We start from the raw sequence: 144179 nt of genomic DNA, 5'->3' as shown, positions 1-144179 counted from the left end.
CCTATATAAGTAGGATGGACCTACAGAATAAAGATAAAGTGTCATTTTTACCAAAAAATGTACTGCGTAGAAACGGAAGCCCCCAAAATTTACAAAATGGTATTTTCTCTTCAATTTCGTCGCACCTCGCACAATGATTTCTTTTCCTGTTTCGCTGTAGATTTTTGGGTAAAATGACTGATGTCATTACAAAGTAGAATAGGTGGTGCAAAAAATAAGCCATCATATGGATTTTTAGGTGCAAAATTAAAAGGATTATGATATTTAAAAGGTAAAGAGGAAAAAATAAAAGTGCAAAAACAGAAAAACACTTGGTCCTTAAAGGAGTAGTCCAGTGGTGAAAAACTTATCCCCTATCCTAATGATAGGGGATAAGTTTGAGATCGCGGGGGGTCCGACCGCTGGGGCCCCCTGCGATCTCTCTGTACGGGGGCCAGGCTCTCCGGCCAGATAGCGGGTGTCGACCTCCACACGAAGCGGCGGCCGACACGCCCCCTCAATACATCTCTATGGCAGAGCCGGAGATTGCCGAAGGCAGCGCTTCGGCTCTGCCATAGAGTGTTATTGAGGGGGCGTGTCGGCCGCCGCTTCGTGCGGAGGTCGACATGCCCCCTTCCCGCGGGCTGTCGGGGCTCCGTACAGGAGATCGCAGGGGGCCCCAGCTGTCGGACCCCTCGCGATCTGCAACTTATCCCCTATCCTTAGGATAGGGGATAAGTTGTTCACCACTGGGTCACCACTGGACTACTCCTTTAAGGGGTTAAAGTGTCCATAGAGTATATTAGATACAGTAAATATGTAAATATGGATAACCAACATTGAATGAATAAATGGATAAAAATAAAAATAAAATAAAAATGAAAATGAATGTGAAAATAAATATACAAATAAAAATAAAAACAATAATAAAAATAAAACTGAGAATGGATTAGTAAACAAACAATACATAAAATAAAACATAAATAATCAAAACAAAGAATCAGAAAAAAGTCAGAAAAAGGTGTTGTCTCGCAGAGGTTTTCTGACTTTTTTCTGATTCTTTTGTTCTGATTATTTATGTATTATTTTATGTATTGTTTATGTTGTGATTACATTTCTATTTCCATGTTTACTAATCCATTCTCAGTTTTATTTTTATTAGTATTATTGTTTTTATTTTTATATGTATATTTATTTTCACATTCATTTTAATTTTTTTTAAATTTGCTAAAACATTTTTTTCATTTTTATTTTATTTTTTTATCAAAAAATGTTTTCCCCCTTATTCATTCAATGTTGGTTATCCATATTTACATCTGTATCTAATATACTCTATGGACACTTTAAGTTCATCACTTTTGTTGAATATTTTTATATGCATGGGATTTTCTATTATATTATATCTGTTAGATAGACTTTTAAACCTTTGCCCCTCTAATTTAAAACTATGTCCTCTTGTGGTAGTTTTTCTTCTTTTAAATATGCTCTCCTCCTTTACCATGTTGATTCCCTTTATGTATTTAAAAGTCTCTATCATATCCTCTCTGTCTCTTCTTTCTTCCAAGCTATACATGTTAAGGTCCTTTAACCTTTCCTGGTACGTTTTATCCTGCAATCCATGTACTAGTTTAGTATCTTCTTTGAACTCTCTCTAGAGTATCTATATCCTTCTGGAGATACGGCCTCCAGTACTGCGCACAATACTCCAAGTGAGGTCTCACCAGTGTTCTGTACAGCGGCATGAGCACTTCAATCTTTCAACTGCTTATACCTCTCCCTATACATCCAAGCATTCTGCTAGCGTTTCCTGCTGCTCTATTACATTGTCTTCCTACCTTTAAGTCTTCTGAAATAATTACTCCTAAATCCCTCTCCTCAGATACTGAGGTCAGGACTGTGTCAAATAATCTATATTCTGCCTGAGGGTTTTTACGCCCCAGGTGCATTATCTTGCACTTTTCCACATTAAATTTCAGTTGCCAGAGTTCTGACCATTGTTCTAGTTTTCCTAAATCCTTTTCCATTTGGCGGATCTTGCACTTATCCACATTAAATTTCAGTTGCCAGAGTTCTGACCATTCTTCTAGTTTGCCTAAATCTTTTTCCATTTGGTGGATCCCTCCAGGAACATCAACACTGTTACATATCTTTGTGTCAAATCTTTGTGTCACCAATGACGTCAGATGCCAACCAAAGCCACGAGGTCCGAATCCCGCTCTCTTACAGCGCTTGCCAGCACCAATCAGCTTGGACCTTATCTACACCATAATACATCTCGCTGGTAAATATATACCTTTACTGGTGTTATCTTTTTATGGCCTTGAGCTCCTATATTCTAACTATTCAAGTGTGCGGACTGTGACTACAAATGCTATAACGAACTAGTTAATGCCGAATTAGCAAATGTCGGATTATTGAATGTTTTGCAGTGGTGCGATTATTGTAATGTTTTTATCATTAAGATCTAATTACCTTCTCACAAGGGCCCTGTACAAAATGTAAGCACGGTTCATTCATTTTATTACACCAAAAAAGCTAATTGGACATAGTGTCACACCAAACTCCAAAAATGGTCTGGACAAAATTATTGGCACCCTTAACTTAATATTTTGTTTCACACCCTTTAGAAAAAATAACTGAAATCAGTCACTTTCTATAACCATCAATAAGCTTCTTACACCTCTCAGCCAGAATGTTGGACCACTCTTCCTTTGCCAACTGCTCCAGGTCTCTCTTATTGGAAGGGCGCCTTTTCCCAACAACAATTTTAAGATCTCTCCACAGGTGTTCAATGGGATTTAGATCTGGACTCATTGCTGCCACTTCAGAACTCTCCTGCGCTTTGTTGCCATCCATTTCTGGGTGCTTTTTGATGTATGTTTGGGGTCATTGTCCTGCTGGAAGATCAAAGATCTCAGATGCAAACCCAGCTTTCTGACACTGGGCTGTACATTGTGACCCAAATCTTTGGTAATCCTCAGATTTCATGATGCCGTACACACATTCAAGGCACCCAGTGCCAGACGCAGCAAAACAACCCCAAAACATCATTGAACCTCCACCATATTTCACTGTAGGTACTGTGTTCTTTTCTTTGTAGGCCTCATTCTGTTTTCAGTAAACAGTAAAATGATATGCTTTACCAAAAAGCTCTATCTTGGTCTTATCTTTCCACAAGACGTTTTCCCAGAAGGATTTTGGCAAAATGTAGTCTTGCTTTTTTATGTATCTGTGTGAGCAGTGGGGTTCTCCTGGGTCTCCTGCCATAGCGTTTCATTTAATTTAACCCCTTAAGGACCAATGCAAATAAACCTGTATGCCCCTGAAAGACCAGGCCTGTTTTTTCAAATCGGGGATGTCTGTCTTTATTAGAGAATAACTCTGGTAACGTTTTGCCAATCACGATAATTCTGACATTGTTTTTTTGTCACAAGCTGTCCTTCATGTACATAGTAAAAGTAAGCCGATATCATTTGTAGTTTTTTTTTACAATGCAAAAAATCATGAAATTTTGACAAAAAATTACGATTTTTTGCTATTTTAACACTAATTGGTTGCATATATTTATACTTACTGACCAAATAGTTCATGAAACTTATACTTTCAGATGTCTACTTTATTTTGACATCATTTTTTAGTTTTTAATTAACATTTTAAATTAGTTAGAACCCTAACAATTTAACTTGAAATTTTGAAAATTTTGAAAATTTCAAAAGTAAATCTTTTTTTATGTGCTATGCAAGGTTTGCAGAAATTAAAAGGTAGTAGAACATAGGAACACCCCCCCCCCCAAATGACCCCATTTTAAAAACTAGACCCCTCAAGGTATTCGCTAGGGGGTACAGTGAGTATTTTAACACCATAGTTTTTTGGCAGGAATTATTACAAAGTCAGTGTTAAAAATTCGAAAATTGCAATTTTTCACAAATGCATCATTTGGGGGGGCATATTTTTTGTACATCACTTCTGATATTGAAAGAAATGCACCCTATATTTTATTTAGCTGCTTGTCCCATGTTCGGAAATACCTCCGCTTTGGCCATATATGGTTCCTTGGCCGCGTGGTAGGACTCAGAAGGAGAGGAGCGCCATTTGGCTTTCAGGGCAGAACAGTACCCCCACCCCCACAAGTGACCCCATTTATATACCGCACACCTACAAGTTATTGGCTGGTCGGCTGGCAGTATAACGCGTCTGTCTATGACAGTTAAGGCTCCTGATGGATATATCCGCAATGTTGTGGGAATAAGCACCCGCTCATGGCGAATATATCCATAACTGCTGCGGCTGGGTAGCTCAGTTTGTCCGCTCATGACTGCTGGCGGAAAATCCGCCGCAATGAGTGGACGCACAAAGCTACCCAGCCGCAGCAGCGAGCTCATTACCGTGACTGCTGCATAATGTGTAGGATCACGTGGTGGACATCCGCAGCATATTACATGCTGCGGATGTCCGCCAATGCGATCCTACACATTATGCTTTTTTTTTTATTAGATTCATTTAATAAATGTATTTTTAATATATATATATATATTTTTTACACTTTTATTACATTTTTATTTATTTTTACACTTTTATTTTATTTATTTATTTATTTTTACACTTTTTAATGCTTTGGAATACTTAGTATTCCAAAGCATTGCAGTTATATGCTGCCTGCCAGTTTTCACTAGCAGGCAGCATATTTCACTGACAGGCAATACCCAGGGCAGACCTGGGGGTCTTTGTAGGACCCCCGGCAGCCCAGGTATGCAGCAGCACCCCCCTCCCTCTGTCAGAACTCCTTACAGCACGCGGTCACTTCTGACCGCGGCTGTAGGGGTTAAACTGTCAGGAGTGAAGTGAACTTCACTCCCGGCAGTGCGGCCACACACAGCACCCCGCGATCGCGCTGCGGGGTGCTGCAGAGGAGACAGAGGGAGCCCCCTCCCTCTGTCAGAACTCCTTACAGCGCGCGGTCACTTCTGACCGCGGCTGTAAGGGTTAAACTGCCGGGAGTGAAGTGAACTTCACTTCTGGCAGTGCGGCAGGCCCCGGCCAGCCGCGTATTACACGCAGCACCCCGCGATCACGATGCGGGGTGCTGCAGAGGAGACAGAGGGAGCCCCCTCCCTCTGTCATAACTCTTACAGCCCGCGGTCACTTCCGACCGCGGCTGTAAGGGTTAAAACTGCCGGCAGGGTTAAAACTGGCAGTGCAGCAGGGTCCCGGCTGTGTGATACAGCCGAGTCCCTGCCGCAATCTCGTGGGTGCACTGGGCAGCACCCACGAGAATAATGGACGAGTATAGACGTCCAGGTGCGGGAACGCCCGCCAACCTGGACGTCTATACTCGTCCATGGTCGTTATCGGGTTAAATGTCAATGGATAGTTTGTGCTGACACTGATGCTCCCTGAGCCTGCAGGATAGCTTGAATATCTTTGGAACTTGTTTGGGGCTGCTTATCCACCATCTGGACTATCCTTCGTTGACACCTTTCATCAATTTTCTTTTCTGTCCTAGCCCAGGGAGATTAGCTACAGTGCCATGGGTTGCAAACTTCTTGATAATGTTGCGCACTGTGGACAAAGGCAAATCTAGATCTCTGGAGATGGACTTGTAACCTTGAGATTGTTGATATTTTCCCACAAATTTGGTTCTCAAGTCCTCAGACAGTTCTCTTCTCCTCTTTCTGTTTGTCCATGCTTAGTGTGGCACACACACAGACAAACAATGCAAAGACTAAGTGAACTTCTCTCCTTTTTATCTGCTTTCAGGTGTGATTTTTATATTGCTCACACTTATTACTTACCCCAGGTGAGTTTAAAGGAGCATCACATGCTTGAAACAATCTTGTTTTTCTACAATTTTGAAAGGGTGCCAATAATTTTGTCCAGCCCATTTTTGGAGTTTGGTGTGATATTACATCCAATTTGCTTTTTTTCCTCCCTTTTTTGGTTAGTTCCAATACACACAAAGGGAAAAACATGTGTATAACAAAACTTGTGTTACTGCAATCCTTTTCTGTGAGAAATACTTAATTTTCTAGAAAAATTTCAGGGGTGCCAACATTTACGGCCATGACAGTATACACATCATACATATACAGTGGTCCCTCAACATACGATGGTAATTCGTTCCAAACGACCCATCGTTTGTCGAATCCATCGTATGTTGAGGGATCCGTGCAATGTAAAGTATAGGAAGCTGTACTTACCTGTCCTCGCAGCTCCGCACCAGGTCCTCACCTCTCCCGCTGCTGTTCCAGGGACTCCCGATGCTGTCCCGCTGCTCCGGTGTCTTCTTCGCGATCCTCCGATGTCTTGCGCATCTTCTGCAGGGTCCGAGCCTCGCTTTCTGGTGACGTTATTACGCTGCTGCGCCGGCGCGGCGCGCGTAGTGACGTAATAACGACGCCGGAAAGCAAGGCCCGGACCCTGGAGAAGATGCCAAGACACCGGAGGATCGCAAAGTGGACCCGGAGCAGCGGGGATAGGTAAGCGAACCTGCCAGGGATGCTTAAACTGCTATCCGACAGCAGCTTAAGCATTTTGCGCTGTCGGATAGCAGTTAATGCGATGGCCCCGACATATAAAAGCATCGTATGTCGATGCTGACATCGACATGCGATGGCCTCTGAGAGGCCATCGTATGTCGATTTTATCATATGTCGGGGCTATCGTAGGTCGGGGGGTTACTGTACACATAAAATATTTATACATACACACATCATACATGCATGCATATCATATATAGATATACACCCCCCTCTCATCCTCGGCATCCTCATGACTCCTCATCACCCCCACCCCCTCCGCCGCACCAAATGCTTGATCTCCTCAACATGAGTGGCCTACAAGAGAATTTCACACAGTAGTTCTATCCTTCTTTTATTTTGTTCTGGGAATGTTACGCCACTGCCTACAAAAGACCGAAAACAAAAACAATTACAAGCTTTATTAATATCAATCAAAACATGACAATATAGAATAGACCTTCCATTAAAATAAACCACCCTTAAAAAACATCAACCCCAAAGCACCAAGATGGGGCGCACCCACAGGAAAAATCTCTTTCAGCATAGAGCAGACCTTATGGTAATACCATGCATACATGCTGCTGTACAAATGTTTATAAAAATCGTATCTCACCTGGCTGAGGTTTCTGGGCATAAGATAGTGAGCGGTTCCTGCAGGATTGAAACGTCATCAGATGTAATCACTCAACAAAGAACCTCAGCACTACTGGGCTCACGCACCTCGTGCGGATGGAAGCTAACGCCGGACCAAGATCCTAACACTGTGCTATGGGTTGTGCTCAATGTATATGCAGATAGTCCATTCAAAGTATGCTCCCAAGATGCTGCCCAGCGAGACACCCCTGCACGAGCGTCTGTCTCCACTTGATGTAAGAGATCCGAAATAAAGCATACACTGAAGCATTACAGAGTGGTGAGTGCACTGTGTTTTCTAACCTTGGGAGCATATGACATCAGAAGTAAGGTGCAGCAAAGATCAGAAGATGATTGGAGATGACTTTTTTTTATTTTGAAAGCACCCGCTCTCAATTTTGAAACATTTCTTATGCCTGGAAAATATCTTCACCACTTCAGGACCAAGAGACATTGATCTGTTTATAAACAAAGGGCTATGTAGATACAGGTCAAGCACAACCTGATTAACGTGCAAGGAAAACAGGCAAGTCCATATAGGAAAGCACTAGTGTAGCAAAAGACTTAATAGCAAATATGGAGGTGCTTAAATCCCAGATATGAAAAAGTCAAAGTCCAAACATAAATGAAGAAGATATTCGGGAGGCACTCACCAGTATAGTGAAACAGCAATTCTTTCTTATTTGTGCATTTAAAGTCATATTACAGGAAAGAGGACTGGTGTCCTCTCTCCTGTAAGCTGCTTTTAAATGCATGAATAATAAAGAATTGCCGTTCCATTATACTGGTGAGTGCCTCCCGAATATCTTCTTCATTTATGTTTATAAATAATGCATTGAAATAGTAAACAGTTTGTATTGTTTTTGCACATATTGTCCGTTCTCATAATACCAAACTGAAGCCACCATCTTTCGGTCCAGGCTTTCGAGGTATACACTTGATATCACTGTTATCTGCACATAAGAAGATAGTGGGAAATGTTCTATTTTCAACTCAGGCCCTAGAAATAGCTGAGACTTGCAGCATTATATTCATTTCACTTTTATGCTGTTATTTCATTGAAAAAAAAAGGATACTGTTTGCTTTACAAATAAGATAAGAGCGGCGAGAGCACAATGCTGCAACAATCTTAAACAAACACAAAAAAATTCTTCACATGTAAAGGGAACTTATTAAACTTGAAAAAAATATAACTGCAGGGCAGAGGGGAAAAAGGTTGATGAATAATAAGAGACGTGTAGAAGTTGAAACGATAACAGTTGCTATGTAAGCTTATCTGCCTGAGGAGAGGGGCTCGGAACAATGTGCGCCCTTAACACAGTAAAGGGCAGCTGCTCCATCCACCAATAGGATTGTCAGATGCTGTGACACGCCCCAGCCACGCCCATTCAACCTCTTATCCTTTTGCAGTTTGATCAGGACTAAATGAAGAAGGTTGGCAGTAACCTCTTCACTGCCAGAGGGGTCAGCAAGTAGAAGAGAAAAGAATCAACACAAAAAGACGACCTATCAATGATGCATGTTCAGCTTTTGTTGGCCCCCGGTAAATCTGATGAGATCTTTCAGAAAGGGCAGCAAAATGCTGAAGGCTCACATAACATTACAAAATGAAAAAGGTGTGTAAGTCCCTTGATGCTTACTGTGGTAACTCATATACACATACAGCTGAAATAGCAGAACTCTGCTGGCAGACGATCTGCGAAAATGATAGGGGAACATCGTATAGCATATGAAAGCCTGTCTGCCTGTAAAGAAAAACAAACTTCACTTTTTTCTTATACAAGGAGCTTTTATCATTAAAAATTGTTATATCATACATTCCCAATCATTGACCATAACATTAAAGGGGTACTCCAGGGAAGTTAGGAAAAATAAAAATGCCCCAAAGCCACCACAATACCTGTTCTGTGTCCCCTGTAGTTATCCATGTGGTTTTGGCAGCTGCTTTGGCCCCTGTTATCTTCTAAATATTCTTTTTCCTTGCTTGCAGCACAGACTACAACTCCCAGAAGTCAGTGCAGCTCTGTGTAATGGCTGCCAGCCAATTGCTTTCAATATCTGTGTGCATGCTCACACTGCAGCTCACACACACTGTACATGTTTTTTCTTTCGGACTTACCTTCCCCCAGCAATAAATCATGCTATGCTCTGAATGGAAGCAGTCAGTGATTAGATCTATAGCAGGCAAAGAGCAGCATTATGTGCTGAGGAGACTGAAAATCTTCACTGGGCTTTTCTTCCTGCACACAGGGAGAGGGAGGGGCAGGGGAGATGTGGCTGAGAAGACAGAGCCCTAAACCAAACAGAAATAATGTGATGTTGTCTTGAAGGGTGGGGGCTAGGTCTCACTGAGGGGTTTGCAGAAAGACAAGCAGGATCTGATAATGACATCTTTCTTTCACTCCCTGCATGTAAGTGACAGCTGAAGAGGGAAACTTCTCTATATAGCTAATGAATGATATTTAGACAAATACATAAGTTGGTGAGAGGAAAAGGAGAACCCCTTTAATATCACATGGGTACAGTGCAGCCAAAATTAACTCATCCCCTATCCTTAAACCCCTTAAGGAGCGAGCATTTTTCCATTTTTGCACTTTAGTTTTTTCCTCCTTACCTTTTAAAAATCATAACCCTTTCAATTTTGCACCTAGAAATCCATATGATGGATTATTTTTTGCACCATTAATTCTACTTTGTAATGACATCAGTCATTTTACCCAAAAATCTATGGTGAAACAAAAAAAAAAAATAATAATAATTGTGTGACAAAATTGAAGAAAAAACACAGAAAATGGTAAAAATGACACATTCTCTTTATTCTGTAGGTCCATACGATTAAAATGATACCCTACTTATATAGGTTTGATTTTGTCATACTTCTGGGAAAAATCATAAAATTAATTTGTTTAAAATTGTCATATTCTGACCCCTATAACTTTTTTATTCTTCGGTGTTCGGTGCAGTATGAGAGCTCATTTTTTGCGTCATGATCATTTTAGCGGTACCATTTTTGTATTGATCGGACTTTTAATCGCTTTTTATAAATTTTTTCATTAAATAAAAAGTGACCAAAAATACGCTATTTTGGACTCTGGAATTTTTTTTTTTACACTTTTACTCCTCTTAGGGGACTTTTAGGAGGAATCATTAGATTCCTCATACAGATCAATGTGGTTTTATAGAACCACATTGATCTGTGTGCTCTGCGCTTGATTGATAAAGCCTGGTCCTGCCGGGCTTTATCATTCACAGTGCAGCAGTCGGCACGAAAGGAGAGGTAAGTCCTCCAGCAACCTCAGAAGTGGATCGTCCGCCAACTGGACCACCAGCGATGGTTTAAATGTCCCTTTAGATGCCGCTGTCAACTTTGACAGCGGCGATCGAAAGGGTTAATAGCCAGCCGCGGTAATCGCCGCATGTCGACTATTTACGCCGGCCCCCAGCTACAGGAATCAGCGGGGGGGGGGGGGGGGGGGCGGCCGGTATGACGCGGGCTCGAGTCGGGAGCCCACGTCATACACCGCTTTCCATCTCAGGACGAGCCAGCTCGTCCTTAAGACGGCAACCGGTTAAAGGGGTACTCTGTTACTAGACATCTTATCTTGCAACTTTAGGGGCACTTTTCAGTACAATTGGCATGCTATCTATATTCCATAGGTCCATACAATTACAACAATACCCAATTTATATAGGTTTTGTTATATATTACTACTTTAAATATAAAAAAAGAAAATTTTGAACCCCTATAACACTTAATATTCTGTATACTGGAAAGTATGATGGTAATTTTTGCACCAGGATCTGTAGTTTTTATTAGTACCATTTTTGTTTAGACTTTTTTATGGTTTTTCTTGATTTATGGATTTTTTTTTCTCAGATATATGAAGTGAGCATTGAGCGTTACTTGCCTTCCATGTTTTGAGTGGCTCGACCCTTTTTTAGTAATTTCATGGTCCCTCCAGATTCAGCATTCCTCCAGTCCGTGTATGACTGTTGTGTCGAGCCTTTCCCAGAATCCTGTTTGGCTTTACAACAGCTGATCACAGGGGGCTTGGCTTCTTCTTGTCTTCCCTGACAAGCCAGCCCCTTGATGACGTGTGGGGACCAGTTGTACATGCTACCACGCTGGCGTTCAATGCTTCCCCCCGCTGTCACGTGATCTCAGCAATCCGCAGACTGCAGGGGACGCATTGAACACCAGAACAGCGGCTTGTACAGCTCAACCACATATGTCAAGTCTACTGTGATCAGCTGTTGTCTCCAGCCGAACAGGATCCCGGGAAAGCCTTAAGAGATCAGTCCAAAGACCAAAGAAATTCTGAACCTGGAAGGGTCCATGAAATCACAAAAAAGTGGTTGATCCACATGTAAGGCAAGTAAAGCACTTAAGACGTGAAAAGTTAAGAAAACCTGGATAATATCTTTAAAGTAAGTCTACTTATGGGGACTAAAAATGAATAAAAATACAATATAATTGAGGATCATAATTAAACAAAATTACGATGCAACAAAAAACAAAGGCCTCATTCACATCAGCATTATGGAGCTTTGTTAGAGAGCACCATTACATACAATAATAACTGAGCTGGACAGAGGGTGTGACATCGGACACTTATGGATACCGGAAGGTCCCATTCACTTTCAGTTTGGGTTCTGTTAGACTTATGTTGGAGATAAAAATCTGACATGCATGAATTTTTTCTCAGTTAAAGTCCTGTAATTTAACGGGAATCAGCGAATGGATCTTCTAATGCTGACGTCAACAAAACAGCCCAAACAGATTTTTTAAAAGTAGAGAATTGCTATTGAATACAAAATAACATTGGGCATTACTATACTTGAAATCACTGCTACAAAATTCATTGCTTATATTAACCCCTTAAGGACCAGGCCATTTTACACCTTAGGACCAGAGCGTTTTTTGCACATCTGACCACTGTCACTTTAAACATTAATAACTCTGGAATGCTTTTAGTTATCATTCTGATTCCGAGTTAGTTTTTTCGTGACATATTCTACTTTAACTTAATGGAAAAATTTTGTGGTAACTTGCATCCTTTCTGATTTGATGAAAGATTTGAAAATTTTGCATTTTTCTAACTTTGAAGCTCTCTGCTTGTAAGGAAAATGGATATTCCAAATAAAAAAAGTTTTGATTCACATATACAATATGTCTACTTTATGTTTGCATCATAAAATTGACATGTTTTTACTTTTGGAAGACACCAGAGGGCTTCAAAGTTCAGCAGCAATTTTACAATTTTTCACAAAATTTTCAAACTCACTGTTTTTCAGGGACCAGTTCAGCTTTGAAGTGGATTTGAAGGGTCTTCATATTAGAAATACCCCACATATGACCCCATTATAAAAACTGCACCCCCAAAAGTATTCAAAATGACATTCAGTCAGCGTTTTAACCCTTTAGGTGTTTCACAGGAATAGCAGCAAAGTGAAAGAGAAAATTCACAATCTTCATTTTTTACACTCGCATGTTCTTGTAGACCCAATTTTTGAATTTTTACAAGGGGTAAAACGAGAAAATGTATACTTATATTTGTAGCCCAATTTCTCTCGAGTAAGCACATACCTCATATGTCTATGTAAATTGTTCGGTGGGCGCAGTAGAGGGCTCAGAAGTGAAGGAGTGACAAGGGGATTTTGGAGAGTACGTTTTTCTGAAATGGTTTTTGGGGGGCATGTTGCATTTAGAAGCCCCTATGGTGCCAGAACAGCAAAAAAAAACCCACATGCCATACCATTTTGGAAACTAGACCCCTTGAGGAATGTAACAACGAATTAAAAGAGCCTTAATACTCCACAGGTGTTTCACGACTTTTGCATATGTAAAAAAAAAAATTTTTTTCACTAAAATGTGTGTTTCCCCCCACATTTTTGCAATGGTTAATAGCAGAATATACCCCCCAAAATTTGTAACCCCATCTCTTCTGAGTATGTAGGTACCCCATAAGTTGACCTGAAGTGCATTACGGGCGATCTACAATGCTCAGAAGAGAAGGAGTCATATTTGGCTTTTTGAGAGCAAATTTTGCTCGGGGGGCATGTCGCATTTAGGAAGCCCCTATGGTGCCAGAACAGCAAAAAAAAAAAAAAAACACATGGCATACCATTTTGGAAACTAGACCCCTTGAGGAACGTAACAAGGAATAAAGCGAGCCTTAATACCCCACAGGGGTTTCACGACTTTTGCATATGTAAAAAATAATAATTTTCACTAAAATGTGTGTTTCCCCTCAAATTTCACATTTTTGCAAGGGTTAATAGCAGAAAAGACCCCCCAAAATTTGTAACCCCATCTCTTCTGAGTATGGAAATATCCCATGTGTGGACTTCAAGTGCTCTGCTGGCGCACTACAATGCTCAGAAGAGAAGGAGCGCCATTGAGCTTTTGGGAAAAAAATTTTTGGAATGGAAGTCAGGGGCCATGTGCGTTTACCAAGCCCCCCGTGGTGTCAGAACAGTGAACCCCCCACATGTGACCCTATTTTGGAAACTACACCCCTCACAGAATTTAATAAGGGGTGCAGTGAGTATTTACACCCCACTGGCGTTTGACAGATCTTTGGAACAGTGGACTGTGCAAATGAAAAATTACATTTTTCATTTTCACGGTCCACTGTTCCAAAAATCTGTCAGACACCTGTGGTGCGTAAATGCTCACTGTACCCCTTACTACATTATGTGAGGGGTGTAGTTTCCAAAAATGGGATCACATGTGGGTATTTATTTTTTTGCGTTTATGTCAGAACCGCTGTAAAATCAGCCACCCCTGTGCAAAGCACCAATTTAGGCCTCAAATGTACATAGTGCGCTCTCACTCCTGAGCCTTGTTGTGCGCCCGCAGAGCATTTTACGTCCACATATGGGGTATTTCTGTACTCAGGAGAAATAGCGTTACAAATTTTGGGGGTCTTTTTTTCCTTTTAACGCTTGTGAAAATAAAAAGTAAAGTGCAACACCAGCATGTTAGTGTAAATTTTTTTTTTTTACACTAACAAGCTGGTGTAGCCCCAACTTTTCCTTTTCATAAGGGGTAAAAGGAGAAAAAGCCCCCCAAAATGTGTAGTGCAATTTCTCCCGAGTACGGAGATACCCCATATGTGGCCCTAAACTGTTTACTTGAAATACGACAGGGCTCTGAAGTGATAGAGCTCAATGCGCATTTGAGGACTAAATTAGGGATTGCATAGGGGTGGATATAGGGGTATTCTACGCCAGTGATTCCCAAAAAGGGTGCCTCCAGCTGTTGCTAAATTCCCAGCATGCCTGGACAGTCAGTGGCTGTCTAGAAATGCTGGGAGTTGTTGTTTTGCAACAGCTGGAGGCTCCATTTTGGAAACACTGCCATACAATACGTTTTTCATTTTTATTGGGGGGGGGGGGGGGGCAGTGTAAGGGGTGTATATGTAGTGTTTTACCCTTTATTATGTGTTAGTGTAGTGTATTGTTTTTAGGGTACATTCGCACTGACGTGTTACGGTGAGTTTCTCGCTAGGAGTTTGAGCTGCGGCGAAAAATTTGCCGCAGCCCAAACTTGAAGCAGGAAACTTACTCTAAACCTGCCTGTGTGAATGTACCCTGTACATTCACATGGGGGGGCAAACCTCCAGCTGTTTCAAAACTACAACTCCCAGCATGTACTGACAGACCGTGCATGCTGGGAGTTGTACTTTTGCAACAGCTGGAGACACACTGGTTGGAAAACCTTCAGTTAGGTTCTGTTACCTAACTCAGTATTTTCTAACCAGTGTGCCTCCAGCTGTTGCAAAACTACAACTCCCAGCATGTACTGATTGCCGAAGGGCATGCTGGGAGATGTAGTTATGCAATAGCTGGAGGTACGCAACTACAACTCCCAGCATGCCGAGACAGCTGATTGCTGTTTGGACATGCTGGGATTTGCAGTTTTGCAACATCTGGAGGGCTACAGTTTTAGAGAACACTGAAAAGTGATCTCCAAACTGTGGTCCTCCAGCTGTTGCAAAACAACAATTCCCAGCATGCCCTGACAGCAAACAGTTGTTTGGGCATGCTAGGAGTTGTAGTTTTGCAAGATCTGGAGGGCTACAGTTTAGGGACCACTATATAGTGGTCTCGAACTGTAGCCCTCCAGCTGTTGCAATATTCAGCATATTCCAGCATGCCCAAACAGCTGTCTGGGCATGCTGGGAGTAATAGTTTTGCAACATCTGGAGGGCTGCAGTTAGAGACCACTGTATAATGGTCTCAAACTGTACCCTCCAGATGTTGCTAGGCAACTCACCGGCTTCCGTCGGATCCAGCCGCACGTCATCGCCGCCCGCCGATCTCCGTCGCCCGCAGCCTCCGTCGCCCGCCCGATCCGTAAGTGGATCTTCGGCGCCGGTCCCCGTCGTTTCCCCGTCCTGCCCCGCCTATTGTGGGAGGGCAGGACGGGGAAAATGAAAGTAAACTCCCCCCCCCGCCCCCGATCTGCTATTGGTGGTCGCGTCTAGACCACCAATAGCAGGGATAGGAGGGGTGGCACCTCTGCCACCTCACTCCTATCGCTTCAGGGGGATCCTGGGTGTCTTAGACACCCGCGATCCCCCTTACATTCCAGGTCACCGGGTCACTATAGACCCGTAATGACCCGGAATCGCGCAAATCACAAGTGGGAATTGCACGGGATGCCTGCTGAATGATTTCAGCAGGCATCCCGCTCCGATCCCCGCCCGGCGCACGTCGGGGACCAGAACTGCCCATGACGTAAATGTACTTCCCTGGTCATTAAGACCCAGGGTGTCGGGACGTACCGTTACGTCATGGGTCCTGTAGGGGTTAAGGGCTTTAACTCCTTGGGGACGGAGCCCATTATAACCCTAAGGACGGGAGCATTTTTTGCAATTCTGACCACTGTCACTTTAAGCATTAATAACTCTGGGATGCTTTTACTTTTCATTCTGATTCCGAGATTATTTTTTCGTGACATATTCTACTTTATGTTAGTGGTAAATTTTTGTCGATACTTGCATCGTTTCTTGGTGAAAAATTCCAAAATTTTATGAAAAAATTTTAAATGTTGCATTTTTCTTACTTTGAAGCTCTTGTGAGGAAAAGAAACATTCTAAATAAATAATATTTTGATTCACATATACAATATGTCTACTTTATGTTTGCATCATAAAATTGATGAGTTTTTACTTTTGGAAGACACCAGAGGGCTTAAAAGTTCAGAAGCAATTTTCCAATTTTTCACAAAATTTTCAAAATCGGAATTTTTTAGGGGCCAGTTCAGTTTTGAAGTGGATTTGAGGGGCCTTCATATTAGAAATACCCCACAAATGACCGCATTATAAAAACTGCACCCCTCAAAGTATTCAAAATGACATTCAGTAAGTTTGTTAACCATTTAGGTGTTTCACAGGAATAGCAGCAAAGTGAAGGAGAAAATTAAAAATCTTAATTTTTTACACTCGCATGTTCTTGTAGACCCAGTTTTTGAAAATTTACAAGGGGTAAAAGGAGAAAAAGCCCCTCAAAATTTGTAACCCAATTTCTCTCGAGTATGGAAATACCTCAAATGTGTGTGCCAAGTGTTCGGCGGGCGCAGTAGAGGGCTCAGAAGGGAAGGAGCGACAATGGGATTTTGGAGAGTGAGTTTTGCTGAAATGGTTTTTGGGGGCATGTCACATTTAGGAAGCTCCTATGGTGCCAGAACAGCAAAAAAAAAAAAAAAAAACACATGGCATACTATTTTGGAAACTACACCCCTCAAGGCACGTAACAAGGGGTCCGGTGAGCCTTAACACCCCACAGGTGTTAGACGACTTTTCGTTATATTGGGATGTGTAAATGAAAAAAAAAAATTTCACTAAAGTGCAGGTTTTTCCCCCAAATTTACCATTTCTACAAAGCGTAATGGGAGAAAAATCCCCCCAAACTTTGTAACGCAATTTCTCCCGAGTACGGAGATACCCCATATGTGGCCCTAAACTGTTGCCTTGAAATACGACAGGGCTCTGAAGTGAGAGAGCGCCATGCGCATTTGAGGCCTGAATAAGGAATTTGCAGTAGGGGTGGACCCGGTTACAAGGATGGGGCTTGTCTCCACCAAAACTCTACAGCAGTGTCTCCCACAGGGTGCCTCCAGCTGTTGCAAGACTCCCAGCCTGCCAGGACAGTCTATGGCTGTCCGGCAACACTGGGAGTTGTGGTTTTGCCACAGCTGGAGGCGCCGTTTAGGAAACACTGCCGTATGAGATGTTTTTCATTTTTATTGGGGGGGGGGGGGCGACGTGTAAGGGGGTGTATGTGTAGTGTTTTACTTTTTATTATTTGTTAGTGTAGTGTAGTGTCTTTAGGGTACATTCACACAGGCAGGGGTTCACAGTAAGTTTCCTTGAAGGAAACCCACTGTAAACCCGCCCGTGTGAATGTACCCTGTACATTCACATGGGGGGGGGGGGGGGGGCAAACCTTCAGCTGTGGCAAAATGACAACTCCCAGAATGCAATGACAGACCGTACATGCTGGGAGTTGTAGTTTTACAACATCTGTAGGCACACTGGTGGGGAACCACTGAGTTAGAAAACAGACTCTAGCTCAGTGATTCCAACCTATGTGCCTCCAGCTGTTGCAAGACTACAACTCCCAGCATGTACGGTCTGTCAGTGCACTCTGGGAGTTGTCATTTTGCCACAGCTGAAGGTTTGCCCCCCCCCCATGTGAATGTACAGGGTACATTCACACGGGCGGGTTTACAGTGGAGGCACACGGGTTGGAATCACTGAGTTAGGAAACAGACTCTAGCTCAGTGTTTCCCAACCAGTGTGCCTACAGCTGTTGCAAAACTACAATTCCCAGCACGGCCAGACAATCAGGGATGCTGGGCGTGTATTTCTGCAATATCTGGCCCTTCAAATGTTGCAGAACTACAACTCCCAGCATGCCTGGACAGTCTGGGCATGCTAGGAGTTGTAGTTATGCAACAACTGGGGAAAAACAGTGGCCTCCAAACTGTAGTCCTCCAGATGTTGCAAAACTACAACTCCAAGCATGCCCAGACTGTCCAGGCATGCTGGGAGTTGTAGTTCTGCCACATCTGAAGGGCCAGATATTGCAGAACTACACGCCCTGCATCCCTGACTGTCTGGGCATGCTGGGAGTTGTAGTTTTGCAACATCTGTTGGGCTACAGTTTGGAGACCACCATATAGTGGTCTCCAAACTGTGCCACTTCAGATGTTGCAAAACTACAACTCCCAGCATGCCCAGACAGTCAGTGCATGCTGGGAGTTGTAGTTTTGCAACATCTGGAGGACCACAGGTTAGAGACCACTACACAGTGGTCTCCAAACTGTAACCCTCCAGATGTTGCAAAACTACAACTCCCAGCATGCCCAGACAGCCTTTGGCTGTGTGGGCATGCTGGGAGTTGTAGTTTTGCAGCTTTTAGAAGGCCACAGTGAAGATCACTTACCGCGATCTTCACTGCAGCCTTCTGAGCCGCACTTTCCGGCCGCCGCTTGTTCCTGCCGCCGCTGCTCCGGGATGCCGCCGCCTCCGCCGCCGATGCCGGTCCGGGTAAGCCGGGCCATGTCCCCCACCTCGCCGCCAGTGTTCCCCCCGCTCTGTACCGACTTCGATCGGTGCGAAGAGCGGGGGGAAATGAACTGTAACCCCCCGCCCCCCTCCTGCCATTGGTGGTCAGCCTGACCGACCAATGGCAGGGAATAGGAGGGGGTGGCAACATTGCCACCTCGCTCCTATGCTGTAGGCTGATCGGAGCTGTCTCTGACAGCTCCGATCAGTCTTATTTTCCGGGAAATCGGGTCACCAGTGACCTGATTTGCCCGGATCGCGGCAAATCGCAGGTCTGAATTGACCTGCGATTTGCTGCGATCACCGATATGGGGGGGTCTCAGGACCCCCCTAGGCATTGCCACGGGATGCCTGCTGATATCTGCAGGGCGTATGCATACGCCCTTCGTCCCCAAGGAGTTAAAGGGGTTATCCAGGAAAAAAACTTTTTTATATATATATATATCAACTGGCTCCAGAAAGTTAAACAGATTTGTAAATTACTTCTATTAAAAAATCTTAATCCTTTCAGTACTTATGAGCTTCTGAAGTTGAGTTGTTCTTTTCTGTCTAAGTGCTCTCTATGACACGTGTCTCAGGAACCTCCTAGTTTAGAAGCAAATCCCCATAGCAAACCTGTCTAAACTGGGCGGTTCCCGAGACACGTGTCATCAGAGAGCACTTAGACAGAAAAGAACAACCTTAACTTCAGAAGGCAGCATACAGAGATCCTTCAGCGGCGGATCTGCAGCATAATATACGCTGTAAATCCGCTCGTCTGAACTTACCCTTAGGATTCAGACTTCAAGGTATAGGGGGAACTGGGAATGTAAGTAAGTCTGGAGATGTAGCTGGTTGTACAAAATGAATTATGCTTTATTTAGATAAAATAGGACTGCCTATTATCTGAGCAGGGCCCTTGCTACAGATATAGTACATACATAATAAAATGTGGTAAAACATAGTTGCATAAAATTATGATATGATACACACACAGATAATGCCACCTAGTTTTGTGCCAATTTAAATGTCCAGTGTAAAGTGCATATATAAGTTTTCAAAGTCTTGTTAAATCCGTAAGTTGGAATACACAGTGTGAAGCAAGTTATGAACGTTGCAGGTATTACACGGGTATTCACCCGGCCTAATAGAAGGATATTACCTATGAGTCAGATGAATATTGCGATGTGAAGATGATATCGCTGAGACTTGCCGTCTTTATGGAAGGTTGCAGTGAGATACTGACTCCCTTAGCTGTCAGATGGCACGTTGGCTCAGTAGGTGATAAGATACCGGCAGTAGGGGTGATGTGCCCTCCTTAGCAGCAGCATCCTTGTGTAGAGATTTGTATTTTGGGCGCGTATCACATCACAATACTCCCCAAACAGGGGGACTGCAGTGATTGCGAAGTTAGAGTAAAACCAATGTGGTAGGTTATTGCGCTTGCAGACAATGAAATAGATGGGGGTATACTGGCAAACAGGTGGCAATAGAGATACAGGTGAGGCCAGACGTGTTTTGGGGGGGTCCCCCTTTATCAATGGCTGAAAGGGGGACTCCCCTCCCCGAAACGCATCTGGGCTCACCTGTATCTCTATTGCCACCTGTTTGCCAGTGTACCACCATCTATTTCATAGACAGCTATCCGACAGCTAAGGAGTCGGCATCTCACCACAAGTCCCAGCGATTACAGCTTCACATCGCAGTATTCATTGTAGGTAATATCCTTCTATTAGGCCGGGTGAATACCCGTGCCATACCTACAACGCTCACAACTTGATTCACACTGTGTATTCCAACTCACGGATTTTGAGGAACAAGACTTTGAAAACCTTTATATGCGCTTTACACTGGATATTTAAATTGGCACAAAACTAGGTGGCATTATCTGTGTATGTATCATATTATCATTTTATGCAACTATATTTTTACCATATTTGATTTTACCACATTTTATTATATAGTGTATGTATTTTATCTGTAGCAAGGGCCCTGCTCAGATTATAGGCAGTCATATTTTATTTGAATAAAGCATAATTAATTTTGTACAACCAGCTAAATCTCCAGTCTAGGTAGACCCTATACCTTGAGGTCTGAATCCTATTACTGTTTTTAGAGAAAGAGCTGTGCTCCATGGAGGTGACTCTAGGGCAGTGATTCCCAACCAGGGTGCCCCGGCAGTGCCCTTTGTGCCGCGGGATTTTATTATTTTTTTCATTTCCCGCCCCAGCCTGCGTGCCTGGGACTCACGGCGCCGCAGGGGGGAAGGGAAGTCTGTGTACGCTTTGCTGTGCGTGCGTCACCCAGCATCACCCAATGTCCCCTCCCCCCTGCAGCATGAGTGAGTGTCCTGCCAGAGAGGGGAAGAACGTGGAAGCTGCACCGGGCCAGTGTATTTACCCGTGCCCCAGTGTCCCCCTCCCCCCTGCGGTGCAGTGAATGAGTGCCCTGCCGGAGAGGGGAAGAACATGGAAGCTGCGCCGGATTTCTGTGTCGGTGTAGTGAAGAGAAATGGCTTGCTTAAGGTACTGTACACTTTCTACCCCTCTGTTACCCCTTCTCAACCCTGTATACCCCCCCGTCAACCACGTCCATCCCCCCTCTCACCAATGTCCACCCTCCTGTTGTCCATGTCCTCCCCCTGTCCATCCATCACCCATGTTCACCCCCCATCCTCCTCCCAGTCTACCCCCTGTCACCCATGTCCACCCACCCTGTCTGCCCCTCAGTCTACCCCCCTCTCACCCATGTCCACCCCCCCCCATTCACCCCTCTGTCCCTTTGTCACCCCAGTCCACCCCTCTCTGTCACTCCTGTCCACCCCTCTTTTAACCGCTTGTCACCCTTGTCCACCCCTCTGACCCCTGTCTCCCATGTCCACCCTCCTGTCATCCATGTCCACCTTGGCCATCCCCCTATCCACCCCTTTGTCATCCCTGTCCATCCCCGTGTCACCCATGTTCACCCCCCATTGCCCACCCCTCTGACCACATCCTTGTCACCTATGTTCACCCCTCTGTCTCTTTGTCACCCCTGTCCTCCCCTGTTACCACCTTGTCACTCCTGTCCACCCCTGTCACCCCCGACGCCCCGTCACCCATGTACACTCTTCTACACCCCTCTGTCAACCATGTACACCCCCCTACACCCATCTGTCACCCCCTACACCCCCCTGTCACCCATATACACTCTTCTACACCCTTCTGCCACCCATGAACATTCCTCTGTGATTAATATACACTCTTCTACACCTCTCTGTCACCCATGTACACTCTTCTACACCCTCTGTCACCCATATACATCCCTTTACACCCCTCTGCCACCCATGTACACTCCTCTACACCCCTCTACCACCCATGTACACTGCTCCACACCCCTCTGCCACCCATATACACTCCTCTACACCCCCCCTGTCACCCATGAGCAAAAAGTTATAGTGGTCAGAAAATGGCAATTAAAAAAAAAAATTCTAAAAAGTTTAGAATTTTTTAAAATTAATAAAACTTGATGAACTATACAAATTGGATATTGATTAATCGTGCCAACCTACAGTAACAAGAAAACATGTTAGTTTGACTGCACGGTGAATGGGAAAAAAAGAAAAAATATATAATTTGCTAAATTACTTATTTTTTTCGTTTTGGAGCATATGCTATGAAAAAATTAATGAAGACATTACAAATTACAATTGGTCCTGTAAACAATAAGACCTTATATGGTTGTGTAGATGAAAAATTAAAAGAGTTATGTGCTATTAAGGGCCGAAGAGGAAAAAATGAAAGTGCAACAACAAAGATTGTTCCGGTCCTTAAGGGGTTAATAAATACAGTGGGGCAAAAAAGTATTTAGTCAGCCACCAATTGTGCAAGTTCTCCCACTTAAAAAGATTAGAGGCCTGTCATTTTCATCATAGGTATACCTCAACTATGAGAGACATAATGAGGAAAAAAAATCCATAAAATCACATTTTCTGATTGTTAAAGAATTTATTAGCAAATTATGGTGGAAAATAAGTATTTGGTCACCTACAAACAAGCAAGATTTCTGGCTCTCACAGACCTGTAACTTCTTCTTTAACCCCTTAAGGACCGGGGGGTTTTCCGTTTTTGCATTTTCGTTTTTTGCTCTTTCATAACTCTTTCTATTTTGCACCTAAAATTCCATATGATGGCTTATATTTTGCGCCACCAATTCTACTTTGTAATGACGTCAGTAATTTTGCCCAAAAATCTACGGTGAAACGGAAAAAAAATCATTGTGCGACATAACTGAAAAAAAAAACGCCATTTTGTAACTTTTGGGGGCTTCCGTTTCTACGTAGTACATTTTTCAGTAAAAATGACACCTTATTATTCTGTAGGTCCATACGATTAAAATGACACCCTACTTATATAGGTTTGATTTTGTCGGACTTCTGGAAAAAATCATAACTACATGCAGGAAAATTTATACGTTTAAAATTGTCATCTTCTGACCCCTATAACTTTTTTATTTTTCCGTGAATGGGGCGGTATGAGGGCTCATTTTTTGTGCCGTGATCTGAAGTTTTTAACAGTACCATTTTTGCATTGATAGAACTTATTGATCATTTTTAAATGATATAAAAAGTGACCAAAAATGCACTATTTTGGACTTTGGAATTTTTTTGCGCGCACGCCATTGACCGAGCGGTTTAATTAATTATATATTTTTATAATTCAGACATTTCCACACGCGGTGATACCATATATGTTTATTTTTATTTACACTGTGTTTTTTTTTTAATTGGAAAAGGGGGGTGACTCAAACTTTTAATAGGGGAGGAGTTAAATGATCTTTATTCACTTTTTTTTCCACTTTTTTTTTTGCAGTGTTATAGGTCCCATAGGGACCTATAACACTGCACACACTGATCTTCATCATTGATCACTGGTTTCTCATAGGAAACCACTGGTTGCTCATGCCTGGATCTCAGGCACTGAGCAGTCATTCGGCGATCGGACAGCGAGGAGGCAGGTAGGGGCCCTCCCGCTGTCCTGTAAGCTGTTCGGGATGCCGCGATTTTGCCGCGGCTATCCCGAACAGCCCACTGAGCTAGCCGGCAACTTTCGCTTTCGCTTTTAGAAGCGCGGCTCAGCTCTGAGCGCGCGGCTAAAGGGTTAATAGCTTGCGGCGCCGAGATCAGCGCTGCGAGCTATTAGAGGCGGGTCCCGGCTTCACTATGACGCCGGGCCCGCCGTCATATGATGCGGGGTTACTGTGTAACCCCGCGTTATATCAGGAGAGCAGGACCAAGGACGTACCGGTACGTCCTTGGTCCTTAAGTGGTTAAGAGTCTCCTCTGTCCACCATTCATTACCTGTATTAATGGCACCTGTTTGAACTTGTTATCAGTATAAAAGACACCTGTCCATAACCTCAAACAGTCACACTCCAAACTCCACAATGGCCAAGACCAAAGAGCTGTCGAAGGACAGCAGAAACAAAATTGTAGACCTGCCCCAGGTTGGGAAGACTGTATCTGTAATAGGCAAGCAGCTTGGTGTGAAGAAATGAACTGTGGGAGCAATTTTTAGAAGATGGAAGACATACAATACCACTGATAATCTGCCTCGATCTGGGGCTCCACGCAAGACCTCACCCTGTGGTGTCAAAATGATAACAAGAACAGTGAGCAAAAATCTCAGAATCACACGGGGGGACCTAGTGAATGACCTGCAGAGAGATGGGACCAAAGTAACAAAGGCTACCATCAGTAACAAACTACGCTGCCAGGGACTCAAATTATGAGTGCCAGACGTGTCCCCCTGCTTAAGCCAGTACATGTCCAGGCCCATTTGAAGTTTGCTAGAGAGCCTTTGGATGATCCATAAGAGTACTGGGAGAATGTCACATGGTCAGATGAAACCAAAGTAGAACTTTTTGATAAAAACTCAACTTGTCGTGTTTGGAGGAGAAAGAATGCTGAGTTGCATCTAAAGAACACCATACCTACTGTGAAGCATGGGAGTGGAAACATCATGCTTTGGGGCTGTTTTTCTGCTAAGGGACCAGGACGACTGATCCGTGTAAAGGAAAGAATGAATGGGGCCATGTATCGTGAGATTTTGAGTGAAAACCTACTTCCATCAGCAAGGGCATTGAAGATGAAATTCGGCTGGGTCTTTCAGCATGACAATGATCCCAAACACACTGCCCGAGCAACGAAGGAGTGGCTTTGTAAGAAGCATTTCAAGGTCCTGGAGTGGACTAGCCAGTCTCCAGATCTCTACCCCATATAAAACCTTTGAGGGAGTTGCAAGTCCATGTTGCCCAGTGACAGCCCCAAAACATCACTGCTCTAGAGGAGATCTGCATAGAGGAATGGGCCAAAATACCAGCAACAGTGTGTGAAAACCTTGTGAAGACTTACAGAAAATGTTTGACTTCTGTCATTGCCAACAAAGGGTATATAATAAAGTATTGAGATGAACTTTTGTTATTGACCAAATACTTATTTTCCACCATAATTTGCTAATACATTTTTTAAAAATCAGACAATGTGAGTTTATGGATTTTTTTTCTCATTATATCTCTCATAGTTGAGGTATACTATGATGAAAATTACAGGCCTCTCATCTTTTTAAGTGGGAGAACTTGCACAAATGGTGGATGACTAAATATTTTTTTGCCTGATTCACAGACTGGTAACGGGCATTCTGCATCAGGCTGTGATATCATCTGAAGCCATACAGGTAAGAACTTCCTCCCTCACTCTTCTACACACAGCCTGGAGCCGTTCAGTGTGAGATGAGCTATGATTGGCTAAGGCTGCATGCACAGCTTTTCAGCACTCCAGGCTACATTTCCTGATTTTGGACTACTGCCAGGCCAGCAGGAGTCCAAAGTCTGTGCAAGAGATAGGGGGAAATGTGGGGAGACACCTAGTAGCTTTTTTTTTTTTTTTTTTTTTAAACACAAATAAAACATAGAAAGCTTCATTATTTTTAAACAAAGGACAAAGATTTTTTTATTTACCATAAGGAATGCAATAGAAAAAAATATAGTTTTTAATAACAGTGTCCATTAAAGAATTGTTGTCAGATGCACTTCAGGTGGTTTTCCAAATTCCTTTAAACTTTTTTTTTGAGATGACTTAATCCTTAAAGGGGTACTCTGCCCCTAGACATCTTATCCCCTATCCAAAGGATAGAGGATAAGATGTCAGATTGCCACGGTGCCACTGCTGGGGACCCCTGGGATCGCCGCTGCGGCACCGCGCTATCATTACTGCACAGAGCAAGTTTGCTCTGTGCGTAATGACGGGCGATACAGGGGACGGAGCAGCGTGACGTCATGGCTCCGCCCCTCGTGACATCACGCCCCCCCCCCCCCTTAATGAAAATCTATGGCAGGGGCGTGACGATCGCCACGCCCCCTCCCATAGACTTGTATTGAGGGGGTGGACCATGACATCATGAGGGGCGGAGCAGTGACGTCACGAGGGGCGGAGCAGTGACGTCACGAGGGGCAGAGCCGTGACGTAACGATGCTCCGGCCCTTGTATTGCCCGTCGAACTCGCCCTGTGCAGTAATGATAGCGTGGTGCCACAGCGGCGATCCCGGGGGTCCCCAGCAGCGGCACCACGGTAATCTGACATCTTATCCTCTATCCTTTGGATAGGGGATAAGATGCTAGGGGCAGAGTACCCCTTTAAATGTTATGTGTATAGGTAGAAGCAAATCCCTATTGCTTAAGCTGCACCACTGGAGCTATGGGGGGAACAGGAGATCTTTAGTACAGTTTCAAAAAATATCTGTCTAGGTATTTGGTAACTTTTGTTTCATCCAGCAGTTATCACCTCAGTTCTTTCATTGCATGAAATAGGTTAAATATAATAATAAAATCCATAGTTAAAATGGATGTTCAGGAAAGCAGATTTACACCACAAATAGCCAACAAGTTCCCAAGATATTCACACGAGGGCAACTCAGTACAGCTTAACCTCATCTGCATATGTTTTATTTTCTATAGGCAATAAATCCCAAGAAATGTGCACTGTAGAGCCGAATATGTCAAAGAAGTCACCACAACGAATGCTGTGCTCTGCAACTCCACTGAAAATTACTATGTGTCAACTGTCCATAACAGTGGTGGGCAAAGAGCCCTAACCCACATCACAGCTACTTCTCCCACTGTCCATATGCCATGTGAGGTTGCCTGTTTCCCTTTGCTGATTTAGTCATTTACCCATAACCACAAGATTCTCTGCACTCTGTTTGTGAGATCTGCCTAAATATTCCATAGATCTAAAATTGTGTGTCTTCTTTCCCTTCTGTATTATGCAATATCCTCCAGCGTTACAAATGTGTACAGAAATGATGGTGGAGTCAGCTGCTTTGTGTACATAAAATTGTTAGATTTTTCATAAAAACGAACATTAAACATTGTACATGATACATGTAGTTTTTTGCTATATAGTTACTCAGTGACATTCATGATCCTGATACCGCATATCTAAGATAGTCAATGGGACATTCAGTGTTGTTAAAGGGGTACTCCACCCCTAGACATCTTATCCCCTATCCAAAGGATAGGGGATAAGATGTCTGATCACGGGGGTCCCGCTGCTGGAGGTTCTGCATGCAGCACCCACCTGTATCTGCTTCCGGCGGCGCTGGAGGTTCTGGCTCCCGACCACAGGAACGGAAGATCGTGACGTCATGACTCCACCCCCGTGTGACGTCATGCCCTGCCCCCTCAATGCAAGTCTATGGGAGGGGCCCCCTCCCACCATAGGCTTGCATTGAGGGGGCGGAAAGTGAAATCATAAAGGGCGGAGCCGTGACGTCACAATGCTCCGGCCCCGTGATCGACAGTAATCAGACCTGGAGCGAACACACACCGGGGACTGATTTTAACGGGGTGCACGTGCAAGATCACGGGAGGCCCCAGCGGCTTGACCCCCGCGATCAGGCATCTTATCCCCTATCCTTTGGATAGGGGATAAGATGTCTTAGCGCCGGAGTACTCCTTTAATGGTAATGTATATGGTAATATGTTCCATTACATTACTTAAAAAGACTTAATGATTAAGGTCGAGATTCCTCTGAAACATGTCAGCACATATACAGTATCACACATAAGTAAGTACACCCCTCACATTTTTAAAACATTTTTTTAAAATATTTTTTTCTGAAGAGATGAAACTCTACAATGTAAAGTAGAGAATGCACAGCCTGTATAACAGTGTATAACGTTAACGTTGTGTCATTGATCAAATAGATGAGAGGCACAATAAGTGTGACAGTGCGACAGTGCGACTAATTATCTATTCAATTACTACTATATCAGGACAGGTAACATCATTGGGGTAGTAGCCTGTTGCCCATTTGACATTTCAATCATCTTGCCAGACTAGTCGATGCTGGACTGTGCAGCACTGTTCCTTTCTGTATATTTTAATTATAGTGAACTGTATATGTCATCATCTATCTGCTCCATCATTTTGTGTGATGTGATATACAGTAAGAAAGTGAATATTCTACTTTTTATATTTGTAATGAGTATTTATATTTATATTATTTTAGAGTATTATATGATCTACATTGCATCCTTTCACAAGGGCCCTGTGTTTGGATATTTTTTTATGATATGAATATCTTTTGTGACTTTTTAAAAAATCATCCTATGTTTTTGAAGCATGGTATCTTGAACTTGCCAACTTGAACTTGAACTGAGTTGCCAAATGTGGCCCGCTTAGCCATTTTCTCTTTCCTGTATCATCAGACGTGTTAGTGTTACAAGATCTCAGGTGTCATAGGTGTACACATGCTCAGCGTCAAATCCAGAGATTGTCTTTGGGAAATAGACATATAAGTGCTGCCAGCATTGCTGCAGAGGTTTAAGGGGTGAGGGGGGTCAGCCTGTCAGTGTCAAGACCGTACGCTGCACACTGCATCGTATTAGTCTGCATGTCAGTCATCCCAGAAGGAAGCCTCTTCTAAAGATAATGCACAAGCTTGCAGACCGTTTGCTGAAGACAAGCAGACTAAGGACAAAGATTATTGGAACCATGTCCTGTGGTCTGATGAGACCAAGATAAACTTATTGGGTTCAGATAGTGTCAAGCGTGTGTGGCGGCAACCAAATGCGGGATACAAAGACAAGTGTGTTTTGGAGTTTTTTGCCATTATTCAGCACTCAATAACCCGTAATTAAAAAGTGAAAACAGGATGTTAGAAATCTTTGCCAATTTATTGAAAACAAACAAACAAATATATATCATTGGCATAAGTAATTAACTCCTTTACGTCTCTCCAAAGATGTTTGATTAGGTTCAAGACAGGTTGTCCCCAAGCTATTCCTGTGTTGTCTTGGCTGTGTGCTTAGGATCACTGGGGGAGATTTATCAAAACCTGTCCAGAGGAAAAGTTGCTGAGTTTCCTATAACAACCAATCAGATTGTTTCTTTCATGTTGCAGAGGCCTTCTTAAAAATGAAAGACACGAGCAGATTGGTTGCTATGGGCAAATCAGCAACTTTTCCTCTGGACAGGTTTTGATGAATCTCCCCCTTTATCTTGTTGGATGGTGAACCTTCAGCCCAGTCTGAGGTCCTGAGCACTTGAATTCGATTTTTATTAACAATAATAATAATAATAATTTGGCTTTTCCCTAAACCCTGACCAGTTTCCCTGTCCCAGCAGCTGACAAACACTCCTACAGCATGATGCTGCCTCCACTATGCTTCACTGTAGGAACAGCATTGAGCAGTACCTGGATTCCTCAAGAACATTTCTTTGTGTGGAATTCTGCACGGAATTCAACAGGATTCTGCTGCGCTGTGCACACCTCGGGATTTACTCACCAGATGTTTCTGCCGCAGAAATTGTGATTCTGCCTTTCTGTAGACTCCGCACAGGATCCATTGCCGCCTATGAGACTGCGCATTCCTGTGCGGTCCTAGAGCTGTAATGTTAGGCTGGTATCCGCCGTCTGCGGAATTTCCACACAGAGATATTCCGTGTGGATATTCTGACATGGAAACAAAGCCTTAGAATTGAGGCTATAAAGTCCAATTTTGTATATATCAGACGAGAGAATATTTTCACTCACAGGCCCAGATTTACCAAACTGTGTGAGAGAAAAAGTGGAGAGATTTTTCCACAGCGACCAATCACAGCTGTCACGATTCGGCAGGCTGGAGGTGGATCCTCTGTGCCAGAGAGGGATTGGCGTGGACCGTGTCAGTGGACCGGTTCTAAGTTGCTACTGGTATTCACCAGAGCCCGCCGCAAAGCGGGATGGTCTTGTAGCAACCAGGTCGTATCCACTGGCAACGGCTCAACCTCTCTGGCTGCTGAGATAAGCGCGGTACAAGGGAGTAGACAAGAGCAAGGTCAGACGTAGCAGAAGGTCGGGACAGGCGGCAAGGTTCGTAGTCAATGGTGGAATAGCAGGAGGTCTGGAACACAGTATGGGTAACACAGTAAAGCTTTCTCAAGGCACAAGGCAACAAGATCCGGCAAAGGAGTGCAGGGGAAGTGAGGTATAAGTAGGGAAAGGAACAGGTGCAAGCTAATCAGGGTGATTGGACCAGGCACCATCATTGGTGCACTGGCCCTTTAAATCTCAGAGCGCTGGCGCACGCGCGCCCTAGAGAGCGGAGCCGCGCGCGCCAGAGCATGACAGCCAGGGACCGGGACAGGTAAGTGACCTGGGATGCGATTCGTGAGCGGGCGCGTCCCGCTATGCGAATCGCATCTCCGCCGGCAATGTCAGTGCAGCGCTCCCGGTCAGCGGGTCTGACCGGGGCGCTGCAAGGAGAGAAACGCCGCGAGCGCTTCGGGGAGGAGCAGGGACCCGGAGCGCTCGGCGTAACAGTACCCCCCCCCTTAGGTCTCCCCCTCTTTTTGTCGGGATATCGCTCCACCTGGGACAAGGACATTGGGAGCGATTGTAGAGTCTCCTTCTGGGGGACAGTGAAGTCCTGGGTATACTCAAGAATGGCAGACCGGTCAGAAGGAGTGGGAATGGGGGGGGGGCAGAGGGTGAGGCTTGGCACGGAGCAGAGTGTCACCAGGACGGGGACTATGAGGAGGCACGGCACAGTCCTGACAGGCCTTGGGGAGAGCAGGCACAGGAGGAGACACAGAGGACCGACAGACGGGGCTGGGAGCAGACGTGAGGCACTCCTTGCGGCAAGCAGGACCCCAATTCTTGATCTCCCCGGTGGTCCAGTCAAGGGTGGGAGAATGGTGCTGGAGCCATGGCAAACCGAGGAGGATTTCAGAGGTACAGCCGGGCAAGACCAAAAATTCAATTTCCTCGAGATGCGGCCCAATGTTCATAAGCAGGGGCACTGTGCGACAACGCACAGTGCAGTGCAGCTTGACCCCGTTGACCGAAGAAATGTAGAGCGGCTTGATGAGACGGGTCACCGGGATGCAGTACCTATCAAGCAAAGAGGCCAGAATAAAATTTCCAGAAGAACCAGAGTCCAAGACGGCCACAGCAGAGAAGGAGGAGTTGGCAGAAGGAGAAATCCGTACGGGCACAGAGAGAGATGGAGAAGCAGACTCCGTACCCAGAGACGCCAGGCCCACATGAGCAGGTTGCGTGCGTGCATTTTCCAGACGTGGAGGACGAATAGGGCAATCCACCAAGAAATTTTCGGTACTAGCGCAGTACAGACATAGATTTTTGTCCCTACGGCGAGACCTCTCTTCAATAGTCAGGCGAGACCGATCTACTTGCATAGGCTCCTCGGCGGGAGGCACAGGGGTAGATTGCAAGGGATACCGTGAGAGAGGTGCCCAGGGATTAAGGTCTTTTTCCTGGCGGAGTTCCTGGTGTCTTTCCGAAAAACGCATGTCAATGCAGGTGGCCAAATGGATAAGTTCATGCAGGTTGGCAGGAATCTCTCGTGCGGCCAGCACATCTTTGATGTTACTGGATAGGCCTTTTTTAAAGGTCGCGCAGAGAGCCTCGTTGTTCCAAGATAATTCGGAAGCAAGAGTACGAAATCGGATAGCGTACTCGCCTACTGAAGAATTACCCTGGACCAGGTTCAGCAGGGCAGTCTCGGCAGAAGAAGCTCGGGCTGGTTCCTCGAAGACACTGCGAACCTCAGAGAAGAAGGAGTGTACAGTGGCGGTGACAGGGTCATCGCAGAGCGGTGTGGCCCAAGCCAAAGCCTTCCCAGACAGGAGACTAACCACGAAAGCCACCTTCGACCGTTCTGTAGGAAATTGGTCCGACAACATCTCCAAATGTAGGGAACATTGTGACAGGAAACCTCGGCAGAGTCTAGAGTCCCCATCAAATTTGTCCGGCAGGGACAAGCAGAGGTTAGGAGCGGCCACTCGTTGCGGAAGAGGTGCAGGAGCCGGCGGAGGAGATGGTTGTTGCTGCTGTAGCTGTGACTGAAGTTGCTGTAGCTGTGACTGAATCTGCTGTAGCTGTGACTGAAGTTGCTGTGTCATGGTGGTCAAGTACGACAGCTGGTGATCTTGTTGGGCGATCTGTCGGGATTGCTGGGCGACCAGCGTGGTGAGGTCAGCGACGACTGGTAGCGGGACCTCAGCGGGATCCATGGTCGGATCTACTGTCACGATTCGACAGGCTGGAGGTGGATCCTCTGTGCCAGAGAGGGATTGGCGTGGACCGTGTCAGTGGACTGGTTCTAAGTTGCTACTGGTATTCACCAGAGCCCGCCGCAAAGCGGGATGGTCTTGCAGCGGCGGTAGCAACCAGGTCGTATCCACTGGCAACGGCTCAACCTCTCTGACTGCTGAGATAAGCGCGGTACAAGGGAGTAGACAAAAGCAAGGTCAGACGTAGCAGAAGGTCGGGACAGGCGGCAAGGTTCGTAGTCAATGGTGGAATAGCAGGAGGTCTGGAACACAGTATGGGTAACACAGTAAAGCTTTCTCAAGGCACAAGGCAACAAGATCTGGCAAAGGAGTGCAGGGGAAGTGAGGTATAAGTAGGGCAAGGAACAGGTGCAAGCTAATCAGGGTGATTGGACCAGGCATCATCATTGGTGCACTGGCCCTTTAAATCTCAGAGCGCTGGCGCGCGCGCGCCCTAAAGAGCGGAGCCGCGCGCGCCAGAGCATGACAGCCGGGGACCGGGACAGGTAAGTGACCTGGGATGCGATTCGCGAGCGGGCGCGTCCCGCTATGCGAATCGCATCTCCGCCGGCATTGTCAGTGCAGCGCTCCCGGTCAGCGGGTCTGACCGGGGTGCTGCAAGGAGAGAAACGCCGCAAGCGCTTCGGGGAGGAGCAGGGACCCGGAGCGCTCAGCGTAACAACAGCTCAGATAACGAGCTGTGGTAAAGTGAAAGCTGAGCTGTGATTGGTCGCTGTGGGGAAATCTCTCACTTTTTCTCTCATACAGTTTGATAAATCTGGGCCACAGTGTGAATGTCCTTTAGTTGTTTTCTTGCAATCTCCAGGGGGGTGATTTATCAAAACCTGTCTAAAGGAAAAGCCCACAGTAACCAATCAGATCACTTCTTTCTTTTTTGAAAAGGCATCTAAAAAATGAAAGAAGTGATCTGATTGGTTGCTATGGGCAACTCAGCAACTTTTCCTCTGGACAGGTTTTATAAATCTCCCCCCAGGTGTCTTTTACTGAGGAGAGGCTTTGTTCTGGCCACTCTTCCGTAAAGCCCAGATTGGTCAAGTGACCTTCTGGAAGTTTCTCTCATCTGCACACAGGATCTTTGGGGCTCAGCCAGAGTAACTGTTGAGTTCTTGGTCACCTCTCTTACCAAGGTATTTTCCCCCCTATTAATTACATTGATGGAGAGGTCATCTCTAGGAAGAGTCCTGGTTATTCCAAACTTCTTCCATTTAGAAATTATGGAGGCCACTTTGCAGCAATAAAATCAAAGGTGTGTACATTTATACAACCAGGTTATAGTGTGTTTGTCTTTTCCTCAAAAATTTCAGCTTGTTTTGCAATTGATTTGTTCACGTTATAGGTCACATTAAGGGTACGTTCACACGTGCTGTCTTTACATGTGCCTACTCGTTGCGGCAATACGCCGTGGCGAGCAGACACACTGCAGTGATGTGCGCGACGTACTTGCACATCGCGGCCAATCTCCTTGCTCTGAACTAGGCAGAGAGCTCCCGCGATGCGCGAGTATACTGCGACTCACACATCGCAGTGTGTCTGCTCGTAGTGGCGTATTCCCGCTACGAGCAGGCATATGTAAAGACAGCATAGAGCGGGCCTTTACCAGTGGATCCGCAGCGAAATCCGCTGTGAAAATCCGCTCGTGTGAACGTACCCATAAGGTGGAAATAGTTCTGACACAATTTATCTTCATCTTATTCTTGAACATCACAAGAACCTGGTATTTTAAAAGGGTGTATAGATGGTTTATATCTACAGTATGTGTTATAATGCATATTATTATTTAGTGCAGTCAAGCTAAACTATAATGACCTACCTTTTTGTCTTTTTCAATAAACTTGATATTGTGTTGTGCCTTCAGTCAGTTTTTTCAGTATCTATTGTGAAGAGTCTTGTTTTCCTTACTGACCACATAATATATATGTAAGCCAGATAAACTGTATTGTACTGTGCCCCACATTAGGTGTGCACCTTACAGTGGTATTGGTGATACATGCACTCCGTCACGCCCCCTCCCATAGACTTGCATTGAGGGGGCAGGGCGTGATGTCACACGGGGGCCGAGTCATGATGTCACTATAATTCGGCCCCGTGGTCATCACGCTTCACACTCGGAGCCTCCAGCGCTGCGGAGATTTCACAAAGGTGGGTGCGCAATGACAGATTGCGGAGGTCCCCAGCGGCAGGACCCCCACGATCAGACATCTTATTCCCTATCGTTTGGATAAGGGATAAGATGAATTAGGGCCAGAGTACCCCTTTAAGTTTTCTATCTATCTATGTATCTTTTCTATTTCCACTATAAAGGAAACCATACTGATACAACACCCTGCAAAAGCTCACATAGGCATTCATTTCATATCTCTTTGATATGCCGTATATATTGAATTGCCTTTTAGTATGCAGATAGATAAAGGCCATTTGACGTGCAATATGGAAACCTCATATCTTTTGTATTCTCTCACATTCATTCTCATATGACAGCTGTGGGAAATTGCCGAGTTTAATAGTGGAGACAACTAAAGGGCAGTACCAGAAAGATGATCCTTGCATGATTGATGGTATTCCTTTATGTGTAAATGAGTTTTAGCTTTCATTATGAAATTTCTTTACTTTTCGGCTTCTGTTTATTGATACAGTGAAAGCTTGGGAGAGGTGGGAGGCTGCAGGGCATGAAATAATTACTTTGTCTTTAGTGCTTGTTGCCATTCATAATAATCTTTGTCACGTTCTAATTTTATGAAAATGCCCCTGAAAAATAGAGGCTGCAATGTGCTGTTTTGTACAGTGATCCCTCAACTTACAATGGCCTCAACATACAATGGTCTTTTCTGGACAATTGTAACTTGAAACCAGACTCAACATACAATGCTACGGACAGTCCAGATCTGTGAGACGTGTCACAACTGGAGGAACTGACCAATCAGAACAGGCATTTTACTTGCAAATCACCTGTATTACTGAGGTGCAAGCACTGACTGGTTGTCTGGTAGCGCCCCCTACAGTACAGGGAGGAACTAAAAGTTCTGTACTACTCCTTACCTGTGCCAGTGTTAGCTGCTCCTTTGGACACCAAGTAAGGGCGGCTCCATTTGGGACACTGTGTGTACTGTATAGAACCGTAAAGAAGCTCCTGTCCTCTACTTAAAGGGTACCGCTCATCAAATAAACTTTTGATATATTTTAGATTAATGAATGTTGAATAACTTTCCAATAGCATGTTAATGAAAAATATGCTTCTTTCTATTGTATTTTTCCCGATCAGTCCTGTCAGCAAGCATTTCTGACTCATGCTGGAGTCCTAAACACTCAGAGCTGCCAGCCTGCTTTGTTCACAGCCAAACAGGCTGTGAACAAAGCAGGCTGGCAGCTCTGAGTGTTCTCCTTTGTGAACAAAGCAGACTGGCAGCTCGTAGTGTTTAGGACTCCAGCATGAGTCTGAAATGCTTGCTGCCAGGACAGGTAGGGAGACCCCTAGTGGTCATTTCTTCAAAGTGGAAAATTAAATAGAAAGAAGCATAGTTTTTTTAATAACATGCAATTGTAAAGTTATTCTGCATACATTAATCTAAAATATATCAAAAGTTTTTTTGATGAGAGGTACCCTTTAAACCATTGTTTCCCAACCAGGGTGCCTCCAGCTGTTGCAAAACTACAACTCCCAGCATGCCCCGACAGCCAACGGCTGTCCGGGCATCCTGGGAGTTGTAGTTTTGCAACAGCTGGAAGCACCCTGGTTGGGAAACACTGACAGACAGGGATTTACAGCTCCCAGCAGATCTTTCTTACGTTTATATGTAAGGATTTGCTTTATCTGTATTGGTCTCAATATACAATGGTTTCAACATATAATGGTCGTCCTGGAAAGAAATTAATATTGTAACTTGAGGGACCACTGTAGTATGCTTCTTTGGCTTTGAAACATTGGCCTCTATATGTAACCAAAAATTGTTGCAACGCCACGTAAGTAATATGTCTGTGTGCAAATGCATATACACGTGTGAATAACATTCTCATAAAAGGAACATCAAAGCAATCAAAGCTGAGTCTGCAGGCAATAGTGCAAAGTTATCTCAGCCTCTGGTGTCACGCCGCTTCTTTGTAGAAATGTGTTTTCGAAGCGCAGGTGGAAAGAATGAAACATTGTCTTGTTCCACCCATGTCTGTGGCAGAAAAACGCTACTAGCACAGAGTGACCTAGTAAATACAGAATTTTGCCAGAAGCCAAGGCTCTTCAGCTTCTACTGTGAATCCTCTGAGTGAAGTGAAGAGTAAAGTCATTTCTTAGTATGGTAACACATCCTTATATCCATGGTCATATAATCAATATAACAGCAGATTGCTAATGTTATTTACTCACATTCCACCAAGCAGACTCGCCAACGCTAAAGAGTATTTACATGAAGAAGAAATAGGCGGCACCACTGTTAAAGAGTACCTGTCACCAAACTAAACTTTTCTTATATTGTTCCTTATGTAATTATAAGACACTTTGCTATTTACTTGCTGTTAAAATTCTCAACCTTTATATGTTCTTAATGTGATTGAAAAAACAGCCACTAGGTGGCTCTGTTCTGTTTCCTGCTGCAAGTCAAACAGTTAGTTTGGTCTCCTCCCGGCCTGGCAGTAGACCAAACTCAGGAAGTGCGTGAGGGGCATGGTGAGGCACAGCTCTCGCAGGCTTCAGTGACGTTGCGCCTTTTGGGGAATGCCCACTTTCTCCTGCCGGGAGCTCAAACAATGTGAGCAAGGGGAAAGGTATGATACAGAGCTTTTTTTAAAGCTTGGACATTTTTTTTAAGGGCTGGAGGAGTGTAAGGAGTAGTTAGGCAATACAATCTGAGTTAGTTTAGAAAATATGGTTTGATGACAGGTACTCTTTAACTATGGTCCTGGGCTCCCAGGCCAGGTCCACTGGTCACTCCATGTAGGGGCTTTGAGTTGCAATTCTAGTGGTGAGTGCAGGCTACCATTTTTTTTTGCTATTAACCTAAAGAGTATTTCCGAATGTATTCATACTGGGATCAGGACAAAATGGGTGGTCTATGTATGGATTACAACACGCAATACGCCACTAGGAGCAGACACACTGCAGCGATATGCGCGGCGTACTCGCACATCGTGGCCGCTCTCCCTGCTCTGAGCTAGGCAGAGAGCTCCCGCGATGTGCGAGTATACTGCGGCTCGCACATTGTAGTGTGCCTGCTGGTAGCGGCGTATTGCAACTACGAGCAGGCACATGTAAAGCCAGCATAGAGCGGGGCCTTCACCAGTGGATCTGCAGCGTAAAATACGCTGAAAATCCGTGCGTGTGAACGTACCCTCAATGGGGACCAACAACTCTATTGTCAGCTGAGCTTTTCACTCACTTTTGGTACCAGGCCCTCATTTTTTTTCATAAGCTTTCACCTCACCATTATGGAAACCTCCTACTTTATAGATGATGTATAGATAGGCAGCACTTTTGCTGACCCTCCACTCCATTCAAACCAAAGGAGTTGGGGCACCTTATTTTGTGGATAGGGGATAAGTTAATTTAGGTCAAACTACCCCTTTAAGGGGGCCATAGACATAGGATAACTACTTTGACACCCTTGACTTCCCTCCCTCCAAGACTTGGACATGCATATTTTATAAAGTAGGGGGGATGAGCAGCCATGAAATAGTTTTGCCATAATAAGATTTCCCTTGTACTCTTTAGGACTAACTCTTCTCAAATAGGGAAATAGGAAAATATGCAATGTAGTTCTCCAACAAATGGTTTTCTAGAGAAGGCAGCATCCTTTGAAGTCATATTTGACCTTAAAATAAACTTAAAAATTATGGCAAGCCAGAACCTCTCTCAGAAGGGAAAAGTATCTATAGCATAATAATAATAATAATAATTAATAATAATAAAACTCTATAACTGTTAAATTTATTTTAACCCCCCACCCCCGTGGCACATCACTTACATAATGCTTTTAAATATATTGCCAAACTACTTAGGTGGAGCAGTCACTATTGACCGTGGCATCTCAAGGGTTAAGCAAGTTAATCAGATACACATTCCCTGCTGATCTTGAAACATGTGAATTCTACTCATATGATGTCTCTGGCCCGCTGCATTACTTGGCACAGAAACCTCGTAAGGATTACTGCACCTCTAGATCCATGGCCTAGGGACATATTTAAGATACTGCTTCCGTGTGCCTCTATTCTTTTTCCCATGGTGTTGTGGGGCCTAGTCTGCTAATAGGCATTCACTCCTTCCGAAAAACCTGCAGGCCTGCCACCTGCTCTGGACAGTGTCACCCAACATCTGTCCCCAAAGGTCTAACACTGGTACAGATTTATAAAAACTGAGTTAAATAAAAATTGGCCTTGTTGCCCATGGAAAACAATCATAGTGCTTTCATTTCTCAACCACAAAAAAACTGAATTAAAGCTGGTCTATGATTGGTTACTATTGGTTACTACTATATTTTCTTTTTGACACTTTCATAATTCTCCCCCGTTGTTTTTTTTTAATTTTTTTTTAAAGCTTGCCAATTCTAGCACATTACAGCAGTATCAACCACTCTACATACTACTGTTCCCTCCACTATGCAAAAAGAGTAGTCTGATAAAACCTCTGCAGAACCTTAAAGGGGTACTCCACTGGAAAACATTTTTTTTAAGTCAACTGATGACAGAAAGTTTAACAGATTTGTAAATTACATCAAGCAAAAAATATTAATCCTTCCAATACTTATAAGCTTCTGTATGCTCCACAGGAAGTTCTTTTCATTTTGTATTTCCTTTCTGTCTGACCACAGTGCTCTCTGCTGACACCTCTGTCCATGTCAGGAACTGTCCAGAGCATGTGGGGTTTGCTATGGGGATTTGCTCCTATTTTGGACAGTTCCTGAAATGGACAGAGGTGTCAGCAGAGAGCACTGTGGTCAGACAGAAAGGAAAGTACTAGAAGGATTAAGATTTGTTAATAGAAGTAATTTACAAATCTGTTTAACTTTCTGGCACCAGTTGATTTAAAGGGGTACTCTGCACCCCTAGACATCTTATCCCCTATCCAAAGTATAGGGGATAAGATGTCAGATCGCGGGGGTCGCGCTGCTGGGGACCCCCGGGATACCGGCTGCAGCACCCACCTGTACGGCTTCCACCTCACACTGGCAACGCTGAAGACTTCGGATCCCGACCACAATGGCAGAAGAGCGTGACATCACGACTCCGCCCCGTATGACGCCACGCCCCGCCCCCTCAATGTAAATCTATTGGAGGTCCGTCACACCCCCTCTCATAGACTTGAATTGAGGGGGGCACGGCATGATGTCACACGGGGCGCAGTCGTGACATCATGCTCTTCTGCCATTGTGGTCGGGATCCGAAGCCTCCAGCGTTGCTGGGGTGAGGTGGAAGCCGTACAGGTGGGTCATGCAGCCAAGATCCCGGGGGTCCCCAGCAGCGGCGATCTGACATCTTATCCTCAATCCTTTGGATAGGGGATAAGATGTCTAGGGGTGCGGAGTACCCCTTTAAAAAAAATTTTTTTCTAGTGGAGTACCCCTTTAATCACTCAAACTACAGTCAGATCATAAAAGATAGTAATCCCTAAAAGTTTACATTCCTTTACTATAGTATCTCCACTACATTCCTTACCATGCTAATCCAGAAATGCCCTTGTAGTTTTTGTTCCCTAAAGTAAAAAAATCTATGCTTTATTATAATGATTTCTTCATTATTCTCCTTAGAACACTTCTTGAAGCGCACAATGTCAGACCAATAAGAGCTTTCATCCTCATCTGCAGTCAGGACAATCATCGCCATGTCAATAGGAATATGTCCGAGTCTGAGGTGTAAAGGGAGAATAAAGCAACATCCTTCTAGTACCCCTAGAAACTGCAGATCTCCAATCCTGACCACTTGATTCCTATCAGGAAGCCAAAACGCACTTTGAACAAAACCAAGGGACAAAAATCAGAAGAGATTAAGGGGTTAAATTGATAATAAAAGAAGTCACAAGGAGTGGAAGGTGTGAGGAGTAACTAGGTCAGGGGCAAGATTATAAAATAAAATAGGGTATAAGGTATAAAAGTAAAAGGGGTATTCCAAGGTCAAATCTTTTTTCCTGCCTTTCTATTAAAAAACATGGCTCAGTTTCCCGTTCTCGAGATCGTGGGGGGCTCCACTGCTGAGACCCCACGTGACCTTAAGAAACCCACAGGAATAAAGCCCCCCCCCCCATGTACATTATTTAAAAGTCGCCCAAACCAGCTATTTTTGTCAGGAATGGCTGACTGTGTAATGTGTACGGAGGCCTACCAAATTTTGGCAACAGATAATAGGGGTAGAGAAAGGGTTGGGCATGTTGGATTTTAGCTGCATAACTGTCAGCACCAGCAGGGTTAACAGGTGCTGACTAGGTGTTGTTGCAAGGTTGCCGGGTTACGCCCAGCTGTCTGAGTGGCTAGCTACTAATTGACCACATGTGCATCTCCCTATATTACCAGGCATCAGACACTGGGAAGATGCCTGTGAAAGCGGTCATTACCTGAGTAGCTAGCAATCCCTTATTTCCTTGTATACCCGGCAACTTGACTTCTGGCTTCCTATCTGACTTCTCTTTGGTTATAGCGATTCGGCACCTCTTCCCACTCCTGGCTAGACTCGGTTTGACTGACATTGACTTTATGTGTGTATGTTTAGTTTGTCTTTGTTAGTTGCTTGTTTCCCTGTTGCTCCTGACAACTGACAGGATTGTATTTTATTGTGTTGACATTTGACTCCCCTCACTTATTTAGGAAGGGATTGCCGGCCTATCATTTAGGATAAGCGGACAAGTAGGCAGGGACAGGGGCGCGGGTGAGCTTAGCGAGCACTCCTTCCCTGCCCATACGTGACATTTTCACAGGCCCAAAATACTACCTGCATCTGCTATGATGGAAGCAATGACTGCTTTAGTAGAGCAAATGCAGGAATTAACCCAGTTAGTGCATTCTCTTGCTGAGAGGGTTCAGGCTCAGGAGACAGCTAATGGTCAGTCAGTGGTCTGTCCTCCAGCTGTTTCAAGTGACCCTAAAATTGATCTTCCTGACCGTTTTTCAGGTGACCGAAAGAAATTTGTTGTCTTCAGAGAGAGTTGTAAGCTATATTTTCGCATGAGACCACAGTCTACTAGCACAGAGGATCAGAGAGTAGGACTTATATTGTCTTTGTTGCAAGGAGACCCTCAAGAGTGGGCTTTTTCCTTACCTTCCTCAGCTCCTGAATTAAGTTCAGTGGAAGCTTTCTTTTCTGCTTCATTATGATGAGCCAGACTGTGCAGCCTTTGCAGAATCGCAGCTAGTCAATCTTAAGCAGGAAAAGAGAACAGCAGAGGAGTACTGTGCGAATTTTCGGAATGGGTGCATGGCTTCAGGTTGGAATGATCCAGCCCTTAGGTGTCAGTTCAGATTAGGATTTTCTCTCGCTATTAAGGATGCTTTTGTAAGTTATCCATCACCTGACTCATTAGAAAAAGCCATGACATTAGCTATACGACTTGACAGACGTATGAAAGAAAGAAATCGAGAGCAGACTTTTAATTCTGTTCCTCACTCTCGTTCCTCCATGTTTCCTTCTTTTCCTGTCCCTTATGTCTCTGCCGAGGAACCTATGCAGAGAAAATCCATTCGGAAGAAAAGCATGTTTCTTTTGTGGAGACGAAGGACATTGGTTCCAGAATTGCGTCAAACGCCAGCGCCTAAATGACAATCATGGAGGTCATTTAGGCGCACAGGTACCTCCGAATTTATCTTCAAAAATTTTGTTACCAGTGCAAATATGTTTTCAAAAGAGAAAAATATTTGGTAAAGCTTTTGTTGATTCTGGTTCTGCTGCTAATTTTGTGGATCTAAAATGTATTAAGTCTTTAAATTTACCTTTTGAGATGGTTGGAGGACCCAATTCCCATTTCTGGAGTGGATTATACACCCTTGTCAGGGGGTTGTCAGTTTTTCTACTCCCGAAGTGGGATTATTGGTCGGTTCTATGCATTTTGAAAAAAATCACCTTTTTTGTTCTTAAAAATGTGTCTGTAGATGTGATTCTGGGTTTACCCTGGTTAAGAAATAATAACCCTGTTTTTGATTGGACCTCAGGGGAACTTATCAAGTGGGGATCTGAGTGTTCTAACAAATGCATTACCGTCTCTCTTGCTACTCTCGGTGTGGGTAAAAGTATTCAACCCGATTTTATTTCAGATTTTTGTGACGTTTTTCTGAGGAGGCCTCCTCTGCTTTGCCCCCACACCGAGATAATGTCTGTGCTATTGAACTTTTACCTGACGCCTTGTCTCAAAGTTTCAGCGCTTCTCAGCCTATAGACTCTAATTCTGAGACTATTCTTCCAGAAGGTGCGGTTATCTCTGCAGTATCTGCCGATTTAACATCGGAAATTTTGAGTAATCAAGGTTTGGTTCCTCCAGAGATTCCTAGAGGCAAAATCTTTGTACCTAGTCAGTTTCACCTCCGTATAATCGAGGAATCTCATTGTTCGCCGTTAGCAGGTCATCCTGGTATCCATGGTACAAGGAGATTGCTTCAAAAGATATTTTGGTGGTCAACCCTGAACAGGGATGTGAAAGCTTTTGTTGCTTCTTGTGATGTGTGTGCCCGAGCTAAGACTCCTCGGTTTCGTCCTGCAGGGGAGCTGTGTCCATTATCTATTCCTAAGAGACCCTGTACCTATACTGATAGGGACAACCCTGAGGTCAACACCACTATGAAGTAAACTGTGCACAGTTTGGGCTCAGGTTCAGAAGAACCTGAAAAACGCCCAAGTACTACAAAAGGAATCGGCCGACAAAAGACGTACTTGCGGCATAAAATTTAAAGTTGGTGATAAAGTGTGGTTATCTACGAAAAATCTTCGTCTCAAGGTTCCATCTAAGAAACTGGCATCTAGGTTCATTGGACCTCATGAGGTAATTGAAGTTATTAATCCTGTGAGTTATAGATAAAAATTACCATCTTCTTTTAAGATTCATAATGTGTTCCATTGCTCCTTGTTAAAACGTTCTGTTCCTACTCAGTCTCCAGTCCCAAGTCTGCCTCCACCGGTTGAGGTTGACGGAGAGCTTGAGTATGAGGTTGCTAGAATACTGGATAGCAGAAGGGTACAGAATTCTGTCCAGTACTTAGTGCATTGGAGGTTATGGTCCGGAGGAGAGATCGTGGGTTCCGACCTCTTTTGTCCATGCGGCCACTTTAATAAAGAAATTCCACGATTCTCACCCAGACAAACCTAGATCCAGTTTTAAGAGTACGGTGGCCCCTCTTAAAAGGGGGGGGGGGGGTACTGTCAGCACCAGCAGGGTTAACAGGTACTGAAAAGGTGTTGTTGCAAGGTTGCCGGGTTACGCCCTGCTGTCTGAGTGGCTAGCTAATGAGTTACCACATGTGCATCTCCCTATATTACCAGGCATCAGACACTGGGAAGATGCCTGTGAAACTGGTCATTACCTGAGTAGCTAGCATTTCCTTATTCCCTTGTATACCCGGCAACTTGACTTCTGGCTTCCTATCTGACTTCTCTTTTGTTATAGCGATTTGGCACCTCTTCCCAGTCCTGGCTAGACTCAGTTTGACTGACATTGACTATATGTGTGTATGTTTAGTTTGTCTCTGTTAGTTGCTTGTTTCCCTGTTGCTCCTGACAACTGCCAGGATTGTATTTTATTGTGTTGACATTTGACTCCCCTCACTTATTTAGGAAGGGATTGCCGACCAGTTGCCGGCCTATCATTTAGGATAGGCGGACAAGTAGGCAGGAACAGGGCAGCGGGTGAGCTTAGCGAGCACTCCTTCCCTGCCCATACGTGACAATAACCCTTTCGTTTTGGTGAGGATAAGCTGCCACTAGATCTATCTTGCAGCTTACCTAACCCTCTCCTCATGCAAAACACATAACCTGTCATTATTTTCATGCTGCCCCAATGGAGCTCAGAGTTACGTGGCAGTCCCCATAGGCTTCTCATAGCCTTGATTGATAGATCTTTTCCTATTTGTGTATAGATCTATTAAGCAAAGGCAGCAAGGTGGGGAAAAGCTGCTGTAGTTCAAGCAGTGACGATTTTTACCTTTCTTGCATCCATCAGTACAGGACAATATTTTCTTTAGTGTTTAGAGACCTCACTATAGTTCTGTATTTTTAGTATGAATAAAATGCTAAACAACTTAATAGTGTATCATCATTCTGGTGTGCAACTAAGTGACTGTTATGGTTATTGTTATATTTACACTGTATCACGCATTGTAATGCCAGTAACATTTCCAGCAGAGGGCGCTAGATGCCACCGATGTTTTACACCACATGCTATATTTGAAAAATCCCTTCAACTGTAGCTATGTCTGCCTATGGCACACACAACCAGCATTCATGGGGACATACAGGAAATACAGTGAGTTACCTTATCACTTGTCTATACAAATTTCCAGATACATACTCTGCAGTGACTCATTACTACTCACATGGACTCAGTTCTACACACATGGCTCCAGGCGCAATCTTTTTATTTAATGAAACTGTTTGTCATGTCCCTTGTAGGCATCTCAGCTATGAAAGTTGTTTCCAAAAAAATAGTTACCGTTAAAGGTGGATATAGTTACTTTGCCTGTTCACAACCCTTTACACATGCAGAAAAACAGCAGCAATCTTATAAGTACATTCATTTTCATACATGTAACAACCCTATTCTCCTAAAAAAAAAGTCTGTCACCCCCACCAGTACATGCAGCTACTATATTCCCCTAAATAGGTTTCTCAACCCCATTAGGACATGTAGTCACTTCATTCCCCTACATGCGACTCTCTCCCCCACTATTACATGTAGCCACTCTATTCCCTTAAATAGGACCCTCATGCCCACCAGTTCATGCAGTCACTGTTATCCCCTACAAAGGACTCTCACCCCCACCAGTACATGCAGTCACTGTAATCCCCTACATAGGACTCTCACCCCCACTAGTACATGCAGTCACTGTAATTCCCTACATAGGACTCTCACCCCCCACTAGTACATGCCGTCACTGTAATCCCCTACATAGGACTCTCACCCCCCACTAGTACATGCAGTCACTGTAATCCCCTACATAGGACTCTCACCCCCCACTAGTACATGCAGTCGATGTAATCCCCCCACTATTTAATGTAGCAACTTTATTCCTCTAAATGGGCCCCTCGCGCCTAATAGTACATGTACTCATTCTATTCCCCTAAATAGAACACTCATGCCCATTAGTACATGCAGTCACTCTTTTTCCTCTACACAGATCTCTTACCTCCACTAGTATGTGTAGCCAATCTACTCCCCTAAATGAGTATCTCACCCCACTAGTACATGCAGCCACTGTATTCCCCTACATTGGAATCTAACCCCACTAGTATATGCAGTCACATTGTTTCCCTACATGGGACCCTTGTACTACTACATGTAGCCACTTTTCCCCCCTAAATGAGACCCTCATGCCTACTGGTACATGTAGTCACCCTATTCACCTCCATGGGATTCTCACCCCACCAGTACCTGTGGTTATTCAATTTTCAACATGGGACTCTCATCCCCACTACTGTGTGTAGTCACTCTAATCCCCCTAAATAAGACTCTCACTCCCACTAGTACATGTAGTTACTCTGCTCACCAACATGAGCACCCTCATCCTCACTACTACATTATTCCTCTAAATGGGACCCTCACGCCACTAGCACATGTAGACACTCTATTCCTCTAAATGGGACCCACATGCCACTAGTGCATGTAGCCACTCTATTCCTCTAAATGGGACCCACATGCCACTAGTGCATGTAGCCACTCTATTCCTCTAAATGGGACCCTCATGCCACTAGTGCATGTAGCCACTCTATTCCTCTAAATGGGACCCTTATGCCACTAGTACATGTAGCCACTCTATTCCTCTAAATGGGACCCTCATGCCACTAGTACATGCAGCCACTCTATTCCTCTAAATGGGACCCTCATGCCGCTAGTACATGTAGCCACTCTATTCCTCTAAATGGGACCCTCATGCCACTAGTACATGTAGCCACTCTATTCCTCTAAATGGGACCCTCATGCTGCTAGTACATGTAGCCACTCTATTCCTTTAAATGGGACCCACATGCCACTAGTACATGTAGCCACTCTATTGCTATAAATGGGACCCTTATGCCACTAGTACATGTAGCCACTCTATTCCTCTAAATGGGACCCTCATGCCACTAGTACATGTAGCCACTCTATTCCTCTAAATGGGACCCACATGCCACTAGTACATGTAGCCACTCTATTGCTATAAATGGGACCCTTATGCCACTAGTACATGTAGCCACTCTATTCCTCTAAATGGGACCCTCATGCCACTAGTACATGTAGCCACTCTATTCCTCTAAATGGGACCCTCATGCCACTAGTACATGTAGCCACTCTATTCCTCTAAATGGGACCCTCATGCCACTAGTACACACAGTCACTCCATTCCCTATTACTAATGCTATAATTAGATGAATTCCTGTTAATTTTTAATGCAGCCAATCATCTGTAACAACACGGCGTCTATAGGGGTTAACAATCAACTTCCAGTCTTGCATGTGCTGCAGGATCTGGTACAAATAGATCTTTTTAATCTTGAGAATTAGACAATCTCCTTGTATTTTTGATGGGGGAGGAGTAGGGGTAATGTCAACAGGAATCATGAATGAAGTAAGTTATTCAGTAAATCATTTCCCAAAGTTTTCTGCATCCACAATTCTGCAGCCCGATGCCACTACCTCTGTTTGTTTTATGGTAAACACATTTCCGATTCCTTATTACAACACATGGGGGGAATTTACCAATACTGTCACTAGAAAACTAGTGCAAAAAAGTAGCACATATCTGTGCAACGCTCTCAATTTCTGTGCAAAACACAGGGAAAATCACAAATATTAGCAAAAATCTTTTCCGTAAACCTACACAAAAAACATTCCCCCAACAGTCTTAATTTCATATTATGGTAGCCTGTATTCAATGCATGTTTAATCGAAATAGATTTTTAGCTGGAAGATTTTTATTTTATTTTGCTAAGACATTGCATCAACCATATTGAAAATTTGTAATAAGTCAAATTAAAGGTGTTATCCAGGAAAAAACTTTTTTTTAATATATCAACTGGCTCCAGAAAGTTAAACAGATTTGTAAATTACTTCTATTAAAAAATTCGTAATCCTTTCAGTACTTATGAGCTGATGAAGTTGAGGTGTTCTTTTCTGTCTAAGTGCTCTCTGATGACACGTGTTTCGGGAACTGTCCAGAGTAGAAGCAAATCCCCATAGCAAACCTCTTTTACTCTGTGCAGTTCCCGAGACAAGCAGAGATGTCAGCAGAGAGCACTGTTGCCAAACAGAAAACAATAACTCAACTTCAGCAGCTGATAAATATTGAAAGGATTAAGATTTTTTTAATAGAAGTAATTTACAAATCTGTTTAACTTTCTGGAGCCGGTTGATATATATATATTAAAAAAAAGTTTTTTCCTGGAATACCCCTTTAAAAATAAACTGCAACGAACATAAAGTTCAGGACCTAGATAATGAGTTCCCCTTAAACTACCCTTCACCCTCCTTTAAAGGGGCACTCAGACAAAGGCTTAGTGGCTGCACTGCAGCTAACATATCCTTTTTGTTCTGCAGTGCGGATCTGGTCCCGTGTCAGTCTTCAGTGGCAGTACATTCCAAAACCTGTTGAAGCAAAGTGGCTCTGAGTAAACACAACTTTTTAAGGTCAATTCTGCTGTGTAACAATAGTGAATAGAACAAGGAATTGTTAAGGGATAGAAGGCATTTATAATCCCCCCTGGTCAGATACGTGATGATCAGCCTCTAAACAGGGCCGGTTTTAGACTGTGTGTGGCCCTGGGCAAAAATAAAAAATGGGGCCCCCAGATTGCGTGACCACAGATCACTATGTTGCGCTCCCTGAATTGTGCTGCATCTCAGCTAATGTGAGTAAATGAGATTGCACTGCAAACCCCAAATGGCTGTGACTACAACATGAGAAACATAATAATAATAATAATAATAATAATAATAATCCAGGATGAATTTGTGTCTGCGGTAATTTAGGGGTCGCAACGTGACCCCATTTAATGAACATCAGCTCCCCCCCTTTGCATGAACGAAGTGCATGGACAGCTGTGGAGCTGCAGGTTGTAAGTACATATAGAAAGAAATCCAGCGCAAAACGGCATTATAAAATGTATGGTCACAGGAAACCACAGGGTCACAGAAAGCCATACATTTTATGATGCTGACTGAGATTCAGCACGATTCAAGGAGAACAACATGGTGATCTTTGACTGTGCCACCAATTTTTGCCATGTAGCCCTAACCTAATACTGTAACCTTGTTCTTTATACAGTAATAGTCACCGCACACAGATAAACTGGGATCTTCTCAATGCTGCCTATCAGTAATGGTGCCCACATATACTATAATGCTATGTTCACATGACGGAATGTCCACACGCAGAATCTCTGCAGGGCCGCACAGGAATGCACCGTCTCATAGACGGCTATGCATTCTGTGCGGACTACGCATAAGAAATTGGACATGTTCATTCTTTGTGTGCCAGAACCTTCTGGCATGGAAATTCCGCCGTGTGCACACAGCAGCAGAATCTTGTTGAATTCAACGGGACTCTGCTGCTCCAATGGCGAATCCGACGCAGAAATTCTGACGTGTGAACATGGCGTAACAGTGATCTTTTCAGTGCTGCCTATCAGTAATAGCACCCACATATACACTACTCAAAAAATAATAAAGGGAACACTTATCAGGAGCTCCTCATCAGGAGCATGTCCAGGCATTGTAGGGAGGTCATACGGGCACGTGGAGGCCACACACACTACTGAGCCTCATTTTGACTTGTTTTAAGGACATTACCTCAAAGTTGGATCAGCCTGTAGTGTGGTCTTCGACTGTGATTTTGAGTGTGACTCCATATCCAGACCTCCATGGGTTGATAAATTTGATTTCCATTGATAATTTTTGTGTGATTTTGTTGTCAGCACATTCAACTATGGAAAGTGAACGATTAGTTCATTCATTCATTCAGATCTAGGATGTGTTATCTTAGTGTTCCATTTTTTTGTTTGAGCAGTGTAGTTATAACAGTGATCTTCTCAGTGCTGCCTGTCAGTAATAATGCCCACATATACTATAACAGTGATCTTCTCAGTGCTGCCTGTCAGTAATAGCGCCCACTTATACTATAACAGTGATCTTCAGTGCTGCCTGTCAGTAATAGCGCCCACTTATACTATAACAGTGATCTTCTCAGTGCTGCCTGTCAGTAATAGCACCCACATATACTATAACAGTGATCTTCTCAGTGCTGTCTGTCAGTAATAGCGCCCACATATACTATAACAGTGATCTTCTCAGTGCTGCCTGTCCGTAATAGCGCCCACATATACTATAACAGTGATCTTCTCAGTTCTGCCTGTCAGTAATAGCGCCCACATATACTATAACAGTGATCTTCTCAGTGCTGCCTGTCAGTAATAGCGCCCACATATACTATAACAGTGATCTTCTCAGTGCTGCCTGTCAGTAATAGTGCCCACATATACTATAAGTGATCTTCTCAGTGCTGTCTGTCAGAAGATCACTTATAGTATATGTGGGCACTATTACTAAGTGCTGCCTGTCAGTAATAGTGCCCACATATACTATAAGTGATCTTCTAAGTGCTGCCTGTCAGTAAAAGTGCTCATTTTATTCTTTACACAGTAATAGTTTTCCCTCTTAATGCCCTGTGCTGTACAAATGCCCCTTTTGTGCCCCTTACTGTGTAATAATGCCCAGCTTCATGCTCCTTACTGTACTACAGATCACAGCACAATAAAATGAGCCCTCATGCAGCCCTGTATATGGAAAAATGAGAAAGTTATAGGGATCAGATTTAAAACAAACTTATTATCCCTTATTTACTAAGAGTGGAGTGTAGGTTACTTTGTGGGTTTTAATTCTCTATAATTTATTTTCCACGGTATTTACTAAGGTTTCTCTACATTTTCCACTTTCCTTACACTTTGCTTTTTTTACACATGCTCTGATCTGTAGGGTTTTCCTCAGCTGAAATCCACCACATTTTATGTGGAAACCTTAGTAAATATGTTGGATTTTTGTGAAAATGTCGGGAACACGCCCCTTTTCGGAGACCACGCCCATTTCCCCGACAGCCATGTCCCTTTTTCGAGTTTTCTTAGCAAAATGGAGAGTTAGTCGGGGTTTTTTCAATTCTGGTGCAAAATCTGCCCCAAAATCTGTCGCAGACAGAATTTCTGGCGCAAAGCGACAGAATCTGGCGCACAACCCCACAAAACATGTCGGGTTTGCAATAGTAAATGAGGGCTGAGTCTGAGTTTTTTTAAACTAGTACAATAATAGAAACGCACATAATATGGGGATCAATTAAATTGTATGGACCTACCAAATAAAGAGAACATGTCAATTTTACCATAAAGTGCACTGCCAAAATTTTCTAAATTGCGATTTTCATTTCAGTTACCCCACAAAATAATATTTTTTTGGTTGCACCATACATTTTATCATAGAATGGAAGGTGTCATTATAAAATACAATTGATGGTGCAAAAAAATAAGCCCAATATGGGTCTGAAGATGGAAAAATATGAGTTATGGCAAAAATTAGTTGTGTCCTCAAGGGGTTAAAATCTTAAGCAGGTAAATCACTAGTTATCTGCACATCTAGGGTAGGTCAACCACTCTTGTCCAAGTCAGAGGTTTTAGAATGTGCACCCACTGTCATCACTTGGTCTTTATATCAGCCGATTCGCTATACAGGCAAAAACATACTGCTTACAGTGGTGTCCTGGTTATAATTCTTGCCCATATAAGCATGTAAAAGTGTTTGCCATCTTCCATACTGATGGCACATAAGTGATATATGCTATCACTTATGAAAAAGGCATGTCCTTACTCTGAGACCTTCTGGAAGTTTCTCCCATATGCCCACAGGATTTTTGGAGATCAGCCAGAGTGGCCATCGGGTTCTTAGTCACTTCTCTCACCAAAGCCTCTCTTCACTGAATACTTGGTTTGGTTTGGTTTGGGGGGGGGGGGGGGGCAACAAGCTCAAGAAAGAGTCCTTGTTGATCCACATTTCTTCCATTTAAAGAGAATCTGACAGCTGGATCACCCACACTAACTTGACTACACAGGTGTGTAGTGCCGGTGACCCTCAGTAATAAGCTGTTTTCCTTGCAGCGGTTCCTGAGATATAAGGAAATCTTGTAACATGCAAATGATCTCTCAACTGCAATTGAGGTGGGTTTGAAAACTTATTGTAATGTTTAGACCGCCCCTGGGTCCCATCTACCTTGTTCATCAGTAGTCATGCCCGCCTCTCTCTCTCTCTCCATGTCCCTAAACATGTATCGTTCTGCTTCTGAACAGGGTGGTGTGTGACAGTGCAGGGGCCAGGAGCAGGAGAAAGCTGGGGGCTACCCGGTAAGAACACCAGAGCAGTTAGTATTAGGACAGTCATAATGAAAGAGGCAGTGAGCTTGAGGGAAGAGTGTAGTCAAAATGATAGTAGGCAGTCAGCATGAGGGACAAGGGTAGTCAGCATGAGGGAGGAGACACTCAGCCTGAGGGACAAGGGTAGTCAGCATGATAGTAGGCAGTCAGCATGAGGGACAAGGGTAGTCAGCATGAGGGAGGAGACAGTCAGCATGAGGGGCAAGGGTAGTCAGCATGATAGTAGGCAGTCAGCATGAGGGACAAAGGTAGTCAGCATGATAGTAGGCAGTCAGCATGAGGGAAAAGGGTAGTCAGCATGAGGGAGGTGACAGTCAGCCTGAGGGACAAGGGTAGTCAGCATGATAGTAGGCAGTCAGCATGAGGGACAAAGGTAGTCAGCATGATAGTAGGCAGTCAGCTTGAGGGAAAAGGGTAGTCAGCATGAGGGAGGTGACAGTCAGCCTGAGGGACAAGGGTAGTCAGCATGATAGTAGGCAGTCAGCATGAGGGACAAGGGTAGTCAGCATGAGGGAGGAGACAGTCAGCATGAGGGACAAGGGTAGTCAGCATGATAGTAGGCAGTCAGCATGAGGGACAAAGGTAGTCAACATGATAATAGGCAGTCAGCATGAGGGACAAGGGTAGTCAGCATGAGAAAGGAGGGTAGTCAGGAGAAAGGAGGAGGCAGTAAGCCTAAGGGAAAAGGAGAAGTCAGCATGAAGGAGGAGGGTAATCAGCATGAAAAAGGAGGCAGTCAGCATGAGGGAAGATAGTAACCAGCATGAAGGAGGCAGTCTGCAGGAGGGAGGAAGGCAGTCAGCATTAATAGGCAGTAAGCATGACGGAGGAGGCAGTCAGCAAGGAGGAGGCAATCAGCATGAGGGAACGGGCAGTAAACATAAATAAGGCAGTCTGCATAAAGGAAGAGGCAGTCAGCATGAAGGAGGCAGTGAGCATGAAGGAAGAGGCAGTCAGCATGAAGGAGGCAGTGAGCATGAAGGAGGAGGCAGTCAGCATGGAGGAAGCAATCATCATTAGGGAAGGGGCAATCAACATATAGAAGGCAGTCAGCATAAAGGAGGACGAAAGTGAGCATGATGGTGGAGGCAGTCAACATGAGGGAGGGGATAGTCAGCATGAAGGACAAGGGCAGTCAGTATGAGGGAGGGAGCAGTCAGTGTAGCAATGGGGCAGTCAATGTCAAAGAGAGGGCAGCAGAAGCAGTCAGTATAAAAGAGTGTGCATACTGTATATATATATAGCAATAGTTAAATTTTATATTGAGGGACACTGGATATAGTAAATTTTTATATTGTATTTTAGTTCCAATAACTGTACCGTTGAACACTTTGGCGGCACTAATATGGGCATTATAAGAATACTCCGATGATTCCCTTTTATTTTCAAATCTGCTTGGGGAGGGGGAAAGTCATCTTACCTTCCTTGCTTCTGCGCAGTCGCTGGACATAGAGCGTTCTTTTTTATTTTTACTTATCCCCTCTTCAAGCTGATTTTAAATAGAAGGGAATAAGAATTTGCACTAAGGCTGTGATTATACTTGGCGTTTTATTAGCGGTAATGCATTTGCACAAGTTTGTCTTCAGAAAATAGAGATTCTGCGGTGCATTATCGTTAACAACATGCTATATGTGAACACAGCCCGAAATAAGATGATAATATCATTAATAGGTCAGTTTCTTTACTGGGGGCACACTCGGGGTTAGTACCTGGGCAGCATAAGCTGTAAATACGGCCCTGGGTTTAGGACATTATATATAGATGGTATTCAATGTGAACTGTATCTAAAATACAGGAATACATGTAATCTTGCTAGGCGGTGAAGACATTGGCCCAGATTTATCAAACTGTGTGAGAGAAAAAGTGGAGGGATTTTCCTGCAAGAACCAATCACAGCTCTGCTTTCACTTTACCTCAGCTTGTTAGCTGAGCTGTGATTGGTTGCTGTGGGAAAATCACTCCACTTTTTCTCTCACACAGTTTGATAAATCTGGGCCATTGTCTTTTAGTGACGATCCATTTATATAGTATAGTTAATCTAATAATAATTCATTCTAATGACTGAGGCCATGAGGGCACTACATCTGTGTGTGCTATGGGGAGTTATCATATTGCAAACTCAGTTGTTCTCTATGCTCTTTTGTCTTGTTTTTTTTTTTTTTTTACAATTCACCAAAGGCAAAGGGAAATTGATACTAAGAAAGAGGCCAAACCTTTGATGTGCGAGGTATGCAATAATCCTGCAAGTCATGAGGAAAGTATTGCATTCTATGTGCTCAGGAGGATGTTTGTTCGGATGTCTTCAGAAGAGAAACAGAGAAGACTTCAGTCACAGTAAACAAACTTTATGGGAAGCAATTTGCTCTCTAAAGTTAATACAAGGATGATTTCTTTTTATCTCATGCCAGTTCCAGAAGAGTCAAAAAATTTCAACCATGGAAAACCCCTGGTTTAGTTCTTGACCCTCACCTGGTCAGCCGTCTACATACTAAACTGTGTATCAAATACCCTCACGTGATACATGGCTATTTCACCCGAGTGTGGGCAAAACATGATTGGACGACTCCTAAGTGTGCTAGGAGGACAGGTGTGAGTGTGAATAAAATGTATACAAAATCGGAAGGATTTACTAAAGGGGTATTCTGACAGCATACATTTTTTTTTTATCATTGACTTTGGATGCAATAACAATAAAAAAGAAACTATACTCTCCTGCCCTGGTCCCCCACAGCTGCTGTTCTGACGGCTCCCTGTCACAGCATGATGATGCTGCCTCCACGATACATCACTGTAGTGGTGGTATTGGCAGGTGATGAGCAGCGCCTGGTTTCCTTCAGACTTGACACTTAGACTATGTCACACGGAGGAATTTCCACAATTCTGCACAAATTCAGTTCAGCAAAGTTCTCTAAACGCAGAATTCTGCCGAAATTCAAGCCCCATTGAGTGCAATGGGATTCAGCCCACAATTCCACAAAATGTAAAAACCTGTCCGATGCGGAAATTCCGCTGTGTGAATGGGACAGGGGAATCCCGTTGAACATAATGAGCTTTGAATTTCTGGCAGAATTCTGCATGGAAATTCTGCCATGTGAACATAGTCTCAGAATTAAGGCTAGAAAGTTTGATTTTGGGTTAATCAGACCGGAGAATCTTGTTTCTCATGGTCTGAGAGTCCTTTAGTTGATGTTTTGCAAACTCCAGACAGGCTTTCATGTGTCTTTTTCTGAGGAGAAGCTTCTTTCTGGTCACGCCATAAAGCCAAGATTGGTGGAGTGCTGCACTGATGGTCGACCTTCTGGAAGTTTCTCCAATCTGCACACGGGATCTATGGAGCTCAGTCAGAGAGATCATTTGGTTGTTGGTCACCTCGCTTACAAAGGCCATTCTCTGCCAATTACTAAGTTTGTCAGGCATCCAGCTCTAGGAATAGTCTTGGTTGTTCCAAACTTTTTTTTTTTATTGAAGAATTATGAAGGCCACTGTGCTCTTGGGAACTTTCAGTGCAGCAGATTTTTATTTTTTTTGGCTCTTGTACAGATTCATGCCTACACACAATCATGTCTCTGAGCTCTACAGGCAGTCCTTTCCATTTCATGACTTGAATTTTGCTTAGCAGCTGTGATACCTTATATAGACAGGGCTGTGTCTTTCCAAATCATGTCCAATCAACTCAATTTACCTCGTGACTCCAATCAAGGTGTAAAAACATCTCAAAGTGGACCAGAAAGTAAAGCGCATGGGTCTCTGTGCAAAATTCATGTGCGCACTCCACTTTTGGGAAGCGATTTAATGGTAATCTGCTGACTGCGCTTTTATATGAATCTGAAAAAGATGCTAGTGTGCGCCGAAACGTGTTGTCCCTTTTAATTATAATTTTTCCTAAATAAACTATATTGTCTCTGTGGTAACTGTACAGCAGGAACAGTAGGACCTCCACCAAGTACCCTTAAATGGGAGGAGGTGAGCTCCAGACTGGACCAGATGCAATCGCTGGATGTCGTATATCTGGATATTTCCAAAGCATTTGATACACGGTGAACACATAAAAGATTGGTGCATAAAATGAGAAGGATCGGGCTGGGGGAGAATGTGTGCAAGTGGGTAAGTAACCAGCTCAGTGATAGGAGACAGAAGGTGGTTATTAATGGTACTTATTCTGATTGGGTGATTGTTACTAGTGGGGTACCACAGGGGTCAGTCTTGGGTCCTGTTCTATTCAATATATTTATTAATGACCTTGTAGAGGGGTTGAATAGTAAAGTAGCAATCTTTGCAGATGATACTAAACTCTGTAAAGCAGTAAACACAATAGAGGACAGGGCACTGTTACAAATGGATCTGGATAGGTTGGAGGTTTGGGCTGAGAAGTAGCAGATGAGGTTCAATGCTGATAAATGTAAGGTAATGCACATAGGGAAGAAAAATCCGGGCTGGGATTATGTATTAAATGGGAGCATACTTGGGACAAATGACGTGGAAAACCACTTGGTAGTCTTAGTTAACAGTAAATTTAGCCAAGGCAAATAAAATCATGGGGTGCATCAATAGGAGCATAGATGCCCACGACAAGGAAATAATTCTACCGCTGTACAAATCACTAGTCAGACCACACATAGAATACTGTGTACAGTGTACAAGAAAGATATAGTGGAGCTGGAGAGGATTCAAAGATGGGCAACCAGGGTAATACGGGGAATGGGAGGACTACAGTACCCAGAAAGATTATCAGAATTAGGGTTATTTAGTTTAGAAAAAGAAGGCTTAGGGGAGACCTAATAACTATGTATAAATATATCAGAGGACCGTACAGAGATCTCTCCCATGAGCAAATTATTCCCAGGACTGTATCTATAACAAGGGGGCATCCTCTACGTCTTGAGGAAAGAAGGTTTCTACACCAGCACAGACGGGGTTCTTTACTGTAAGAGCAGTGAGACTATGGAACTCTCTACCAGAGAGGGTGGTCATGGTGAACTCTGTAAAAGAGTTCAAAATATGCATTTTTGGAGAATAATAACATCGCTGGTTATGTATACTAGATCTATAGGGACAGAAGGTTGATCCAGGGATCTATTCTCACTGCCATATTTGGAGTCGGGAAGGAATTTTTACCTCTAGTATGAGGGTTTTTTGCCTTCCTCAGGATCAACTCAGTAGGGACTCATTAGGGATATAGGTTGAACTTGATGGACTCTGGTCTTTTTTCAACCTTATGAACTGTGTTACTATGTTAAACAGACTGTCACTGATAGGGAACATTGTAACCAGATGAATGAGGAAAACGTGCACTGAGCAGCAGTGTAAACGTGCATCTAATATAAGAGAGGAAAGTGAAGAAGCTGCACTAGGAACTATGAGAAGAGGAATATAGATTAAAAACAGATATCTGATTGGTTGAGAAAGGGCAATGAATAAAGCAATCCCTTTAGGGTTGTGAGGGTTGTAGCAATGCTGGTGCTTGTCATAATATCTACCTGTAGACCGACAGAGTTCCTTATGCAGGCCTGCAAATAAGGGTGGATGGTGGGTGCCATTACTTTGAGCTTGTGCCATATATATATATATAGCACTCACAGTATGTGTGTCTGCAGCCTGTTTGAGCAGAGTTCTCCTTTTTGTTGGTCTGCCACCTGCTTGTTATTGAATAGATGACTATTACTTCATAAACATATTGGCCCTGAGTTACTATTGTAAACCTGACCTACTGTGTGCCAGAATTTGCACCAGAATAAAAAAAAAAAACAGACCATCTTTTCATTTTACTAAGAAAACCCGAAAATGGGGCGTGGCCGTCTGGGAAAGGAGTCCTGGTTTCCGAAAAGGGGGCGTGTTCCTGACATTTTTGAAAAATCCCAACATATTTACTAAAGTTTCCACAGAAAATGTGGTGGATTTGAGCTGAGGAAAACCCTGCAGCTTAGAGCATGACGTAGGGAAAAGTGAAAAAATGTAGGGAAACCTTAGTAAATACCGTGGAGAAAGACCTGTTGGGGGAAAAAAATGTTTACACTTCACTCTTAGTAAATCAGGGCAATTGTGTTCTTTCCTAATCCATGCGTTTCAATATATAGTAATTTAAGCTGATGCAAGGTATACCCTATGATGTGGGCTCTGCCAGGATGACACAGCTGGTATTTAACAGAATAAATCAATCACAATTATTTTGTTGTCATAAAGATTAATGAGCAATGCAGATGATGTACACAATTAATATGCATACATTTTGGAATCTGCTTTTAGTATGTTACCAATAACATTAGGTAAAAGAATCCTAATAGTTCATATTTTTTATTAATGATTTATATATATATATATATATATATATATATATATATATATATATATATATATCTCAATGTCTTAGGCTAGGTTTCTGCACAGGTTTTTTTTTTTCTTGTGTTATTTGGAAAACTGCCACTGCATTATTATTATTTTTTAGTCAAAGTCAAAAGTGGATCTAATAGGAAGAAGCAAAATCCTTCCTTTATATTCCAATTCATTTTGAATAACCTTCAGGCTTTGGCTTAAAAAACTGCAGTTGAAGGTCTCCAAAAAATGCCAGAAAAAAACCTGTGTGGAAACAAAAAAAAGTCTATATATATATATATATATATATATATATATATATATATATATATAATATGTGTGTGTGTGTCACACTTTGCGCTCCGGCCAGACACGCTGGACGTGAGTGCATTCCCCCTCTCTCGTCCCCAGCCGGCGGGGCTGGGATTCGAATCGCGGGATGCGTCAGCATGTGAATCTCAGCCCGTCACTCACCTCTGTCCTCTCTTGCTTCCTCTCTCTCAGCTCCAGCACGCGTGCCACCGCCTCCTAGGGCACACACTCACCGGAGCTGTAAGATTTAAAGGGCCTGTGCGCCCATAATTATGATTTACACCTGTTCCACAGTTATAAGTTTCTGCACCTCCCACACACCCCTGCCAGATTTATGTTGCCCTAGTGCCTGAGAGAAAGCATTATTTTGTCTTGCCTTGCCGTGTTTTTGACCTTTGTTCCGTGACCTGACCTTGCTCCTGTGCCGCCTGCCTATTGACCTTCTGCAAATACAGTGAAGGAGTTTAAACATGCATGGGATAAGCATAAGGCTATCCTTCATATAAGATAGGGCCAGGGACTGTTAATAGGATTCAGATTATTGGGCAGACTAGATTGGCCAAATGGTTCTTATCTGCTGATACATTCTAAGTTTCTGCTTCCCCCTGACTGCCTGCCCTTCTGCTATCCTGACCACGAGTTGCGGTATCCTTCCTGTGCCTTGAAACTCCTCAGCCGCCTGTGTGGTCAAGTCGTGCCAGGGGTAGCGACCTGGGTGCCACCTGCCGCAGCAAGACCATCTCACTTTGCGGCGGTCTCTGGTGAAAACCAGCGGCACCTTAGATTCTTCTCCCTGGCATGGCCCACGTCATTAGCCACACAGGTCCAGTCAGTGGATCTACTACCTCCAGCGTTCTGGTCTATTAACCGTGAGTCTTACTATATATATATATATATATATATATATATATATATATATATATATATATATATATATATACACACACACACACACACACACATACATATTTACATATATATATATATATATATATATATATATATATATATATATAAAATCCCAAAATAAGCAGCACATCGAGGTAATTGAAGAAATGTAGGTAGGGTGCACGCATGCTGGAGCCACGGTCCACTGGTTCCTTAGTAATAATCGTAGTAATATGCAGCACACCAAAATCTAGTGCAAAGTGCTTTTTATTCCATGAGGTACAAAAGCTATGCTTTTGTACCTCATGGAATAAAAAGCACTTTGCACTAGATTTTGGTGTGCTGCATATTACTACGATTATATTTATATATATATATATATATATATATATATATATATATATATATATATACACACAAACATATTTATATATACTGCTCAAGAAAATAAAGAGAACACTAAGATAACACATCCTAGATCTGAATTAATGAACTTATCGTATGAAATACTTTCGTCTTTACATACTTCACACAAAAATGATCAATGGAAATCAAATTTATCAACCCATGGAGGTCTGGATATGGAGTCACACTCAAAATCAAAGTGTAAAACCACACTACAGGCTGATCCAACTTTGATGTAATGTCCTTAAAACAAGTCAAAATGAGGCTCAGTAGTGTGTGTGGCCTCCACGTGCCCGTATGACCACCCTACAATGCCTGGACATGCTCCTGATGAGGTGGACATGCTCCTGATGGTCCCCTGAGGGATGTCCTCCCAGACCTGCACTAAAGCATCTGCCAACTCCTGGATAGTCTGTGGTGCAATGTGGCGTTGGTGGATGGAGCGAAACATGATGTCCCAGATGTGCTCAATCGGATTCAGGTCTGGGGAACGGGCGGCCAGTCCATAGCATCAATGCCTTCATCTTGCAGGAACTGCTGACCCTCCAGCCACATGAGGTCTAGCATTGTCTTGCATTAGGAGGAACTGGTCATGCTGGAGGATGCTGCAGACAGCAGAACGTTCTCCACGGCATCTCCAGACTCCGTCACATGTGCTTAATGTGAACCTGCTTTCATCTGTGAAGAGCACAGGGCACCAGTGGCAAATTTGCCAATCTTGGTGTTCTCTGGCAAATGCCAAACCTGTAAGCACAACCCCCACCTGTGGACGTATGGCCCTCATAGAGTCTGTTTCTGACACTTTGAGTGGACACATGCACATTTGTGGCCTGCTGGAGGTCATTTTGCAGGGCTCTGGCAGTGCTCCTCCTGGCACAAAGACGGAGGTAGCTGTCCTGCTGCTGGGTTGTTTGCCCTCCTATGGCCTCCTCCACGTCTCCTGATGTACGGGCCTGTCTCCTGGTAGCGCCTCCATTCTCTGGACACTACGCTGACAGACACAGCAAACCTTCTTGCCACAGCTTGCATTGATGTGCCATCCTGGATGAGCTGCACTACCTGAGCCACTTGTGTGGGTTGTAGACTCCGTCTCATGCTATCCCTTGAGTGAAAGCACCGCCAGCATTCAAAAGTGACCAAAACATCAGCCAGGAGGCATAGGCACTGAGAAGTGGTTTGTGGTCACCACCTGCAGAACAACTCCTTTATTGGGGGTGTCTTGCTAAGTGTCTATAATTTCCACCTGTTGTCTGTTCCATTTGCACAACAGCATGTGAAATTGATTGTCAATCAGTGTTGCTTCCTGAGTGGACAGTGTGATTTCACAGAAGTGTGACTGACTTGGAGTTACATTGTGTTGTTTAAGTGTTCGCTTAATTTTTTCAAGCAATATATTCATTCATTCAGGGCGAACCTGACATTTTACATGGGTATTAACGCGTACAGTATCTTGATAATTTGTAGGACAAGGTCTAGCAGCGGTGACATGTATATATTCTAAACCATGTACTATTCATTCCTCATACAATCATGCCACTGTAGTATTCTATTGCAATGGGAAAAACTCAGTCAAAAATAAAAAATCTACCAGAGTGGAAATGAAACGTTACATAGCAGAATCACACCACTTTGCCCTTGCACTTAAGCCAGAAAAATCTCCAGGACTCAGGGGTCACATAGCACACGTGGTAAAAGCCCCCAAGCCAAGATCAAAAGAACAGTCTCTAAACAGTGTGCACTGTGTAATGTGTGCTGGAAAACCTTAGTTAAACCATAATCTTCGGTTTAAAGTCCCAAGTTAAAACGAGATAAAGGGAGATAGGCAAACAGTTAATTGCGGAGGATTATGTATTATGATAAGAGCAGGGAAATGTACTTAAAGAATGCTATTAAATTGTGAAAGTTCAAATACAGCGTTGTGCTAGCAACCTGCACAATACTTACTCAACAGGCGGCAAAGAAAAAAGCTGCAAAATTGTTGTTATTGTCCAGTGGTATGTTTTTCTGATACGTCCCCAGCCTACCAATACCAACAAAGTGACATAAATGTAGATGAAAACTTAACTTTTATTTTGTCGATCTATAAAGCAACGTATTTCTGCCATCATATGACTTCCTAGTGAGTCAAAAACATAGATACAAGAGTGGGGGCTGCAATTTATCATATAAGTGCTGGGGAGCCTGGGATATGAGGTCCTGTTAATAAACTTTCAGTTGTTGAGGTTAATGTAATTGGTAAAAGGGTAAGGAAAATAAAGCATAACTTTCTACTTATCCCTGCTACAGGCCCCCTCCCTATCCTGACTCCTAGGAGAAACTCACCATAAAAAAGGGTCCCCCTGCCCAGGAATCTACCCCACAAGTTCTTATTGCACCCTGTGAACTATTCTATACTTACTAACGCAACACAATATATTAAAAAAGATATTTAAAAAAAAAATGGGCTCATTATGAGAAAGTGTAAACTAGACAGGCAGTCTAAGATTGCACCAGATTTTTAGCAGGGGCATCTTACACTGTCCACACCAAGAACTGTTTGGCACATATCACTTTTTTGATATGTGCTAAAGCGCTAGATCAGATTAGGGGTAATAAAACACCTGGAAGCGATGGACTACCCTTTGAGATATATAGAAGGTTTGGCGGAATTTTGATCCTGGCATTACATAGTGATTGAGACCAGCATGGTGACCGGGAAATTACCGGACTCAATGTGGGAAGCGGTTATAATATTGATCCTGAAAGAGGGAAAAGATAAAGAGGAAATGGGGTCGTATAGACCCATATCGGTAATAAATACGGATATCAAGATTTTCACCAAAGCATTAGCCATTAGATTACAGAGTAATATCAATATATATATGAGTCTTTACGAATATAGATATGGGAAAATTACAGGGCGGGGAATCCCACTCCATCCTGTCTTTAGATGCCACGAAGGCTTTCGACAGGGTGGAGTGGGAGTTCTTGTGGGCAGTATTAGAAAAATGCGGCTTTGGGAAAACATATATAGACATGATCTGACTGTTATACTCCGAACCTAAGGCAAGAGTGTCGATCAATGGGAAATTATCGGACCACCAGACAGGGATGCCCTCTCTCCCCCTTGCTGTTTGCTATGAGCATGGAACCTTTGGCTGTTAAGATCAGAGAGGAGAAGGAGATTGGCGGGTTTGGTGCAAGTGGGAGAGAGGACAAGATATCCTTATATGCAGACGATATACTGCTTTTTTTTGGAAAAACAGTTGGATCTGACCGGAGTGATGGAGATTATCAAGGAATATGGGCGTTTCTCAGGGTTAGAAATAAACTGGTCCAAATCAGTACTCCTTCCATTGGGGGAGAATAATATATTCATAGGAAAAAAAAAAAAAATATATATATATATATATATATAAAAAAAAAAAGCACTTAAAATACTTAGGTATACAAATCTGGTAAATTAGAAGATCATTATAAATTAAACCTAGCACCCTTAATAAAGAACATGGAAAAGAAAATTAACCCCTTAAGGACCGGGGTTTTTTCCGTTTTTGCATTTTCGTTTTTTGCTCCTTGCCTTTAAAAAATCATAACTCTTTTCAATTTTGCACCTAAAAATCCATGATGGCTTATTTTTTGCGCCACCAATTCTACTATGTAATGACGTCAGTCATTTTGCCCAAAAATCTACGGTGAAATGGAAAAAAAATCATTGTGCGACAAAAATGAAAAATAAAACGCCGTTTTGCAACTTTTGGGGGCTTCCGTTTCTACGTAGTACATTTTTCGGTAAAAATGACACCTTATCTTTATTCTGTAGGTCCATACGATTAAAATGATACCCTACTTATATAGGTTTGATTTTGTCGGACTTCTGGAAAAAATCATAACTACATGCAGGAAAATTAATACGTTTAAAATTGTCATCTTCTGACCCCTATAACTTTTTTATTTTTCCGTGTATGGGGCGGTATGAGGGCTCATTTTTTGCGCCGTGATCTGAAGTTTTTAACGGTACCATTTGCATTGATAGGACTTATTGATTGCTTTTTATTCATTTTTAAATTATATAAAAAGTGACCAAAAATGCACTATTTTGGAATTTGGAATTTTTTGGCGTGCACGCCATTGACCGAGCGGTTTAATTAATGATATATTTTTATAATTCGTACATTTCCGCACGCGGTGATACCATATATGTTTATTTTTATTTTCATTTACACTGTGCTTCTTTTTTTTATTGGAAAAGGGGGGCGATTCAAACTTTTAATAGGGGAGGAGTTAAATGATCTTTAGTCACTTTTTTTTTTCCAGTGTTATAGGTCCCATAGGGACCTATAACACTGCACACACTGATCTTCATCATTGATCACTGGTTTCTCATAAGAAACCAGTGATCAACGATTCTGCCGCATGACTGCTCATGCCTGGATCTCAGGCACTGAGCAGTCATTCGGCGATCGGACAGCGAGGAGGCAGGTAGGGGCCATCCCGCTGTCCTGTCAGCTGTTCGGGATGCCGCGATTAGCCGCGGCTATCCCGAACAGCCCGACTGAGCTAGCCGGCAACTTTCACTTTCGCTTTTAGCCGCATGGCTCAGCTCTGAGCGCGCGGCTAAAGGGTTAATAGCTCGTGGCGCCGCGCGCTATTAGAGGCGGGTCCCGGCTTCACTATGACGCCGGGCCCGCCGTGATATGACGCGGGGTTACTGTGTAACCCCACGTTATATCAGGAGAGCAGGACCAAGGACGTACCGGTACGTCCTTGGTCCTTAAGGGGTTAAAATATGGAGCGACTTCAACATTTCTAAAGCCGACAGAATTATATTAATTAAAACGATTATGTTGCCGAAAATATTATACGTATTTAGTGCTTCACCCATTTGGTGTGATGAATTTTTTTTTTTTTTTTAAAGAATGCTATCAATCTTCAATGCTTTGATATGGGGCCGAAGAAGGGTGAGGATTAAGATAGAATATTTATGTCTACCCAGAAGAGAAGGGGGAATGGCGTTTCCGGACGTGAAAAAGTATTTTTTTAGCCGCCCAATTATACTTTATTAGGGACTGGAGGAGATCTCATATGATTGAGTATTTGATGGAACGATGTAGAGGATCATATGATGATATTTACCAGTTACTGGAGTCCGGGCAATTAGAAGAGAAAGGATGGAAAAACTGTATAACAATAGCTGCCTTGAAAAGAACGTGGAAAATGGTAAAAAGGGAGGTGGGAATAACTGGGATATTGGATATAGCCCTCATTTGGAATAATAAAAACACAGTAGAGGAAATAAATAGATTAGAATAAAATAGGGGATATATATATATATATATATATATATATATATATATATATATATATGGAAGGGAAGATTAAAACATGGGAAGAGTTAAAAAAGGGTAGAGAAGTTGGGGTTGGGACATGGTTTGAATATATGAGATTAAGAGGTATAGTAAAAGATACGGTAGATAAGGGGAAGAAAGTAGAAATAGTAAAAGGTAGTTTTTTTGATAAGATGGTTAATACAGAGATGGGGAAAAAAGAGTTGTCAAAGATATATAGAGCACTTAATACATTTTCTATATTAAAGAGAAATCATCACAGTAGAAAAATATGGCAAAAAGATTTGGGTGAGATAGAAGAAGCAGTGGGGAAAAATACACAGAAGAATTAATTTTATTCCATTAAATGCGAATCATAGGGTGATACAGTTTAATATAGTTTATAGGTTGTACTATACACCTCTCTTTTTGCATAAAATAGGTAAAAAGAACTCGAGTGCCCGCTCAAAATGTGGGCAAGAAGAGGCAGGATTGTTGCATATGCTTTGGACATGTCCAGAAATAAAGAAATTTTGGGCAGAAGTTATACAAAAAAAAAGAAAATTTGTATAAAATATTGTATTTTTTTTTGTAATATGTGGTGGTAAAAAAAATACAAAAAAAAAAAAACAGATTGGCAGGGCGAAGAGCCGTTGAGTACTCATCCTGTCAATCACTCACAAGAGGCTGGAACTTAATCTGCACTTCGGAGCACGAGTGACGTCATCAGTCGCCATCATGTCTCACTCCTGAGGAAGCCTCCGTGGCTGGAGCCGGAACGCACGGGGTTAGCTGAGGTGTATGCAGTAGGGATCGCAGTGATAGGACTCAGGAGGACCCCCGGACAGGCAGGTGGAGAGAAGCGGGTGGTGGCGGCGGCCTATGGCACCGCAAAAGCCGCTGCAGTTCATTGATTTAAAGCGCCCGCATTAAATCAATGATCTATAGTGGCGTCGCGGGGGGGGGATTGTGTGTCAAAATAGCCGATAATTTATACCGGAATATCCACAGATTATCGGTATCGGTCCTAAAAAATCGATATCGGTCGATCCTTAGTATGCTGTCTTGGCATCTACACGGAGACATTGTGGGTCCCATTGGCACCTTGACAGCATATGCACCTTTCAGGCTTGTAGCTCATTACACTTTGCACATTAATAGCACACTGCACGTTTAGTTGAGTTAACCAGCACTTGCTATTGATTGGATTATTGTGTACTAGAGGTCATTTTGGTGTCTGTTTTCTCGCTATGATTATGGGATACATACGTTCGATAGTCTACATGGATTCATTATTTTGTTCATTTGCACAAGTCTTTTTCTTTGAAGCATTGTTGGGCCTGGATGTTATATGTTTTCTCCATTAACTTGTTTTGGTGCGGGACAGCATACATCTGCTTTTTGGGTTATCTTCCCTAGTACAGGGTGGGCGCTGCAGGATTACATTCCTCTGCCCGATTAATGTGCGTTTTAAATGGTTTTAATTGTCTGTGTACTCTTCTTTGTATATTTGGATTTGTGAATAAAGAAATTTTTTACATGTATATTTTGCAATCCTTGATGTGCATCACGTAGTTCGTAGTTGCTAGCTTGTTCTTCTTCTGGTTCATAATATTTCAGCAACTTGTTTGCACCCAGTGTTTAGATCAGTATTTCCTAAACGCGGTCCTCAAGTACCCCCAACAGGTCATGTTTTCTGGATTTCCTTAGTCTTTCACAGGCGATATAATTTTGGTCAGTGAATCAGGCATCACCTGTGAAAGACTAAGAATATCCTGAAAACATGATCTGTTGGGGGTACTTGAGGACCGCGTTTGGGAAACACTGGTTTATATGAACAGGTGGTTCCCGTTCCTCTTAAAGGGGTACTCCATCTTTGGATAGGGGATAAGATGTTAGATCGCCGCGGTCCCGCTGCTGGGGACCCCGGGGATCGCCGCTGCGGCACCCCGCCATCATTACTGCACAGAGCGAGTTCTGGCGATACAGGGGTCGGAGCAGCGTGACGTCATGGCTCCGCCCCTCATGACATCACGGCCCGTCCCCTTAATGCAAGTCTATGGCAGGGGGTGTGACGACCGCCACGCCCCCTCCCATAGATTTTTATTGACGGGGGCGGGCCGTGATGTCACGAGGGGGTGGAGCCATGACCCCTGAATTGCCCGTCATTACGTGCAGAGCGATCTTGCTCTGCGCAGTAATGATAGCGGGGTGCAGCGATCCCCGACGTCCCCAGCAGCGGGACCCTGGCGATCTGACATCTTATCTCCTATCCTTTTGGATAGGGGATAAGATGTCTAGGCGCGGAGTACCCCTTTAATATGTCATCAGACGCCAAAGCGCAGAGGAAGAGGAAAGAAGAGGCCTGAAAGGAGCCGACGGAGGAGAAGAAAGAAGAACTGCAGGAGGTAAGTATGTCGGGTGGGGCTGGGGTGTTTAGTACTGCCTACCTAATTGTGGGGGAACATCTGCTGCCTAACTTAATTGTGGGGAACATCTGTTGCCTAACCTATTGTGTGGGAACATCTGCTGCCTAGCCAATGTGGGGGGCTATCTACTGTGTTCCTGCCTAGCAAAGATGGGGACTAACTACGAAGCTAATAGGGGGACTACCTATTTCTACATAGCTTATACAGGGGTTTCCATACAGGGGACAGCTATTTGGGGGATTTACATACATGGGGTACTACCTACCTGGCGGAATTATGTACCTGTAAGTTCCGTAAGTAACACCTTATTTTCTGTCCACCAACACAAGATATTCCGATAGTGCCCCTCCCGAGACACGACTGGATACGCCCCTGGCCACGGTATGACATTTTATAAAAATGTCTGTGTTGTAAGCCATACAGATTATATCTTCAGCAGGAGAGGATACCAGATGACAAACTGAAACGCAGTGACTTTTGCATTGACTTGCATGGCCGATCCGAAGAGCACAAATTCACTCAATGACAGGCTGGTGTTTAGCGATGAGGCGGCCTTTCACCTCAGTGGGAAGATCATTCACAAAAATATTGACGTCCCATGGAGGTGAAAGATCACTGCTAAGCCTGAATAAGACCCTACGGACCTTTGGATTGGCAGAAAAAACAATTAATCAATGTTGCGCTGGCTTCATTAAGGACTCAGTCTATCTGCTCCCAGCATCACTAAAACAGTGGAGACCATATCTAAGGATGTGTCGGCATGTGTCTGGATAGATATAGACATCGGTCTTTTGTATAAAAAGGTCATTAGCGAGACAAAAGTTCCTTCTATACTTAACATGAAACCTCTTATAAGCTTTCTAGTCTGATGCTACTACATTTAGATTTGTATGTGTCTGCTATGAAGTTTTCATTTTGCTTAATTCTACTGTTCAGATCCTAACATTTTTACAAAATTGGGCTAAAAAACAAAACAAAAACAAACAAAATTACTGCCGTATGTGAACCTGGCTGAACAACTTTTGAAAAATTATAATCGATTCAAAATACATTTGATCATTAAAGAATGACTTTAAAGTGGGAGAAATTATTATGGAGGAGAGTTATTAGTCCTTTTGTATTTCCCATTCCTTTTGGATCTTCTACTGGTTTTGGATTAAAAAGATCTGCACCAAAAACTGCATGTGTGAATCCAATGCAAACCTTTCATGGCACTATTTCAATGTCTTACAGTTTAACACATTTAAAGGGGTTGTCCCAAAAACAAAGTTGGTAAAATCTGAGGTGTACCACATATATGTAAAGGAGGAATGTGCTGTTTTTATGTAAGGTATTATACATCCCTGTACTGTTCTTCTCCCACCATGGATCCAATCACTTCCTGGTTTCCTCTCTGAACTGTGACCCTGCGGTTGCCAGGCAACAGAGCACACACTTTGCATAATCCCAAGGGCTATTACTTTCCGGAGACTGCAGTCAAACTGAGCATGTGTGACCCACCATGATGACCCCATCCCCCCCCACCCCACCCCCACCCCCACACTATCTGCATGTAACAGAAGATCAGCTTTTATATACAATGTTACAAAATTACTAAAAACAATGTAATTAGTCGCCCAGGACAATACTACTAGTTTACTCCATACCTACTCTTTTGGATTCTATGCAGCAAAGTAAATGACGAGCAAGACATAAATCCATAGGAAAATTATCTTCATTAGTTCATCAAAGAACCACATCTGTTGCATAAATATAACATTTTTACAAATATACAAACCATATATGTTTTATACAATTTTTTACAAGGCATAGAGGCACAAGAGCTTACAATAAGTTCTTTTGGGACATGAGGCACAGATAGAGCTTAAACTTAAAAAGTATCTTAAAAAGTCTCAGGATGTAGATCTGGGATTCTCTGGCAGTACCTACGAAATGTTACTGGTGGTGAAGTTACCCCACTAGGTACCCAATTTCTGGAATCTCAGACTACAAACACAACAGCTGCCATATCACAGATAAGGTTTCAGTAATGGTTTAAGGTCAAAACCGGCTTTTAGTCTATAATTATAAAAGTGAATCATTAAGTGCAAATTTAAATCATTCACAATTTGTGTCCAGTGAATTCAATAGAATACAGTATATTTTGCATTGGCAATTTGGCCATTGGCCGTATGTTGACATTCGATTCTCAGTGGAATGGTTCAAGTCCTGGAGAAAAAAAAACATGGATACGACGCATTGGATATTTCCGAGAAGGATGTGCTCCTATTCAGGTTCAGAAATGCAGTCACAGAGCAATCCTGGTTAGGTTTTCCTTGCAGATACACTCTCTTTTAGAGAAGAATGAAGAGTGGCATTTTTGGATGAATGCTTTAAAGTGGCAGAGGTGGTCTGTAAGGCGCTGCATCCGGTACTCTTCTAAAGTTCAGAGCTCTGTACGGTCGGGTCACAGGAAACTCTACAAAAAAACACAAGTAGAATAAGTACTGCAAGTTCCAGTTTTGTCTGCTTTTTGCTTCAGCACCATAAGGACACATGATCAATGACTCAAGGTTATCTGTATTTTCTAAAAAGAGGCTTGCAATTTTAAAGGGGGATTCCAGAGCCTTACAGGGGTTTTCCCAACATTAGAAGTGTTGCCGTATCCTTAGATGAAGGACCAGAGTCTCGACTATCTTCGGCAGCAGAGATGAATGGGGCAGCATTCACACCTGTGCACTGCTTCCCAATTCTCATGAGTCTGGTACCCGTTCTTGAGATCCTGTGGTTAGGGGTGGAGCAACCCCCTTTATTTTACATTTAAAAGAACTCAGGGTGGAATGATAAAGACATTAAAAAATACCTGTACTCCTACTGTCATCTGCTCACAGGTGCCATTCTAAAGCTGTCATTACCATTCTGGTCTCTTCTTGGCACCCAGGAAATGCTTGTTCAGCCAAATACTGCCTCAGCGAGTGAGTGGGCATTTCCTGGGTGTCAAGCAGAGGCCAGAAATTAATTGGTGGCAGGGGTTCAGCAGCAGGTGAGTACAGTCTTTTTCATTTATAATCCCACCCTAAGCTCTTTGGGGGATAATCAAAACTTGTGCAGAGGAAAAGTCGACCAGTTGCTCATAGCAACCAATAAGATCGCTTCTTTTATTTTTGAAAAGGCCTCTGAAATAAGCCATCTGATTGGTTGCTATGGGAAACTGGTCAACTTTTCCTCAGCACAGGTTTTTTTGAATCTCCCCCTCAACTCAAGCAGATACTGTTGACCGGTCCCTCTTTTACACTGTAGTTTGGCCTGTTCAGATTAAAGATTGTGGCAAAAAAACAAACAAAAAAAAACCAGCTCACTATAAAGTCTGCCAATATTTTAAGAACAACGGCCCAGATGTATCAAACTGTGCGAGATAAAAACTGGAGAGATTTTCCTATATTAACCAATCGCAACTCAGCTTTCACTTTATCTCAGCTCAATAGCTAAGCTTTGCTTGGTTGCTGTGGAAAAACTTATTTTTCCCTCTGGGCCAATGTAATTGATAGGGATGTAACTGGGAAATATATGCTAGGGTAAATGAGCCTTAATGAGGAACATTTTAATATGTTTATTGACCTCTGTTTTAGTAGGATTGTTACGCATCACCTACAGAAGTCCACTCACCAGCTAAAACCACTCTGTGCAGGGCGTATGTACAGGGCGGCACAATGACAAATTTTAAAGAAGTCCAGTGCTGCTGCAGATAAATCAAGGCTTCTCAATTGGGACTCAAAGATCACAAGAGATACATCATACCCAAATCCAACGCATTTCTGGTGCTCTTTGGCCCTTACTCATGGCTCTGAGCAAGGACAAAAGGGGGCCCAAAAGGCTTTGGTGTTAACTATAATGTGTCTCTTGTGATGTGGGTCCAATAATGGAGCTTTATTTTATCTGTAGCAGTGCTGGACTTCCTACTTTTAATTACACATCACCTACTCCTGTGCTAAACTATTCCAAAAACGTGAGCACTACATCTGTTCTTGGAAGCTGCCCATATCTGTCAACTTTTAATCACCCAAATCATAAAAGAAATCTAGAGTACTGTAAATAGCAATTACTATTAACCCTTAGGTTTCTTTTAGTTTGCATATATTTTATAACTTTGCCATTGATATGATTTTCATAGCTGCTAAACCTTATGAAGCTCCTGGCAAAACAATGAGGCATGAAATGAACATTCTTAGAAAAACTAACATGTTTTAGAGATTTCTCATCAGGCTTAAGAACCGGAAGTTTAAACTCACATGCACAGATGTTCTCCGCTCAGTCAGCAGCTGCACAGACTATGGAGATGAAACGGCTGTAAAATGACCTCAGAGGCTAAGGGAAAATCTGGATGCTTGGGTATGGAGGCAGCCTGCTGGGGACTTTGAGTCCCCATCACTGGAGCCTGTACTGGTGAGTCCTGCCAAATAGTTGTAATGCCTGAAGTTTTACACTGCGTGTTCACATACAGCTTCAATCTCTTCAGTACCAGCACCTAGGGTAAAAATACATAAAGAATTTAGAGAATATCCCAATATTCAAGCATATGCAGACAGAGTTCAATCTGGTTTACCTATTTATTTAATTCAGGCAATTAAGAAGTATATAGAACTATATATATATATATATATATATATATATATATATATATATACATACATATACACAAAATTATCAACAACAGATATCTAATTTAGGATTTGTGAAAATATATCAATTATCTTATTTATCTGATTGTAATAAGTTGCATTTACAAGCATTTCAAATTTCCAATAGCACTATAGCCCTCATATATAAATGTATTATAGCAATGTAGCTGAACTGAGATGACCCACTTCTTAACTACAGGCTACCTGCTGGCGCAGTCCATGGTTGGTGGCGAATATACAGCCACAGGCATTTTGTATTTGTGATGCTGCCAGCTCCATACAGACAGATGAGTTACTAAAACAGCGTGTAGGCTCGTGCTAGTAAATCAGTAATTGAGCATTTAAAGTGACAAAGCACACCAACTTATGCTCATATTCACATTTAGAGTAATAAAGCAAGAATAGCCTTACCTTGGTTGTGATCAGAGTGATGAGGAGGGTGATACAAGTGCATCATTGCTGTGTTTTCCCGGTGTGTGTTGACTCTTGTATGTGGTAGTCTGGCTCCATCTGTCCACAGTGGATGGACTCGTTCACTGTACTGAACACCAAGGCTTGTGTTGAAGTGTCTGGTGCCATAAGGGGGAGGATGCACCTGTGCAGACAATCTTTTCTTTCGATGACTTCTACTTGAAGGTTCAGTCTTGTGACCCCTGAAAGGCATTCGGGCTTCAAGTTCATTTGGCTCATGCACTGGCGATGCAGATTGTGGTGAGGACTGGCTGTGTCTAGCAGCTTCCCTGCTAATTCTTGAATCAAGGTGGTGTTTAGATGAATGAGCCCTTGGCTCTTTCCGAGTCAAAAGAGATTTACATTCCCCACTAGGGCCATTAGCTGATCTCTGTTCCCTGTGACTCCCAAGATCTGTCCTTGCCTCTCCCCTAGAGGGTCGATGTTTCCGCTTGGGTCTGTGGGGATGAGATGAATTAGGTTGTTGCCGTCTATAGTGGTGATGTCTGTGCTGGTGGTAGTGAACATGACTGGCATAAGAACTTTGGGTAGGCACAACAGCATTGAATCCTGGAAGATCATTCTGAGGTAGAAGAATAGAGGCAAGTGCTGGAGGTGGTGAGTCTCCTGGGTTGCTCTGTGAGCTGTGGCAAGAAGAAGAGGAAGAAGATCCTTGTAGGCAACGTAGACTGACATCTGTACAATTCTCACTGGAGGAACCATTAAAAGGACCTGAGCTGCTATCACTGCCTGGGTCATCAGGTAAATACCCACTGGAGACCTGGCAGAGAGGAGAAATGCCAACCTCCCTGGGTCCTTCTGGTGTACGACGGTGAAAATGGGGCACTGTTGCTTCCCAATGAAGTCCAGTACCAAGAGTATATGGAGAACGAGACAAAAATATACTATTGTTCAGTGGAGGATATATCATTGGTGTTGTATGAGGGTGAGGTGGGTACTGGAAGTGAGCAGTTCCTGGATATCGTCTCCATAACTGTGGATGTGAGGGTGGTCTTATTGGTGCAGGATGTGAAGTGGAGTTTGGTCCTGCTGTATAAAAAAGAATAAATAAAATAAAAGTCAAGTTTTACATATAGGTAGAACAACATATATGGTGTGTAATAAATGATCACTGGATCTCTACATGAATTTCATTTATTTGCCAAAACAGCTGTGTACCAAGGCATGCTACATAAGAATTCAAGAGGTAGCTGGAGGAAAAAACCCATGTGGAATGGCGCTGCAGACTCCCAGGTGAGGATGCAAATGGACCAGGTAATGGTACAAAAGGTTCTCAGCAGAACTGTTTATTCATACAATAAAAAATAAAAAAAAACAGGTGATGGCGCGTTTCGGGTGATCTGAGGAAGGGAGGGCTCCTCCCGAAATGCGTCACCTTTTTTCTTTTATTTTATAGTATGAATAAACAGTTCTGCCACCTATTCCTGCAACCCAGAAGGCAGAGCAGCGACTCCGGATCTATAGTACCCATTGTCAATGGGGCGAAAGGCCTATATTTCATTCCTCTAAGGTGAGCGGCCATCTATATGGTTTCTGGGTCAGTCCCTGGACCCGTCTGCTCCTGTTACTAAGGGTAATACACAAGGCGCCGGTATCGGTGGTTCCTTTTCTTTTTCAATACAGATACATAAGAATTCGAGATCTAAGACACTTAGGCTAGTCATGCACATATGTTTAATATCAGTTAAAGCTGCCAATTTGAGTGGGACTGGCCAACCATTTGGTGTGTACGGTGGCCTCCTCCGACACTCCCCCCAGTGGCACGTGTCAGGAAAGAGAGGGATTGAGCATGTTGGATTTCAACTTTTGTTCTTGGGGAAATAAGTCACCGCCAGAAGTGTGTGTCAGAGGCTTAATCTACATTGCTAACACATGACTACCTGGCCAAGCTGCGTATGCATGTACATGGGCCAATCATATCCACAGATAGCGGGTGAAAGATACAACTCCACCCACTACATCATCGCATATTCATCAACCAACAGTATGTGCTCCCTTACCTAAGATGTCAAACATGCAGAGGGGACAGGTGCGATTCTCCCTCAGCCAAGGATCCACACAATCTAGGTGATACTCATGGAAACAGGGTAAAATACGTAAATCCTACAAAAAGAAGAGAGATTTGATACTTTTATAATATACAAATGGGCTTTTTTTCAAACCATTTGTTTCTGTTTCCATTGGACACATACGTCTCAAAAGCATGAAGACCCTTGTGACAGATGAGTTAAACAGATACACAGATTTCTATTATAAAACATGTCCAAAATGTCTGTTTCATTACTTTCCGCTTTGAGTTTTTTTTTCTTTTTGCTGGATAGGATAATGCACACCTCTGACTGACAAAAAAGTGGTGTTTTCTTAAATGGGAACTGTCAGAATCAAAACATTTTATGTTGTACATCTTGGCAAAAGAAAAGAAGTTTGACTTTTTTTTATAGTACAATAATAGAAAAACTATATAATTTGGGTATTATTTTAATTGCATTGACCTACAGTATGTGCACATATTATGCATATATACTCAGTACCTTGCCATGAAGTTGGATCTATCCATCTATACATAATGTACACTGCTCAAAAAAATTAAGGGAACACTTAAACAACACAATGTAACTCCAAGTCGATCACTCTTCTGTGAAATCACACTGTCCACTCAGAAAGCAACACTGATTGACAATCAATTTCACATGCTGTTGTGCAAATGGAACAGACAACAGGTGGAAATTATAGGCAATAAGCAAGACACCCCCCAATAAAGGAGTGGTTCTGCAGGTGGTGACCACAGACCACTTCTCAGTTCCTATGCTTCCTGGCTGATGTTTTGGTCCCTTTTGAATGCTAGCGGTGCTTTCACTCTAGTGGTAGCATGAGACTGAGTCTACAACCAACACAAGTGGCTCAGGTATGCAGCTCATCCAGGATGGCACATCAATCAGAGCTGTGTCAAGGTGGTTTGTTGTGTCTGTCAGCGTAGTATCCAGAGCATGAAGGCGCTACCATGAGACAGGCCAGTACTTCAGGAGAAGTGGAGGAGGGCAAATACTCAGCAGCAGGACTGCTACCTCTACCTTTGTCCAAGGAGGAGCACTGCCAGAGCCCTGCAAAGTGACCTCCAGCAGGCCACAAATATGCATGTGTCCAATCAAACGGTCAGAAACAGACTCCATGAGGGTGGTATGAAGGCCCGACGTCCAGATCGGGGTTGTGCTTACAGCCCAACACCGTGCAGGGCGTTTGGCATTTGCCAGAGAACACCAAGATTGGCAAATTCACCACTGGCACCCTGTGCTCTTCACAGATGAAAGCAGGTTCACACTGAGCACATGTGTCAGATGTGACAGAGTCTGGAGACATTGTGGAGAACGTTCTGCTGCCTGCCACATGCTCCAGCATAACCGGTTTGGCGGTGGGTCAGTAATGGTGTGGGGTGGCATTTCTTTGGGGGGGCCGCACAGCCCTCCATGTGCTTGCCAGAGGTAGCCTGACTGCCATTAGGTACAGAGATGAGATCCTCAGACCCCTTGTGAGACCATATGCTGGTGCGGTTGGCCCTGGGTTCCTCCTAATGCAAGACAATGCTAGACCTCATGTGGCTGGAGTGTGTCAGCAGTTCCTGCAAGAGTAAGGCATTGATACTATGGACTGGCCCGCCTGTTCCCCATACCTGAATCCGATTGAGCACATCTGGGACATCATGTTTCGCTCCATCCACCAATGCCATGTTGCACCGCAGACTGTCCAGGAGTTGGCGGATGCTTTAGTGCAGGTCTGGGAGGACAACCCTCAGGAGACCATCTGCCACCTCATCAGGAGCATACCCAGGTGTTGTAGGGAGGTCATATGGGCACGTGGAGGCCACAAACACTACAGAGCCTCATTTTCACTTATTTTAAGGACATTGCATCAAAGTTGGATCAGCCGGTAGTGTGGTTTTCCACTTTGATTTTGAGTGTGAGTCCATATCCATGGGATGATAAATTTGATTTCCATTGATAATTTGTGTGTGATTTTGTTGTCAGCACTAGAGATGAGCGAACTTACAGTAAATTCCATTCGTCACAAACTTCTCGGCTCGGCAGTTGATGACTTTTCCTGCATAAATTAGTTCAGCTTTCAGGTGCTCCGGTGGGCTGGAAAAGGTGGATACAGTCCTAGGAGACTCTTTCCTAGGAATGCATCCACCAGAGCACCTGAAAGCTGAACAAATTTATGCAGGATAAGCCATCAACTGCCGAGCCGAGAAGTTCGTGACGAATCGAATTTACTGTAAGTTCGCTCATCTCTAGTCAGCACATTCAACTATGTAAAGACGAAAGTATTTTGTACGATTAGTTCATTCATTCAGATCTAGGATGTGTTATCTTAGTGTTCCTTTTATTTTTTTGGATAGATAGATAGCAGTTGACTCTTGCACTACTTACTCTTCTGGCAAAATACCAAAACATAAAAGGGTTCCTGAAGTATGTGACATATTTCTACTTCCTAAACCTATCAATTCAAGAAATAATGCAACATTTTTACCTGTCCATCTGAAAACTCATCCAGGCAAATGGCACACACGGGTATAGAGCTGCTGGTACTGGCAGTTTCTACGTGACAACCATGTGAAATCCTATGATTTACTCGAGACTGATACTTCCTTGTACCAAGGCGACTTATGGCAAGTGCTGTTTTTTGCTGCATAGAATCCTGTAAGAAAAGCCATGGATACATAGTAAAATTGTCAGTTTTCCTTTTGCACTTGTAGCATTTTCTCTCCAATTTATATTTGGTAGCAAGGATTTTAGGGAATCTCTAATATTACCAAGGGCTGTTACAGGATAAGATCACTTAATTCCTGTACTTTCCGTGACCACTAGACTGAGCAAAGCAAGACATTATTGTAGACTATTTAAGGTGAAGGATGCAGTCCTGATGTTTTTATGCCTGACAAATATGGATGCCACTATGCCACCACACAGTGCTATGTGTCGCCTATAGACTCATGATGAAAGTATGCTGCCCATTATTAAAGGGGTACTGCAGCGAAAAGTAACTTATCCCCTATCCACAAGATAGGGGGATAAGTGTGAGATCTTGGGGGTCCAACTGCTGGGACCCCCCACGATCTCCTAAACAGGCCTTGGATCTTTGAGGGGAGCACCTGCTGGGTTGACATGCTCTCCATTCATTTCTATGGGATCACTGTATGGGAGTGCTGTACTCGGGCATCTCCAGTGCTCCTATAGAAATTAATGGAGTGCATGCCAACCCCAGCACGTGCTCCTCTCAGAGAGCCAGGGCCTGTTCAGGAGATCTAGGTCTGTGGATAGGGGATGAGTTACTTTTCGCTGCAGTATCCCTTTCATTATTATTGTTTTTTTACTGGATGCCTATGTGTGGGAAAGCGTAGCATATAATCTTGTGCAAGTAAACTATACCTGTGCTGGAGTCCGCTTGCACCGTAGGCGAATCACGGAGTATATCACAATGATGAACATGGTTCCGACCACTGTTCCCAGGATCCAGATGTCATGGACGAACTGTATGAATGGAAACTTATTAGTGCCAGACACCTTCTGTAGCTGTAAGGAAGCTGTAGCTCCAAACAAGGTCAACCCTACCCACTACCCGCATATTCATACATTTAGTCCGGCCTTACCAGCTTAAGTGGCTCCTGAACCTCGATCTTCACCCTAGCTTCAGTGTTATTGTGCACAAGGGTCATCAGCCGTTCTGCATCCTGGCCCCGTACTAGTACCACAGGTGGATTTAGCTCAGATGGTTGTTGTAACTAAGAAACACAAAAAAACAATACAGTAAGACATTGCTAAGTGTAACATTTTATATGCTTTTGATGACCTGATAAGGGTATTTAGGCTGGTAATGGATAGTGGCAGGTGGGTACCTGTGCAGTGTAACCTGAGTCTGGAAGTGGGTTCCAGTCAGCATATGGGGCTTGCCAACTTCCCCCATATACATGCTCATACAGTAACCATATAAACCGGAAATTGCATAAACCTGTATACATTATATACATATATTGTCTAGAAAATTATTTTAATTTGACGAGGGAACTGATATTTTAACCATTATCTGCAATACTACGTAGTAAAACACCCTGGTTTAGAAGCAGTGTTTCCAAACCAGGGTGCCTATAGCTGTTGCAAAACTACAACCCCCAGCATGCCCGGACAGCCAAACAGGTGGGGGCACCCTGGTTGGGAAAAGTTGGACTAAAAGAGAGGACATTCAATTATAGGTTTTGTCTAGTATACTTTTTTCAGGATGTGGCCTGGCCTTGTGATGGTGGGAGAGCCGAGGTGCCAGTGCTTTGCGGGGTGCACATATAAGATGCTGGGCGGCCTGTCTGATCTAATAATTTGGGCATAACCAATAGGCTATAAGCATGGTGCACTGCACACTATCATGTAACTGGCACCCTTTGTATGCCTTATCTATGTGCAACTATAACACTAAGCAGCTAATCCCCCCACATGAATAGTAGGTGTGTGAGTGGTTGTTCATCAGTATTTTGCAACTGTGCCACCTCCCCCATATAGCATTGTGACTGATCTGTATCATGGTGGAAATCTATTCTAAACCTGCCCTTGCATCAGCAACTATTAAGTATGGCCTCTTTTCTGTGATTTGATGCTTAGGAGAATGAACGTTAAGACTAGATCAGAGGTTCAGGCTACTGATCTGTCCTTCCTCCATGGTTTATACTGCAGCTCAGTGCATGAAGAGCGGATTTTAATTACAGCAGCACTGAATAATTCTTAATCTATAAGCAAGTAAAACCCAGAGGATACAGGTGATATATCATATTATTGGCAAACATATACAGAGGGAATTTAATGAGGAAGGGAGGGGGACTAGATATCTACCTTACATGTAGAAGAACTAAACCCTGTTAAATAGCCCACAGATACAAAAAGTGGGTATACAGATTTCACAAAGCAGTCCGGCTTGGATTACCTGGTACACAGCTCCCTCATCGTCACTAATATCGAAGATTATAGCTCGAGAACCCCTTTCACCTGCAAGCCGAACCTGAAATAAGAGCCATGAGATTACTGGAGGGCAGATACCAGAGTACAAAGGAAAACAAAAGGGATTGGAGAGAAAGGAGGGTGAGGAGTCAGAGCGGAGCGGCACACTTTTTGGTATCATATTCTTAAAGGAAATCTGCTAGGAAATCTTAACTAAGCCTGCACTATGGGCTATTATATTTCATTGCACAAATGCCTATATACATTTTTCACCAAACACTCAAAATCTAAGCAATATCTAAGCACTTTGTGGTCGGAGTTATTTTCCTAAACTTGTGAGACATCGATGCTTGCAGAATTAGTTTCTTACACAAGTGAATGGAATGCATCAATATGGTCTGAGGGTAGGGTCACACGTGCCGTATTTTGCTGTGGATCTGCTTCTGCATATTTTCCTACCCATTGAAGTCAATGGGTAACAAAAGCTGCTGTGTATTTTGCTACCTACTGACTTCAATGGGTAGGAAAATACACAGCAGCAAATACGCAGCACGTGTGACCCTACCCTCAGCCTACATTATTCACATTGGTCCACATAGGGTTGACTTTTCCACCACAAATCAACTATGATATCATTTCTTGCAGATTCACTTTACATTTCTCCACTATACATTAAAAGGATAAACTGCGTAACGAAAATCCACAATCCATGTGTAGACAATATACATGCAGAAATCCCCTGCAACATATGAATGAGATATGTAAAATCTCATCCACATGCCTGGTACTGTACTATGCTATAATTTATACCGGTAAAACCCGTGGCCTTTCTATGCAGTGTTGACATAAGATGGTTTGGTTTTCTTCCTGTACTATGATGGATCCTGGATAAACTAAACATATTGTACCAACCGTATAATGTGCCTGAGGAAGACTCTGCTATGCTATAAACAAGTTAAGGGGGGGTTGGTATTTTGGTTTCTTTGTCTCAATACCAGCACACACTTAATGCCAAGACATTGGTCTTACCCCCACCCCTTTGCAGGATTGATGTCAGATGTAAGATATTGATATAAATTAAAAGGTCCACATCTGTAGACTAGAGTGTGTCACTGGCAGAGGAATGAGATATTTTTGGTGGCCCACCATAGACATTCAGAAAATCTCACTAAAACGGTATTGAAAAATATTGAATATGCCATGGTGGAAAGCATAAAGCCATGTACAGATAAACAAGAAATGCAACAATAAAAGGGAAATATATATTTTGGGAAGAAGACCAAATATTCATGAACGCCAGCTCCAAAAGATTTCTTGGGTTAATGGCTTGTACATCCCAGACATAGTTACGGAAGAATTACTCCCGAAGTGCAGTCAGTTGTCAGGTGTAGTTAACTAACCTAAATTTCCATCTGTGTGCAGTGTACAGAATACAGGAGCAGACAGATGATGGGGGAGAACAGATGGGTTTCCCTACTACTACCCCCTCTGCATTCCACTGGTTCAGGTGCACGGTCAGAGGTCAGCAGCCAGCTGTCTGATCAAAAGACAGATGAAAAAGCACCCAGGGAGACGGAGCGTCATAAACCATCATCATTCCCCAGGACGCTGTGCTTCCGGGTCCTCACAGTGGGGTTATTAATGATACTACACGCTAGGGCTCTATAGTTTGACATCAGCGGAGAGAGCTTATCCAGTGCAGATATAATGGGAAAATCCAAAGTAAGCCATACAAATAATATAAAGCATTAGTGTATAGGATGCTTAAATGTGTACGGGGCAGCCTGGTATTCTGTCTGAATTTGCAGTAGCAGACACCCAAGATCAGGCATGGTGGATGGTAACATACATGATCCTTTATTCCCTGTCAGAGGTGTCTGGTTCCAGCTTATCCCTCTCAAGTAAACATGTAAGCTCAGCTGGTTCACACATTCATGTTTATGGGGATGTCAGTGGATACAGATGATGTTAGGTGTATGGTCACCCCAAGAACTGATCGCAGGACCCATGTTGGAAGAGAAAGAATGATTTATTACCTGACACCTGTATAGACTGGATAATTCATAGGGAGCTATGGATGGACCCTGGTCATAGTACAGACAAGCAGTGTGTAAATAAGCATTAACCCCTAAAGTCTTTAGAGAGCAAAGTTATGATCTAAGCTCTGCTTATAACTTGCAACCCCTTAAAGCAGAACTCTAGGTAAATGAAATTACCTTTATATAGATGCACAAGTTAAAGTTTTAAAACTTTGTTTGTATATGCATGTACCCAGTCTCTCTCAGCTTTTCCTCCAGGCAGGAAGCCCAGTAGTCCTTATCACACATGATGACAGTCCTCTACATGCAGAAGACACATCTGTATGCAATTCACACTTCTCCTGATTGTCCCTGACCCGCTGAGGCTGCACACACCTCCCTCACATATATTCACTGCTTCTTTAACCATGTGACCTGCTCAGCTCTCTCAAGGCAGCTCCTCAGGTAGCCCACACAGGAAACAAGTCGGGATGATGGTTTATGTAGTTTTCTGCAGCTCTCAGCTCCCTGCACAAACCAGGATATTCAAAGGATGTTTATGGGGGCTATGGGGGGGGGGGTCCACTTTTGAAACCAATTAGCTGGGATGTCTATATATATATATATATATATATATATATAACTTATTTATGTTTTTATTTTTACTACTTTTTGCAGGATACCTCCTTTAAATAATGGTCTCTGTTGAGAAAAACGTATCTAGCACCCACATGTACAAAGCATTCAGTCATCTCTATTATTATGTAGAATACTAATTTACCTTGCTCGCCAGGGATAGGCATGGTTGCGGAGAACGCTCTGGGCTCTCCAGTTTAACAATGGAAATGAATCCAGGTTTTGGTGGGTCATCATCACTAGCATTGCAAAGAGACAGTGGATGAAACTAAAGAGAGAAAGAGAAATATTCTTTTATAATGCTTTTCAAGACTACATGAATTACAATCAGAATGTATTATAAGGAGACGACAAAATAAAATAAGCATGGACTGAGGAGGACAACAGCAACTCTCCATGCTCCTCTTTTTGTAGAGCCAGTTGGTCACCCACAGACTTTGCATTCATATACACCGAAAGCTCTTCTGAAGTAGCCCGAAAAGTGCAGTGACTGCTGTTCCTCAATGTCATAACATGGATGGGTGGTAAGAAAATAAATATTTATCTCTCGTCTTTTGGATTTTTTGTTCCCTGTCGCAGTGTTCTTTTATGTAAGCGTTTTGCAACAGCTAAAGACACACTGTTTGGAAAACTACAACTCCCAGCATGCCAGGACAGTCAAAGGCTGTCCAGACATGCTGGGAGTTGTAGTTTTGTAACAGCTGGGGAGACACCATTTGGAAAACACGGTTTAATGTGGTACAATAGAATGTCTTTGTAAGTGAAAATTTCTAAAAGTATTCTAAAGAAAATTTTGACAGAATCTTCCGTGTTAGATAAGGAATGAAGACATTAGTATCTAAAACACATGACATCTGATGTGTTCCATAGCAGGAACATCATGAATCTAGCAGTTTATATTAAGATACGTGGACCAGTTGCATTGCCTGCACACACAGCTATCAATAAGGAGATCATACCATTGGCATTAGTGACATTGGCAATAGTGCTCACATGCAGCAGAAACTGTTTCCACTGAAAATCACTTCTTTTCATCTGAATAGGGTTTTATTTGTTGACGTGCAGATTTCTGCAAGTCCATTGGACAATCTCAGAAAATTCCTACAACTAAGGATGCATTCAAATCATGATTTGGGGGATACGGGTATCCCCGCCGCACCACTGCTGCACCCCATTCATTTCAATGAGTCAAACGGAGTTAGCTAGTGACTCTGATTGGCTCATACTTAGACCATATCAATAACTGATGCCAGACTGAAAAACATAGTCTGCTGTGGTTTCGGTCTGGCAACAAAAACCGACTGGAGTCCCTAGTGGACTCCATCTGGCTCATTGAAATAAATGGGGTGCGGCCTTGGGTCCGGCGAGGATACGGCAGCAGACTGTTTTCAAATTCTCACCCCGGATTCGGGTGCCATATCCCCGAATCCTGATGGGAATGCAGCCTAAATGTGCTCATTGAATCCATTCTTAAAGGAGGATTGCCACAACAAAATAAAGGTGTCCAGCTCAATCTTGATGCAATGCGTCTTTATTTAGCGATCAAACAGACATGGACACAGGTGATGCGTTTCGGCCACGGTTTGCGACATTAGTCATACATGCCGGTCCGGACCGGTCCTGTCCATGTCACATAAGAGGCAAGTGGGCGAGCTGATTGGTGTGCTGCAGAAAATCCACCGCAGCGTTTGAACATACCCATAAAGTTATATTTGTGAACGCTACTCCCAGTTTACTGGCCAAGGGCTCAGTATGCTCCTGTTGGCGTTGCTTGGCACACACTTATTCAAAGAAAAAGATCTATCGAGTGCATCTGATAAGCAGATTTAAATGCGGTCTCATACCATGCTGAACAATATCCGTAAAGCCTAAAAGCTACAAAGGAAAAAAAACAAAAAAAAAACTGTGACAGTGAAATGAGATCGGTGGGCAAACAAGTAGAGAGTGCAAGGTAAATGTTTGCAGATAGATGAACAATATCAGGTATCTGGGTTGAGGGGCTCCATGGAGGAAATGAAGGAGATAGAATGAGATAGGAATGTCCCCAGACGTCCTAAACATCAAGAACCTGCTTATGAGAATATAATAATTGTGCTCCTGGCTCCAGCGCTCTCTCCAATCCAGCCACAAGGAATGTCTGTGTACTTAGAGTAGGATAACAATATTTAGTCTGAAGATAGAAGGACACAGATGCACAGATAAACATATCATCTCTCAGCGGGGCCCCACAAAAAGTCTCCTCTCTGGATATAGTATGAGGGCAAACATGTACTATGTACACACAAACACATACGCCTGCCCGATTCGGTAATTCTTATCGGCTCCAGATGTACAGTATGCTGGTGATGCTATGTTCACTGTAGTGCAAGAAAAAAGACAGCGCTCATCCTCAAAAAGGTGTATGTTTAGCTTAAAGGGGTACTCCTTTGGAAAACTCGGCTGACACCTCCGTTCATTTTAAGAACTGTCCAAAGTGGGAGAAAATCCCCATAGAAAAACATATACTGCTCTGGACAGTTCCTAAAATGGACAGAGATGTCAGCAGAGAGCACTGTGTTCCAAAAAGAAAATAATTTCCTCTGTAGTATTGAGCAGCTAATAAGTACTGGAAGGATTAAGATTTTTTAATAGAAGTAATTTACAAATCTGTTTAACTTTCTGGCACCAGTTGATAAAAAAAAAAAAAAAAAAGTTTCCACCGGAGTACCCCTTTAACCTCGGACTCAGCCCATTTGGACCTTAAGGACTAAGAATTTTATTTTTATGTTTGTTTTTTTCCTCCTCCCTTCAAAAAATTATAACTCTTATATTTTCATCCACAGACTAGTATGAGGGCTTGTTTTTTGCGCGACCAGTTGTCCGTTGTAATGCCATCACTCACTTTACCATAAAATGTATGGACCAAAAAAATACTATTTGTGTGGGGAAATTAAAAAGAAAACCGCAATTTTGCAAATTTTGGAAGGTTTTGTTTTCACGCCGTACAATTTATGGTAAAAATGACATGTGTTTTTTATTCTCTGGGTCAGTACGATTAAAATGATACCCATGATTATACACTTTTCTATTACTGTTGCGCTTAAAAAAAAAAAGAACGCGAACTTTTTAACCAAATTAGTACGTTTGAAATCCCCCTATTTTGAAGACATAAGTTTCTAATTTTTCCGTATAAGCGGCGGTATGAGGGCTCATTTTTTGCGCCGTGATCTGTACTTTTTTATTAATACCATATTTGCTTATACAAAACTCATTACATTTTTTATTAATTTTTTTGGGAATAAAATGTTCTAAAAAAGCAGCTATTTTGGAATTTATTTTTTTTTTTTTACGTTCACCGTACGGGATCATTCACATTTTATTTTAAATAGCTTGGATATTTACGCACGCGGCAATACCAAATATGTATATAAAATTTTTTTTTTACACTTTTTGGGGGTAAAATAGGGAAAATGGGACAATTTACGTTTTTATTGGGGGAGGGGTTTTTTCAAATTTTTATTTTATTTTATTTTTACACTCCTATAGTCCCCATAGGGGACTATTTATGGCAATCATTCAAATGCTAATCCTGTTCAGTGCTATGTATGGGACATAGCACTGATCAGGGTTATCGGTCATCTTCTGCTCTGGTCTGCGGGAAGGCAGATCAGAGCAGAAGACTCCCGGGGGCAGCGAAGCCAGGTGAGGGGACCTCCGTCTGCCGTGCAGGATGATCGGATCGCCGCGGCAGCGCTGCGAGCGATCCGACCATCCTGTTAGTGACCGCGATGCTGCAGATGCCGTGATCTGTATTGATCACGGCATCTGAGGGGTTAATGGCAGACATCCGCGGGATCGCGGGTGTCCGCCATTACCGGCGGGTCCCTGGTTGCGATCAACAGCCGGGACCTGGCGCGCATGATGCCGGCATCGCTCCGATGCCCGCTGTTATGCCCAGGACGTAAATGTACGTCTTGGTGCGTTAAGTACCACATCTCCAGGACGTACATTTACGTCCTGCGTCGTTAAGGGGTTAAATAGGTCTATCCAGGGAACACATATCCATACTGTACGATAGTCAGAGTGGAAGAGGGATTCATAGCCCAGCATTCATACATAGACAGCATTACATACATGCACCATACATACACACAAACATGTTACAAACCCACACACAAACCTAGAGCAAGCCACCAAGGACAGTTTTATGTTGTGATCAACTGAACAATGGCCCAGGGCTCCAGTCTCCTATGGGAGTAAACTAAGACCACAGTTTTATTTAGCTCTGTATGGTGGTGTTATTTGAGAATCGGATTGCAGTTTTTATCTGGAAGATATATGATACTACTTATGTGGGCTTCGTGAAGAGGTTGTCCAGCAAAAGAAACAACCTGTGTATGGTGTCAATCGGGGAGATTTATCAAAACCTGTCCAGAGGAAAAGTTGCTGAGTTGCCCATAGCAACCAGACTGATTCATTTTTGAAAAGGCCTCTGAAAAATGGAAAAAGCTATCCGATTGGTTGCTAAGGGCAACTCAGCAACTTTTCCCCTGGACAGGTTTTGATAAATCTCCCACAATAAGCATACTAAAGCTACTTACTAATATGTTATTAGCCATAGTGCACATATCTCTTCATATCAGCTATGCTCTCTCCCTTATAGCTGTGACATCACATGACACTTAGAGCTCCGTTTCTGACCCCCCCCCTCTCCTGTATCCTGAGGACCTTACTACTGATGTGAAGAGGGGAGCTCATATTAGTGCTCATTAGATTAGAGCCCCCCAAATACTGCCATTTTATATCTCCGAGATAAATACTGCAATCTGATTCTCAAATAATACCACCATACATTACATATGGTGGTATTTTGTAGGCAGTGTTCTCTTGTCACTACATGGGAGCATTTTTAGGCCCAAATCATCAAAAATAAGGTGGGCTACTCTGCCTCTTGTGCAGGGCTTCGCTTCTTCTAACTCTACATATAGGAATGTCTATAGTATAGTCAAATAATGCATCATACAGTCCAACAGCCCAGTATGGTATAGTCTGTTCTGGCTGTATGATGGTTTTTACAAATCCTATGGATCACCCAGATCACTGTTATATGGTTCCACCCACGGTTATGACAAACTTTAATCTGAACACAAAAAAGGGAAAAATGAACCTGAAATTACCTGTAAAATGAGTTAGTACGCCAAAAATTTCAGGTTAGCAAATTCAGGAAACAATTATTTTAAATTAAAAAGCAGTGACGTATCTGCTGAATGTGGAATATGCTCCAGGGTATTTTCTAACATTAGATGGCAAAAAGTACAGTCTACAACAAGACTGGGCTGAATTGTTCCTGTCTGACACACAAGATCTATTACTAAAATGAACAGACTTATCACTTATGTACACTGACAAAACTATTGAGTCCACAGTTTATTCAGGAACATCTGCCACAGCAATAGTAAAGTCTATGCTACACCAAAAAGACACAATTATACGGACAAATGTGTGCACCAAAAAGACAATGAAATGAACAAATATGTGTTCACATACAGAAATGATATATATATATATATATATATATATATATATATATATATATATGCACAGTGTCACTGTTAACCTCATTAAATGCTTTTTTTTCCTGCAAACTTCAATGTCAGTTCACCATATACTAAACCTTAAAGGGGAACTTCGGTGGAAAAACTGGTGGCAGAAAGTTAGGCTGGGTTCACACTACGTTTTCCCCCATACGGGAGCGCATACGGCAGGGGGGAGCTAAAAGCTCGCGCTCCCGTATGTCACCGTATGCGCTCCCGTATGTCATTCATTTCAATGAGCCGACCGGAGTGAAACGTTCGGTCCGGTCGGCTCATTTTTGCGCCGTATGCGCTTTTACAACCGGACCTAAAACTGTGGTCAACCACGGTTTTAGGTCCGGTTGTAAAAGCGCATACGGCGCAAAAATGAGCCGACCGGACCGAACATTTCACTCCGGTCGGCTCATTGAAATGAATGACATACGGGAGCGCATACGGTGACATACGGGAGCGCGAGCTTTTAGCTCCCCCCTGCCGTATGTGCTCCCGTATGGGGGGAAAACGTAGTGTGAACCCTTAGAGAGATTTGTAAATTACTTCTATTTAAAAATGTTAAAAGTCCTTCCAGTACTTATCAGCTGCAGAATACTACAGATATACTACAGAGAAATGTGTGAAGTTCTTTCCAGTCTGACCACAGTGCTCTCTGCTGACACCTCTGTCTGTGTCAAGAACTGTCCAGAGCCGGAGAAGTTTTCTATGGGGATATGCTTCTAATCTGGACAGTACCTGACATGGACAGAGGTGTCAGCAGAGAGCACTGTTAGACTGGAAGGAATTTAACAATTTTCTCTGGAGCATACAGCAGCTGATAAGGATGTTTCCACCAGAGTTCCTCTTTAAAGTCCTGCTAACCAAAATCTATTACTATGAAAAACATTTAAAAAAAAACACATCCAACCTGTAGCTCACACAATACTACCTTCTGTAGAACATTAATGCTATCAGTCACTTATTTATAGCAGGTACCGTTGTTGCAGTAAAAAAAAAAATTTGAAATAAAACAGGACCACATTTTTTTTTTAAAGATGGCTATATACGGCTACTTTCACACTGCCGTTATGACATGGCAGTGTGACAGCCATCGGGGAAACCGGTGAGAAAAAATACTGAGGGACCCCATTGACTATAATGGGATTCATTGGGACCCATGGTTGCCTGTTGTGCCCCTTCCAGATAACAGCCGTTAAAGTAGAAAAAAATAACTTAACAGCCGTTCCTTGGCGGCGCGCAAAGGTAGTGTGAAAATAGCCTAACCTAACCTGTAAAAACAAAAAATCTTAAAACCCATATAAAAAGCATTTTATCTATTGTAGAAAACAATGTTGCAGAATATGTAGGACAGTAATACCCCAGGCTACCTGCCAAGCCTGACTGGAATGAAGATAGAAGGGTGGCAACTAGACTATTTAGAAACAAAAAGTTCTATGTAATGTACAAAAGTATCAAACACGTAACTGTAAATAACAGTTGTGCAATCAATGAAATAAACGAATAAAAGAAAACACAAAACCATCTTCAAAGATTGCTTAGTCTGTTAAGTACTTGGCCAAGTTAACTTTAGGAAATAGAATTCCACCATTTAAAGTTTTGTATAGGACTCTCTGGAGGTAAAAATATATATTCGGCATCAGATTCTATTATAAACGGTTAGGCAAAAATAACATTTCAGCCAAAATAAGAAAACTGGAGAACCAGATCTAATAAAACTGTCTGTTTGTATAAACTAATACTAGACAGTCCAAAAATGTGCCAGAACATCATGTATTTGTTGGCTTCGTTTCGGTGCACAATTGGGGAGCTTTATCAAAATATGTGCAGAGAATAGGTTGACCAGTTGCTCATAGCAACCAACCAAATCGCTTTTTTGAGAGGTCTTTTTTAAAATTTAAAGAAGCAATCTTATTGGTTGCTATGGGCAACTGGTCACAGGTTTTGATAAATCTCCCCCAGTGTCCTATTTGATGCCATGACTCTTCCCCCAGCTGGGACAATGCTGTCCCAATAATCCCAGCCCCTTCAATAAGCAAGGCAGAAAAATAAAAAAAAGTGTCTAAAACACATCATAAATTTATCAAATACCCTGCGACCATTTTATAAATTTGGTGCAAGTACACATTAGCACCACACAAAATAAAGGCGGGCAATGATACTTTCCCCCACTGGGTATTCCCTTTATACCGTATATACTCAAGTATAAACCGACCCGAATATAAGCCAAGGCCCCTAATTTCACCCAAAAAACCCAGGAAAAGTTATTGACTTGACTATAAGCCTAGGGTGGGAAATACATCATCCAGACCCTCGTCATCATCCAGACCCCCCCCCCCCCCTTCATCATCATCACCCCCTTCATCTTCACCGCCTGTCAATCCCTTCATCAGTGGTCTTCAACCTGCAGACCTCCAGATGTTGCAAAACTACAACTCCCATCATGCCCGGAAAGCCATCGGCTGTCCGGGCATGCTGGGAGTTGTAGTTTTGAAACATCTGGAGGTCCGTAGGTTGAAGACCACTGCAGCCTTCGTCATCATCCAGACCCCCCCCCCCCTTTAGTTTTCTACTCACCTCCCCTCGGTGGGAAGGAAGGGTGAGCTGGTCCGGACCATCTATACTGCAGGGACCGTCTGGTGGGTAGGGTTAGTCGTTTGGGGCTGTCCATCTTCTCTGCTCCGGGCCGGCCCCGGACTAGTGATGTTGCCTTGACGATGACGCACAGGGACGTTCATGCGCAGGTACGTCTGCTGTACATGGACGTCCCTGTGCGTCGTCGTCAAGGCAACGTCACTAGTCCGAGGCGGAGAAGAGGGTCTCCCGATGAAGATGTACAGCCCGAAACGACTAACCCTCCCCACCGAGCAGTCCCTGCAGCATAGATGGCCCGGACCAGCTCACCCTTCCTTCCCACCGAGGAGAGGCGAGTAGAAAACTAAAGGGGGGGGGGGGGGGGTCTGGATGATGATGAGGAAGGCCACAGTGGTCTTCAACCTGCGGACCTCCAGATGTTTCAAAACTAGGCATGCTGGGAGTTTTAGTTTTGCAACATTTGGAGGTCCGCAGGTTGAAAACCACTGAGAAGGGATTGACAGGTGGAGAGTTCACTTGAGTACAAGCCGAGGGGGGCGTTTTCAGAACAAAATATCGTGCTGAAAAACTCTGCTTATACTCGAGTTTATACGGTACTTTTCATCAATGTATAATCTGTATAAAAAAAAAAAATAAAGTCTGGATATTGTGTAGCTTTCCAAAGCAGGTGACCACCAGCTCTACTTTTTTGACGAACCTAACAACCAACTTCCTGGACCCAATGAGTATGAAGAAGGATATTGGGATTGAACGCAGTCACATATGACCCTCGAGTATGGGTTGAGAAGAAAAATAATGCAGTCGAGCCCTTAGATACCAAGCCCACTAAGATGAATGCGCTGTTTATTGTACAGAACTGTAAATGGAGACGTGAGAGGAGCCTGTGTGTCAGGGCAGAGCTGAGATTTTGCAGCACTGTGCAGTGACCTGCCTCCTCGGCTCTTTCCATCTTGTATTAACTGTCGGCCCCTTTAGTGCTGTTTGAACTCTTTGCAGAGCGGAGTTAACGATTGCAGGCAGTGTGTGTCTTGGCCGCCTGCCCAAATTCTTACACACCCGTGGCACATTCTCACAGAAGCCAACATGCTGATAAAAGGAGTGAGCAGGGGCAGCCGCAGAGAAGAAGCAAAGGGAGGATTCTTCACCCTGTAAACATGTGCTGGGCTGAGGTTTTCACATTCTACTACTTCTACTAGACAAGGTAGAAAGATACCTTACCAAATGGGAAGATCTCTTCCTAACGAACCTTCCAAGCCGTAAAAAAATGATTTTTTTAACAACATTTTTTATATTCTATTTTTTTTTTTTTTTTTTTTTTACAAACAGTTATAATAATAAGTACAAATCGAGGAGAACCACTACCACAGAACCAATAAAATAGCAAACCTTTAATCCAAAAAAATTGAAAAGCAGCAATGGTATAAACTCTGCTCACAGCCTAGAGACAACCAAGTCCTTGACTGACAAGTTTCCAGCCTGGCTGTCCTTAGTCAATTCTTTTTTAAAGGGAGTTATCCAGGAAAAAACTTTTTTATATATATCAACTGGCTCCAGAAAGTTAAACAGATTTGTAAATTCCTTCTATAAAAAAATCTTAATCCTTTCAGTACAAAGCGGAATTGTAGGCAAAAATTCCATAGTGTGAACTCCTATACAGAAGTCTAAGGGGAGCATGATAAATTAAAAACAATAAAAACACTACCGGCTCAAAAACGGCACAAACCAAAATATAAATATGTAAGTAGCACATTTTATATTTTACGAGAGACTTTAAAAACACCATGTTATTAAGAAATAACACAAAAAAAGTGTCCGCCTTCATAAAGTCGCGGTGTGAAACCAACCTAATAAATTCATGTAAGGCCTCATATACACAAGCCATGAAAACAAAATCATTGCATTTTCTAATGCAATGAGGTTAAACATGCCTTGAATGCCTATGAAAGTTGCGGGTTTTGATGCAGGGCAACGGAAAGAACCTTTTTAGCTTCATACAATAGGAGCTGTATGGACTGAGGGAGATTTATCAAAACCTGTGCAGAGTAAAAGTTGCCCAGTTGCCCATAGCAACCAATCAGCTCGCTTCTTTCATTTTCAAAAGGGCCTGTGGAAAATGAAAGAAGCAATCTGATTGGTTGCTATGGGCAACTAGGCAACTTTTCCTTTGCACAGGTTTTGATAAATCTCCCCCTCTGTTCCTATAAAATCTCTTTGTCTGTAATGATGACAACCCCTTTATAAAAAGGAGCCGCTATCAGCTGAGTGTCCCATTCCTCCACCCTATGCCTATCAGCTGATATCACCAGGAAAAGCTGCGGCCGGTCACATTCATTCAAATAAAATGGAAAAACGTGACAATATGACCGCCATTACACCTCCCATAGAGGTTTTCACTCAGATTTCTAATATCCTAAATAGAGATGAGCGAATTTACACTAAATTCGATTCGTCACGAACTTCTCGGCTCGGCAGTTGCTGACTTTTCCTGCATAAATTAGTGCAGCCTTCAGGTGCTCCCGTGGGCTGGAAAAGGTGGATACAGTCCTAGGAGACTCTTTCCTAGGACTGTATCCACCTTTTCCAGCCCACCGGAGCACCTGAAAGCAGAACTAATTTATGCAGGATAAGTCATCAACTGCCGAGCCGAGAAGTTCGTGACGAATCGAATCTCCTGTAAATTCGCTCATCTCTAATCCTAAATAACCATTCTTCTCATGTAAGAGATATACATCCATTACTCATATCTGTTAAACCTGCTTGAAAAGGGTTCTGGGAGAGAAGTATTAGACCCCGAGCCCTGTTTTTTTTCACAGACATCCATGACTCTTTGGCCCAACTCATTCAGCAAACATACACTGAAAGCTCATTGTGAAAGTCACCTAAATCAATACAAAAGGTAACATCGAGCACTAAAAAAAAAAAAAAAAAAATTTCAATGGATCTTTACTTAAAAAATAAATGTTTAGTAGATTATTATATAGATTATGGAAAGGCCTCAAGGTAACTGCAACAAATTAAAAAGAACATAAAGAAAGGCTTATAAACCACATTTAAACTAAATTCCTGATCCCTGGTGAGATGTTGGTGTATGGCATCTTACAAAATCCCCTAACTAGATTCTGTGCCGGTCAATGAAATATGGGACTACCTAAAGCAGTGATCTTCAACCTGTGGACCTCCAGATGTTGCAAAACTACAACTCCCAGCATGCCCGGACAGCCGTTGGCTGTCCGGGCATGCTGGGAGTTGTAGTTTTGCAACATCTGGAGGTCCGCAGGTTGAAGACCACTGACCTAAAGGGTTACTCCGGTGGAAAATAATTTTTTTTTCTTATCAACTGGCTCCAGAAGGTTAAACAGATTTGTAAATCACTTGTATTAAAAATCTTAATTCTTCCAGGTAGTTGTGAAGTTTCTTTCTGTCTGACCACAGTGCTCTCTGCTGACACCTCTGTCCATGTCAGGAACTGTCCAGAGTACAAGCAAATCCCCTTCTGCTCTGGACAGTTCCTGACATGGACAAAGGTGTCAGCAGAGAGCACTGTGGTCAGACAGAAAATACATTCAAAAAGAAAACTTCCTGTGGAGCATACAGCAGCTAAGTACTGGAAGGATTGAGATTTTTTAATAGAAGTAATTTACAAATCTGTTTGACTTTCTGGCACCAGTTGATAAAAAAAAAAAAAAAAAAGATAATAATAGGTCTATGTTTTATCCCATTCTTATAGGGCTGACAGGTTCTGATAATTATCAAAGAATTTAACTGTAAGGAGGAGGTTCATATTTAGACAGTGAAAGGTTAACCTGTGTGTATGGGGGACTGCCTATACAGCAATTCAGAATCACTTACCTCAATGGACTTTTTGTAGTCTAATAATTATTACATTTGGTACATTTCGGTTAACTACCCCTACAAAAAGAGTTTTTCCAGTTGTCTCTAATATTTGGTTTGGCTGTACCTCATGATACACGTGTAACAACCAGAAAAGCATGGAGGAGAGATTTACCAAGACTAGAGTTTCATATGCTGATCCTATGTAACAGTTTGCCGGTCAGCTGTACTGGATTTATTGAGAGGAGCGTGCCAAATGTTTTTTTTTAACAGCTACAAAATATGGAAAGCAGTCAGACCCCTGCTATCAGATTGTGGGGATCCAACCGTTGGGACCCCCTTTACCCCTATTATTTTTTTCCCAGATTCTCATCTTTTGTAGCTCTATTCTGCAGTGTACCAGGCTTGGCACTGGGGGAGGTGATGTGATAATGAAGAAGCCAGCATGTACAGATCTTCAAACCACAGAAGGACACCATGAACGGAGGGGCTTGGGAACACCCCTTGTGCTCCAAACTCCTCATCACCATATTCAGAAGACCAGGGATTACAGAAGAACGGTACAAATGGTTTTCATCAGTGTCACCCGTACTATAACCCTGTCCCAACAGGTTAGTACAGGTGACGTGATGACTGAATCCCTTTAAGTGAAAAACTGGTTTAAGCAATCCACAAGAAAAGCATTATTAGCTCCCCATAAATCTATTCATATGTATAATAGGACAATTAAACTGCTACCAGCCCCAGTCCCAATGATGACGTCCCTGCAGGACACTGGGAGACATGTTACTCTTAGCTGTTCCAGTCTCCATTTCTCCGGCTATAGACTTTAGGTGTTCCTGCCTTCTAGGGGAGCCATCGGGGTTGCATGGTGCGATCAGTGAGATCACAGCCGCTGTGCACTGTACCTACAGCGTTTTCACACATCCCTGGTTAACAAGTTGCTGCCTCATAAATCAGTAATGTGGTTACTTTGTGTTAATGTTATTTTTAACAATGCCTTTAATATAGTATTAATTATGATCTGTTCCATTTAATAAGAGCTTGTTTTAAACGTGTGATATTATGTAACAACTCCCACACATGGAATATGGAGGTGAATTAATCAAATGTTCCATACTTCTTGGCTTTCGGAGACTGTACCGTAGCATATGAAAAAAGCCTCCACTTTAAATGGCTACATGAGCGCTGGCATTGTGTAATGGGGATCCAAGCCGAGTCAGGTTTACTTCTTTGAAAACGGTGCCAACCATGCAAACACAAATTTGCTCCACCAGTCTGTTCTCACCTCAGTAACTTTCACAGTGTATAGTTAGGAGGCTCCAGAATAGCGCAGGACAAAGTCTATTTAACCATTAGTATTCACAGGAATATTTACCATGCAGCACTGCATTATTATAGTCACCACAGGATTAATAGGGTAGCTCAAGGAACATTAAACCCCGTCTATAGCTAATAAAAGGGCAGTCTATGAAAAGAGCTGCAAATATGATCCAGTGATTTGTGGAAATGTATCTGGACATTCTCAGAACAGGGGTTATGGGACATAAAACGGTAATCGTGGGGTAGACATTTTTGTAAGGTTTCTTATTAAAGAAAAAAAGGCGGCTAACAAGAAACAGTAGACTTCATTCAACTGTGTGGCAAATGTATATCAGACAAAGTTTAAAGGGGTACTCCGGTGAAATTTTTTTTTTTTTAAATCAACTGGTGCCAGAAAGTTAAAGAGATTTGTAAATTACTTCTATTACAAAATCTTAATCCTTCTAATACTTATTAGCTGCTGAATACTACAGAGAAAATTCTTTTTTTTTGGAACACAGAGCTGTCTGCTGACATCACGAGCACAGTGCTCTCTGCTGACACCTCTGTCCATTTTAAGAACTGTCCAGAGTAGAAGAAAATTGCCATAGAAAACATATGCTGCTCTGGACAGCAGAGAGCTCTGTGTTCCAAAAAGAAAATAATTTCCTCTGCAGTATTCAGCAGCTATAAAGTACTGGCAGGATTAAAGGGGTATTCCAGGCAAAACCTTTTTTTATATATATCAACTGGCTCCGGAAACTTAAACAGATTTGTAAATTACTTCTATTAAAAAATCTTAACCCTTCCAATAGTTATTAGCTTCTGAAGTTTTCTGTCTAACTGCTCAATGATGATGTCACATCCCGGGAGCTGTGCATGATGGGAGAATATCCCCATAGGAACTGCACAGCTCCCGGGATGTGACATCATCATTGAGCAGTTAGACAGAAAACTTCAGAAGCTAATAACTATTGGAAGGATTAAGATTTTTTTAATAGAAGTAATTTACAAATCTGTTTAACTTTCCGGAGCCAGTTGATATATAAAAAAAAGTTTTGGCCTGGAATACCCCTTTAAGATTTTTTTTTTAAACAGAAGTCATTTACTAATCTGTTTACCTTTTGGGCACCAGTTGATTAAAAATAAATAAATAAAAAAATAAAAAAGTTTTCCACCGGAGTTCCCCTTTAAGATTTGCATCTCTTTACATAATTCAATACATATCTAGCAAAATGCACTTGAAATATGTAAAATTCAATTTACTTTCAGACTTCTAAACCTTCCCCCAAAAGTACAAGAAAGAAAAGGATTTGATTTAAAAAAAAAGAAAAAAGAAAAATACATTTATTTAGATCTATGTTAGGAAATCGGGTGAAATGTTAAATACTATATTTTTAATGAACATAAATAAACAAAGTAATCTGATTTCTTTTTCTATATGAAATAAACAGGAGCAGTTTGTAGGAATTCTTTCAGCTCTTTTCCAGAAGATATTGGGGTAAGACTATTTCATGGCTGGTTTTAGATGAGCATAACATGGGCGCATTCTTGTAACATATTGCGGTCACATATTCTCAGTCTGAACACAGGCATAAGACCTGCTATCACCTACTTGTGGATGTAATAGAATACAAAAATGTGCCCATATTATGCTTGTGTGAAACCGGCTAATAAATATAGGCACAGCAGGGAAAGGGCCTCGGAGAGAACACTATGGCCCTTTTACTACGTGTTATTTTTTTTTGTGTAAAATGTTGTTTCAGACTTGCATGATTTCACTTTATTTACTATGTACCGTATTTTTCGCCCTATTGGATGCACCGGCATATAAGACGCACCCAATTTTAAAGGGGTATTCCAGGCAAAATCTTTCTTATATATATCAACTGGCTCCGGAAAGTTAAACAGATTTGTAAATTACTTCTATTAAAAAATCTTAATCCTTCCAATAGTTATTAGCTTCTGAAGTTCAGTTGTTGTTTTCTAACTGCTCTCTGATGACTCACATCCCGGGAGCTGTGCAGTTCCTATGGGGATATTCTCCCATCATGCACAGCTCCCGGGACGTGAGTCATCAGAGAGCAGTTAGACAGAAAACAACAACACAACTTCAGAAGCTAATAACTATTGGAAGGATTAAGATTTTTTAATCAAAGTAATTTACAAATCTGTTTAACTTTCCGGAGCCAGTTGATATATATATATAAAAAAGTTTGGGCCTGGAATATCCCTTTAAAGGTGCAAAATCTAGAGAAAAAAAAAAGATTCTGCACCCAACAGTGATTTTCAACCTGCGGACCTCCAGATGTTGCAAAACTACAACTCCCAGTGGGAGTTGTAGTTTTCCAACATCTGGAGGTCCAAAGGTTGAAGACCACTGGATAGGAGGTAATACTCACGTGTCCCCGCCGCTCCGGACCCATCACTGCTGCCCTGGATGTTGCTCCATCCCTGTCGCCGCGTCCCCGACGCTCCTATTGGATGAAGGCGACACCGAGGAGGCAGGTAAGGTCCCTCCCGGTGTCCTGTAAGCTGTTCAGGACGCTGTGATATCACCGCGGCGGTCCCGAACAGCCCGACTGAGCAGCCGGGTTAGTGTCACTTTCGTTTCAGACGTGGTGGTCAGCTTTGATCGCCGCATCTGAAGGGTTAATACAGGGCATCACCACGATCGGTGATGTCCTGTATTAGCCACGGGTCCTGGCCGTTGATGGCCGCAGGGACGGACGTTATTTTGTGACGGGAGAATGAACGGAAGAAATAGTGCATGCACTATTTCTCCCGTTACTATCTTCCGTCACAAAATAACGTCCGTTATTAATAACGGACTATAACGGATTAAAACTGATGATGTAAAAATCCCATAGACTATAATGGGATTTTCTAACGGACGTTTAATGGACGATTTTCAGGGTTTTCATAACGGAACATCAAACGGATCTTTAAAACGGATGAATTTTAGTGTGAAAGCAGCCTCAGCAGATCATCATCACAACAGTTCCCAACAGAGGCAGTCACCCAGAATCCCAGTATCTTTCACCTGTAGAACTAGGCATATCTGCCATTTGAAGAGTCTGGGTGACAACCTTTAAGTTCTAAAGGTGCCAAGTCCATTTTTCTAGGGGGGAAATACACGTATAATGCTAACATAACTCATTTTAAATGTTTGTTTGTTTCCAGGGCTCCATTCACAAAAGCCATGATACCAGCAAAAAGGGTCATTTGACTTTAAAGGGTACCTTTCATCAAAAAAACTTTTGAGATATTATAGATTAATGTATGCAGAATAACTTTCCAATTGCATGTTATAAAAAAATATGCTTCTTTCTATTTAATTTTCCACTTTGAAAAAATGACCACTAGGGGTCTCCCTCCCCTTTTTTTTTTTTTTTAAATAGATTTCAGACTGCAGCCGGGACACAGACAAACTCCCTGACAGGGAGCAGTGCTGAGTTTGTCTGTGTCTCGGCTGCAGTCTGAGATTTAGGACTCCAGCATGAGTCTGAAATCTATAAAAGAAAGGACAGGTAGGGAGACCCCTAGTGGTCATTTTTTCAAAGTGGAAAATTAAATAGAAAGAAGCATATTTTTTAATAACATGCTATTGGAAAGTTATTCTGCATGCATCAATCTATAATATATCAAAAGTGTTTTTGGTGAAAGGTACCCTTTAATGACCACATGCAGGCTTTGGCTTGTTTCCATAATGTAAACGTTGGGGTTTTCTTTTGCAGGACTCAGAAGCGTAGTTAAATGAGACAATGCTGTACCTCTTCATGTATGTGTGTGAATAGACAGCAGGCACACAGAATTCCTCTGTGGCTACGTATCCCAACATGCCTTCCCACATGTCTGCATGGATCTAGTAGCTGAAACCCCGCTCCAGCATTTCTTCACCTTGGAGTACAGTTCAATGAACAAAGTTCTGCAGGTCTCTACTGCGAAGTAAGGAATTATCTCAAGTCTCCCTCACTCTCCCCAACTCACACGCTCCCTTTTATCATTCCTGCCAGCAGCTGCACGTAGCATGGTTATAAAACTATTTCTTTTGTTCACTTGTAATAAAAAAAAAAAAAAAAAAAAAAAAGTTGTTCCCAGGGCGTGTTTTGAAGGCAAAATGAGCGGTGCCTCTGAAGTATATTATCCTTCCATTATAGCAGGAGAGTGATAATGCAGGAAAAGGTCATGTCCTGCCTCGCAGCTTCTAAGTGTTCCTATTTATTAACAGTTCCCTATGCTGAAGTGAAGGAGAAAACAGATTAACAAAAAACATCTCCACAGCTTCTCCTGCCTTGTAACATTCACATACCTGAACAGCCGGGATTTGCCTCATTTAGAAATATTAAAGAACGGAGCAGAAGAAAGATTTGTTTTCTTATTAGTCCTAACGTGTTATTTCTTGGCAGTGTTATTGTCCTCGGGGAACTTTAGAACTTGAGAAGAGAAAACCTACCACATCACCCACAAAACCAAAACTATCTACCAGTTTTTTCTCTTACACCTACCGTATATACTCGAGTATAAGATGAGTTTTTCAGCACGATTTTTCATGCTGAAAACGCCCCCCCTCGGCTTATACTCGAGTGAACTCTCCGCCTGTCAATCCCTTCATCAGTGGTCTTCAACCTGCGGACCTCCAGATGTTTCAAAACTACAACTCCCAGCATGCCCGGACAGCCATCGGCTGTCCGGGCATGCTGGGAGTTGTAGTTTTGAAACATCTGGAGGTCCGCAGGTTGAAGACCACTGCAGCCTTCGTCATCATCCAGACTCCCTTTAGTTTTCTACTCACCTCCCCTTGGTGGGAAGGAAGGGTGAGCTGGTCCAGGCCATCTATGCTGCAGGGACCGTCCGGTGGAGAGGGTCAGTCGTTCCGGACTGTACATTTTCACCGAGAGGCCCTCTTCTACGCTCCGGGCCAGCCCTGGATTAGTGACGTTGCTTTGACGACGATGCACAGAGACATCCGTGCGCAGCAAACGTACCTGCGCATGAACGTCCCTGTGTGTCATAGTCAAGGCAACGCCACTAGTCCGGGGCCGGCCCGGAGCGGAGAAGAGGGCCTCTCGGTGAAAATGGACAGCCCGGAACAACTAACCCTCCCAACCGGACGGTCCCTACAGCAAAGATGGCCCGGACCAGCACACCCTTCCTTCCCACCGAGGGGAGGTGAGTAGAAAACTAAAGGGGGGTCTGATGACATGGGGATGATGTATTTCCCACCCTAGGCTTATAGCCGAGTCAATTTTGAGGTGGAATAAGTGGCCTCGGCTTATATTCGGGTCGACTTAAACTCTAGTATATACGGTACATATCTGTTTATCTGATCCAAGTGGTCTATAAAAAGGTGTCTTCCCAACATGCAAAGGGACAACTTTCCTAAAATATCAAAATATATATAAATCCTATAATCTAAGGGAATAATATTTTGGATTTGAGTTCACAACTATTCAAGTAAAGAGAAACAAATACAAGATGGGTATACATGCTCACCATGGTAACTCTTTATCTATCTAATGTCAAAGTTCTATGACCTTTCAGAATAGGTTTGAGGTCTTACCCGATCAAACTGATAAGACTTTATGAAAATTGATAGAAAAGCAATTTGAAAATAAATAAACCCCAACAACTACTTAAAACTATTTCAAATGGACAAGGTAAAATAAAGTCTATATGACTGGTAGCAGAGCAGAATGTTAAAGGAAAATGGTCACCAAGTTCACCCACACTAAACCCAATACACTGGGTTATAGTGTGGGTGAACTGGAGTCCATTCATGGGTCACTTACTTTTTCATGCTTTCTTGTCGCCAAGTTGTCGTCAGCTTAAGTTCCACTGTTTGCCCTTCAGTTGCGCTCTGAAGGCGGGTCCCCCGCCAGCAGCCTTGCTTTAGGTCCCAGTGGAAGGGGCCTTTGCCCGTCCCCTTGTTCGCATATTAATTTTCCCTCAGCATAGCGCATTGGGAGAGCGCTCTGTGCAGGTCCCTTGCTACACCCGGAAGTCGGGAGTAGCGAGACTTCAGAAAGAGGTACTTCCGGGTGTAGCGAGGGACCGGCGCATGAGCAGTTACACTGCACAGAGAGCTCTCCCGATGCACTGTGCTCAGGGGGAAAATGAATAAGCAAACCAAGGGGGTGGGCTAAGGCCCCTTCCTCAGGGGCCCAAAGCAAGGCTGCCGGCGTGGGACCCACCTTCAGAGCGCAAGTGAAGGGCAAACAGTGGAACTTTAGCGGATGACAACTCGGCGACAAGAAAGCATAAAAAAGTAAGTAACCCATATTTGGACTCCTGTTCACCCACACTATATCCCAGTGTATTGGGTTTAGTGTGGGTGAACTTGGTGACAGTTTTCCTTTAAAGTGTCAAGCTGTACTCCTGGGAAGATGTGGGGCAAGTTACAAGAATACTATATATTTGTAAAGTGACTAGTTTTACGTACTGGAGATATACATTAGGTAAAGTCAGTGGAGGAAATGACACCTTTATGGCCCCAGTTTTACTCATAAATGGCCATACAACCCCGGATGGAAGAATACTTCTCATGATAACTGAGATAACACTATCAGTTCTGGCTTTCATGAAAAAACAAGGGGCATAAACAGTTACCTATTAGCTGACACACACAAAATTGAACTTCAAAGCAACATTTTGAAACAAAGGCACAATTGTTCCCATTAATAAACTGTCATTCACTTTTACAACTACAGTGCACTACGCACACATTTGAGAAGAGGGTTATGAGTGTTGGACATAGTGAGCATTCAATAGCTTTCCCAAATGACCGAGACCCATCATGTTTCAGAGTCACAAATGGTATTTTGGCAGATAAGTCCTCTAGAGCAATACAGATCATTATTTACACAGTCCCGGTGGACTTTGATGATACTGTTTTGCACATAGTGTCTAGGAGGTACACTTTGTACTACTCAGCAGGAGGAAACAGCTGCACAAGGCTCCATTACAGAGCTCCAGTGCAGCTGTTCTGGATCACCTGCATGGGAAAATTTTAAGTGACTGACAAGCATTTCAAACACTTTGCTTTCTTAGGTCACCAGTACCGCAGATCAGCAATGGTGGAATTCCACATTCTAGCATGCCTGGTGTGCCCAGTGATGTGGTTATGTACTGAGTGAAGGCTGTGATGGTTTCCTTACTCTCTGTCGCCAAGGTCAGTTTTCTGTGGCCTAGACTTTACTCCAAAATAGCCAAAAAGACGCGGACAGCAGAATGTATATAATATTTCAGCTAATGCCTTAAAAGGAAAACTGTCAGCCAGGTTCACCCACACTAAACTGGAATACGGAGACCGTTCTGGTCATTGTTACTGTGCCTGCGCCGGTCCATCGCTACACCTGGAAGTCGGGAGTAGAAAGGCTTCAGTGAGTGGATGAAAGCTTTAGGCGTATGCGCTCTGTAGACAGAGAGCTGTGCTCACGGGGCAGGAGACTCCACGTCACTAGGATGTGGAGTTGAAGGCAATAATTATGCCAAGTAATGGGGTGGGCTTAGGACACGTCAGAGGCAGACAGCTGGCGGGGGCCCCCGCCTTGAAGCGCGATGCTGGGGACAAACAGCGGAACTTTACCGGGGCATAACTCAGTGGCAATTGGAGGGAGAAAAGTAAGTGACCCCTCAATGGATTCCTGTTCACCCACACTATAACTCAGTGTATTGGGTTTAGTGTGGGTGAACCTGGCTGATTTTAAGTCATAAGGCTCTCAGTTATTTATTTGTAGTCACTGTGCCACTTTACATGTTTGTGTGTGTTCACAGGATTTGTTAAGGTGCGGTAGCCCTTCTGGGTGTCTCTACTGGCGGTCTAGGGGAGTTGTGTGTGTCCATCAAGTTCTTGGCTTCAGCTGGGATGCCATCAGTATTGTCTGACACCTTGTTTAATGCCAAGTTTGATGCCGGGTGCATTTGTGGCCCCTTAGTAGCTTTGGCGAAAAGGGACATTGAAGCCGGACCTTTGCAGGTGCCTTTTGGTAGGGAGGGGAAGGGTAGGTTTGTTTTGGGGGGGGGGGGGTCTCTCTCTTGTTTGCGATAGGCCACATCCTTTGTGCACTTTTTAGGGTTCGCACTTTTTCTTGCACTTTGGGCGCCTCGGCTCATAAGGATCTCAGTTTTGGCTCATAAAGGGGGGTTTCAATGTCCTTCAAGTGAAGGGACTGGTGGTCGGGCATGCATACTGCTGCTTCATTTACTCGCTATAAGACTGATGAAGACTGCTAAGTACAGCACTCAGCTACCTTTTCCAGTCTCACAGAGAAGAGTGTTGCTCAAGCATGTGCACTGCTGCTCCATTCACTTGATGGACAAGAGACCACCATTCTCAGGATTGACCCCCACTCATCACATCCTGTGGCTGGATGATAAGTTATGATCTTAGGATATTCTTAGCAAAAACACATTGTAACCACCTCAACATTCTAACTCATCAATTTTAAGTACTGTAAATGGAGCTTAAACAAAATGTGTGCCAACATACAGAATAATGGAGACACCAGACAACACAACAAACAATTGCTGTAGGGTTTGGCATTCTAGTTGTAATAATCCAAGTGTGAATATATAGTTGGCAGTATATAAAAAAAATGCCAAAAGTGTGGCAGCTGCAGACATACAGCCATGGGCATACTGAGAGTACAAGGCATGTATACCAACCAGTGCCCATTCCTATGTACAGTGTAAACTTTATGCAGAACTAGGTCAGGGTATGACTTTTTTTTTTTTTTTTACTGCATTCTGCCCTTCATTGACTCTTATTAGCACTGAACCGAAACATAACCGTATGCTCTATAACTTCAGGCTGGACTGGGAGACAATCGGTTAATACTTCAGGCACGGCATCAACCCCTCCACCCCCACCTTTATAATGTGGGGCTATGTACAATATAAATCATCTGAGGACAGAGTAAAACAAGCGCAGATCAATTACAGGTTATTTGATTCACAGGAAAGAGACTGCAATCAGAATAGTCGCCTTTCTGCAATATCAAAGCGTCTTCCTGACTATAAGAAACACGAGAATATTAACCAGCATAGAAAACATTCTCACAAGCATTTAGGCTTTGTTCACATGGGATACACTACTGATTCTCCACATTGAATTTTCATGTCAAAATGTGTGCAGTTTTTGACCCTCCATGTGTTAATACACACTAAGGGTCTATTCACACGGCAGAATTTCAGCTTGCAGAATTCCGCCTCAAACTAAAGCCCGTAGACTTCTATGGGATTCCGCACTCCCATTCACACTTCTGAATTTACGCAAGCCTAAATTCAGAAGTGTGAATGGGAGTGCGGAATCCCATAGAAGTCTACGGGCTTTAGTTTGAGGCAGAATTCCGCAAGAATAAATGCAGAAGTATGAATTGGAGTTAGGGCTGGGCGGTATGACCAAAAATGCAAATCACGGTATTTTTGCAAGTTATGGCGGTTCCACAGTATTTAACGGTATTCCCCCCCCCCTGAGGAACTAATCATATATGACCCCCAGGCTCTGCTATATTTCTCTATACCCCCGCCCCCCTCTCCTCCAGGCCGCGGTGCTTTAAATTAATGAAATGCAGGCCGTGGCGCTTTAAATGAATGACTTGCGGGCCGCCGGCGTTTTAAATGAATGAGGTGCAGGCCGCGGTGCTGGAAACGATGAGAGGTAAACGGTCATATTTTCACCCGCACTATTCACAGGTACTGATGGATAGTGCGGGAGACGCTGATTCCAATGAGCCCTACCTTGCCCGGTTCCGCCCGCAATTGTAGTTTTATTCTATGTGTATATCTTGCTGTAACTGGCACGGGTGGGGCTTCTGCAGGTTAACTGGCACTGATGTCAGCGCCGCTTATGAATATTCATCCCACCCTCCCTCCAGCTCTCCCTCTCTTTGCCGATCCTAACTGGAGGGAGGGGGGGATAAATATTCATAAGCGGCGCTGACGTCAGTGCCACTTAAGCTGCAGAAGTCATGCCCATGCCAATTACAGATTTCCACATATAATAAAACTACAATTGCAGGCGAACGGCCGGGCGGATGCGGGTAAGGTAGGGCTCGTTTTAATCAGCGTCTCCCGCACTATCCACCAGTACTGTGGATAGTGCGGGAGAAAATATCTGACAGTTTTCCTTTAAGTTGCGAGCCAGAAGCTGTCATCTCCCAGGCTTTTAGCGCTTGCATGGGGAGGTGACAGCTTGCCGGCGGCCAGCAAGGCCCGACCGGTATTACGGCATGGGGAAAATTCATATTGTGCAGGGAATACATTTCGGTATTCGGTATGAACCGGTATACCGCCCAGTAGTGCTGGGCGGTATACCGGTATGAACCGGATACAGTTTTTTTTCCTTTCTCCCACGGTATGGATTTTTGCCCATACCGCTATACCGGTCGGGCCCCTCCCCCACCCTCCAGATGAATTGTAGAGCACAGCACGGCTAATCCATTTACTGTGTCCCCGCGAGCACGATCAATCCCCACCACTAGCGGGGTCCTTGTGCCCACTAGCGGTGTCAAATGTGCCCCCCCCCCGAGCGCGATCGCTATCATCACCGCTAGCGGGGTCCCTGTGCCCACTAGCGGTGTCAAATGTGCCCCCCCGCGAGCGCTACCATCACTGCTAGCGGGGTTCCTGTGCCCACTAGCGGTGTCAAATGTGCAACACCCCCCCCCCGCGAGCGCTACCATCACCGCTAGCGGGGTCCCTGTGCCCACTAGCGGTGTCAAATGTGCCCCCCCCCCGCGAGCGCTACCATCACCGCTAGCAGAGTCTCTGTGCCCAATAGCGGTGTCACAAGAATTCCGAGCGTGGGGGCACATTTGACACCGCTAGTGGGCACAGGAACCCCACTAGCGGTTGATTGTAGCGCTCGCGGGGGGGCACATTTGACACCGCTAGTGAGCACAGGGACCCTGCTCGCATGGTGGCGGGGGGGGGGGGGGGGAAGACAGGCGGTAATACCGTGATAGTAAAAAAAAAAATACTGTGATATTAATTTTAGGCCATATCGCCCAGCACTACTGCCCAGCCCTAGTGGGAGTGCGGAATCCCATAGAAATCTATGGGCATTAATTTGAGGCGGAATTCCACAAGAGGCAATTCAGAAGTGTGAATGGGAGTGCGGAATCCCATAGAGTTATAGAATTTGAGGTGGAATTCCGCAAGTGGAAATTCTGCCGTGTGAATAGACTCTCAGTCAAACAATTGAATCTGCAACAACTTGCATGCTTCTCCCGCCATTCATAAGAACCCCAAAAGAAGAATATGCATGAATAAGTAGAATGGGAAAAATTGTAAGGGTTAATAATCAGTGCAGAGACCCCTACCGATCAGGAGGATGAAGGGGGATAAGCATGCAGAAGTGAGCTTTAGTCCCCAGCTCTCAAAAAACTTTGGCTGCTCTATTCTAAGTCAATGGGACAGTGAGCCAAAGATTGCTGGGAGCTGAGGAGTAAGCATACTACCTAACACTTGTCCCCGCTTGTTCTTCTGATCTGTGTGGGTCGATAAAAGCTTAACATGTCTCTGTGATCAAACGTTTTGTTTTACATGGCAGGCACACTTTTACTTCTGACATTGTAATTTATGATAACCTGCACAGACCAATTATAAACGACCAACTCCATCTGATATCCTGATGTATGGCCAACCCTGGGCATAAGGTTCGACAGCTTTATTTAACCTGCCCCTATTTGTATTTTCACTTGCGGGATTGCTGCTTTAGTGTTTAGTTCCTATGGAAATTACATCCCGTTTGTTGCATTCTAGTCCTTCCATGTAGCCTTACATTTTCTAAACCACCACTTAGGTTGAGTCTAAAACAAAGATGGCAGGTTGCTTAAACCAGCATTGTATGAATACATTTCCTTACGCAGAGTTTTATTGTTTGTATCGGTGTGCAAAAATCCACAATGTGAACACAAAAAACCCTACATGGAATAATCTAAACTAATAAAGGCAATAGCTAACGTTTACAGGACAATATTGTCTCAGTCGATCTTTCTTATTTATTAGGAATTCTTATTTAACAAAATTGGAGGGTTCAGCAGGCCTTCTGCACTTCTATATCCGTGATGTATCATGTGCCGGGTCATTCAATAGCTAAATGATGACTAGTTGCTATGGATTTACACATGTGAAATTCTGCCCTTTGTTAGTAATAATCTCTTGCTGTGAAGGAATTGGATATGCTATGCAGGCATTTTTTCCAACGAGATCAAAGACCGGCCTAGGTTTCCTGCAATGACCCAGGTTTAGTATTTACTGTTATTGGTTGTAAAACTTAATGACACACTGAAACATGTATATAAATATAAAAGCCAGCCGCTACCAAGGAGAAGAGGGGGCGCACATTATGTCATTTCTGCTTAATGTATACAAACAGTTGACAGAACCGCAAGTGGGTTGTCATGCAGTCCAGCGATTCTTCAGGGATCTTGTCCAAGAATGATACACGTGGAATGTCCTCTCTATTGTAATGCTGCAGATAAAACGGTGCTGGCGATCGTGACACATGAGTGATTATATGGCAAAATTAAGCCTCTTAGATCCTGTTTACATCACTGTGTCATGTTTACTACTAGCCGATCAGAATCCAGCCTCTGGGGGGGGTTACAAAATACAAAAAAAAATTCTCAGATGTGGTAACTAATAAGGAGCAGTATATAGAAAGCTCTGTAGTTGTTACACCTCTAAACAACGTGCCTGCCTTCCAAAAACTTGTTTACACCAAATAAGTAAGGCATTTGCCTTTGTTAAAAGGAGCGCACCGGCGGCTTTAATGTTTAGCGGTGAACAGAGATGTGGATTCTAAATGAGTATTTTAATAATAATAGTAATAATCTTCAGACGTGTGGTGACATTTTTATTTACTTTAAACTGAGTTTTATAAGATACTTATGTCCTGCCCTTACTTTAACCCCGCTCAGGCTCCGTGTGTACAATGCAGCTGTGTCAGAGCGGGGCTGTATTTAATAGTTACAGAACTTTAGAAGCGAGAATAATCAACCATGTTACAGCCTTCTGCAGGCCAGCAAATGTTCCCCCGAATTTCCTGCCGAAGCTACAAAACAAATGACTAGAGAAAAAAAAAAAAGTCTCCAGAAAAATTCTAAATTTATTTGAACCTAAGAGATGCGATTCCTTCAACTACTGAAATATTGTGCGGGCCAAAGCGGGAACGTGGACATTGTAGATGGGAAATAGTGAATTTTCTAGGATACTCAGCAGGTGAATTGAGGTGTAGTAAAAAGAAGGCACTATGTACTAAGGGACCAACAATGCCCAGCCCTGCTACAACTGAGAGAAAATCAAGCCAAATAAGAGAAAGGTAACCAAGCGTGACGATACTGTAGTCACCGGGAAAATATCAAAGCAATGACTCAGACATGTCCTAGGAAGGGGAGGGTTAGTGGCACATAGGATCAGAGGACTGGCACAGTTTACCACCCACTGATTAGACGTTTGTCTGTTTATGGCTACAAGAACACACAAACTGTCACCCAGGAATACAACACTTATGAAAGATATATACATTACAGATGTAAATGATTCAACACCTTGACAAAACTGAAGGATAATTATTGGTATTAACATATATTTACTGTGCAAATGAGTATATAATATTGTTCCATGCCAGGGGCGGACTAAGAACACCCGGGGCGTGGTGACCTCCTGCGGTACATAGCCAATCCACTGGGTCAGTGTTAAAAGCTTCATGCACTGGGTGTGGAAGGAAGGCTGTGGGGGATATCGTGGCCGCTAGGTTTTTGGGTACCTTTTGTCTGCCTAATTCTTTAATTTGTCTTTATTATATGCTTCTGGATCTTTCAGAGGGATTAAAAGTAATATCCTATCTGAAAGTGATGACATATTGCCATGGTTTTCACCCACTTTGTACCCTCTTACAAATAAAAACTATCCCGCCAGGCAACTCCTTTAATGCCCAAGCCGGGCACATTGTAAGAAAGCAAATATAACTTATTGCAAAAAAAATAAATAAAAAATAAAAAGTTTTAATTTCTTTATGGATAGTTATCATATGAAAAAATTTATTATCACATAGGTGTTTGGCTCCTTTTTAAATTTTAATAATACCAGAAATCAGCCAGATGGCACTGATCGAAAAGTTTACATACCCTTAAAGGGGTAGTCCGCTGCTCAGCATGTGGAACAAACTGTTCCGAACGCAGGAGCCAGCAGCTCGTGGCGCCGTAGCCCTGCACCCTCATGACATCACACCCCGCCCCCTCAATGCAAGTCTATGGGAGGGGGCGTGGCAGCTGTCACACCCCCTCCCATAGACTTGCATTGAGAGGGCGGGGTGTGAAGTCATGAGGGGGCGGGGCTATGACATCAGAACAGTTTATTCCAAACGCTGAGCAGTGGAGAACCCCTTTAATGGTGACACACAGAAATTAAAAATGGCAATTAAAAAGGTAATTTCTCACATCTGTGCCTTTTAAAATTGCAATTAGTGTTTGTATAAATAGCTCATGGGGAGAAATGTATCATTGGTTTTACCCAATTTTTTGGTGGTGAATTGCAGAAGAATGAAGTAGTGTGATTGAAATCAAAAAGAACTTTCACTCGCAGTGGTAGCTTATTTATCAAATAAGACAATTTAAAATTGTCGCTAATTTTTGTACAATCTTACTCCAGCTCAGACCACACTTCAAAACTTGCTTATATCTAAGCTTTTCATGATGAATGTGAATCTTTTTTTGAATAATTTGGGGAAAGTAAATAATGTTTGCTCAGAAAAATGGAACTTGAAAAAATAACTTGATTTACACATACAATGAAAAATCCCCCCCAGTGGCCCTCATTTACTAAGAAAATCGGGTTGTAAGTCTATCTTGCTTTCTTGCCCGACTGCTTTTTTCCCCTGGTATTTATTATTATGTCGCATCCTGTTTGTCGCACGTGGGTTTTGTAGGTTTTGGTTTCCAACTCCTCTGAGCTGTCGGGAAAAAAATCCACAACAATTCAACAAATTCGGGTTGGAAACCTTAATAAATACGTGGGAAAGCTCAGAAATGTCGGGTTACGCCCCTTTTTCGGGTTTGGGAGAATCCACATCGGGTCCTTCGGGAAAAAACGTCGCATAGTGTCGCAGACTGGCGCACGATGTCTGCGACATGGCGCAGACAAAGATGCGCCAAAAAAACCCGACAAAAGAGGTTGGGTTTAGAATAGTAAATGAGGGCCAATGTGTTAGTTAGCATTCAGTGGATGCACTGGACAGGCTAGATACTGAGCCATGGGGAGCAATCAAAAGAACTGCATAACAAGGTAATGGAACTTTATAAACATAGAAAAGTACATAAAAAGACATTCAATAAGCCCTGAAAATGTCAGTCAGTATTGCCCAATCATTTGTGGAAAATTTGTCACTCTCTTCATAGCCAAGGTCAGGTAGACTAAAAGATTTCAGTCACAAATTTTATTTGTTGCTATGTTTTATGATTGTGTTATCCTGTTATAACCTACAGTTAAATATGAATCCCACACTGCCGATGGGCCCCGTCCCTAAACGGCCGTTAGACTCGTTTCCCCCAGCCTTTAAAGAATAGTTCCCACCATCTTTGGTGTTTTTTTCTGTCCCTACCTATTGGTCATCTCTCCCTAACCCCCTCCCCGTCTTTAAAAAAAAAATTTCCTCCCTTCTAAAGACTTTTTTTTCTGCCGCTCACGTTGCTTACTTTCGCTGAACAGGAAGCCGACTTACCCAGCAGGTGAGACCTCACTGAAGCCCGCTGGGCGCCGGCTTTCGCCATTTCTTCACCTATACAGTGCTCCCGAAGGGAGCGTGCATAGATGAACGGCCTATAGCACGGCACGCTGCTCTGGGGTCTCCTCCTCCTCGTTTCTCACTGCATGTGCTATCCAGGGAGGAGGAGTGTAGGAACTTCGTCGGACCTGCCGTGTAAAATGTCACTGGCGAGATCCGGTTCCAGTGCGCGCGCTGCCTGCCACCAGTCTGTACATGCCGGGCGTACATGCCCCGCCATTCACAGAGCTCGCTCCCGCCTGTCAGATTGACAGGCAGGGAGCGAGCGCTGGCTGACAGAATTCGGACTGATGCCCAGCCGGGATCAGTCCGAATTCAGCAGTAACGTCAGCCATTCTGCAGACGGCCACTAGAAGGGAGACCCCTAGTGGCCGGCTTTTCAAGGGCAAAAATAAGCTATTTAGACACACACACAAAAAAAAAGTAAAGTATATTAGGAATATGTTGTACTACATTCGTAGTACAACATATAAAAAAAATTAAAATTATGACAGTGCCCATTAACGGCCGTTATCGGGACGGGGCATAACGGGCAATAACAGGTCCCGATGGCTCCCATTTACTATAATGGGATCCTTCGAGCGCTGTTATTTTGTAGTGGTAGAAAAAGACAGCACATGCAGTCATTTTTCTCCTGCTGTTCCCCAGAGCTTCCTTGATGGCCGATACACTGTTGCAACCTAACGGCAGTGTGAAAGAAGCCTTACTTATCTTTTCTTTAAAAGCTTGGTACATATATTACCAATTCTCCAAGGGTATGCAGACTTTTGAGGACGACTGTACATCCTGCAACAATCGATGTGTGCCCTGCACATGCGGAGAAGGCATGGTGCTTCTTTGCCCATCAGCATTTTCAGCCACATTTTAAAAATGGTACAAATGACATCATAGTAGTCTGAATCATAATGATATACAGGACAATGTTTATAAAGCCAGGGCCAGTGGGTGATCATTTGCTTGTTACTACCCAGGATCACTGTCTGCAGCTTAACCACTGTGTGACTGGAAGCAGAATCCAAACAGACTGTCATATGTCCATTTCACGCATTCTACAGCACTGAAACAAAATCTATTGGCATGTCATTACTGTACTTCTAGGCAGCTTCCCTTGGGCACAATTGAGGGAGTTTTCTCAGGGACCACGCTTTTACTTGCATTGTAGACGTGGTTATTATCGAACACACACTGGACACACAATAAGATTGAATATATCTGTGTATCAAGTATTAGAACGAGATCCTCGTGGCAACATTATACATTAAAGTGGTCTTCTGTTGGAGAAATGGGTCAGAGCCTGAATCCCCAGAGGATGCAGCAGGACTCTGGATCTTTAGAATAGGCCTTGAGGAAGAAATAATGGTTTCCATATCTTTTACTCACTCACAAGGCTGAAACGGTTATACTCAACTAGTTTTGGTTGTATAGGTGGCCACAGGGGTGAAAGCTTGAATTACAGTGAAACCAATCCAAAAGACCGCCTCTGTGAGAAGCCACCCCTTTTGTCTGGTGGATTTTTAGTACACAATATATTCTCCTTAGTGGCCATTTTCTTTATTTTAAGAAGACCCCTTTTTAATACAATTTTGGCAGATCTTCTCAAAGAGGTTTCACTGTATCTCACCCACAGTCTTTATATAAGGAATAAGCCTTTTGTTCGCTTTTTTATCCCACCATGATATTACCATAATGGTTATTGCAGTTTTATTTTTATTTTTTTTTTACAACAAATGAGGAATCATCTAAATTATATGGCAAATTAATTTTAGAGGAATCCATTATCAGAAAGTGTCTTTTAAATGAGGGCATCTGTGTTCCACATCCACCCTGATGATTGATCTTCTAGCTTTGGAGATGGCCAAAGTGAGGCGATTGGTTTGACAAAATATATAGCCGCAAATTATTTTTTCCTTAAATTTCTGGCTAGAAGACTTATTTTTATTGACAAAAAAATGATATTTACATTTACTTTATCAATACAGTACATTGATATAATACATTCTAGCAGACCATCCAGAGCTGTTAGTATGTAATGATATGTTCAGGTATATTGCATATGCTGCCAATTTTTTGTATTAAAGGGGATGTCCAGGGAAAAATAACATATCAGGGGATAAATGTCTGATCGGCCCAACCACTGAGACCCCCTTGCGGTCACCTGTACGCGACCCGGCTTTCGCCACTTAACTCCCCAGTCCCCCGAGCTTTCTGGCCCCCATATTGGAAAATGTGCAGGAGTGCCTACCCGCTCAGCCAATCATCTTTGTAGACAGGGTCCCATACAGGAGATCATGGGAGGTCTTAGTGGTCAGGCCCCCCGTGATCAAGCACTAATCCCTCATCCTGTGGATAGGGAATACATTTTTTCTTCCAAATAACCCCTTTAACATCAATGGGAAAGTCAAAATCTGCCATGTGCGAATACACCCTAGCATTCCCTTCCTGTAAAGATCTGTAGAGTCTGGTGGATAGAAGTAATTTATCATTGATCGTCAATGATCTTATTACAAGAAATAAAGTGATTTACTAATACACTTGTTATTCCAGTAGTGCGCCACTTCCCTTTTTAGAAAACACAGTCATTTATCCCAGGACGTCCTGTAGAACTTTTTTATGGTGATGACGTACTGACGCAAGCCCACATGATCAGGATTGGAGCCCCTCCTGTTGTGTCAGCAGGTCATCAAAGCATGAGAATAAGAAAGGGATGTCAGGACGTGTAGTTGTCACATAGAACTGTAGGTCCCTTCTAATATCGGGAGGTTTGCTCTAATGCAAAATTATGTTTAAGTTCCAACAGTGTATGTGTAATAATGAATGTGTGTTTGCATGTCTGTGTTTTTTTGGGTGGTCCACAGATACACCTTTAAAAAGCATAAAGAATTGTTTGGATTTGATTCTACATACATTAGTACCTTTAGGTTACGCATATGGTCAGTAAAACACCAGCACACTAACATAACATTTTTAAGAAATGAATTTGTACAATCAGAGCATTGTTTTTTCTTCATTTCCTTACATTTTGTTGCCACACGCCTTTTGTGATAAGTCCGTAAACTGGCCTCAGAACAAACTTCGGCTTTGCTTTGATGCTGTAATCTGTGTTCCTGGAAGATACCTGGTCATTATCTTTATGCTTGAGGCTACATGGGCGACTTTGTTGTTGCAATATTGGGTGGAATTACCTAAACTCATGTTTGTTTGTTCCATCAATAGGATAGCATCCAAGGCAACCTACCATGGCTCCAGGATAATGCTAAGTGCCCCAGGTAGCCCCAACATAGGCTTTACAGTCATCTTATATAAACATTTATTATAGATTTTTTTTTATACTAAACTATTTTGGCTAAGGTACACTGACATTTTATGAACAGTAGCTACAGATTAGACAAGCTCATGTCTCTACTGTTTTAGGGCCAAAGAGAATATCAAGGGGTATTTCCATCTCCATATTAGGGCTCTCTGGCCCCGTCCAGCCTGATTGCAGCTGTTGAAGGTTTGCATAATTCCCATTGAGTTATGAGCCTCTAAGGCTATGTTCAGACTACAGAATCTCTGGATGGAAATTATCCAGCTAGAGATTTGAGGGCAGCCAGAGCAGACTGAAATAGTCAGCGTTAGGGCTGCATGGACATTGCCTTTACCACAGATAGCAATGTATTCCGAAGGGATTCCACTGAAAGAATGAGCAAGATCATTCTTTTGGCAGCGGAAAACATGACAGCTGAAGTTCCATTGTGTGTATAGTGTAGTGGAATTCCATTAACAGCAATGGGACTCTGCTACACTGGAATTTCTGAGCAGAATTTTAAAGCAGAATATCACTATGAAATTCTGTTGTATGAACCCAGCCTTAAAGAGAAGAGAATATCCCTTTGGGGTATGGTCATACATGCATATTTTGCTGCAGACTTTCCTCCCTAATGAAGTCAATAGAAAGGAAAATGAGTAGCAGAAAATCTGCAGTAAAATATGCATGTGTGAACGTACCCTTAAAGTGTAACTGTACTGTATAATAAAATAAAATTCCATATGCCATAGAAGCATGTCAGACGTCTTGATGAGCTGCTGAGACCCCCCACTGATCACTAATTTTCGCTCATATGACTGCTCCTGCCCCTTCATTTTAGCTAAAAGTGGTGGTCTTAGCACCCATACCCCAACAATAAAATCTTCTATAATGTCAGTATCACTTGTCAATATGGTTACACTGGACAATTATGCCTTTCTACTTATTGGGTTTACCATTTCTTCACACTACTTTATGGGTGGTTGCCTCAGCAATGTTTATGAAAATCTAAACACACAGCCTCCTAATAAATGTGTGGAACTATTGCACAAGGTCCTCATTTCACAATGATTTTAGTATTTCAAACACTGCGTGAAAGCGAAGGAAACTGACATCACACCGTACCCAGGAAACACCCTCATTGGGACAAGGGTGGACTCTAATAGGGTTGTCTAATTTACAATACGCATTTTCATGTACTCTGCTAGACAAATCTGAATGAGGAGAGGGGGATCTCATGATAACTCTGAACATCTTTTTCAGCTACAAAATCTTTTGCTCTAGAAAACCTATCCTGTCCATTTCACAGACACGCTGGTGCTGCAGGGGAAACATACTGCTAAGTTTCCCACAAAACACTGGGGGTCCCAGGGACAAATTGTGATCAGCTTATTGTCAAGTGATCCCTATCAACAATATCTACAAAGAGCCAATAATGGGTTAACTAAGTGGAAGCTGCGTGCATCCAACTCTGTTCAGCTGGTAGGAGGAAGCCATGTACAGCCATTAAATGCAGGGATGTGGAAATCCTATCGCCCGACGCCCGGGACAAGTAGTTTTGGGCGCGGGGCAGGTGAATTCGTCATAGATTTATACCTGTATCGGGCTAGCAGGGACAGACCGACTTTCCCCTTATTTTTCTTTAATGCCGGTGTGAGGCGCAGGAGCCGATGCAAGTCTGCACCTCACACCGGCGCTCAGGGTATATGGAGGGGGCGGTGGTGTGAGGTGAGACTTCCGAACCCATCTCACCTCACAGCGGCCCCCAGCTGATTTCAGTAGCCGGGGGCCGCTGCCCAGAGCCCCCCCAGCCGGTGTGAGGGGATCTCACCTCACAGCTCCTCCCCGCCGCTCTCCGAAGTTTGCCGAAGCTAGAGCGGGGAGGAGCGAGGGCAGAGCCCGAGGACGGTTTGCAGGAGATGATTAAGCCACGCCCCCTCATACCCCTCCCGGAGGATGAAGAGCGCAGCTCTGAATACAAGAAGACAGGGGCAGAATGAGGACGTACACAGCCCCTCCCCTCTCCTGCTCTGTCTACACAGGACCTCGCTTATCACGGAGAGGTTTCAAGTTTTCACGGGGGGAAACACAGAGCGTGTGGGAGGGGAGAGGACGTGTGTGAGGAGACATACTGAACTGCAGTGCACGGGGTGGGGATTTCCCCTCACACTGGCATATATGTATGTATTGTATGATTAGGGGGGGGGGGGGGGTGTATCAGCGGCAGGTGTTTGTATGATGTGTGCATGTGTAATGTGTATATGATGTGTGTATGTTGTCTGTATGATATGTCTATGTGCGATGTGTGTATGTAATGTATGATATAGGGGGCAGCAGCCCGGAGTATGTGTATGTATGATGTGTGTATGGTGTATGTTTGATGTATGTATGTATGTAATGTATGATGTGGGGGGGGGCAGCAGCAGGTGTATGTATGATGTGTGCATATGTATGGTGTATCTGTATGGTGTGAGTGTATGTGTGATGTGTGTATGCAATGTATGATGTGGGTGGGGGGGGGGGCCGCAGCGGCGGGTGTATGTATGTATGATGTGTCTATGTATGATGTATGTATGTAATGTATAATATAGGGGGCAGTGGCCGGTGTATGTATGATATGTGTATGGTGTATGTGTGATGTATATATGTAATGTATGATGTGGGGAGGGGGGGCAGCAGCAGGTGTATGTATGAAGTGTGCATATGTATGGTGTAAGTGTGTGTGTGATGTGTGTATGTAATGTATGATGTGGAGGGGGGGCAGCGGCGGGTGTATGTATGTATGATGTGTCTATGTATGATGTATGTATCTAATGTATAATATAGGGGGCAGTGGCCGGTGTATGTATGTATGATGTGTCTATGTATGATGTATGTATCTAATGTATTATATAGGGGGCAGTGGCCGGTGTATGTATGATATATGTATGCATGTATGTTTTGTACAGGAGCGGACTGACAAGTGCTGCTGCCAGTTGTGCTATATCATTTTATTTATTTTTAGTGGCTTCTGGCCACTCGCACTAAATTGTACCCCCAGAATCCCACCCCCTTCATACTCACCCGCCGACCAAGAGCCCCACGGATGCACGCAAACATGCCCGAACCAACACTACAACTTCCAGCATGTTACACCATAACCTAAACTGTAGAACTATAAAGTGTAACATGCTGGGAGTTGTAGTTTTGGTTTGTGTCAGCTGCAGAGCTATAGGCTGCATCAGGGCATGCTGGGTGTTGTAGTTACTAACTGCAATTCCCAGTATTCCTCGACACAGACATGGCTCTGCAGCTGACACGGACCAAAACTACAACTCCCAGCATGTTACACAATAACCTTAACTGTACTACTATACAGTGCAACATGCTGCAACACCCACACAACCATAGGCTGTATCAGGGCATGCTGGGTGTTGTAGTTATTTAGTAACTAAATGCAACATAATGACATAAATTAGAGTAAATAAAATGCACCACACAAACGGGAGAAGCAGACACCCCCCCCCCCCCCAGTAACACAGCACTGTTCAGTGTTTTCCAGTCACATACATGTCCTTAAGAAGACTGAAAAATAATGATTAAAATATTTTAAAAAGTGCGTATATATGTGAATAAGCCCCTTTCCTAATAAAAGTTCTGATAATAAATGGTTCCAATAAAAAAATACAGATCACGGCACATAAGATTACCCTCATACATCCCTGTATATAGAAAAATTGGAGTTATGGGGGTCAGATGGGGGGGGGCGCAATTTTCTGGGCTTGCCTCGGGTGTAAAAGCATCTAGATACAGCTCTCCCGCCGCTAATAGCCTGGCATGCTGCGATCACCGTGGCCGCTATTAAACCATTAGATCACCGCTGTCTAAGTTGACAGCAGTGTCTAAAGGGATCGTATATACATCCCTGGTGGTCTAGTGGGGTGGATCAGACTATTTTGGTTGAAATTATTTTTATCTACCAGGACAAGTGGATTTTCTTGAAGGACAAGTAGATTGTGTTCCGCTTTAGTCCCTTGGACAAGTAGTTTTTTTTAAACAAATTTCCACACCCCTGAAATGTCAACTTAGTGGTGGCAAAAAGTGCCCATTTTTTCCATGACACTTTGATGGTGCAAGGAGAGAATATAAAAAAAAAAGTGCCAGCACGAGTGAAACTAAGGAGCAGTCTATAAGACGATGAGGGAAAACAATCCAATTTCTGACCGTTTTTTGAGAGGGGAGTAATGTCGTGGTTAAGGAATTTATTACTAGGCGTTTACACAATGTTCCATTCATATTTCGCAGCCAGTGGACGCACCGGCGCAAAGTAGTAAGTACACAGCAGTCAATGCGATGCAAGACCACAGAAAATGAAATTCATCAGACCAGGTCCTCTCCTTCCATTGCTCACATGACCACTGTAGGAACTTTTGGCATTGGACAGTTGTCAGCATAGGCACCGACATTTTGTTATGTATCGAGCTGTGAAGCACTCTGTGTTCGACACCTTTCTATCATAGCCAGTATTAACTTTTCCAGTGTTCTTCTGTGGGATCGAACCAGAAGGGCTAGCCTTCACTATACAAACACGCCGGTCCCCGGTGGTCCTTTCTCGTACACACTTTGTTAGTTACTGACCCCTGCTTACCGGGAACACGCCTCAAGACTCATTTTAAAAAAAGCTCTGTCCTAATCTTGTAGGTATTACACTTTGACCCTTGTTAAAGGGGTACTCTGCCCCCTGACATCTTATTCCCTATCCAAAAGATAGAGGATAAGATGTCTGATCGTTGGAGTCCCACAGCTGGGGACCCCTGCGATGCCTGCTGCGGCACCCCAGACATCCGATGCACGGAGTGAACTTCGCTTGTGACGTCACTGCCATGCCCCCTCCCATAGACTTACATTGAGGGGGAGGCGGGACATCATCGGCAGAGGCGGGACATCGCTGCGGCCGGTGATAGGCTGAAGGCTCTGCGACGTTCCCATCCCCAGGAAGCAGCAATAACAGCGGAGGGACCATGAGGCCGGTTCCTTAGCAACGGGGGAACGGAGGACGAAGGTAAGTTAAAGTTTGTTTTTTAATATTTGCAGCCCGGGCACAGGAATACAGAGTACAGCGCAGCGGCTGATAATTATTTGGGGGGCAATGTATGTTCAATGTACATACCGTAAATAAATAAGCCCTACCCTGAAAATAAGCCCTAGTGTGTTTTTTGTGACTAAAATTAATATAAGACCCGGTCTTATTTTCGGAGAGGCACGGTAGGCATCATTGTCATAATAAAGTCAATGTTACTCACTTCTCCTGTCAGTGGTTTTAATATTAAAGCTGATCAGTGTAAATACAGGGTGTCTCAAAAGGTAAGGAAAAACTAACATAAAATAAAAAAAGTTTTATTTCTGAATGAGTCCAGAACAGCGAATTTTGTTGGAATATCCATCCCACTTTGCTCTTGTCCAGCTTTGGTTTATTGGCGATAGAACTGAATCACTATCAGACAGTTTTCATTTTATAAGGGCGTTTCCTTACTTTTTAGATACCCTGTATATATACACAGAGTCAATGAGAAGGTACACAAGCACACAGAACCACAAAACGTATGCCAACCTATGTCCCTACACCAGTCATATGATCAAGCTACCTCGGCACATTTCACACAAAGGCTTCATTGTCTTGCTCAATTTTACACTTACTATTGTGTTTGTGAAGTATTATCTACTTATGTTGACCTTCCTTTTTTACAGTTCTGAAAAGACCAGAGTCAAAACAATTGTTTCTAATATGTACATAAGAAATATACATGGCGATTCCCATCAATGTCCTGAAGTACGGGGTCATGGCTTTCTGTTAAAGGGGTACTCCACTGGAAATTTTTTTTTTTTTTAAACCAACTGGTGCCAGAAAGTTAAACAGATTTGTAAATGACTTCTATTAAAAAATCTTAATCCTTCCAGTACTTATCAGCTGCAGTTATGATCCACAGGAAGTTCTTTTCTTTTTGAATTTCCTTTCTGCATGACCACAATGCTCTCTGCTGATACCTCTGTCCATTTTAGGAACTGTCCAGAGTAGGAGAAAATCCCTATAGAAAACCTCTCCTGCTCTGGACAGTTCCTAAAATGGACAGAGGTGTCAGCAGAGAGCACTGTGGTCAGACTGAAAAGGAAATTCAAAAAGAAAAACTTCTTGTGGATCATAACAGCAGCTGATAACTACTGGAAGGTTAAAGGGGTACTCCGGTGAAAACCTTTTTTCTTTTAAATCAACTGGTGGCAGAAAGTTAAACATATTTGTAAATTAAAAAGAAATAATTATATAGGTATGTGCAGCTCACAACTAATACGCACCGAGGTCAAACTGGGCAAGCAACTATACCTTAATTGCTAGAAAAGGGAAAACCAAAAAATACACAATGTAGCCCGGACCTTCTAGGTGAGTAAATAAAAATGGATATACGTGGATCGTGCTTCAATAATAATCAATATTTATTATAAAATATAAATAAGATTCGGCACTTCTCACAGGGCCCTTGGGAGAAGAACATACATATCAAAAGGCAACCTAACAATGTATTTAGGCATATAGTAGTTAAAACTATAATCCTGGCATAGGATAATAAAATAGCAGAGTAAGATCTGTACCAAACAAATATGTTAAAGAGTTGCTCTTCTGGGTATTTAGGGTAGATATGTCCCTTTTAGATACAGTAGCAAACAGTCTGTAATATTAGAAATTGTTACCGGTCTGTAAATGGTAACTCAGGCGATGGGTGTTGTTCCCGCAATGGCTGAGTGTCCGTGGTGTGCACAGTCCTCTGTGCGGCGCTTCCAATCGTGAGCCTGGTCCAGTAGTATCTGAGCGCGGTGGCAGTCGCTAACGGCTGAGGCGCTGGCAGGCGCCGAAGATCGCAATGATGCCCGGGGACTGCTGGCGCTGGTGTGCGCTGGAGTTGGTATTCCTCACCGCTTTGCTGGTTGGTGAACAGGACCATGTACTGGAGGGCTGGAAGTTCACCTCGTGTTGCCGGCGTCTGACGTCAGCTGTAGTCAGAGCCGGGATGGCTACACCAGGATGGTTACACCAGAATGGATCTGAACTGCTGAACTGGGTAGGTAGCAGAGTATGAGCGCTGATAATGGTACAGTTCATAAAAGATAACTGGCCATGAGGTTTGGGCACAGTTCTTCGAGGGTAATACTATGCCAGTAAATGTGCATAAACGACTAGACGCGTTTCAGGGTTGTATAATATGACCCTTTCCTCAGTAGTCATGAGTCATATTTGTAAATTACTTCTATTAAAAAATCTTAATCCTTCCAGTACTTATTAGCTGCTGAATGCTACAGAGGAAATTCCTATCTTTTTGGAACACTGATGACATCACGAGCACAGTGCTCTCTGCTGACATCTCTGTCCATTTTAGCAACCATGCATAGCAGATGTATGCTAAGGGCAGCATGGTGGCTCAGTGGTTAGCACTGCTGCCTTGCAGTGCTGGGGACTTGGGTTCAAATCCCACTAAGGACAACAATAAATAAAGCGTTATTATAATAACGTCAGCAGAGAGAACTGTGCTCGTGATGTCATCAGAGAGCATTCCAAAAAGAAAATAATTTCTTCTGTAGTATTCAGCAGCTAATAAGTACAGGAAGGATTAAGATTTTTTAATAGAAGTAATTTACAAATGTTTAACTTTCTGCCACCAGTTGATTTAAAAGAAAAAAGGTTTTCACCGGAGTACCCCTTTAACTTTCTGGCACCAGTTCATTTTAAAAAATAAATAAATACGTTTTCCATTGGAGTAACCCTTTAGAGGTTGTACCCACTGACAATAAGGTACCCAACATTCAAAGTATAACTGATCTTCAAAAAATATATATGAAGAATCCCTAAAATCAGGTTTCTGAGTCTATTCTACATTATGTCACATCCTGTACATTTCGGAGGAGGATATGACACTACTGGAAGAACGTAAAAAGCAGAGAAATAGTGACATATGTCCTGACAAACTTTCCTTTATTCTATAAAAGCTTTAGAAGTACCATAAAAATGAATGCCTGAAAAAACAGCTTGCTCTGAGAACAGATCTGTTTTCCTTGGCATTGAGGCCGGTCGGAAGCCTTGAGAAGGATAATGAGAAGTTCCCCGCTTCGTGAATGTTGTAACATTAATGACATAATAAAAAGCATGCATCTCAATAACAGAGCAAGCTCTCTTCCTTACAACCCACCTGCTCCCTCTCCCACAGCCAAGTCCGCACACCAGGCACACATACTCACCCACTGCCGATGGCTGCCAGGAACAATGCCTGCGTGTGCGCACTACACAGGGTTTACAAGTAATTACGGTGCCCACAAACCTCACCATGTGTGAAATATGGCTGGAATCTGACAAATGCAAATGGCAGCTAGGTGTCTATTATATGGAAGGTAAATTCCTCTAATGTTACACAATCACCTGATTGAGGACAGAGAGGCGCTCACCGCAATTCGTCTTTAGTTTTCTCTTAGGCCTTGTTCACACATGGGTTATGAAAGGGCTACTCTCCTACTTTCCATTATAAACCATCCACAAGGTTAGGCGGCTGGTAGCAAATTTTACCAGATCTAACTGGTTCTTGTCATTTTTCTAGTCAGAGTTCTGAATTGGTCGATATTCACTTCCTGTCTAGTTAGAGGTTAAAGGGGTACTCTGCTAGACATCTTATGCCCTATCAAAAGTATAGGGGATAAGATGTTGATCGCGGGGGTCCACCACGATCTCCTGGCAAAACAAATGCCGGGTTCCTGCAGCAGTGGTCATGATGTCATGGTCCCGTGGCCTTGTGACGTCACTCCCCGCCCCCTCCATTCATGTTTATGGGAGGGGGCGTGTCAGTCGACACGCCCCTCCCATAAACATGAATGGAGGGGGCATGGTGTGCCATCACGAGGGGCAGGGCCGTTAAGTCACAAAATGTTCTGGAGCACAGGAGTACCCCTTTAATGCTTCTTCCCTGTCCCTTGTCCATGCTTTACACTGCTGCTCTTCTTATACCCATTTAAAAATAAAGTCCAAATATCTTATATGATCTGGATTTTTTTTCCCTACAGATTTTATCATTTGCAACCTACCACAAAAATCCCCAAATATAAAAAGCTATACTGTAGACCCAATAATGCCCATCCCCGAAGTGGGTTTGAAAAACTCATTTCCATCTATTGTGTATAATCTAAATATTAAAATCAACCACATCAGTACATAGCCTATCCTATCCATCCACAAACAAAGAGCCATTGATCAGAACTGTTATAGGCAATAGAGGGCAGGCAAATATACACATACAATTTGGCCATAAATATAAGGACGGACAATGCATCTTGGCAGGGTCTAGTATAACATGTAACTACAACTGGGAGGATGAAAAGGGTCTCATTAGAAAAAGAGCACAGGGATAAAATATAGAAAATGTGATGCTAAAATAATCCCTCACAATATTTATAACTAAAAATACATGGCCATAGTTTATACATTTGTATACACACTACATTATCCATCACAGAGGAGGACGGTGTAAACCCCACTAGCCCAGTCCTGTATAGCATTTGGCATTTACACTTTTGAACTTCATATAATTTGTTCTACGTAATAGGATTAACATAGAAATATTTGGTGCAGAGTGCTGTAGTCATGGTCGCTCCCAGAGGACCCCTTAAAGGAGTACTCCACTGGAAAACATTTTTTTTTTTTAAATGAACTGGTGCCAGAAAGTTAAACAGATTTGTAAATTACTTTATTAAAGAATCTTAATCCTTCCAGTACTTGTCAGCTGCTGTATGCTCCACAGGAAGTTCTTTTCATTTTTAATTTCTTTTCTGTCTGACACCTCTGTCCATTTTAGGAACTGTCCAGAGTAGGAGAAAATCCACATAGCAAACCTATCCTGCTCGGGACAGTTCCTAAAATGGACAGAGGTGTCAGCATAGAGTACTGTGGTCAGACAGAAAGAAAATTCAAAAAGAAAAGAACTTCCCGTGGAGCATATAGCAGCTGATAAGTACTGGAAGGATTAAAGGGGTATTCCAGGCAAAAACTTTTTTTTTTTTTTTATATATATATATATATCAACTGGCTCCGGAAAGTTAAACAGATTTGTAAATTACTTCTATTAAAAAATCTTAATCCTTCCAATAGTTATTAGCTTCTGAAGTTTTCTGTCTAACTGCTCAATGATGATGTCACGTCCCGGGAGCTGTGCATGATGGGAAAATATCCCTATAGGAGCTGCACAGCTCCTGGGACGTGAGTCATCAGAGAGCAGTTAGACAGAAAACAACAACTCAACTTCAGAAGCTAATAACTATTGGAAGGATTAAGATTTTTTAATAGAAGTAATTCACAAATCTGTTTAACTTTCCGGAGCCAGTTGATATATATAAAAAAAAGTTTTGGCCTGGAATACCCCTTTAATATTTTTTTAATAGAAGTAATTTACAAATCTGTTTAACTTTCTGGCACCAGTTGATTTAAAAAAAAAAAAAAAAAAAAAAAAAAAAGGTTTCCAGTGGAGTACCCCTTTAATGAAGTTCATTTGCCATCGTCCTTTTGCCACAAATATCATCTCTTTCTCATTGTCGAGATACTTATATTTCATAATTACACATTTTCCAGTAAAGGGAAGGAGTCCTCAGTGTACTGACATACAGGAGCATGTGCTTGTTTTCAGAAGCCATCCAGAACAAGCAGAGCTGCAGTATAGAACATGAAGGAATGACTCTTTGAAGGAGTAGTCCAGTGGTGAACAACTTATCCCCTATCCTAAGGATAGGGGATAAGTTGCAGATCGCGGGAGTTCCGACCGGTGGGGCCCCCTCTGATCTCCTGTACGGAGCCCCGACAGGAAGGGGGCGTGTCGACCTCCGCATGAAGCGGCGGCCGACACGCCCCCTCAATACAACTCTATGGCAGAGCCAAAGCGCTGCCTTCGGCAATCTACGGCTCTGCCATAGAGATGTATTGAGGGGGCGTGTCGGCCGCCGCTTCGTGCGGAGGTCGACACCCGCCATCTGGCCGGAGAGCCTGGCCCCCGTACAGAGAGATCGCAGGGGGCCCCAGCGGTCGGATCCCCCGTGATCTCAAACTTATCCCCTATCCTTAGGAAAGGGGATACGTTTTTCACCACTGGACTACCCCTTTAATAAGATGGATTTTAGGCTGCTTTCGACAATAACATAAAAACGCAGCTAAATTGCAGTCAATGTTCATGGCTGAGCGCTAATAAAGCACAGTTAAAAATGTAGCCGACACTGAAGAACATAAACGTATTGGCCATGGCTACTGACTTCTGTATCATTTGTGAGACCACAGTAAGACACCAGGTTTGTTGCTGTTTTACACAAGAGGGTGTCTGGTCTAGATGTAGTGTGGGAAATATTAGGGAAGGAGGTACTGATTCATTGAAGATAGCAGTGGTATGGAGGGAAATTTTCCTTGGGAAAAAGGATGCAAATTTGTATTTCTCCCGAAGGAAGAAAATTCCCATATACTTGTCAATGCAGAGTCTCCTCTAAAAGGAGACTGATGACTACTTTTTGCATGGTAACAGACATAATTATTCTGATTCTCCTTATTGTAGGCACATGAACAGGAAGTTTAAAACCCATACTGGACCAAATAAAGTGATCCCTCAACTTACAATGGCCTCAACATACAATAGTTTCAACATACAATGGTCTTTCTGGACCATTGTAACTTGAAACCAGACTCAACATTCAATGTACAGACAGTCCAGATCTGTGAGACATGTCAATGGCCGGAAGATCTGACCAATCAGAATGGGCATTCACTGGTAAAAACCCTGTATTCCTAAAGTGCATGCACTGACTGGTGTCTGGTAGCGCCCCCTACAGTACAGGGAGGTATTACATGTTCTGAATTGCTCTTTACCTGTGCCAGGGTTAGCTGCGCCTTTGGACACCAGGTGAGGGTGACTCCATGTTACTTTTTAGGACATTGCGTGTACTGTACAGGACCCCGAAGAAGCTCCTGTCCTCTACATAGACCAGAGTTTCCCAAGCACGGTGCCCCCGCTGTTGCAAAACTACAAATCCCAGCATGCCAGACAGCCAAAGGCTGTCCAGGAATGCTGGGAGTTGTAGTTTTGCAACAGCTGGAGGCTCCCTGCTTGGGAAACACTGACATAGACAGTGATTTACAGCTCCCAGCAGCTCTTTCTTACTTTTATATGTATGGAATTGCTTTATCTGTATTAGTTATCTACTTTTTTTTTTTCCTTTAACCCTCACTTTTTCCTATTTTTTGGATTACATTTTGGTGCCTTTAGAACCAATTACCAGGTTTCCAAAGAGTTATGGCCTCAACATACAATGGTTTCAACATACAATATTAATTGGTTCCAGGACAACCATTGTAACTTGAGGGACCACTGGATATAATAGTCATTGATGGATACCCCGTTAGCTTTACTCAAGACAATACCAGAGTGGAGTCAAAAAAGTAGTGCACTAACCATAGCACTAGGCCCCACTGTGGTTTCTATTAGATGGAGTCTCCTCTCTCAGACACCCATAAATAACATCTTCTAACATGTCTTAATGTCAAAAGATGTTTAAGAAGGTGCACATCCATTTAAAGGGAACCTGTCATCCCTTTCTTTCTGTCTGAACCCCCAGTTATCAGGGTGGTCCCCAGTGGCTTCTCCCCCACCTCACCAACCTTGGCTGATAGATCTCTCTCTTTATTTGGGTATACTGAGAGATCTATCAATATCCGCCAGACAGGCAGAAGCCAACAGGGACCTCCCCAAAGACTTGCGGTTCAGGTAGCAAGAAAGGAATGACAAGTTCCCTTTAAAGTGTACCTGTCATTTGCAAAAACATTTTGTGTATTGGAGTTAATAACATTATATGTGTATTTGTAAAATACATTGGTTAAAAAATGTGTACATTTTTGGGAGAAAAAAAATGCTGTATTGTCCCTATCACCAGTATGGCTCTGTGTAGAGACAAAATACAGGTAGTGTAGGCAGACAAGCAGGGCTCTGTACACTGAGGCTCTGTGACCTGCCCCCGGCTCACACAGCAGGCTGATTGACAAACCAGGAGCCTGTGCAGGGCCCTGCTTGTCCCACCCACACTTTCTGTATTTTTTCAAACAAAAATATAAAACATTTTCAGAAAGGTCATCAATATTAGATTGGCAGAGGCCGGACTCCCAGCATCCCTGCTGATCAGCCATTTGAAGAGGTGAATGCTGCAGTCTCTCCAATGTAATCTTGTCACTACTAGTAGCGTCAGTGCAAGAAACTGCAGCAGTGCCTCCTTCACTTGAATTGAACAAGGCTGCAGTGCCCTGCACCAGCGCTACTAGGAGTATGGCCATTACAGTTAAGTGTCCCCTTCACATAACTGATTGGCTAGGGTGCCAGAGACAGATCCCCTCTGATCGAATATCGATGGCCTATGTGGAGTATAGGGCTTTAGTTATTACTGACTGAATAACCCCTTAAACCTCTTAAAAGGAGTACTCTGCCCCTAGACATCTTATCCCCTATCCAAAGTATAGGGGATAAGAGGTCTGATTGCGGGGGTCCCGCCGCTAGGGACCCTCGTGGCACCCCAGACATTCGGCGCACGGAGCGAACTTCTCTCTGTGCTGGATGACTGGCGATGCGGGGGCTCATGACATCACGGCCCCGTCCCCTCAATGCAAGTCTATGGGAGGGGGCGTGACCACGCCCCCTCCCATAGACTTGCATTGAGGGGGCGTGGCCGTGACATGAGCCTCTGGCGCTGCACCCGATGTTCTAAACAAACGCCAGGTGCAGCAGGGAGATCATGGGGTCTCCAGCGGCGGTAAAACCCACCCGCGCTCAGACATCTTATCCTTTGTCTAGGGGCAGAGTACCCCTTTAAGCATGTTCCCCTTTTAAAGATCTTTTGACACAGAGATGTAATAAGATGTTATGGATAAATGTCTGAAAGAGGAGAGGCCTTCGAATAGAAATCACAGTGGACTGTAATACTATGCCTAGTTTAGGACTTTTTGGACTTTACTCAGATATGGTCATGAATGAATGGTGTATATATTCAGGTCTGCTACTACAAATAACCTTTTTCTTTCCTTGAAACCACATATTCTTCTCAGTAATGTTATACATAGCCCGTAATGTAATATATAAAAGGCAGCAAATTTAATTATGTAGGCCGGAATTGGCCAGAAGACGGAATGTAATGGGTTATTGATGAATATAGATAGACGGATATGAGCTAGATAGATAGATATGAGGTGCTCAGGAGATTACATTAGTGTCTAATAGAAGGGGGTGCCCCCCGTGATTGAGTGCCAGCCTGTTTTCAGAACGCCCACAAATGTTATCAATGTAAGCACGACCACCTCTCCATTTACACAGAGGGCACTTTATAAGGCTGGACAGAGGTTGGGGGGACTCCTTTCTGGAGATAGATGTGGGTCCTAGAATTGGCAAGGACACCTATCAGACATTTCATGCCCTGTGGATATTCCATAAATGAAGGTAAAGGGATTTTACTGCAAAGATAAATTGGTCTAAACTGATGCATTATATGAAATTAAACATATTTCTAATGTACAAGGAATTTTGAAACTGTCTGTTTAAGAGATATAAACGTACTAAACCTCCAAGGATCTGCTTTGTTTTGCTCCGTTGCCCTTGGTTACGGCCATTTTAGGGCATACACTGAGACGGTCGAGCATGCTCAGTTTAACTACATATTGCTCATAAATCTCTACTGTGTATGTAAGCAAGGGGGATTGTGGGAAAGTGTGTGCTCTGTTGCCTGGCAATTTCAGGGTCACAGTTCAGAGAGGAAACCAGGAAGTGATCAGATCAATGGAGGAGAAGCACAGCACAGGGATGCATTTTACCTGAAAACTGCACATTTGTGCTTATCTTTCTCTCGCTCTCTATAATAAATAAATATATATATATATATATATATATATATATATATATATATATATATATATACACATACATACACACACACACACACACACACACACACACACACACACACACACCCACACCGTAAATACTCGAGTATAAGCCTTCCGAAATATAACCCGAGGCCCCTAATTTCACCCCAATAACCCAGGAAAAGTTATTGACTCGAGTATAAGCCTAGGGTGGGAAATACATCATCCAGATCCTCGTCATCATCCAGACCCCCCCCCCTTCATCATCACCGCCTGTCAATTCCTTCTCAGTGCTGGGAGTTGTAGTTTTGAAACATCTGGAGGTCAAAAGGTTGAAGACCACTGCGGCCTTCGTCATCATCCAGACCCCCCTTTTGTTTTCTACTCACCTCCCCTCGGTGGGAAGGAAGGGTGAGCTGGTCCGGGCCGTCCATCTTTGACCATCTATGCTGCAGGGACCGTCCGGTGGGGAGGGTTAGTCGTTCCGGGCTGTCCATCTTCACCGGGAGGCCTGAGCGTCGTCGTCAAGGCAAGTCACTAGTCCGGGGCTGGCCCGGAGCAGAGAAGAGGGCCTCCAGGTGAAGATGGACAGCCCGGAACGACTAACCCTCCCCACCGGACGGTCCCTGCAGCACAGGAGGTCGAATATGGATGACCCGGACGAGCTCACCCTTCCTTCCCACCGAGGGGAGGTGAGTAGAAAACAAAAGGGGGGGGTCTGGATGATGACGAAGGCCGCAGTGGTCTTCAACCTGCAGACCTCCAAATGTTTCAAAACTACAACTCCCAGCATGCCCGGACAGCCGATGGGCAAGCTGGGAGTTGTAGTTTTGCAACATCTGGAGGTCCGCAGGTTGAAGACCGCTGAGAAGGGATTGACAGGCGGAGATGGGCGGCCGGGACCATCCCCTCGCAGCTAAAGCCAGGAACGTTTTTTGTTCACTCGAGTATAAGCCGAGGGGGGCTGAAAAACTCGGCTTATATGGTATATATGGAACACATTTTTTTGATTTTGCCAACTTTGCTTCATGGGAAAACTCCTCTAAGGAAAGATAACGTTCGCACACAACTTCATGGTATACACGAAAATATAAAATTATTGAAAGGGAAGAAAGGAGGCAATTGTGTGGCATGATAAAGCTGGTATTCAATGGGCAATTTTACTTTAGTAATCTGTATAATCAGTTATTCTGTGCCTCATTATAAGAATGATAGGATTACAGGGGGTTCTGCTGCTTATTACAGAATGGCGGAGAGGTCATGTGTATGGGATTCCAGGGAAACTATACTTACTGCATGTAAATGTACAGTATTGTTCTGACAGCCGAGGGGCTCAGGGAGCGAAGTGCTAGGAAATGTCTTAAAGGGGAACTTTAGTACATAAATACTTATTCCCTATCAACAGAATAGGGGATAAGTGTCTGACTGTGGGGGGTCCCTCAGCGGTTGGAGCCCCCCGCATCCTGTGGATAGGGGATAAGAACTTATGCATGTCTCATAAGACTTAAAAGGGGTACTCCGGTGAAAAACTTTTTTTTAATCAACTGGTGCCAGAAAGTTAAACAGATTTGTAAATTACTTCTATTAAAAAATCTTAATCCTTCCAGTACTTATTAGCTGCTGAATACTACAGAGGAAATTATTTTCTTTTTGGAACACAGAGCTCTCTGCTGACATTACGAACACAGTGCTCTCTGCTGACATCTCTGTTCATTTTAAGAACTGTCCAGAGTAGGAGAAATCCCCCTTAGAAAACATATGCTGCTCTGGTCAGTTCCTAAAAATGGACAGAGATGTCAGCAGAGAGCACTGTGCTCGTGATGTCAGCAGAGAGCACTGTGTTCCAAAAAGAAAAGAATTTCCGCTGTAGTATTCAGCAGATAATAAGTACTGGAAGGATTAAGATTTTTTAATAGAAGTAATTTACAAATCTGTTTAACTTTCTGGCACCAGTTGATTAAAATAAATAAAAATAAATACATTTTCCACTGGGGTACCCCTTTAACCCCTTAAGGACACATGACGTACTGGAACGTCATGTGTCCACTCCCGATCTATAACGCGGGGCCACGGCGTGGCCCCGCGTCATAGCGGGTCGGGCCCGGCCTCTAACAACGGCCGGGACCCGTGGCTAATAGCGCGCGGCATTGATCGCTGTGCCGCGCGCTATTAACCCTTTAGACGCGGCGTTCAAAGTTGAACGCCGCGTCTAAAGTGAAACCGAAAGCATGCCGGCTAGCTCAGTGGGCTGTTCGGGATAGCCGCGGTGAAATCGCGGCATCCCGAACAGCTGACAGGACAGCGGGAGGGCCCCTACCTGCCTCCTCGCTGTCCGATCGCCGAATGACTGCTCAGTGCCTGAGATCCAGGCATGAGCAGTCATGCGGCAGAATCATCGATCACTGGTTTCTTATGAGAAACCAGTGATCAATGTAAAAGATCAGTGTGTGCAGTGTTATAGGTCCCTATGGGACCTATAACACTGCAAAAAAAAAGTGCAAAAAAAAAGTGAATAAACATCATTTAACCCCTTCCCTATTAAAAGTTTGAATCACCCCCCTTTTCCCATAAAAGAAAAAACACAGTGTAAATAAAAATAAAAATAAACATAAATGGTATCGCCGCGTGCGGAAATGTCCGAATTATAAAAATATATCGTTAATTAAACCGCACGGTCAATGGCGTGCGCGCAAAAAAATTCCAAAGTCCAAAATAGTGCATTTTTGGTCACTTTTTATATCATGAAAAAATGAATAAAAAGCGATCAATAAGTCCTATCAATGCAAAAATGGTACCGTTAAAAACTTCAGATCACGGCGCAAAAAATGAGCCCTCATACCGCCCCATACACGGAAAAATAAAAAGTTATAGGGGTCAGAAGATGACAATTTTAAACGTATTAATTTTCCTGCATGTAGTTATGATTTTTTCCAGAAGTCCGACAAAATCAAACCTATATAAGTAGGGTATCATTTTAATCGTATGGACCTACAGAATACATATCAGGTGTCATTTTTACCGAAAAATGTACTACGTAGAAACGGAAGCCCCCAAAAGTTACAAAACAGCGTTTTTTTAAAAATTTTGTCGCACAATGATTTTTTTTCCCGCTTCACCATAGATTTTTGGGCAAAATGACTGACGTCATTACAAAGTAGAATTGGTGGCGCAAAAAATAAGCCATCATATGGATTTTTAGGTGTAAATTTGAAAGAGTTATGATTTTTTAAAGGCAAGGAGCAAAAAACGAAAATGCAAAAACGGAAAAACCTCCGGTCCTTAAGGGGTTAATGGATGTGAGCAGTATGTAGCCATCATGATCTAAATAGTCTCCAACATGTCCACCCTTGATTCGATACATCACAAATATATTTTATAATCCTGGATCAAAGGCACCTGATAAATGAGGGATTATCAAATAATCTGGATTATCTGGTCATTATAGTGAAGTATGCAACCTGTGGCTCTCCAGTTGTTGCAAAACTACAACTCCCAGGGCGTGCCAAAAGTTGTAGTTTTGAAACAGCTCAAGAGCCACAGGTTGCAGATCACTACACTAGACTGTAAGTAAATATAAAGAATTTGAAACCTTAAAGGGGTACTCCCCTGGAATTTTTATTTTATTTTCAATCAACTGATGCCAGAAAGTTAAACAGATTTGTAAATTACTACTATTTAAAAATCTTAATCCTTCCAGTACTCATGAGCTTCTGTATGCTCCAGAGGAAGTTCTTTTCTTTTTGAATTTCCTTTCTGTCTGACCACAGTGCTCTCTGCTGACACCTCTGTCCATTTTAGGAACTGTCCGGAGCAGGATAGGTTTGCTATGGGGATTTGCTCCTACTCTGGACAGTTCCTAAAATGGACAGACGTGTCAGTAAAGAGCACTGTGGTCAGACACAAAGGAAACTCAAAAAGAAAAGAACTTCCTCTGGAGCATACAGAAGCTCATGAGTACTGGAAGGATTAAAAGGAGTAGTCCGGCGCGCACTTTTTTCATTTTATCCCATCCGGGCTGCAAAATAAAAGAAAACACACTTTCTCTTACCTGCGAACGAGCCCCCGGAGCTCCGGTACACTCCGGTACAGGTGTTCGGTCACCGGGCTGTATTCTTCTTACTTCCCGTTAGCCCGGCACGTCACACGGAGCTTCAGCCTATCACCGACCGCAGCGATGTCCCACCTCGGCCAGTGATAGGCTGAAGCTCTGTGTGACGTGCCGGGCTAACAGGAAGTAAGAAGAATACAGCCGGGGACCGAACACCTGTACCGGAGCTCCGGGGGAGCCTAGGCAGGTAAGAGAAAGTGTGTTTTCTTTTATTTTGCAGCCCGGACGGGATAAAATGAAAAAAGTGCTCGCCGGAGTACTCCTTTAAGATTTTTTTTAAATAGAAGTCATTTACAAATCTGTGTAACTTTCTGGCACCAGTTGATTTAAAAAAAAATTTTTTTTCCAGTGGAGTACCCCTTTAAAGGTCTATTCACACGGCAGAATTTCTGCTTATGGAATTCCGCCTTAAATTAAAGCCCATAGACCTCTATGGGATTCCGCACTGCCATTCACACTTCTGAATTTCCGCATGCGGAAATTCAGAAGTGTGAATGGGAGTGCGGAATCCCATAGAGGTCTATGGGCTTTAAAAGGGTACTCCGGTGGAAAACTTTTAATTTTTTTTTTTTTTTTATCAACTGGTGCCAGAAAGTTAAACAGATTTGTAAGTTAGGGTGGGTTCACACCACGATTTTGCTAAATGGTTTCGGCATACGGTTTCATTAAAAAAAAAACATATGCAACCGTACAGAAAACCATGTCCATAGACTTCCCATTCAAAACCGTATGCACCATAATGTATACGGTTGTCTCCGTTTTTCAAACCATATGGATTTTAACTTTTTTTCTGGACAGAAAACTGTGGCCTACCATGGTTTTTGGTCTGGGTGAACAACCGTATAAGTTTTTTTTTTTTTACATGGGAGTCAATGGGAACCGTACAGAACTGTATATGCGTACGGTTCCATCCAGTTTTCACCATATAGTTTTTGACTTTGCACAGTTTTTTTTCTTGGAATTTCAAACAAGTGAAACTTTATTCATAATGGAGTGAAAAGTTCAAAACGTATACTTTTTTTTTCTCTTAAAAAACTCATGCAACCGGACATCATTTTTCAAACCGTATGCAGATAAAACTTTGTGCACGCGTTTTGATACAGTTTAGTCAGGGTTTGAGGAACCCGGTTTTTTATTTATTTATTTTTATCTAAAACCTGATACAGGAATTGTATTGCAAAAACGTGGTGTAAACCCTGCCTTTTTGATAAATCTACCCCCACAGGAAGTATATATTTTTTTTCTGTAGGGGTAACAGGTTGTAGAAGAGTCTTAGGGTCTATTCACATGACAGAATTTCCGCTGGCGGAATTCCGCCTCAAATTAAAGGGGTACTCCGGTTGAAACCTTTTTTTTTTTTTGACAGAAAGTTAAACAGATTTGTAAATTACTTCTATTAAAAAATCTTAATCGTTCCAGTACTTATTAGCTGCTGAATCCTACAGAGGAAATTCTTTTTCTTTTTGGAACACAGTGCTCTCTGCTGACAGCAGAGAGCTCTGTGTTCCAAAAAGAAAATAATCTCCTCTGTAGTATTCAGCAACTAATAAGTACTGGAAGGATTAAGATTTTAATAGAAGTAATTTACAAATCTGTTTAACTTTCTGTCAAAAAAAAAAAAAGGTTTCAACCGGAGTACCCCTTTAATTTGAGGCGGAATTCCGCCAGCGGAAATTCTGTCATGTGAATAGACCCTAAGACTCTTCTACAACCTGTTACCCCTACAGAAAAAAAATATATACTTCCTGTGGGGGGTAGATTTATCAAAACCTGTCCAGAGCAAAAGTTGCCCAGTTGCCCATAGCAACCAATCAGCTCGCTTCTTTCATTTTTAACAAGACCTCTTCAAAATGAAAGAAGTGATCGGATTGGTTGCTATGGGCAACTGGGCGACTTTTCCTTTGCATAGGTTTTGATAAATCACCCCCCCCCCCCCCGTCCACAACGAGACTCCGTATATATACTCATATTATATATATATATATATACACACACACACACACACACACACACACACATCTTTACTGGCTTCGTAGATTCTTAATATATGTTTGCTGTCAGTAAATGGAAATCATTTGTTTAACATGATGTCTCTTTAGTCTTTTGCACCTGGTTTTGTGAAAAGAAATTATATCGTAGTTCTGTTCTGGGAAAATACAGCATACGGAGCCAATAGACCTAGAACTTTTGAGATGCTTTGTATTGGGGTCTGTATTTATAGCTTGGTCAGTATCCTAGTGGAGCGGTCTGACTGGCTGTAGAGTGACCGAAATCTGTCCATCGTACGACAAGTATAAGATGTTTAAAGGTGCGCTCACACGTGCAGATTTTCTGCTGCAGATTTGCTTCAGCAGATTTTGCTGCCCATTAAAGTCAATGGGGCCAGAAAAATCCGGGGCAGTAGATCTGCAGCAATAATACGCACGTGTGAACGTACCCTTAGGCTTCTTTCACACTACAAAATGACTCCGTTTCAAAGATCCGTACGAAGTTCCGTCTGAAAATCAGCAGTTACAAAATCCTATACGGCAGTTAGAAAATCCCAATACTGTATAGTCTATGGCAGTGGTCTTCAACCTGCGGACCTCCAGATGTTGCAAAACTACAACTCCCAGCATGCCCGGACAGCCAACGGCTGTCCGGGCATGCTGGGAGTTGTAGTTTTGCAACATCTGGAGGTCCGCAGGTTGAAGACCACTGGTCTATTTTTCTAAAAAGCCATTTTAACCCGTTATTAGAGATGAGCGAATTTACAGTAAATTCGATTCGTCACGAACTTCTCGGCTCAGCAGTTGCTGACTTTTCCTGCATAAATTAGTTCAGCTTTCAGGTGCTCCGGTGGGCTGGAAAAGGTGGATACAGTCCTAGAAGACTCTTTCCTAGGAATGTATCCACCTTTTCCAGCCCACCGGAGCACCTGAAGGCTGAACTAATTTACGCAGGAAAAGTCATCAACTGCCGAGCCGAGAAGTTCGTGACGAATCGAATTTACTGTAAGTTCGCTCATCTCTACCCGTTATTAATAACAGGTTAAAGCGGCTATTAGAAAAATCCCATAGACTATAATGTATAGGATTTTGTAACTGCCGTTTTACAGCCGATTTTCAGCCGGAACTTTGTACGAATCTTTAAAACGGAGTCATTTTGTAGTGTGAAAGGGGCCTTAGGTTAGACGTACGGTTTTGGGGCCACTTCAGAGAATGAATGTATTTCATCACATTATACAGAAGAGTTGCATCTTAAGAAATGTACTAATACGCTCTTGAAGTTGGCTGCAGGTGTGAAGTATATAGCGTGAATGTTACAAAGATACACGAGTACAGCAGCTGTATGCTACAACCATACTGCAACAGAAACGGGTAAGGGTGCGTTCACACGGCCGTCTGTGCCCATTTAGGTTCCGTTGTTTCTGCTTGTAAACTGATTACAAACGGTTGTAAAATAATCCCATTGATGTCAATGGGATTATTTTACAATCCTTTAACATCCGCTTGCACCCGTCTGCGCTCATTTCCGTTTTTTTTGTTTTTGTTTTTTTTTACGGGAGAAAAGACTGTGCATGCAGTATTTTTTCTCCCGTCAAAAAATAAAACAAATAAAAAATAAAAAAAAAATTTTTAAAAAGGAAGAAAAAACAGATACAGTAAATTTAACATTGAAGTCTATGGAAACTGATGAGCCTTTAATGTCATCCGTTTACATCCGTTTTTTGATCCGTTTTGTTTTTTCTGAGCATGTTCAGAAGTAAAAATGTATTTTGGTTTATTAACTGAACAATAATGGATACAAACGGATAACATCCGTTTGCATCCGTTATTGTTCGTTTAAAAAAAAAAAAGTCCGGGGCGGGTCTAGACGGCCGTGTGAACGCAGCCTTACAAATGAAAAATATATATGTATATCCTCCTGCAAATGATGAATTTGCCCAATGACTACATAGGTGGGATATGACTTTATAACTACCGCCTGACTTCTAATCTGGTGTAGTATAAGGCTGCTTTCACACTATAAAATTCATCCGTTTTAAAGATCCGTTTGATGTTCCGTTATGAAAACCCTGAAAATCGTCCATTAAACGTCCGTTAGAAAATCCCATTATAGTCTATGGGATTTTTACATCATCAGTTTTAATCTGTTTTAGTCCGTTAATAATAACGGATGTTATTTTGTGACGGAAGATAGTAACGGGAGAAATAGTATAGAGATGAGCGAACTTACATTACAGTAAATTTGATTCGTCACGAACTTCTCGGCTCGGCAGTTGATGACTTTCCTGCATAAATTAGTTCAGCTTTCCGGTGCTCCGGTGGGCTGGAAAAGGTGGATACAGTCCTAGGAAAGAGTCTCCTAGGACTGTATCCACCTTTTCCAGCCAACAGGAGCACCGGAAAGCTGAACTAAAAGTCAGCAACCGCCGAGCCGAGAAATTCGTGACGAATCGAATTTACTGTAAGTTCGCTCATCTCTAAAATAGTGCATGCACTATTTCTTCCGTTCATTCTCCCGTCACAAAATAACGTCCGTTATTCATAACTGACTATAACGGATTAAAACGGATAATGTAAAAATCCCATAGACTATAATGGGATTTTCTAACGGACGTTTAATGGCCGATTTTCAGGGTTTTCATAACGGAACATCAGACGGATCTTTAAAACGGATGAATTGTATAGTGTGAAAGCAGCCTGACATTTAGAGTTGTATATACTACACACTAGTACTATAGTCAATATTGTGAATATAACTTTATATACATATACAGGGTTTAATAAATATGGAGGATAAACATAAGACTCCGGGCTCGTCCAGCCCATCTACATGGGTAGGATATAAACTTTCTAAAAAAGAAAAAAGGAGATAGATTTGTGTTTTTGCTGAGGATTTTCTAGAGTGGATCCAATAGTGGCAGAAGAAGTCCCTCATTCATTGACAGCAAGCAGACATCTTAATGGTGAAGAATTAATTCAAATCAGGTTGACTGTATGACTAGAGTACATGACTATATATATATATATATATATATATATATATATATATATATATACACACACACACAACGAACAATACACGCCAGCATCGTTTCCATTCATAAAGGCGCCATGACATGACATCATGAATGGAACCCAACAAATCCTAATGGATCCCATAATGCCAAACAGCTCTCTTTACTTTTAAATGACCAGAACCCAACAGACAGTAAATTACGCCAGTGTAAACAGAGGCTAAAAGTCAATTTGATTTGCCTGTTCAGTCATAGGACCCGAAAAATGAAAATGACCGAGCACCAGATCAATTATGTGTCAGAGACCAGTGGTGCCCAATAAAGCCCAATGACTTGTAATGGTGTCCTGGTTCTGATCTATGATGGAGACACCAACATAGATGTAAACATGCAGCACTGGCACGGATTATACGGCGCTGTATGAAGGTCACCATTACCTGGCACACTGTAACGCCTTCTCCTCCGCGTGGTGATAATGTTCGCAGTGTGCCATACATGTGCTGATGGGTAATGATCAATTTAATGTCTTCGGTGCCAATCGTACAGATAAGATCACATTATCTTTCTAAGGATTCGCTAATGACATTGCCTATAATGGTCACTGCCGTCTGTATATGGCGGTGGATCGTCAGCATGATTGCCCAGGTTGGCACCATAAACCCCCAACATCCGTGGATAACAGTGAAGTGACCTAAATGGCCCCACGGGCAGCGTGCAATGCTTCCCACCTTCTGGGTGAAGACGGTATTTAGGTGGTTACTTTCATGTTATTTTTGGAGATTACCTAGTTATTAGCCAGCCCGGGTTCTCACCTCCGACAACACACACCACAACCGTGCCCACACCACCTTGCTGACATACATGTAAGAACATGCGGGCACTGGCACTGCCAGGCCCCATTACATGAGAAGGCCAGGTCACACTCACCTGAAACAACCTTCCCTCGGCAGGGCCCACATCTGCCACTTTGGCGAATACCCCCTCCACGGTGAAGTTTGGGCTCTCCATCCTCAGTGGGTACACCTTGACCAGGGCTTTCTGCTTGTGTTCCAGCTCAGTGAGTGCCAGCCTCGCCTGAAGAGTCACCAGAAGCAGCAGCCAGAGGGATGCCAGCTGCAGCCGGGCTCTAGTCATACTGCAGCCAGCAGCAGGCATCCATATCCAGTCCCGGGAACCCTGCGTGCCAGCAGTGCCAGCCGCTACCCCCAGGGCAGGGGCCCCCCATCCATGGCCTGGGCTGTCACGTAATCCTCAGTAGCAGCGGCTCCTCACAGCACAGTCACTTCCATTCATTGGAGTCTACAGGCACCAGGGCGGCTCAGCCTTGTCCATGCCCCGCAGCATCCCCGCAGCAGCAGCGTGGTGGACAGCGAGCCCGGCGCAGTGCCCTCCTCCTTCCGCACAGGTAGATGAGGCCGTGTGTAGCCGGGCAGTGCCCCCTCCTCCCGGTCACTGTACACAGCACAGGCCTCCGCTGGCTGCACTCACATCACCCGCCTCTGGGCGTCCTGGGCACAACTTCTCCGGCCGGCTGAACACTGCACTGAGGACGCGGCTTCCCCGGATACTGAGCTCCCTCCCCGGGGACTGAGGAGCCGCTGCTGCTGCTGCTGCTGTGCTCCTACCTGCTGACACAAAGTGAGGGTGGAGCAGCTGCAGGCGATCCCCTCCCCCCGCTGGAGAATGTGGTTCTGCTGGCTCCCAGACTCCCTCTGCAGCCCGCCCGACAGATGGCAGCTCCCTGCCCGCCGTCAGGCACCGCGTTTTTGTGTCCTTACACTGTATCCGTTACAGTCCGTTTAATTTTGCTGTATGCAAAAACGTGGTCAACCATGCTATTGTGTACGCCAAAGACCCTGCATTCGTTAACCCCTTAGGAACTCAGCCCATTTTCACCATAAATGGGCTCTGTCAGATATGAAAACTTTTGATATGTTGTAAGGCTTACAAACCCAATAGGTTTTACAATTGCTTTCAGTAGAACATTTTCAGTATTTCATATTGAAAAAGCCAGTCAAACAACTGCCCCCCCTGCCTGCTTGGACACATACTAGTCCTGCTGTGTCCATGCATCATGGACACACTTCCTTGATTGACAGCTGTGAGTGCAGGGCTCACAGCTGGAGGAAAAATCCTCCCACTGTCAGCTTGTGTCCCGCTACTGTCAGTGAGGACAAGCTGGGAGTTGTAGTTTTGCTAATGCTAGGGGAGATGTGAGCAGACAGCATACTGAGGGAGGGGGCGGAGACCTGCACAGCGAGGCCACACCCCCTCCCTTTGAGAGGAATTCAGACTAGTGAGCTAAATTAAAAGTGTAATGAATTGTTTTTTATAAAAGTGCATTTAAAATTAGATGTATATGGACAGGATTAGGTACTGAATGATATATTTTGAAAAAATGTTTTTTGTTGTTGCATCTGACGGATACGCTTTAGGACGCAGCCCTTTTTTGCCATTCTGACCACTGTCACTTTATGCATTAATAACTCTGGGATGCTTTTACCTTTTATTCTGATTCTGAGATAGTTTTTTCGTGAAATATTCTACTTTATGTTAGTGGTAAATTTTCGTCGTTACTTGCATCATTTCTTGGAGAAAAATCCCAAAATGTCATGAAAATTTAGCATTTTTCTAACTTTGAAGATCTCTGCTTATAAGGAAAATTGACATCCCAAATAAATTATATTTTGATTCACAAATACAATATGTCCACTTTATGTTGGCATCATAAAGGTGACATGTTTTTACTTTTTGAAGACATTAGAGGGCTTCAAAATACAGCCGCAATTTTTTAAATTTTCACGAAAAATTCAATTTCAGAATTTTTCAGGGACCAGTTAAGGCTGCTTTCACAAAAATGGCCTTTAAACGGCCGTTACAAAATCCTATACAGCCGTTACAGCCATTATGACGCATTAATGCTGTTATGAATAACGGACATTATTTTGTGACGGGAGAAAATTAGCGCATGTACCATTTTTCTCCTGTCACAAAATAATGTCCGTTAGTCATAACAGCATTAATGGGTCATAACGGCTAATCACAAAATCCCATAGACTTGACTGGGATTTTGTAACAGCCGGTTTTAAGGGTTTCGTTAACGGAACATTATAACAGGTCTTTAAAACGGAGAAATTATATAGTGTGAAAGCAGCTTAAGTTTGAAGTGGATTTGAGGGACCTTTCTGTGAGAAATACCCCATAAATGGCCCCATTATAAAACACCCCTCAAAATGACATTCAGAATGTTTGTTAACCTTTTAGGTGTTTCACAGGAATAATAGCAAAGTGAAGGAGAAAATTCAAAATCTTAAGTTTTTTACAATCGAATGTTCTTGTAGAGCCATTTTTTGAATTTTTACAGGGGATAAAAGGAGAGCAATCCCCCCAAAATTTGCAACCCAATTTCTCTCGAGTAAATAAATACCTCATATGTGTATTGTATGTAAAGTGTAAAGTGTATTGTATGTAAAGCGCAGTAGAGGGCTCAGAAGGGAAGGAGCGACAATGGGATTTTGGAGAGTGAATTTTGCTGAAATGGTTTTTGGGGGGCATGTCACATTTAGGAAGCCCCTATGGTGCCAGAACAGCAAGAAGAAAAAAAAAAACTCATGGCATACTATTTTGGAAACTACACCCATCAAGGAACGTAACAAGGGGTCCGATGAGTCTTAACACCCCACAGGTGTTTGCCGACTTTTCGTTAAAGTCAGATGTGTTATTGAAATTTTTTTTTCCACAAAAATGCTGTTTTTCCCCAAAATTTTACATTTTTACAAGGGGTAATAGGAGAAAATTCCCACCAAAATTTGTAATCCCATCTCCTCTGAGTATAGAAATACCCCATATGTGGACGTCAAGTTCATTGCTGGCGCACTACAATGCTCAGAAGAGAAGGAGTCACATTTGGCTTTTAAAAAGCAAATTTTGCTGAAATGGTTTTTGGGGGGCATGTCGCATTTAGGAAGCCCCTATGGTGGCAGAACAGCAAAAAACAAACAAACAAACAAAAAACACCACATGGCATACTATTTTGGAAACTGTATCCCTCGTGGAATATAACAAGGGGTACAGTGAGCCTTAACACTCCACAGGTGTTTGATGACTTTTTGTTAAAGTAGTATGTGGAAATGGAATTTTTTCTTCACTAAAATGCTGTTTTTCCCCCAAATTTTTAATTTGTACAAGGGGTAATATGAGAAAAAGCAACCCAAAATTTGTAACAACATTTCTTCTGCGTATGGAAACACCCATTTGTGGAGGTAAAGTGCTCTGCAGGCACACTACAATGCTCAGAAGAGAAGGAGCGCCATTGAGCTTTTGGAGAGAGAATTTGTTTGGAATAGAAGTCGGGGGCCATGAGCGTATACAAAGCCCCCCATGGTGCCACAACAGTGGAACCCCCCCACATGTGACCCCATTTTGGAAACTACACCCCTCACAGAATTTAATAAGGGGTGCAGTGAGTATTTACACCCCACTGGCCTTTGACAGATCTTTGGAACAGTAGGCTGTGCAAATAAAAAATTAAATTTTTCATTTTCACGGACCACTGTTCCAAAAATCTGTCAGACACCTGTGGGGTGTAAATGCCCATTGCACCCCTTATTACATTACGTGATGGGGGTAGATTCCAAAATTGGGTCACATGTGGGAGGGTCCACTGTTCTGGCACCATGGGGGCTTTGTAAACACACTTGGCCTTCAATTCCGGACAAATTTTTTCTCCAAAAGCCCAATGGCGCTCCTTCTCTTCTCAGCATTGTAGTCAGCATTGTAGTTCGCCCGCAGAGAACTTTACATCCACATATGGGGTATGTTCTTACTCAGAAGAAATGGGGTTACAAACTTTAGGGGGGTTTTCCCTTTTTTCCCTTGTGAAAATGAAAAACTTAGGGTAACATCAGCATTTTAGTAAAAAAAAAAATGTTTTTTCATTTTTCCATCCAACTTTAAAGAAAATTTGTCAAACACCTGTGGGGTGTTAAGGCTCACTATACCCCTTGTTATGTTCCGTGAGGGGTGTACTTTCCAAAATGGGGTCACATGTGGGTATTTTTTTTTTCTTTTATGTCAGAACCGCTGTAAAATCAGCCACCCCTGTGCAAATCATCAATTTAGGACTCATATGTACATGGTGCGTTCTCACTCCTGAGCCATGTTGTGCGCCCACAGAGCATTTTACGTCCACATATGGTGTATTTCCGTACTCAGGAGAAATTGCTTTACCAATTTTTTACACTTTTTTTACACTTACAGGCTGGTGTGGCCCATAACTGTTTCCTTGAAATACGACAGGGCTCCGAAGTGAGAGAGCGCCATGCGCATTTGAGGCCTAAATTAGGGATTTGCATAGGGGCGGACCCGGATGCAAGCATTAGGCCCTATTCACACGGCAGAATTTCCTCAAGCGGAATTCCACTTGAAGAATTCCTCCTCAAATGAAAGCTTAATACATCTCTATGGGAGTTCACACTCCCATTCACACTTCTGCAGA

At 43.1% G+C, this 144179-nt stretch overlaps 1 protein-coding gene across 2 annotated transcripts; it reads right to left on the bottom strand.

Annotated features, from left to right (window-relative positions):
- Positions 1-69146: 69146 nt before the first annotated feature.
- On the bottom strand, positions 69147-140330 carry RNF43 (ring finger protein 43). 2 transcript variants are annotated; one of them, XM_056558556.1, is made up of 10 exons: positions 129273-129368; positions 82412-82534; positions 79599-79673; positions 78280-78411; positions 78059-78160; positions 77160-77327; positions 74636-74738; positions 72576-73664; positions 71775-72010; positions 69147-69964 (listed from the first exon to the last, which is right to left on the bottom strand). In XM_056558556.1, exons 1-9 carry the CDS (start codon positions 129348-129350, stop codon positions 71964-71966), a joined length of 1917 nt encoding a protein of 638 aa, XP_056414531.1. In that variant the 5' UTR covers positions 129351-129368; the 3' UTR covers positions 69147-69964; positions 71775-71963. The 2 variants fall into 2 exon arrangements, with proteins under 2 accessions (XP_056414531.1, XP_056414530.1); XM_056558555.1 differs by lacking the exon at positions 129273-129368 and adding an exon at positions 139610-140330 and having other exon boundaries at positions 69148-69964.
- Between the last annotated feature and the right edge of the window lie 3849 nt (positions 140331-144179).

The sequence above is a fragment of the Hyla sarda genome, chromosome 2 (genome assembly GCF_029499605.1).
Source record: "Hyla sarda isolate aHylSar1 chromosome 2, aHylSar1.hap1, whole genome shotgun sequence".
In the NCBI taxonomy this organism is placed as follows: domain Eukaryota; kingdom Metazoa; phylum Chordata; class Amphibia; order Anura; family Hylidae; genus Hyla; species Hyla sarda.
The sequence above is the reverse complement of the archived record's forward strand: the minus strand, read 5'-3'. Positions and strand labels throughout refer to the sequence as shown.

Coding starts and splice junctions, on each gene's coding strand:
- RNF43 (XM_056558555.1), bottom strand. CDS start 139,837: ATGCCTGCTGCTGGCTGCAGTATGACTAGAGCCCGGCTGCAGCTGGCA. Junction 82,535..139,609: donor CCGAGGGAAGGTTGTTTCAG/GTGAGTGTGACC, acceptor TTCTCTCTTTAG/TTTCATCCACTGTCTCTTTG. Junction 74,739..77,159: donor ATGAGTTTTCAGATGGACAG/GTAAAAATGTTG, acceptor TTCTTTTTGTAG/GATTTACGTATTTTACCCTG.